The 144,179-nt window shown below is 45.9% G+C and overlaps 2 protein-coding genes and 1 long non-coding RNA gene across 3 annotated transcripts; 2 read left to right on the top strand and 1 right to left on the bottom strand.

Annotated features, from left to right (window-relative positions):
- The first annotated feature begins 55,470 nt into the window (after nucleotides 1-55,470).
- LOC120840857 (putative sodium-dependent multivitamin transporter) lies at nucleotides 55,471-97,443 on the top strand. The gene is made up of 4 exons (XM_042292819.1): nucleotides 55,471-55,797; nucleotides 87,369-87,434; nucleotides 95,381-95,432; nucleotides 97,385-97,443. The coding sequence occupies exons 1-4, from the start codon at nucleotides 55,471-55,473 to the stop codon at nucleotides 97,441-97,443; spliced, it is 504 nt and encodes a 167-aa protein (XP_042148753.1).
- A 4,869-nt stretch (nucleotides 97,444-102,312) lies between these two features.
- LOC121837111 lies at nucleotides 102,313-111,330 on the top strand. The gene is made up of 3 exons (XR_006078117.1): nucleotides 102,313-102,383; nucleotides 107,759-107,916; nucleotides 111,246-111,330. It is a non-coding gene; the product is annotated as an uncharacterized LOC121837111 (long non-coding RNA).
- Nucleotides 111,331-135,806: 24,476 nt separating this feature from the next.
- On the bottom strand, nucleotides 135,807-140,949 carry LOC120840865 (the record flags this gene model as incomplete). The annotated part of the gene is made up of 5 exons (XM_040211632.2): nucleotides 140,823-140,949; nucleotides 140,441-140,553; nucleotides 139,443-139,633; nucleotides 135,880-135,954; nucleotides 135,807-135,823 (listed from the first exon to the last, which is right to left on the bottom strand). Coding segments are annotated over exons 2-5 (396 nt in total), but the record flags the coding sequence as incomplete, so codon positions are not given.
- Nucleotides 140,950-144,179: the final 3,230 nt, after the last annotated feature.

Genomic DNA, 144,179 nt, shown 5'->3' with positions numbered 1-144,179 from the left:
CCGTTTCCTGAACGGCCTTGGCGGCCAGTAGGCGTAGATCTTTTCTTCTTAAGAAACAAGTGGTACTTGCTAGTGACGGATTACTACTCCAGATACCCCCAACTTGCTCCCTTGGCCAGCTTGTCAGCGGTTTCTGTCGTCGGCCACATGAAGTCTATCTTCGCAAGACATGGGACGCCAGAAACCGTATACAGCGACAACGGATCACAGTTCCAAAGATTACTTGGATTCGAGTTCTCCGGGTTCTCCAAAGAATGGGGTTTTGTTCACAAAACTTCTAGCCCAATGTTTCCACAAAGAAACGGTTTTGTGGAAGCCGGAGTAAAGATCATCAAGAGGAGCTGGAACAAAACAGAGGATGCGTACCGTGTATTACAGTCATACCGTGCTACCCCCCTTGCAAACGGGTTTAGCCTAGCTGAACTTGTAATGGGCCGAAGAATTCGAACATCTGTCCCAATTGTTCCTTCTTTGTTAAAAACTGTTACTCCCGACCCTCAGAAGCTACGGAAGTGGGAGGAAGGAAACAAGGAGAAACAGAAACGTAACTTCGACACGGGACATGCCGCATACCCGTTGAAACCTCTGCAAAGCGGACACCCCGTCTGGATAATTGACCAGAGGACAAGCGGAATGGTGCAGTCTCAAGCAGGTCCACCTCGCTCCTACCAGGTGAAAACGGACCGTGGGATTCTAAGGCGCAATAGATTTCATCTGGTACCGTCGACTCCAACCTCTTCTGGGGTTCCGGCTACCAGTGACAGGGTACAGCCACTACCAGAGCTACCAGCAGCTCCTAGTGGGTCACAAGGTCTGACTGTCACCAGAAGTGGACAGACAGTGAAGCCGGTGAATAGATTGAACTTGTAACACTATCCACCAACTGACCAAAAGGGGGAGGTGTTCAGTAAGCTAGGTTACGTGTGTGATCGCGTGCCGGAGGTGGGGGGCTGCGAGAGGACGACGAAGAAAAGAACACTCTTTGTCTGGGCTTGAGAAGGAATGGTTGTCTTCTTGTCCCTATGCTAACACAACACGAGAAGTACAATTAGTACAATTTCGTGTGAATAAGTTGATTTTTTTAATTACAAGCGAGTATGAAGTGCTAAGCATTAAATGTGGAAGTAACATTGCAACTGTTTTCTACCGCCCACCTTTCGTCAGGTTTTGGCAATTTTATTTTGTTTCTTGAAAACGTTTTTAGAATACATTTCAGTAAGTAACTTCCACCTGATCCTCGGGAGCGATTTCAATGTAAATATATTAGATGATTCCCCTCAAAAAAGAACGCTAAGTAATACGTTAAATTTTATGGAATTTTATAGCTTTCTTTCATCCGCGACCAGAATTACATTATCTAAGTCAAACGCGATCGACCTATTCATAACCAATGTTTCAAGCAAAGTTATAGTTACCGGTACCATTAGCTGCGACATCAGTGATCACGTTCCAATTTTTCTGTTGTTATTTCACCATGAATCCCCAAAATATAATATGAAGACCACGGTCCCGTTTTTACATATGTCAGACAAATGTTTATTTGCATTTAGGAACACAGTCTTAAACAATGATTGGACGCCTGTCTTCTTTGAATGAGATGTAAATAATGCATACAATACATTTCTAAACATCCTCAAAGAGCTCTTTACGACATACTTGCCATTCATAAGTAGTACTGTAAAAAAGAAAATAAGAAAACCTTGAATCACACCAGTGCACATAAAAACGATACAAAAGAAAGATCGCTCATACAAGGCATTTTTAAGATCAAGAGACCAAAGTATCGCGTTTCAAAAAACTTAGGAATGAATTAACGTCTGAGCTCAGAAAAGCAAAATTGTCGTACTCTAAGCAAATACTCAGATGTCCCTAAACAATGCCCAGATGTTGTTTGGGAAAAAAGTGCCACACACGTTGGCGAGCAAGCGCGTGCGTGGCCGAGTGGTTACCGCGCTTGACTTTCTGCGGAAGGTGTAGGTTCGGTTTCAGTCAGCAGACTGTCCATTTATTTACTCTTTCAACTTGGCCTTCTCGTAAAATCGAGAACATTCACGCCTGATCAAGTTCCGAATGTTCTACACACCGAAAGTTCTACACCGAATGATCCAGAAGCCCACGAGGGTAGTACATAACGCGATCGGAGTCAGTTGTCGCCCCAGCGTTCTATTCTGCTGTTTCGCCACCATCGACGCCTGCGGCACTATCCTTTTTCTATTCTGTTTTGGCGCACAAGTTCGCCACATTTAACGTTTATTTCTTCTTGTTTTGTTTGTTGTTCTTTTGGTCACCACCCGTGACCATATTAATAAAGTTTTAAATCGCAATCAGTGTTTTTCTGGTACAGGTGAATTAACTACAGATGGTCAAGCTTTGCGGGTACGGCCTTGGCGGAATGTTTTAATAACTACTTCTAAAGTACACACGAGACTGCCTACAATGAAGACGCCACCTCTTTTGCCAAACGTTTCTACGATAGCTTTTTTTTTATAAATCCCACCGACGAACAAGAGGTATTTAACATGTTTTGGGGTTGTACATTCCATCTTTCTTGATGGTTACACATGCTATAAAAAATATAGAAATGCTCATGACGGTGCTGTACTTATTTTGATAGAGAATAGCATTTATTCTAGTGAAGTTTATGTTGGTACTGGAGCCTGTGAGGCCATTTTTTGCCAATTAATATTTTCCAATAACAAGCCTACTCATAGCATGCAACTTTTTTCAACCACCTGATTCTCCGGTCGATGCAATGACCCATTTAATAGCAATGACAGAAGCGGTGCGGATGGATTGTCTCGTTATCGGAGGAGACTTTAATCTGCCAAATACTGCCGCGCACGCAGCCGGCCACGTAAGCAGCGCGCGCGTCGCCTAATAATGGTTATCGTACTGGCCTCCCACGCGAAAAGCCAGGGTTCGATTCCTGGGAGCGACGTGTCTTTTGTTTATCCCTGAAATTTAGTGTTCTGGTAAATTCGAGAATCCTGGTGGGCTTGTTCGAGGTCCGAATGTTTTACGCGTTGAACTTTCTGCGCCGATTATTCCAGAAGCCCACGCGTGTACGTAAGGGGCTTCGCGTAGCGAGCCAGAGTCAGTTTAGCTCCAGCGTTCGACACTGCTGTCTCGCCGACTTCGACGCTCGCGACGCTTGGTTATTATCTTCTATTCCCTTTTGTTCTGGGCACGAGTTCGCCCTATTAAACGTTTAGTTTCTTCAGTTATTATCGCCTCATCAAATGTCATTCGTGACAATATTCTGTGGAGCGAGCAGGGTAGAGCTATCGCAACTGCAGGGCGATTGAATCAAGAAATGGCGAACTTGACAGATCTTTTTGCACTCCGACAAATAGTGATGGAACTAGCACATGGAAGTACTATTTTAGATTTGTTACTAACCAATCAGCACCACCTGGTCCGTTCTACCCCGGTTGTGCCAGGCATTAGCGATCACAGCGCTGTGATCTGTCAGATGAACGTAGAGCATGGGAAAACAAGCACAGGTGTAGCTAGGCGAGTGTACAACTTTGAGAAAGCTGACGTAAATAGCATAAACGGAGGATTCAATGCGTATTATACTGTGTTTGAAACAGAAGCAGAATACAAAGGAGCGCCTGAACTATGGCTCTCGCTTAAAGAAAAAATCTGTGAGCTCAGACAGCGTTTCGTTCCATCAAGGATACTTACAACAAGAGAGGGTCGAAGCAAACCGTGGTTTTCAAGGGCAGTGCGCAGTCAGTCTTACACAGAAGCGACAAAGATTATAGCGTAATTACTGCATAACGCCGACACTTGTAAATTGAGAAAATTTTTTAAAAAAGTAGCTTGTGAATTTAAAAAATCCATTTGCATAACCAAAGATACGTTTACTAATTCATTTGTGTCGCGACTAAAAGGCAACCCGAAAGAATTTTGGAAACATGTAAAAAGAAATGGAAAGGATGTCTTATACCCGTGCCACACGGGCAACTCGAATGCCATTTACAACCAATGACATTCGTGTGTTTGACGAATCGGCTCGCAATCTGTCGCGCGTGGAATGCGCTACGCTTGGAGTGTCGCGCGCTGATTGACCCATCGTTCAAATGGCATTCGTTGTAAATGGCATTCGAGTTGCCCGTGTGGCACACGTATTAGCCATTCCGCCGCTCACTTCCAGTGATGGCATTGTTCATGATGACATCGCTAAAGCAGAAACATTTAATCAGTACTTTAGTTATGTTTTCACTTCCGTAATACCAAGTGACGACGGGGATAGAAAGGCGGTCCGAGAAGGGATAGGTGATATGGATGATATCGCAATCAGTGAACGTAGAAATGAATTACTGTTGCAGGGGCAACCCCAGGATTCTCGGACAGGCGAGCGCCGCCACTAGTTACGCCATCTATCGGCCGCCGTTGCGCCGGCGCCCGTAACTCAATGGACCAAAGCGATCTTTTTTTATACAAAGAAAACTAATCACTCAATCGCTTTGCACTTTATTGTCACGTTTTAATACGCTGCCCTCAACCTCCACGAGAAATTTCGTGGTCCTGGGTTTATATTAAGTCTATCCAAAATGCAACCAAACTTTTACTCATTGGTTCCTATGGCGAACCGCAGAAAAATCATACGTCTTTTCAACATTCAATGCAAACCCTAAGAGAACCACACCATCAATTTAGTTGCATTTTGCTATATATATAGCCAATGTCTCTAGCTCCATGGAAACATTTTTTATTTTCAAATTACTTAAATTTAAAGTGGTTCCCCAGGACTTTAAATACCAAAAAGAATCCGCAGTTGGTGAGGAGACTCGAGGATTCAGTGACGTTGTTGCGTTCCTAAATACATTTTTTAGCAACATATGTAATGTATAACAAAACGGCAACTACACTGAATATTTTCTTAATTGATAAACACGGAACCTGAATGCAGGTTTTTTCTGTTTTTTGTTCTCATCGCGTAATTAGCTCAAATACATTATACTTAAAGCGCTGAATAATTAAGGAGTCGAAACGTTTTTTTGATCCGAACTATATTTTACAAAGCGTCCAAATTTCATTTCACCAGCTATTCCACTTCCTCCCCCCCCCCCCCCCCCCCAAGAATGGTATTAAAATAAAAATGCCAAAATGAGTGGGCGTGGTCCAGACATTTTGGCCAACGCGACATGAAGAGTACCATTTATGGCGACATTTAGCACGCTGTTACTGCTAATTAATCAATCTTATGTAGGTTTGCTGCGCGTGCGCCCAAGAGCTTTTGAAACGGCCCAGTATCTCTTAAGTCATCACAACCTCAGACGTCAAAATCAGGCAAAAAAGGGGCGTGTCCCAGAAATTTGGCATACGCGCCGCCAATTGTACCATCAATGGCGACACTCAGCACTCTATAAGCCATAATAATGCATCTCCTCTAGTTCTGCGACGCATATGCCCGAGTGCTTTTGAAGCGGCCCAGAATTTATTTAGTTATCACTCTCCAAAGCTTGCCTCAGACGCCAAAATCAGCCAAAAAGGGGGCGTTTCCCACAAATTCGGGCATACGCGCCGTCAATTGTACCATCAATGGCGACACTCAGCAGTCTGTAATTCATTATAAGGAATCTCCTCTAGGTCTATGACACGTATGCCCGAGTGCTTTTGAAGCGACACAGAATTTATTTAGTTATAGCTCTCTAAATGTTGCCTCAGACGCCAAAATCAGGCAAAAAGGGGGCGTTTCCCGCAAATTCGGGCATACGCGCCGTCATTTGTACCATCAATGGCCACACTCAGCAGTCTGTAATTCATTATAAGGAATCTCCTCTAGGTCTATGACACGTATGCCCGAGTGCTTTTGAAGCGGCCCAGAATTTATTTAGTTATCGCTCTCCAAATGTTGCCTCAGACGCCAAAATCAGCCAAAAAGGGGGCGTTTCCCACAAATTCGGGCATACGCGCCGTCAATTGTACCATCAATGGCGACACTCAGCAGTCTGTAATTCATTATAAGGAATCTCCTCTAGGTCTATGACACGTATGCCCGAGTGCTTTTGAAGCGGCCGAGAATTTATTTAGTTATCGCTCTCCAAATGTTGCCTCAGACGCCAAAATCAGCCAAAAAAGGGGCGTTTCCCACAAATTCGGGCATACGCGTTGTCAATTGTACCATCAATGGCGACACTCAGCAGTCTATAATTAATTATAAGGAATCTCCTCTAGGTCTATGACACGTATGCCCGAGTGCTTTTGAAGCGGCCGAGAATTTATTTAGTTATCGCTCTCCAAATGTTGCCTCAGACGCCAAAATCAGCCAAAAAGGGGGCGTTTCCCACAAATTCGGGCATACGCGCCGTCTATTGTACCATCAATGGCGACACTCAGCAGTCTGTAATTCATTATAAGGAATCTCCTCTAGGTCTATGACACGTATGCCCGAGTGCTTTTGAAGCGGCCGAGAATTTATTTAGTTATCGCTCTCCAAATGTTGCCTCAGACGCCAAAATCAGACAAAAAGGGGGCGTTTCCCACAAATTCGGGCATACGCGCCGTCAATTGTACCATCAATGGCGACACTCAGCAGTCTGTAATTCATTATAAGGAATCTCCTCTAGGTCTATGACACGTATGCCCGAGTGCTTTTGAAGCGGCCCAGAATTTATTTAGTTATCGCTCTCCAAATGTTGCCTCAGACGCCAAAATCAGCCAAAAAGGGGGCGTTTCCCACAAATTCGGGCATACGCGCCGTCAATTGTACCATCAATGGCTACACTCAGCAGTCTGTAATTCATTATAAGGAATCTCCTCTAGGTCTATGACACGTATGCCCGAGTGCTTTTGAAGCGGCCGAGAATTTATTTAGTTATCGCTCTCCAAATGTTGCCTCAGACGCCAAAATCAGACAAAAAGGGGGCATTTCCCACAAATTCGGGCATACGCGCCGTCAATTGTACCATCAATGGCGACACTCAGCAGTCTATAATTAATTATAAGGAATCTCCTCTAGGTCTATGACACGTATGCCCGAGTGCTTTTGAAGCGGCCGAGAATTTATTTAGTTATCGCTCTCCAAATGTTGCCTCAGACGCCAAAATCAGCCAAAAAGGGGGCGTTTCCCACAAATTCGGGCATACGCGCCGTCAATTGTACCATCAATGGCGACTCTCAGCAGTCTGTAATTCATTATAAGGAATCTCCTTTAGGTCTATGACACGTATGCCCGAGTGCTTTTGAAGCGGCCGAGAATTTATTTAGTTATCGCTCTCCAAATGTTGCCTCAGACGCCAAAATCAGCCAAAAAGGGGGCGTTTCCCACAAATTCGGGCATACGCGCCGTCAATTGTACCATCAATGGCGACACTCAGCAGTCTGTAATTCATTATAAGGAATCTCCTTTAGGTCTATGACACGTATGCCCGAGTGCATTTGAAGCGGCCGAGAATTTATATAGTTATCGCTCTCCAAATGTTGCCTCAGACGCCAAAGTCAGACAAAAAGGGGGCGTTTCCCACAAATTCGGGCATACGCGCCGTCTATTGTACCATCAATGGCGACACTCAGCAGTCTGTAATTCATTATAAGGAATCTCCTTTAGGTCTATGACACGTATTGCCGAGTGCTTTTGAAGCGGCCCAGAATTTATTTAGTTATCGCTCTCCAAATGTTGCCTCAGACGCCAAAATCAGCCAAAAAGGGGGCGTTCCCACAAATTCGGGCATACGCGCCGTCAATTGTACCATCAATGGCGACACTCAGCAGTCTGTAATTCATGATAAGGAATCTCCTCTAGGTCTATGACATGTATGCCCGAGTGCTTTTGAAGCGGCCCAGAATTTATTTAGTTATCGCTCTCCAAAGGTTCCCTCAGACGCCAAAATCAGCCAAAAAGGGGGCGTTTCCCACAAATTCGGGCATACGCGCCGTCAATTGTACCATCAATGGCGACACTCAGCAGTCTGTAATTCATGATAAGGAATCTCCTCTAGGTCTATGACATGTATGCCCGAGTGCTTTTGAAGCGGCCCAGAATTTATTTAGTTATCGCTCTCCAAAGGTTCCCTCAGACGCCAAAATCAGCCAAAAAGGGGGCGTTTCCCACAAATTCGGGCATACGCGCCGTCAATTGTACCATCAATGGCGACACTCAGCAGTCTGTAATTCATGATAAGGAATCTCCTCTAGGTCTATGACATGTATGCCCGAGTGCTTTTGAAGCGGCCCAGAATTTATTTAGTTATCGCTCTCCAAAGGTTCCCTCAGACGCCAAAATCAGCCAAAAAGGGGGCGTTTCCCACAAATTCGGGCATACGCGCCGTCAATTGTACCATCAATGGCGATGCTCAGCAGTCTGTAATTCATTATAAGGAATCTCTTCCAGGTCTATGACACGTATGCCCGAGTGCTTTTGAAGCGGCCCAGAGTTTATTTAGTTATCGCTCTCCAAATGTTGCCTCAGACGCCAAAATCAGCCAAAAAGGGGGCGTTTCCCACAAATTCGGGCATACGCGCCGTCAATTGTACCATCAATGGCGATGCTCAGCAGTCTATAATTAATTACAAGGAATCTCCTCTAGGTCTATGACACGTATGCCCGAGTGCTTTTGAAGCGGCCCAGAATTTATTTAGTTATCGCTCTCCAAATGTTGCCTCAGACGCCAAAATCAGCCAAAAAGGGGGCGTTTCCCACAAATTCGGGCATACGCGCCGTCAATTGTACCATTAATGGCGACACTCAGCAGTCTGTAATTCATTATAAGGAATCTCCTCTAGGTCTATGACACGTATGCCCGAGTGCTTTTGAAGCGGCCCAGAATTTATTTAGTTATCGCTCTCCAAACGTACGCGACGCCATATCCCATGTTACAGTAGCCATGTCCTCCGGATTTCGACAACAGCGCCACTCGCGGCAGTCTGCACTTCTGGCTTCACCCTGCCGATGGGACGCCGCCGACACTTTTTCCACTGCCCCTATATTCTAGTTCAGTGTAACTAGTAGGGATGCCGCGAACCGCACCAGGTTCGATTTCGAAAGGTTTCGATATTTGCGAAGCGAACTGAAGTTCGATTTCGAAAAATTTCGATATTTTCGTATTGACCGAGGTTCGAATTCGAAAAATTCGCAACTCTCGATCACAGTGAAGTTTCGAAATCGAAAAGTTCGAAACTTTCACGGTTTCTAAAATTTCGGAATCGAATATTTCGCATATTTTTTACTTCAGGTTCGATAAATTCGAAGATTTCGAAATTCTTTGGAAATAAAATTCGAAAACTTCGAACGCTTCGAATTTTTATAGACATGAAGTTCGAATAATTCGAAGATTTCGAATTTCTTTCTGTATAAAGGTCGAAGGTTTCGATTTTCTTTTAACGCTAAATTCGAAAAAAAAAAAAAAAAAAAAAACTTCGAAGATTTTGCATTCCTTTCTAGTCCAAGTTTTCAAAGTTCGAAGTCCGGTTTTCAAATTCCTCCACAGTTTGTTTCAAATAACGTTTTCACGACTCACTGGTTTCCACAAAATCAAGTTTAGAAAAGTTAGGGTGTGATATCTAGATTCTGCGAAGTTGGTCAGGCAATTAAATGAGGCGACGAGTGTCCCGGATGTGCTGGAATATTTGCCAGTGCAGAGTGACGTGTGACCATAGATCAGCAATTGGGACCGCCAGCCCGGGGGGGGGGGGGGGGGGTCTTTAACCTGCATCACGCAGTAGTGATCACACGAACACACTGTTGTACGAGAGTCATCCAGTTCGAAACGGCCAGAGGCGAGCAGGAGGTTGAGGCTCAGAAAAACCTTGAAGCGACCTGGCAAACCACCTCGCCACCCACTGCACGCTGCTAATAATCCGATCGAACGCCGCCCGAGTGACGCTGGCATATAGTAAGTTAAGTTTTTAATTGTCCTGGGGGTTTATTTTCTGGGACGGAGGAATCGCCTCGCAAAAGCCGACACAACTCGAGATTGAGGAGCGTTCTACCATACAAGTGGCGTCGGAAGAGGAAAAACGGGGGGAAAGAGGGTAGCGGGGGGGGGGGGGGGGGGGGGGGTCTTCAGTTCCCTTCCCCCCCTTCCAAATATTTCGGACTGTTAAAGGAAACAATACGGGAAAGAGGGCGAGGTCGAGCTTATTTTAATCTGAAAGTATTTATGCATATATATCGCTACTGTCGCTCTTCACTGCATAAAAGATTGCGTAGATGGTCATTGTTAGAAACTCATTGTCAGAAGGTACTACTCGTCACATGCTTAGTGGTTCGGAAGTTCAAAGCTATGTCTTTTCGACCTAAATACTTGTGCCAATAGTAAAAAAAAAAAAATAAAAAATAAATGCAAGGATAAAAATCTGGAAAAAAAAAATTATCAAGAATTTGCCGGAAGTGTTGTATTCTTGCATATTCAGAGGTTCAGAACTTCGAAACAAGTTTCTTTTACCAAAATGTGTACAGGCTAAAAGAAACACGTCCCAGGAACGTGAAGCGAAAAAAAAAAAAAAGTTTTCTTTTAATGACGTGCTGAACTTGAACACTATTAGAAATCTTCTCAAATAAGTTAATCTATTCCTTAACGTGAAAAAACAATAAATACATTATTTTGTATTCTGCAGATGGCAATGATATGTACTGTATGTGGTGTTAACTTAAATGCGATACCTCAAACAACTTAGACAAAAATAGATATCAAGTTTAGGGCATAATTGCATGTAGATACATGTTTGGACATTTCTTCGAAACTCACGTTGAATAACAATAATCACATCTTAAGACGTCACTTACCTAGGCTATACATAGATCATTCTTAAAAAAGTATAACAGCGCGCTTCAAATCTGGCACAAACGATAATCGTCAAAAACCCGTCGTCCTTCCTCGCTTCTTCGGGAATTTATTTCTTTAAAACTAAGCATGCCAGAACATTGAAACAAACGGCATTGTCTTTCGTAAGGAACGTAGCACCGCGTGTAAAAGTTAGAGAAAAAATTATTACGAATGTACCTCACTACTTGAATTCAAATGAAGCCGTCCGCCGGTCATTCGAAGTTCGACGAACGTCGAAATTTTACCTTAAACGTTTGAAGTTCGCCGAACTTCTGACTTTTCAGGATTCGAAAGTTCGAAGCTTTTCGAATTCTCTTGATAAATAAGTTCGAAAGTTCGAAATTCATCGATTTTTTGGTCAGTCAAGTTCGGAAGTTCGACAAGCATCGAACTTTGAGGCGCAATAAGTTCGAGAGTTCGTAAAAGATCGAATTTTTTAGCGTAATAAGTTCGACGGTTCGAAAAACGTCGAACTTCTTAGCTTAACAAGTTCGAAAATTCGACTTCTGTCGAATTTTACGATGTAAACAATTCGAAAAATCGAAATCTTTCGAACCTTTCGAACCGCTTGATTCGATCATCGAAACTTCGATTCGAAAAAAGTTCGCGGCATCCCTAGTAACTAGAGCGCCGACGTTAGAACGCGCGACTCGAGAGCGCTGCGATAGGAGCGCGCTTGCCATTAGAGTGCACGTCACAAGAGCGCATGACCAGTAGAGCGCATGTCACGAGATTGATTACCTTGTCCGAAAAAGAATTGCTTTATTGTACGCAAACACTTTAAAGCACACAGAACCACTTGACGATCGGCTGGGTGCAGGAGCCGAGATTGAATGTTATGTCGAATGGTGAAGTTGTGTACATTAGGAAGTGACTTCATACTCAACCATAACCACATTTTCTGAGTTCCAAGTTTGCGAAGCGCTGCTCAACAACACAAGGTGCACCTCACTAGACTGTTTTTCTCTACCACACAAACTTATGGTGTAGTGGAAAGTCATCACTGGGGCCACTAACTTTAGCGCGTCGGTGTCGCATTGGCCCTGACAGCATTCACAAACACGTTATGAAAGTGTGTCACACACCGCTAACAAATAAATGCGCCCCGCAAACTCAATAATGAGCGGCCGCATCATCGACGTCTGTCCTGAGCCGGCTCTGCATGCCATTCGTGCCTTCTTTTTCTGGACAGCATCTCCGTCGCAGTGCACGTTGCGATCGCCGGAGTACGGTAGAAGCTGGCCGTGTAGTTTCCGCTTCTTTTTTGTTGCGCGAGCGCTTGCTGCAGCCCAACGCACCACCGTCTTCCATAGCTCTGTTGCAAATCGCGGTCGTCTCAACCACCAGCATGGTCGACACCGGCGTGCGACGTCCTTTTGTGGCGTAGGTGCAGCCCATGTATAGTACAATGATTTGTTTTAGGCTTCATCTAGCAGTCTGAAGAGTCTAGGACATTTCGGTGCTCGAAATATTCGGTGTGCGGAGTTTTTGTTGCATGGTCGTGGAACACAAAGCGACGCAAAGGGTCGCTTTTGTCCTTATTTTACGATTATTGTTTGCCCGAACTTCATAAAAAAATGTCATCTTCTCTTTCTGCTCGAGTTTTTAGCAGACACCACCGCCCCACGGGCGTTAGAGCATGTGTCTTCTCGCCTCCGACCACAATGTATAAACTTGCACCCCCGTGTAGCGTCTTTTGGGAAGCCGGGATCAGGGACTGCAATGATGCTCGACGATTCCTCAGAAGCGTTGATAGCAACGCCGATTAGGTCACAAAGCAGTGAGCACACGCGTTTTGTAAATAAAAGGGGTCCACATTACCCTTTGTGCATGATTATATTTCTTTTGAAGGCAGCTGGCCTCAGACTCTTATTTTATTACGTATACGACGACTCACCTGTGATACGTGGGCGTTATAGTATTTGGGAGGGCTAGAAACTGGCATTCTTTCCAGAATATATTATTATCAAGCCACACCTGTGAATAACTTCATATGCGTATGCTTATGCACGTTACATACCTATCATCCAGACATATTTATGACAAATCTTAATAAAGATGTCCTAGACGTATATTCTAACCTTTAGAATATTAAAGCATGCTATTGCCAGAAATGACGGGCCGTTTACACCGAAATATCCGTGTACCTTACGTCTTTTATGAACATGTTCTCATTGGATCACACAGGCAAATAATTGCTTAATTACACGTATCGTATATTTTCATTAGGGGGAAAAACATAGTCAAATAAGACATCTTGATAATTACATCCATTATATTTTATGCGTCACTGCCGCCACAATATTTGAACATTCAAATGTCCGCAATGCCTGCTGGAAAGCTCAGCTATTTGAACTTCCAAACGTCTATTTACACAAAAATCTTCATGCATCAAAAAGTCCTTACACCGGAAAGTCCGTGCTCCGAAATGTCGGCACCGAAACGACCTACACCGAAACGTCCTACACTGAATTGTTCGGATCCCCAGTCTGAAGAATCCAACAACCTTGCGAATAAAAACAGAGCCATTTGACTCTCCTTGTATTTTTCTAAATTTGTAAAACGCCAAGTATCCGGGTTCATCAGAGATTTAAGCCATAACTGCAGCGACTGGCGGCTTCATAATAATATATAAAAACAAAACTTATGCAAACTTTCACAAGAGCGGTCGTTGAAACAGGGCGCTCTCGCACTACCCCATGCCTCCCGCGCTTGGAAATATTTATTTAAAAAAAAAAAAAAGAAGCAATACTGGAACGGGGTGTGTGTGATTCATGCTGAAAGCGAGGACCGGGGGGGGGGGGGGGGGGTGCACTTATCATTCTTCTTTGTTCAGTATACCAGGAACTCTGTGATAACGTTATTGCCCCGTTCAAGGTTTTCGAAACGCACAATGGTGGTCGCTTTAGAGCCTGCTTGGGGAATTCCTTCGGGTCGCTGAGGTGGGGCTTGATGGAAGTAGGACATCCGGACGCTACAAGCTGTTCCAGCCGATGCACTGCTGTGAGGGTTTCATTAGCAAAGCGCACATGAAGGCTCCCTAAGTTTCACATGACTTCTCGCTTTTTGGCGCGCATCGCTGCACCAAATCCGAATGCCACGTGTCACTTTTCCCAGCACTGAGTCACCTCCGATGTCTCATGGTATCGAGGCGCTCGAGGCGGAGGGGGGAGGGGGGGCGGGGGGGGGAGAGGAGGCTCCACTACGTTCTTTCTTGTGTCTGGGTTCAATGTTTCAAGCCCAAGTCTGTAAATAACGGGGAGGCTTGGGAGAAAGCTTCGAAAACCAGACAGCTTCTTGTGGAAATCGTGATTGATTTGAGCCTGAGCTACGAACTACGTGCATAATGAAATGTCCGAAAATATTTGTACCCTTTTTTTATCCCTTTCATCGCCTCATCTAAAACTTTCTGGTTTTCTCGTGCGTAAACGACATCTTTAAAACAATTGTGAGCTTGGATGTTCCCTACTTTAGACAAGCTTAGTAGCACAAGTGTGACACAAATAGGCGGCGCACACCAAGTCACTGAGCCAGAAACTTTCTGGTTGTCGCGGGGTAGTCAGCACTGCATAGGGTACGCGTGCTTGTCCTCATGCGACTACCATTATATTGCCGGAGAAAAGCAGTTCTTTTCTTGGTCCTGACATTTAATTGAAAATATGGAATAGAATATAGTTATCCTTCGATGCAAAAGGAACTTTTTCCGAAAACGAGAAACGATCTCCAAATACTATTTTAAAGCATTCAATTAAACGGCTTTGATGAAATGGCGTTTGATTCAATAACGTTCGATGAAATGGCTTCGATGAGACGGCCTTCGATGAAGTGTCCGGACCCAATCACCATCATTAATTTGAAATACGAGTTCATCTTTCTTACCTTGCTCAGTCCACGGATAAAACCACCTCATCTGGTTGGTTGATAATATCCTTGACCTATCTTGATTAGAAATGCCATCAGTGACGTTTTTGCGGTGGCCCGAGACCTGCTTCTTTGTTTCTGTTTATTATTAGTAATTATTTGTTACAGATGTACAGACTATTTCGGCAGTGTATTTACCTTCCGCTCTATAACGACTTCGGGCCACGAGAGCGCATTCGATAAACAAGTACACAAAAGTAGTAATTCTGGTCGCGTTGTCAACTCTATCCCTTGCTTAATCATGTATACAATGTGTAGAAAGAAACGCGTTGACAGCAATATAAGGGGAGAAGCTTGGAGAATTGTTAAGCGGGCGTTGGTTTTTAAAAGCCGGGGATCTTGATGATGTGTGACGGAACGGGTAACCGGACAAAAGCTCACCGGACAAAAGCTCACCGGACAGAAGCTCACCGGACAAAAGCTCACCGGACAAAAGCTCACCCGTTTTTTGACAGACCCGGACAAAAGCTCACCCGCTTTTTAACAGACCCGGACAAAAGCTCACCTCGATTTCTTTTTTTTTTTTACTATCCGGGCGAAACACGGGCTGAAATAAAGTGCGGACGCAATGGACATTGGACCATTTTTAGGAGAACTTGTGCCTCATCCACCATTGAGTTGAGAATTTTTTTAAAATACTTTGAAAGAACTGGAGTTCGGCGTTTTGGAAAAGTACAAGACAGATGACCAATTTAAAAAAAAAATTGTGCGGGATTTTAGATAGGCTCGGGTTCCTTCCACCACAGCTTGTTCCACAAGAACTGACCACCAGGGAAAAGTCTACCGGTGACATCGCTACCTACTGGACTATTTTGATTGCACGTATTTCAACGGCCGCTTCCGTTATGCTTCTGTTCCATCTGTGGCGGCACCCAGAGCGAATTCTTCCCTTCGCCTGACTCTGCGCCGACGGCGACCGGAGTTTCCCCCGGTACGGTGGAATATGTACGACACCACTCTTCAAGATAAAGATCGGATGAGCAACACCTGCGAAAGATAGAGTACCGGGTTCCAGAAGCCCGTCGGCCACGCCCATTCAAGTGTCTTGAGGCTGAATGAATTCCTACAGCAAAATCAGGCGCTCGTTGCCACGGCATTGACAAAAGCCCGGAGAGGTGAGCCCACCGTAAAGCGGGTGCGAAGAATTACTCTGCACCTGCAGAATCGTCTTAGAAATATTTGCGAGGGCTTGCATGTACATCGAGATCTACCAAGACTGCTGGAGCTAGTGGGGCACTGCATTCGCTTCTAACCAATCGATAAATAAACTTGTTTCTACTAAAATCAACAAACCATGCGCCTGTCAGATTTAATTTATCGTTGCCTTTATGTGTCGCACGCATGCACCTAAGTTGTCCGCACTCGTGTTAAGACCAACATGAAATTTTCTCGTGGTGAGCTTTTGTCCGGGTCTGTGAAAATATGGGTGAGCTTTTGTCCGGGTCTGTGAAAAAATGGGTGAGCTTTTGTCCGGTGAGCTTTTGTCCGGTGAGCTTCTGTCCGGTGAGCTTTTGTCCGGTGAGCTTTTGTCCGGGATTCGACGGAGCGCGGGGGTTTGCGGCAGGGGTATGGAAACGGGGCTTTCGGATTTGGATTATTTCTTAAACTGATCATGGAATGGGGCAGAATCGTAAATGTCGGCGAGGAGCACTTTATTCTGTCAGGAAGACCCGGCTTGCTTTTGTAAGTAAACGACCGCTGAAACAGATAACAGACATGCACTGGATTCTCCAGTAGCTTCGAAAAGCCACGTTACGTTCTCCGCTCAAACCGTTACATTGGACTTTAAAAATACGTGGAACAGAAAAAACTATCAGATAGAAAAGCTACACGGACTGAGTGTATCTCCGTTTCACCATAACTTGATAAACGGCGAAAGCTACGATCCCAGTTAGCCAATCAGAGCAAAGGAGCGACGCACGAGACAGCTCTCCGTGGGAGGATCGTGTTTCAATGGTACATCGTCAAGTGCTTTGCTCCGATGCCCCGATTGGCTCACGAGGGTCGTAGCTTTATATCCTGTCTTCAAAGGACTGGCTCTCACAACGCTTGAACGAGCACTTAACGCCTCGCCTTGTCCAGTGCGGAAGGTACTCCGTGATAATGGTTTTGTCCGGTTCGACATTCTCACAATATACAATGACGCTTTTGTGAGCTGCTTGGAGATGTCTTCGGGGTGATCCGGGAAGTCAGACATACTGCTTTGGTACAAGATTATGTTCTGTATACCCAGGGATGGACCACACCGGACGCTGCAAGTCGTTCCAGCCAATGCAGCGCTGCGAGCGCTTCATTTGGTCTCGTGCTCCGCGTGTTTCCAAACTCAGCGCATGTCACGTGTCACACACTCAGGACTGATTTAGCTCCGATGACTCGTAGCGTCCGCTGCGGTCCATTTTAAGGTAGAACGGATCGTAACAGACTACGCTGCTTTGTGTTTGCGAATAATGGATCGCTTAGGGTGGTTCATTGGTAAATCCTGCTTGAGTTCAGCCTGAGCTCGCAAACTCTGGACACAATAAAACTATGTGGCGTAGAAATAAAAGCCACTGAAAATGTCAGTACCGTTTTTCTTTTCGTACTTGCAACTTTTGTTATTGCTTGGGACCGAGTTCGGCCCTGGGAGCTGTTTGCCGCACTGTAAATTTGTCCAGTTATTAGTTAGTGCAATGATTTTCATGTAGGTGATAGGCCCTCTTGGGAAGAGCATATTAGAAATAGTTCAATGCTATATCTTGAAGACATTGCCAGATAACAACTCACAAATATTGGGTAAAAATTTCAAAGTGGCCTAGTTCGTGTATTTCGAAGCGCTGCATTTTGCATGGAGACAAAATAATGCAACATGTTAATGGAACACCACGCGATATAGTGTAAAATATTTTCCTCGAGATAAAAAGAAAAACGAAGTTTTCTTTTAATTGCACGCTGAAGTTGGGGAACTTTTCACATTGAAGCACGTTTGAAGCGTTGTAAATATTTTCAGTTATAAACTCGAGTAAAAAAAATATTTTTAGATGATTTACCGTTCCGGAAAGAATATACAAAAAAAATTAAACGCTTTATCTAGAAAATATTACGAGATATGCACTCGCAAACATCAGATACAAATATCAAAGTTACACGCACGCACACACGCACGAAGGTACACAATAACCTGAAAACCGAACGCAGAGGCTGATGTACGAGTAGTGATCAAACTGTTTCTGCGGTTGACATCATAGGACGTCCCGTTCATGTGGGAGCTGTAAAGGTTAGGTGATCAAAAATGCACAATCATGACAATCAGAGCACATATCTCCAACATTTTTTACCCTCAACCACCTTCTCTCCCCCTCCCCCTTTTTCCTCGCTCAAAAAAAAAGAAAAGAAAAAGAAGGGAGATCATTTAATGGTGCGACTTTTGCCGACGGTGCACGCGCGCAAAAGTACATGTCAATCGCAAAAGTGTTATTTACGAGATAAAGTACACATGAGAGTGATTGTCGCTTTAGATGTCATTATAATTGGTTTTAGTAGTGCACCCATACAGTAGCCTAACCACATAGTTTTAACCCAACTACGTGAAAACGATCAGTTCTTTCGTTGACCCGTTCAAGACTGGCAGTTGTTGAAATATTTTAGCAAAGCGAAAACCGGGTATCGGCGCAAATGATAGTCTCTACGCAAACCCGAGCCCCTGAAACTTCAACAGTGCCTCCGGTATATGTGTGCGTGTGTTCACCTTGATTAGAGAAGTCATTCCAGATATAGTCACGGCAGTCCGGAAAGTTGAAGTGCTTCCGTCGCGTTCAAATAATGCTCGGAGCCTTTATTCTTGGCTGTAAGTATATAGGTTAGCTCGCACCTCACGCGTGATCCTAAGAACAAACGATTCCGTCAAAGCATTTTATGCTGCACAGGTTACGCCACCTCAGCTTATCGGATATCAGTGATACATTCCAATAGACTTGAGTAGCTCTTGCTGTGTTGCAACTTACAAGCACAAGTAGAGAATTAAAGAAAACAAATATTATCTTCTTTTTTATTAAAAACGAGCTTGCGAGAGCACGGTTATGGTCTCATCTCATATGTTGCGCTGTAGTACAGCATGGCGACACCACTGATTCAGATACTTTGGAGTTATTAGCGCATCGTAAAACCTCGTTGGTCATCGGCGGCTTCCTGAACAAGCTCGCGGCATGACAGTAATATATTATATTGCGCCTACATTGCACTGTTTGCAACAGCAGACTGATATTTCATTATCGACAAGCAAACTCTACCTGCAAAAATTAAATGTAATACGAAGAGAATGCCCAGAGTTTTAGTAATCAGTAATTTGTAATGTGATATAATTAAATTTTAGTGATTTTTAAGAAAGGAATCGGTAATGTAAAACAGTTAGTTTTGGAAAGTGCTTTTGCCATCTCTCGCCTAGAAATCTCAAGAGGGCGACTGTACTAAAGTGATTAACCATTTCGAGAAGAGATATTGATTTGAGAAAAATTAACGAAATATTGTAATTACAGTTCCAAAATTTGACGGGTGAACTTGTACTTTAAACTTTTGCTTACGGAAGGGTGAGTTCTAGTCACCGGTGTGGCCACGTGCAATATGACGTCTAAACGCGGCACTGGTCACTAGTAGGATCTCAAAACGCAATATAAAAATGCAAGGAACCGGAAAAAAAAAGGCTGTTTCGTATTATGGATTTTTGCAGATCTCAATATTTGGAGTTTCGGTCAAATTTCAGAAAAAAACAACGGTTTGACAGCCCCCAGCACTGTTTATTTCAACGTGTGTCCCATATAGGCAACACCAGGTGGGTTGGGGTAAAAGCACCGGAAATGTTAGAGTACGCACGCTGGCATGAGTTCCCGTCCCGTAAACACTTTTTGTAAGGCTCGCCGCTTCCTCTTCAAGTACCCAGGGTCACAATACACTCTGTAGTACCGTATTTTCCGGACTATACAAGTTTAAAAGTTGAAAATTCACCCGATGCAGAATATCTACAGGTGCGGACAATACAATGATTTAATTTTGCTAGATCCTTCACTATGACAATCGTGAAGGATTTTCTGAGTAACGGACTATACTAATGTTGATTTACGTACGATAAAGCTTCATCGTGACCTAATACAGTAGGCGTTTGTCAAGATCTGCTGAGTATGATACTTTTTACGTTCGGACTAGGTGCTAAGTGCGGGCTTTGCACTGGGTGCCGATTGTGTACCGGGTGCGGACTATCTAAGAAAACACTTTTATTTTTGACGCAAAATATTTCCCTGCGGACTATGCACCGGGTGGGGGCTATAGTCCGGAAAATGCGGTAGTTCCTTCGAACTCTAGGGTTTTTGGACGATGGCTCTTGGCCTATGCCCATCCTCACATGGCCTTGGGTCACTTTACATGGACGGCAGAAGCAGTCAAATACTCGGACTAGCCAAGCATGGTTATCGCAAAACAAAACAAAAATTCAGAGACAAACCCGAGAGGCTAGGCTCTGAAATGCTGCAGAAAGGAGAGTTCGGTTTCGGGCGCTTCTCTGGTATCGCCGGAGGAAAGGGGTGGGCGCTGTGCCTCCCGTCGCAAATCGCCCATTATGCGCTTAGCTTGGCTTATCTGGCCCCGAGATGCAGCAACAAAAGGAGTCTCCCCGCCGTCAAGTTAACTATGGGAGAGGAGGAAATGGGAAGTGTGGCGAGGGGAACTTTTTTTCTGGTTGAAAAATATTCTGCAGGTTGGTCTTTGAGCGCCGCGTGGTGGGAAGTTTGAAACTAGCCCGAATGTCTCGGAATCTTGGCCTTGCTGAATACTTTTGAAACAAGCGGTCCTGACGGTTTACCAGACCAAATTTTTAAACTTTGTGCGCGATCGATAGTGCCTTTTTTAAAAATACTTTTTAACAAATCACTGAACGAAGCTTGCCTTCGAGATGACTGGAAAAACTCTGCAGTTGTCCCGATTCACAAATCTGGTCCGTGTAATGGCGTCGCGAATAACCGCCCAATATCGCTAACGTGTGTTGCGTGTAAAGTACTAGAGCATATTTTGTATACCTGTATCGTCGAGCACGTGAATAGGCATTGTTTATTTAATCCTCGTCAGCATGGTTTCAGGAGAGGACTATCCTGTGTAACACAACTAACCGAATTTACCCATGACCTGGCTTATGCTTTAGATAAGCGTCTCTCAATAGACTGTGTATTTTTAGATTTCTGGAAAGCTTTTGATACGGTACCGCACTCCTTACTAATGGGAAAACTGAATAGCTACAATATTAATCCGCAAGCGGTCTCCTGGGTCGCTGAGTATCCGAGGCAACGAATTCAGTTTGTCGTTGTGAGTGGCTCACAGTCGTCTACTGTGCAAGTCACATCTGGTGTACCGCAGGGATCGGTCCTGGGGCCACTTCTGTTTTTGTTGCACATTAATGATATCACCGAAGGAGTAATATCGCAGATGAGACTTTTTGCAGATGACTGCGTTTTAAATGGGGCCTTCGCTTGTGTTGAGGATGCTAATATCATACAACGGGATCTTAACCGAATTAACCAGCGGTGCCTCAAATGGTGTATGCAGTTAAATTTAGGGAAAATTGTTTTTATGTCATTCACAAGGAAAAAAACCCCGTACGCTGCTTCTTATGCCATAAAAAACTATATTTTATCAAGAGTGCTAGAATATAAATATCTGGGGATAAAGAACATGACTGACTTAAACTGGTCAGAATGTTCTTAGCGTCGAACCTTCTACGCCGATTATTCCAGAAGCCCACACATGTACATAAGGGGCTCCGCGTGGCGATCTGCATTCAGTCTCGCCCCAGCGTTCGACTCTGCTGTTACGCCGACTTCGACGCCCGCGACGCTCTGTTATTATCTTTTGTACCCTTTTATTTTTGGCACAAGTTCTCCACATTAAACGTTTATTTCTTCATGTTTATATATTGTTTTTGGTCACCACCCGTGACAATATTGTTAAAGCTGATTTCTCTTGCATTCTTTCTTCCCACAATTTCCTCTCAGTTTCCCTTACTCCCTTTTCTACTGATATGGTCTCATCGGCCCCATCTCGCTTCATGTTTTCGATCTTAGCTTGCGGGTTCGGTTTGTTCTCTTAGTGTTTAGACTTATAATACAGAGATACTTGTACACTTCCCCTGCCCACCGTGTATTCTCAATTTCAGCTACTATTTGTTCAAAGTTTACTTTGTTGATCGCTTCTCTACTCACGGAAGATGCCCAACCCATATCCCCCTGCACTCCCTTATTTGGTGTATTCCCATGTGCCCCCAATGCCAACCTGCCTACACTCCTTTGATCTATCTCTAAACCTGGCTCGATTCCTGGCCTCATACACAATACCACAATCCCAATTGACAGCCATGGCACCATGACCCCCTTCTATACACCTCTAACGACTTCATACCTCGACTTCATTATAACGACTTCATTATAGTTCCAGCCTTCATGGGTAGGGTTGACCTGCCCTCATGGGTAGGGCTGCCATTTTTCCTTGAGAAAAAGAACCGGCCCAGGGGGAATTTGTACGATTGAACTGGTAAAGTGAAAAAAAAACAGTCTTGAGAGTCTTCAAATTTTCTTAATTCAATTAATGTTTACACGAGCTTCACAAAGTGAAACCAACGACTGTTAATTGGTTTCAGTTTGGGAAGCTCGTGTATACATTAATTGAATTTGAAAATAATACTATAGCGCATGTAAGTACTTCAATACCAGTGTTGGCGGTACCATGTTACAGGCAACGGCGTTACCGGTAAAGTGTTACTTTTATTGGTATCGCAGTAACGTACTTATTACTTTTTTTTTCAAAACAGCAATGGGTAACGTAGTTACGTTACTCGCTACTTCTTTTCCTCAAAACTTAAAGAAATAAAACATCAATTTTTTTCAAGTTTTTAGGCGCCAAGTGTTGTGAATTTATTAGTTTCTGTGGGTCTTTTGCGCTTTTTCTCATGAGTATTTAGCTGAAATCATAAAAAAAAGATAAAATATTTATGTTCAATTTCTGCTTGAGCATAATGCTTTGTGAATTATGGCACTTGTGCACATCCGTACCGTCAAAACAGTAGAACATGTTCATTCATTATTTTAAAAGAACGTACCGAAAAAGTAAAGCGCGTTAATTTTTATCGGTAACGGTAACAGTAAATAAAGCGTTCCTTTTATTTGCAAAAAAACAAGTAACGTAGCTCGTTACTTTTTTTTCGTTAACGCCTAAAACACTGTCAAATACACAACACTGAACTCAATAACATGCAGAGATACATCCCATTTAGTCGAATGTAAAACGCCAAAAGCCAAATTCTGCACCTGTCCATATACTGTGTAGCTGGGATGAGTAAGCACTCAGGAATCCGTTGCAATGCTCCTGTCCGTGCAGTTTTATAGATATCACGGATCAAAGTTTAGTTTTGAGCGTCTACGGCGAAAACGAAACCGTCTGCTAGAGAGGAATGGCAACACTGATCATCGTGTTGTACGGCCACGAAGTGACGTCACGGTGATACTGCGGTACGTGTCGCCCAGTTTTGCTTGACTAAGAGCTAACCCGAAATATTGCTGGCTCTATTCGCAAGTTCCGTCGAATATGCTGCAATAATCAAACATGTCGGGCCAAAGGGGGATCGGTTCACCTTAGGCATAGTAATTCACTAAAACCAACGTTCAGTGCGACGAAAAAAAACTGTGCGATCGACATTAAAATTTTAATATTTCACCTTTTCAAATGCACTAGCAGCTAATCAAACCTCTGACAGCACTAGTATTTCACGCTGGGCTAGGCATTTTTAGGCATGCATCGTAATGGCGTGCGGTCGTGTTACTAAGACAATCAATTATACTGCACTCACAAAATTTCTCATATACAACGTGAACTTGTTAGCCCTAACTCAATGGCAGGCTATATTTTAATTGTACGATACAAAAACAAATGCTATCACATATAAAACAATTCCTATAAACAACGTTGCTGTTTTCTTCGCAAGCTTAATTTGCTTTTTGAGGTCGAACCGGGGCTTGGTTTATTTTAGTGATGCCATATTTCGCGGGGCAAAATATACAGATAATCTTCAAGCCCCACCGTATGCTGGTAAGCTCTTTAAAGCAACTGTGTGAGGTCTTTGAAACTTCCTCAAAATGCGTTTAATGTTTCGCATTGAATTTGTTCGATGCGCTTGGATATCGCCCTCGAATTCACATTTGAAAAAAAAAAAACAAAAAAACAGTGAACAACCTGCAGTGATACGCTGGTGAACATACGCATCCATTTTGAAGTGATTTTAGTGCACCAACTAATTGTGACCCCGTCACAATTACAGTCGAACCCGGATATATCGAATTCAAAGGGGATCGTAAAATAGTTCGATATATCGATAATTTGATATACAAAAATATGTTAACTTAAGCTTCAGTTGAAATTTCCGCGCGTCTCTGTTACTACAGAAGGCCGCAACAAACGGAACCTTACCAAATAGAGGCGCTAAGAGCCCCTAAATGCAGTAGAGTTAGTTGGTGAAGATCACAAACACCGCCGCGTTTACGCGACGGTGTTTGCATTGCGCGCGCGACCACCGCACAGCACCGGCGACAAAACACGAATTAAAAAAAAAACGAAAGAACGGAAAAAGCGAGCCGCATAAAAAGAAACAAAAAACGCTTGATCCATAGAATAAAGTTAAGCAAGCGACAAAAAAGAAACCTCACTAAATTCAGGCAAAAAAAAAAAGAAAAGCAAAAAGAAAAAAAAACGCGCAAAGCAAGCACGGCGAAAGAAAAAGGTAAATAGATAAGGGTTCAAAGTGCGATTGCTCAACCGTTGTCGACACACTCGACTTGACTTAAAAAAAGGCTTTTTTTTTGCGTATTTTATTTTGGGGCTAAGGCAGCTAAGGAGCACTCTGCTCTGCGCGCGCGCGGGTGCCCTTCCATTTGCTTTTGCGATCCTCCACTTTTTTTTAAACTGCTTTTTTGTTGAGTATGCCCGTGCGCGCGTAAAACCTTATGCGCGTATGCTGGCTTGGCGGTCTGCCAGCACGGCAACGCGAGCTATGTTGCTCCGCGGGAGCAATCTGACCGCGGGAGAAGCGAAGGGCCGCCGTGCTTCGTCCCCGCCATGGGAGTCCATGGGAGTTCGATACAAAAAGACAACATGTGATTTTCAAGGGGATGTTTGGACTGTTCAATATAAGCAATAATTCGAAATACCCGGGTGTGATATAACCGGGTTCGACCGTAGTTTCGCCGAGAACGGGTCCATATCAGAAGAGCGAATGACATTTTAGCGAACGGCGACATTTGAGCGAATGGTCGTTTTAGCGAATAACGGGGGCGCGCGTTAACCCATCCGTCGCGCTGCGCTTTACGCCGCTTCGCGGCGACAGTCTACGGCAACTCATTACAAAAATATGAACTCACTTGGCCCACCCGAAAACGCCGCTTCGCGGCGTCCTACTATTCGCTAAAGTGTCGTTCGATGAAACGTGGGCGTTCGCTAAAACGTCATTCGATCAAGTGAGTGCCTCCCCTTGCCGAGGCGATGTAAGCTTTGGCAGTAGTCGTGAGCGTGATGCCGGCGGCATCTTCGCGACTCCGATTTTCAATACAGGACGACATTGCATTTTCAGCAGGTGCACGCCATAAACAGTTTGAAAGACCCGGCAAAGTGGGCAGCAATCGCCGGCAACTTTCTGCTTGCAACACGCGAAAATTTCTCGGCAAATATACGGCGGGTACGTGTGCGAAGAACTCACTTGCCGAGGTGACGCAAGTGGACACGACCGGCCAACCGCTCCCGTCACATTGTCAATAAAATTCTAAAATGATACTCTGGACCAATCAACCTGTTTTAGCTCAAATTACAGCATTTCCTGTGTAAAATAAACATTGTTACTCTGTCTTGGTGGCGTTGCAAGCCGGACATGCTTGGGTTTTTGCGTTTAGGCGGAAAACCGCTATTCTATATAGCTCTTTTTCGTAGCGTGCGAACGCAAGCGCTTAATTTAGCGTTAGGGTGCCCTAAAATTGGGTACTTTATTCGAAAACTCTGTAATTAAGAAACCGGTTCATTGGAACCCGGTTACCGGAAACCGGAACCGGTTACCGGTTCATTGGAAACATTTCAGGGTAATAAAAATATTAGCCGCGCCTTCTTGTGGGTCGCGGTGCGAAGTAAATTAAATATTCGCGACGGTGGCGTCAACGGCTCAGCTTCTGACTAAACAAACGGCAACGACAACATGGAAACAGACCGATAATATTGAAACAAATAAGTACATTTCACGTCTATCTGCAGCAGGAATTGGTGTTGGCTTGGAGGCTTACACTTGTGTGTGTGTGTATATATCTTTTTTTTTTTTTTTTTGCTGCTAAGCAGTATTTATTAAGGAAGGAGAAAGCGAACATAAACATCGAAATAAACTCAAAAGTTAACGACTGTCGGCGCGTTTTTTCCGCGGTGGCGAAATTTGTATGCGCCAAAAAGCGAAGCCGCTACGAGCGCGATGCTGCGGCGACGGTCGTCGGGATCCTGATGACCTCTCTTTTTAAAGCGCAGCTCTTTGACGCCCATTTCTGCGTTAAGCGGCGTCGGCGTCAGCGTCGCCGTCGGCGGAATTTCGCGCGTTGCATTATGAGACGTCACAGTTTCCCCGCTAAATTTAGCAGGGAAACTGAATTGGGTGTTGAGGTCTTGTGACGACGGTTTTGCCGCTAAGTTTAGCGGGGAAACTGAATACGCAGTGTTGCATGATGGGACATCACAGACCTACAAACTAATTCAGTTTTCCCGCTAAATTTAGAGGGGAATTGATTTGGTGTTGACATCACTTAACATCAATTTTCCCGCTCTATATAGCGGCGAAATTAAATTTCTTTTATGGGTGGCGTGACACGAAGTCATGTGACGTCATATTCCCTGCCAAATTTAGCGGGGCAATTGAATGGGTGTTGAGGTCACGTGGCGTTAATTTTGTAGCTAAATTTAGCTGTATGATGAGGGGAGGGTATTGATGAGAAGGAAGAGGGGAGAGTACGGAGGGAAAGGGGAGGGGGTGGGGGGGAGGAGGGTGTGAAGGAGAAAGAGCACATGGAAGAGGAGGAGGGTGCAGAACCAGCATGCCAGGAGAGTGATCTATATTTGTACATATATATATATATATATATATTTATTTATTTATTTTATTTATTTTTCTTTCTCAAATTGTTTAGGACGGTGTATCGCAAATTCAAAATATCTCAAGAGTTGCGTTCTAGAATTTCAGAGATTTGTAGACGTCTTTCGTTTTTTCATGCAGATGACGCCGTGTTGTACTCATCTTTTCTTCTTAACGACGAGGAGGTGTGAACTTTATTTTTAAGAATCGGATTCAACTGGTTCAGGCTTGGTGGAACCCGTAACCGAACCGTTTTTAATATATATATATATATATATATATATATATATATCACTGAGTTAAAACTGAACTGGAACAAACTGCAAAGCTGCGGAACCCAAACCGAAACCGAACTGGAATAATGACCGGTTTGACTTCCTGCTTTTAATCCACCCGATCTTTTAGTGTTTGCATGGAACACAAATAAAGATTTGGATTGACTATGTTAAGAAATCGCAAGGATCGTAAAATCCAGCCATTCCAGGAGTGGGAATGGGCCTTGTGACTCTATTCCGAGGAGTTGAAATGAATGGAATTGACGGAGCTCTAATTCCCCGGAATGGAATTGAAATGGAATGGGGGGGGGGGGGGGGGGGGGTGCCCATTAAGCAACAGTGGTAAGAAGGGAAAAATATTTCCGTAGGAATATAGCCGCAGCCCAAGAATATCAACACGTGCTCCTGCCGCATGACGATGTCGGGTGCGCAAGAAGCAAATGCCCCCGTGGCTCGAAGTCGAGGTAAAGGCAAAGGTGCAACACGACGAAGACATCTAAGAGTGCTTACGTGTATTTTCGAGGGTAAAAGCGCTAAAAAACATTGGACAAGTAAAAGAAACGAACAACACAGAGCGCTATACACATCTGGGTTGTTCGTTTCTTTTACTTGTTTGCCGTTTTTAGCGTTTTGGGCTAGTTGGCGAACGCGCTTTAGCGCGTTCACCAACTAGCCCCAAGTGCATACCCTTTTGCTTACTGCTTACGTGTAGGAATGCAAAAGCATTATAGTCCTGTGGATCCGGCGGTGACATCAGGCTCCCCCACTGCGCAGGCACGGTGCCCCCCGCCGACTCCACGGCTTCATTGACGAAGCATCTGCATTGCTGTTCTTTTCTTTGTGTTTTATTTCTGAGGCGCGTCCGCTTTGACCTTGAGCGGCGCGTGCTTGATGACGTATTTCTATTGCCATATTTTAGGAACAACGCCGAGGTCTTTTCGCGTAATGAGAGATATGAGACTTCCACCCTAAAAGCGACATCAGGGAAATAACACGAAATAAATGAAGGCAAACATAAATGCAGACAAATACACATCCCCTTAGTCCACAGAAGTACTATCGCAGACCATATGAGCTGAAACAGTGCTCCGGCCTGTGCACGGTACTACCTGCGCCGCCTGTCGCATTGCTTCGTAAACACGGCGCACCGTGAGGCCGAGATAACTTCTATTATAATGCAATTAATTGCAAAGGGGCAAAACGAGCTGGACAATAATGATGAAAATAATCCCGGACCAGGGCGGATTTTTTCGGTCGCGCACCAGTCACCTAGCTGTGTTTGGAGATTTGTGTTTGGTCCATTGTCCCCTCTTGTTCCCCTTCTCCAGGGATTATTTTCATCATAACTTCTAACTTGCTCTCCACTGCGCCGCTGCGCTCCTCCGGCCGTCTGCTAGCGAAAATATTGGCCGACAGAACCACCATCACGACGCCTGTGCAGTGCAGCCCAATATTCACGTTTTTAGCTATCATGCATTTCAGTGGATTTAAAGAAAGCTTTGAAGTGAAAAATGCGCTTTCACGCTCGTATCTCCTCGAGGAGCGCTGCCTGACGGAGCTGTCTTGACGCCCAAAAGGAGCCGATCTGAATGTCATCGAGCACGTTTGGGGGCGGGACGCATCAAGGTAGCCATGTCACGGCGCCCCTCCACCGCGCCACCGCCGACGAATTGTGGGAAGCGGTAAGAGGTGAATGGGAGATGTTTAAGGCCGAGCCAGACTTCTTGGCCGTGGACCGGTATTAACTTCTTTCGTAAGTTTTACTGCGCCTCAGGACCCCCTGAGCCGGACTTCTGCCGATTGGAACATAGCTTGCTGCTACGATTGGGACGCACTGTTTGACGCCATTAACCAGCGCATACTTTTGAATGGTGCATCCTTGATCCCGATCTTCTTGTATAGTGCAGTTGAACTTTCACGCCGACTATTAATCTTTCGTGTCTGACACTGTCCTCTGCGAATATTATTTCGTTGAACTTTTAAACTCCTTCTCCTGGCAAATACAGGGTGTCACAAGAGAACTTTTACACGGTCTTTTTTACCGCAAAAATAAACTAGGCATCGCCGAACGCCAGACTTGTACCGTACGCATTACAAGTAATCAAGTTACTTGTAATCGATTACTTTTTGGAGTAATTTTGTAATCAGTTGATTACTTTTATTAGGCAGTAATCACAAGAGTAATCTGATTACTTTTTGAAGTAATAAAATTACTTGTAACCGTTACAATTTGTCCAAAGACCCCCCCCCCCCCCCAGCACGCGCCTTTTTTTTTTTTATAAAATGACAAAAATAATTTTTTTTTCGAACGGAAAAAAGAAAGATTTTTGCGGAGCTGTAAGAAACGAGGTAAATCTCTTTCTATGTACAGTTTCTTTGGAATCTCCGTTTTTTTTTTTTTGTTTTTTTTTCCGAGCTGGGATTGGGAGTGGGAGGCCCCAGGGAAGCCACAGTGCGTGACAAAGGCCATTCAGGACGAAGTTTGAGGAAGCAGAATGTAGCTTTGTGAGTCCTTCGTCTAAACTAGCCCCCTCACGCACACACACACAGAAATAAAAAAAATAAAAACATCCTGCTTAGGGTACCTACTCGCAGCCCGTAGGAGAACCAGAACCGAAGAATGCCTAAAGCGGACGCAAAATATAACAAAGGCAGTTGAAATATTTCCCCATTTCCCCTACGTCGTCTTTGTGACAAGCAATGTTTCGAGTTGAGAAGTGGTCGGGGCGATCTCTTCCGCTAATGGATACTACACATGATCCGTTTCAAATCCTGAAGCTGCTGCTCGTTTGTATAACATGCGAGCTCATCCACATGTGAATAATAAAATGAGCGACGCCAACTTTGAGCGACAACCCTTGCTCAAGCTTAACAAGATCTATAACCCCCTCCACTCCCCCCCACCTCCCCCCCCCCCACACACACACACACTGGCGAACGCCCAAATCATTAAACGTCTTCAAACGAATTCTATGCTTGAGTCCGCATTGTGAAGGTGCAACGACCACGAAGAGGGAGCCACTTTTTCTTCTTCAATACTTGTGCAAATGTGAAATATAGGTTGGAAGTAGTTCATTGTTATGAGCGCTAAAGATGTGTCGTCACACAATAAAGTAATTGGAAAAGTAACGATTACTTCTTTAAGTAATGTCCAATTACTTTTGCCGCCGAGTAATCAAGTAATCTGATCGAATACTTTTTAGCCAAGAGTAATAGTAATTGTAATCGATTACTTTTTTTTAGTAACGTGTACAAGACTGCCGAACGCTCATTCTCCGCCCAAAGGTAGAGCTAGAGGTCACAACCAGATGCCAAAGTTTCAGCCCGATTTGATAACTTAATCAAAAGTTATAAGTGATTTTCTGAAAATTTCAATCGGAAAATGGAGCCCATTTTGCCCGTTTTTTTGTTTCTGGTGCCCATAGAGCTCCATGTATTCGAAAACTCCGTCGGCCGCCATTTTCCCATTGAAATTTTCAGAAAATGAATTATAACTTTTAATTAAGTTATCGGATCGGGCTGAAACTTTAGCATCTGTTTGTGACCTCTATGGCTACATTTGGGCGGAGAATGAGCGTTCCGCGATGCCTAGTTTATTTTTGCGGTAAAACAGATTCTGTAAATTTTCTTTTGTGACACCCTGTATATGACTGTTTGTAGCACTTTATTAAGACTAGGAATTTTTCAATAAAAGACTGGTGTTTTCTCAGCACTTGTCAAACAAAGAAATATTATTTTGAACATTTCCATACCAATCAAGGTTACAAAACCTCGATGGTGCAGGCCCGGGTACGTCGTGAAGGTCCGGGTCCGCGACTCCGCGATGAAAAAAGGCTTCTGCCCTCGAGCTCTGCCGGATTCGACTGCCCCGCCCGTGCCGTCCCGTTCCACCTCTTCTGTTTCTCCTTTTCTTCTCCTCCCTCGCGCCTCACCCTATGCCTGTCTTCTTCCTTGTACCCTACATCCTCCACATCTCAAGCGTCTGGTGCCGGGTACCGAAGGCTGGGGGTGTCGCCTTCTCAAGCGTCTGGTCCTGGGTACCGGAGGCCGAAGGTATCGCCTCCTGAAGGGTCTGGTCCTGGGTTCTGGAGGCTGGGGGTATTGCGTCACTCTCAAGGAACTCATCAGTGTCTTCCACTGCGGTGTCTTTGGCAGGAGGTGAAAGCAGTTCGGTTTTAGCCAGTGTGCGTGGAGCCGGAACTGGTAAAAACGGAGGCTGTTCGGCGGTGGAAGGGTCTGGGGTTGACTCCCACGTTGTCATTTCCTCGACTAGGGCTTCGTTTGGGTGTGTTTCGGTTTGGGCGGTACCCAGGGCAGCTGGATTCAGGAGGTCGGGCCGGTTCCTGCGAAGAAACTGTACCGCTGCCGTTTTGCAGACGAGGGGGCCCATTGTCTTTAACATGTCTGTCTGCCGACAGCTGGCCGCGTGGGTTTCTTGATGCACAACCGGGACCTGGCATAACCAACAGGGGTTCAGCTGGTCTTCAGAAAAAGAAAAAAAGCCGGCAATATGTGTCCCCTGAAGGGCTGTGGGGCCTGGTCAAGTGGTTGGGACGGTGTCAGTCTCGATTGGTTTCTCCAACGTTGGCTTGAAACGAAATGGCGGTCTTCTCGCTCGTCGCACGTCGTCCAGGTTGCCATGGTGTGGCAAAGGGGCCCGCGTCGCCTTGGTCTCCCTCTCTCGGTTAAGTTCGTTCCGTTCCGCGCTGATTCTGGTCGTCCCCTCGACGTAGATGGGCTCAGCCCGTTCGGAGTAGAAGACTGAGTGGGGGAACCAGCTCCTCGGGGATGGCGTGGCCGTCTCCAAGGGCGGCCTCCGCGCGAGTTGGACCGGTTTGGTCCATCTCGGCTAGCTGAGCCGTTTGGGGAAGTGGAGCTCCTCACGTCCCAGTGCGATGAGCCACCGGCTGGTCGATCCCAGGCTCGACTACTCTGTGCGCTGGGCCAGCCAGCCTGGCTGTCCCCCGAACCGGATGGACTTATGCCCGATCCCGGTTGACATCCATGACTGTAGCCTCCGTGTCGACCTCTCCGGGGTGGCAATCTGGGAAGAAGAAACACAATTAGTAGCCCTGAATATAAAACTTTCTAGGCCGTAAATAGTAAGGCCGGCAGAACCACTGTCGAGTTCTTCCCCGACAGGTTCGTGCACCGTTTGACTATCGCGCTTAGAGTGCCTTGTGGGTTGCCAGAAACGCCCGGAATAAGGAGTTCTTCGTCCCCTTGTGCGTGTTCTCGTTCATCGTCATCCCGATCACGAAGATGGTACTTTTTCAGGTCTGTGATGTGAACCGGGCCAGACTCCAATTGACACCTTCTTTCTTGAACCAATATTTAAAAAGGTACCTAATTAGATTCAATTAATTAAATAATTAGGCTAAATGAAAATACTGGCGCCTTGGAAAGAAGTCTGCTAACATACAGTTTGAGAGAGCTGGGGGGCATTCTGTATCCTTGTGAGGAACCAGACGTGGGTTCCCTCAAAAGTGTCTGTGTATTGCTCGAGCGAACATCTCCGAAAATGGAGAGGGAAAGTAAAGAGAGACGCCTGGAGGTCCCAATCTACCGCAGGGGGAAGAAGCCGAATCGCCGTCTTGGAAGACAAGGGCGGGGAGGGGGGGGGGGGGGGGGGGGAGGGGGCGTTTTCGGAGTGGTCCTGGTAAGACAGGTCGCCTCGCCGTGGTGGGACGGAAGCTTGCGGTATTCGGCGTGCGGGGAGGAAGCGCTGGGATCCGTGCTGCTCTGCTTAGCAGCGATAGTTAGGATAGCTGTGTTACATACTTTGTTCAAATATTCACAGTGACACTCAAGTTACAAGATGAAAAGCGCTGAAAATACCCAAAACCGCGGAGGTGTATAAAATAAATACAGATTAAAAACAAACTTGGCGAAAAACATATGGCAAGAGCTGTCTCCCGATTTTGAGCAAAAATAAACACCTAACAATCCAACCTATGTGAGTATAAGCATAGAGTTATTACAATAAACGCTAGAGGCTCAGCTGGCGCTAGTGTCTACGGGACTTCCGGTTGCAAATTGAAGCAGACAGGATGCAGCTCACATTTCCAGCCTCCCTGTGTATTCCTATGGGAAAACGCGCGTGAATTTTGTCTCTTCGCCGGAAAATAACATGAATAACTTTTGTTATTTCGGTTGTACCGGATAGTATGTAACTTTATTGGTATTGTGAAAGTGTAATTGCTTTAGTTACAGCATTTTTCTTTACCACTGAACGATGTTAAACCTCGCTCTAATTCAGGCCCACACCTCTGTTGCATGGAAGGTATGTGAAAACGAGCGACGATTCTAAGCAAACTAATGATCGAAAGGAATGTAGAGTGTGTTCAAGGCTCGCCAGCATTTCGGCGGGGCTTATATATTGCTAATATGCCCGCCCCGTCGTGGGATGAGAATGACTCCGTCGCGCATGTGTACGATTGGTTAAAAATCAAATCATTCGAGCGCAAGAAATAAAACACATGAGTTACGAAAAGTGTCTTCTTTATTATTTCCTATGTCGGGCAGTTTTTATCGGGCACCTGCTCTCTGGCTCCGCCTATTTGCGAAGATTTCGAGCGTGCGGGTGATGATTTGAACCCAGAACAAGCATTGTCGCACATATTCATGAGCAGCAAGAATAAAGCAGTACTTATTTATTGCAAATCTGACTATATTACGTGGCTTTCAATTAATTTAGATATTCTGCATGCACAAGGAGTTGCTTATCCAGTGTTACTGCGTAGTTCTTTCCGTCTCTCTTGGTTTTCTACATGTCCTTCGATCGTTTGGCACGTATATCCCCCATGCTGGAAAGCGTCGACGCCGTGTTCGCGCTAACAGTGTCCGACAGTGCAAATAAATACACTTACGAAGCGGTTTCAGCAACGTTTTTCATGCCACGAGTTTCAAATAAAAATGCTGTAACTGACCAATTATTTCGTGTGCATGAATGAGAAATGTTCCAATGTGCCTAGTACGTACACATTATTCGTGATATTTGCTCTTATAATCGAGCACAGATAGAAAATGCAGTCGCTTTTGCCCTTAGAAATGCATTACCGGAGGTCAATTTCTGACTGCTTGCTGTCTGCTTCAAAATGCAACAGCACACTAGCGCCATTTGAACCTCTAGCGTTTATTGTAATAACTCTATCAGTATAAGCTGGAACTTTTGACGTAGCTACTTTTGTAGGATTTGTTTTGTACAAGCAGGTTGCATAATAAAAAACTTGAATCAAAAGAAATATCATTATTGCGTTCTTCGTTGCATTTCCTCAGTTATTCTTTTATATTATTTCATATAGGAAACAGGGCACGAGACGCTTAGGATTGTAGTCGCGAAGGAACTTCAGTATAGGTAAAGTAAAACAAGATAACTGTTTTAACAAGGAGTGCATAAGTTTAATAATCAAAGCTAACAGGCGGACCAATAGACGTGTTTTCTTCTCGAGCCCCAGACGAAGACTACTCTCGCCGAGCTGTCTTTACGTAGGCGAGGGAGAACCCATTAAGCCGTCTGGCTCTTGAGCCGACGGTCCCCCGACACTCGGATACCAAGCTCTGCCCCTCCGGAATGCGCGGTGTCGGGTTTCACCCCTACGACCACCGTCCGCTTGCGCGGTCTTCGTCGCAGGACCGTCCGCTGTCTGGAGCATGTCTAGACGGGCCACGGGCCACCACAGCACTCCCTCCCCAGTGAGCACTGCGAACGCTGTGTTTCGTTGAGAACGAGCTGATCAGGCCAGCGAACTCTGCGACCGTAACGTGTCGTTTGTCCCTGATGGGGATTCCGTGCAGCCGCCGGAGAGCCCTGCTTGCCCCAGGGGTCCGGAGCACCTGGCTTTCTGGGAGCGAGGAGCAAGGAAGGCGAGGGTGTTTTGCTGTGATTGTCACCCTCGACGTCTGTGGCGGGTTCCATCGTCGTGGGCCTGGGGGGTGATGTCTCGATGGGGACGGGATTGAGACGGTCCAAACAAGTCACCTCCTCTCGGCCTCTAATTTGAAGTGTGAAATGTTTTGGTTCGCGTTTTAACACGCGGAAAGGACCGTCGTAGGGGGCTTGAAGAGTTCGCTTTATGGGACCGTGCCTGACAAAAACGTGCTCTTTGATGTCCTGGTGGCCGTTGGCCGAAGGCTGTCCATCACTGCACGCAGTCGGTCGACATAGTTTGTTGGATCTGGCAGTCGGTCTTGCACGTGCTCGAAAAACTGCCCAGGTAGGCTGAGAGATGTTCCGTACACCAGTTCCGCGCTAGTGCACCCGAGGTCGGACTTATATGCTGAGCGGATGCCAAGGAGAACTAGGGGTAGGGTCTCTGTCTATTGAATGCTGTCACCGTGGGCCGTGAGGGCGGACTTCAAGTGGCGATGGAGTCGCTCGACGAGACCGTTGGCTGAAGGGTGGTAGGCCGTGGTGTGCAGGTGCGTCGTGCCAAGGGGTTGCGTCAGTTCCCGGAACAGATTTTACTCAAACTGGCGACCCCGGTCAGTTGTTACCCGGGACGGCACTTCGAAGCGGGAGATCCATGTAGAGATGAAACAGTGAGCGGCGGTTGGCACTGTGGCATCTGTGATTGGGACGGCTTCTGGCCACCGTGTGAATTTATCCACCATAGTGAGAAGATACGTGTAACCTTCGGATGATGGAAGAGGTCCTACGATATCAAGGTGCACATGCTCGAATCGGTTGTCCGGCAGTGGGAAGTTTGCTAGGGGCGTGACTGTGTGCCGGTGAACCTTGGAGCGTTGGCACTGAAGGCAGGCCTGTCCACTGCCGGACATCCCGGTTGATGGAAGGCCAGACGAATTTTGTGGTCAGCAGGCGCTGAGTTGCCTTGATTCCCGGATGTGAGAGCTTGTGAAGGGTGTCGAACACCTTGCGTCGATAAGGTTCGGGTACGTAAGCTCGAGGCGTTTCGGTGGAGATGTCGCACAGGAGCTCCGTGTCGCACATCGGTAGTGCGACCATCCGGAACTCGAGTCCACCTGGTGCGTTACACAGGTTCTGCAGCTCGCTGTCCGTCTGCTGAGCGCTCGCCATTTCCTTGAAGCCGACCATGGTGGAGGATTCTAGATGGCAAATGTTTGCCCTGGAGAGCGCGTCAGCAACGACGTTGTCGCGACCTTGGATGTGGCGGATGTCGGATGTAAACTCCGCAACGCAGGACATCTGACGCAGCTCCCGTTGGGAATGAGTTCCACCATCTGGCTGTAAGTTGCGGAAAGCGTGCACAAGTGCACCGTCAAAATGACGGAAATGCCTTACAGCTAAGTACACTGCCAGCAGTTCACGACCGAAGGCACTGTAACGTTGCTCGGTTGGTGAGAGCTTGCGTGAGAAGAACGACAACGGCTGAGGGTACCCGTCAACCACCTGCTGCAACACCGCAACCACCGCGGTGGCGGAGGCGTCCGTCACCAGGGCAAGCGATGCGTTTTCTCTCGGGTGTGCCAGCATTGTGCACTCTGCGAGGAGCTCTGTGGCGCGGTGAAATGCCTGGCGGGCAGGGTCGTCTCACTGAAGTTCTGCCTTTGGGTTGTGCTTTTCTTCCAACAAGTCGGTGAGTGGTTGAAGTTTTTCGGCGCAGCTAGGTAAAAAGCGGCGGTATAAATTAAGCATTCCCAAAAACTCACGTAGCTGTTTTTTGTTGACGGGCTGGGGGAATTCTCGGATCGCCTGTACTTTGCTGTCAAGAGGGCGAATACCCGATGCGTCGACTTTGTGTCCGAGGAACTCCAGTTCATTTTTGGCGAACACACACTTGCTGACAATGACGACGATGCCGTAGTCCACCAGGCGAGCGAAGAGCGTACGCAGATGTTGTGCGTGATCTTCGGCGGAGCCGCTTGCAACGAGGATGTCGTCGATGTAGGCGTAGCAAAACGGCAAACCTCGCAGCACCTGGTCGACGAAACGCTGAAAAGTTTGTGCAGCATTTTTGAGTCCGAATGGCATTCTGACGAATTAAAAGAGACCGAGTGGTGTTGCGACCGCGGTCTTTTCGATGTCGGCCGGTTCAACTGGGATTTGGTAGTAGGCCCGGACCAGATCACATTTGCAAAAGATACTGGTGCCGTCGAGAGTCGCTGTGAAATCGTGAATGTGAGGCACTGGATAGCGGTCGGCTGTCGTGATCCGGTTGAGAGCCCGATGTTCCCCACATGTCCGCCAGTCTTCAGGTGTTACTTTTGGGACCATGTGCAACGGTGATGACCATGGACTCTCAGACGGGTGGATGATTCCGAGGTCAAGCATATGCTCGAACTGTTGACGAGCGATCCGCAGTTTGTCGGGGGGGAGTCGCCGTGGTCTTGCGTGCACGGGAGGTCCAGATGTTTCGATATGGTGCGTGACGTGGTGTCGCACGGGAACCTCGGTGTTGCATGGTCGGGTGAGGTCGGGGAACGCTTTGAGGATGTTAGAAAAACGTTTTCTGGAATCTGGGTGAGGCAGAGTGATGACGTTTTTTGACGCTATTCCCGAAACGGAGAGATACGTCGTTGCGTCTAGCAGGCGCTTGCGGCGAACGTGCACCAATAATCCAAAGTTCCGGAGAAAATCGGCGCCGAGGATGGCATGTTGAGTCCCGGCGGCCAAGAAAATCCAACGAAAGGTACGTCGAAGTCCAAGGTCGAAGGTCAGAGACCGTGCACGGTGTTTGCCGACGTTCGCTGGGGGATGCAGGGAGGATGCTGACATCGGCTCCGGTGTCGACCAGTAGCTGGAGGCCAGTTGACTTGTCTCTGACGAAGAAAAGCCGGCACCCCGTTTCTTGCGCACTGCTCGCCGACTTCAGTGCTGGGGCATCCCGTTTCCAGCTCCCGCTGTGCAAGGTGGTCTGCACCTTTTTGCTTGGTCCCCGAATGTGGAATGCTACCAGCAGATGTTGTTGGAAGATAACCGGGAGCCAGACTGGCTGCGGTACCCTGAACGGCGTTGCGGATATCTACCACGTTCGGTTTGGAGCACAGCAATGGCCTTTGTCAGGCTCCGGATTTCCGATTGGAGCGTGCACAATTCGGTGCTAGATGGGGAAGCAGAGGTTGCACTCACAGTCGCCTGTTGTGCTTGAAGAGGAGCCTGGATGTTGGAGACTGTGGGCGACGCCACCTCGAGCACCTTGTCCGCGAGAGTTGCGAGGTCGTGGAGTGGAATGTCGCCCGCCGCCGCCAAAACAATGCATACGTTGGCGGGGAGGCGCTGCAGGAAAAGCTGGCGCAGGATAGAGTCGTCCACATTGCTCGCCTTTTCTCCGAGCAGTTGAGTCATGCGGCGAAGCATCTGGGATGGTTTCCTGTCTCCAAGATCTTCGGCCGTCAGGAGTTGTTGGAGACGTTTCTATTCTGATGCCGAAGTGCGTCGTATGAGTTCGAGCTTCAGTTTGTCGAACGGGTTGTCATCGGGATAAGTCAGGATGAGGTCCCGGACTTCAGCTGCCTCAGTTGGTGAGAGTGCAGCGATGACGTGATGAAACTTCGTCATTTGTGCCGTAATCCTCCGGGTGCTGAACTGAGCCTCCACTTGGGCAAACCATAGCGCAGGGTCAGCGGGCCAAAACGGTGGAAGTTTCAGAGCCAGTGATGCCACAGAGAATGGTTGCTGCTGCTGTTCCTGCTGCGCCGATGTTTGGGCGTGGTCGTCGCCGTTAGCCATGGCGCTCGTCGAGAAAAGGTTGCTTAAAGAATACCGGGTCACCAATTGTTGTCGCGAAGGAACTTCAGTATAGGTAAAGTAAAACAAGATAACTGTTTTAACAAGGACTACATAAGTTTAATAATCAAAGCTAACAGGCGGACCAATAGACGTGTTTTCTTCTCGAGCCCCAGGCGAAGACTCCTCTCGCCGAGCTGTCTTAGCGTAGGCGAGGGAGAACCCATTATGCCGTCTGGCTCTTGAGCTGACGGTCCCCCGACACTCGGCCACCAAGCTCTCCCCCTCCGGAATGCGCGGTGCCGGGTTTCACCCCTACGACCGCCGTCCGCTTGCGCGGTCTTCGTCGCAAGACCGTCCGCTGTCTGGAGCATGTCTAGACGGGCCACGGGCCGCCACAGGATCATCTCCAGGCATGTTTCTTGGTGAATTTTGAAGATTCAGCAGTTAGGTAATTATGCACGCCTTCTTTTCGCGCACATGAGTTTCCTTTTCTAGATGATTAGAGACCGCGTCTCCGCGAGCTGGCTACTTCATTTCAGCTGAGCTCCAAGTGCATCCAAAGGCTTGTGGACGGTTGACCACTGGGAAAACAGCGTTCGTACGCATCACAAAGTAGTTCGCAAAAGTAAAATTTTAGAAATACTTTGTTTGTGTGCAAACATTGCACAATTTTGCAGTTGTGTCCTGCTAAGAACTAATTATCAAAAATAATGAAACAAATGACGTTCCTCGTTCTTCATAATATAGTAATGAATATGATTCGACGAAAGACGCCTACCTGCTGGCAACACTGATCCGACTGCTACACTTTTTTGTATGTATATATATATATATATATATATATATATATATATATATATATAAGTAGAAGCCACCGAGGGTCAAACAAACCTAGAAGGTTTAATTCAACATGTATAAGTTATACAGAAACCGCGACGTTTCGAAGGGGGACCCTTCTTCCTCAAGCGGGACTTGAAAATATATATATATTTTTTTTTTCTTTTTTGTGTGTATACAACGGCCGAATTTCGGGGTTCAAGTTCGACGCTTTTATTGAATGTTGCTGGACATCCCTTGGTTTTTTGCCGTTCTGATTACCACCAAAAACGCAAGATAAAAAGAAAGACGCGTTTGGGCGTCAGGCGCAAGATCGTAATGAATGTGTACTCGTCGTCAGGAGTCTCAAATGGCGTCGTACAGCGAAATTGTTCAACGAACATCGGAGCTAACAGACGTTGGGAAATCGACGAAAAGTTGATCCGCCGACGGAGGGAAACGCTCTCCGGTGGAAAACGAGTTAAAATCGTGTATCGAGGCGGCGGTCAAAGGCAGAAGTAATGTAAAACCATGCGGTAACGGTGGACTGCCTAGAAAACGCGTACTCCAGTGCGACCAAAGACACGCGGTGTGTTTTTGTTGCTGTTATGCGTTTGGGGAGCGAGCGTTACCAAATTCCGTATTCCAACTCCGGCCTTCCTCTGACGGCCGTGCGACGAACCCCCGCGAAGCCCAGCAGCCACCACACTGCACCAGAGTTTTATTTCAAGACGCGAAATGGCATTTTTAATTATAGCAGGCAATGCACTCGATACTTTCGTAGCAGATGATGTGTCTCCCTTCCACTCCTCTGCCCCTCTGCGCAGATTCCTCACGGAGTGATAGACGAAGTGCGGGCGAAGTAGCGTCCTATCGCCGGCGTTTCATTGGCCCCGGCCACCTGTAGCTTTGGCCACGCTCGGAGCCAAGCTGAAACGGCGACGAGGCAGGGGTTTGTAAAACGCGAGGGGAGTCAACTCCTCCTTCGCGTGCCAATGAAAAAAAAAACTTTAATAAAACATCAATATTCTTTGCGGCGCGCGTCTCTTGTTGAGACCACGGAGAAAAAAGAACTTACGCCTTGTACAAAATTTCTGTGCCCACAAACATATCTGGGAAAAAGGGGATACTCCCATGGTATTTTTTAGCATGACCAGATGCTGTCAGTTCTTGAATCGATTCGGTAGCCGTCGCAACGTGCCACAATGATGGGATATTGTTTTCCTGTCAATTCGCAGGCAGTCAGTATTTTTAGCGCGACTCATTACAAGAATCGAGACGCCTAATGATCGTGTAAACCAGATGGGGTCGGGGGCGCAGGGAAATCTAGTTTGCGGAGCAAATGCCCCTTTTTGGATCCTCCTGACGCTACGCGCCGAGACAGGCCTAGCCGCCTACAAACCAAAGGAGCCATGATGGACCCCGCCGCATTCTTCCCCCGGCCCCGAAAACCAGACCTACCCGGCGCCACCCCACCCGACTTCTAAGAAGTGCTCGGATTTTCTCTCCTCTTTTCCCCTTCATCGTCCAGCGAATGAGGGTGACGACGACTACAATACATTTGAAAATGACGTCACAAAATACCACGACTTTTTTTGACGCACGACTAAATATTTGGAGCATTAGTGCATCACAAAAACCCAGGAGGCAGAACCCCTTTCGGTATTAGAGGTTCCAGCTAGAGTATTTCCGGCTACGCAGTCGCCGTCCTTGCAGTCCTTGCGGAAATACAAAGGGGTGATAGGTTCAGGCGTTGTCTTGTTGATAATTTCAGATCAGTGCAAGTGGACTTGGCCGTATTTATGCTGTGCAGTAAATAGTAGTCTTTACCCCTCTTTTCTTGCCTGTTTTTACTTCGTCCAGGTAAACTGCAGTGCCATCTATGAGAAAGAGCGGATATGACGGTACCGGGTGCATGACCTCCGAGATCTCGAAGCGCGCGCGCGGGTTTCGGGATCTCGGAGGCCGTGCCGGGTAAGTCCCCCTCCACCCCAGATGATGCCGCAAAGAACTGATTGAAATAATCAACAGTAGACTGCAGGTTAGGGCCGAAATGTTGGATCAGACTCACGAGAAGGTTTCTTTTCGATGCATTGCCCCTAAAACAACCAATTAATTGCCATGCTTCTTTTGAGTTTGAACTGGCCTCAGAAAACTCTTAATGGAATAATAATATTAATAATAATATTCAATCCATCAATCCATCAATGTTTTTATTGAGGTGCCCAGGAGCAACCTTGCGGTGTTATTTATGTAATAATAATAATATCTTATTTTTCCGTAGTGCCCACAAACAGCTCTGGAGCCGTTTGTGTGGTGCACTGTGAGTTCGTGTTTAGAGCAAAACAATTTAAAAATTACAAAAACATGGAAAAGATTCGAATGCAGGTTTGTGAAGCAAATACAACTTCTACACAGAAACAGTCACATAGTATCACACTTTCGCAAGGCTTGCTTAAATTTTACAAAATCACGAAATATATCTGATTCAAAGTTGCCAGTGTTATTACAAGCAGACTGCATTCGAGATAATAATGACAATTTACATATTTTATGCGGGTAAAATGGTAAAAAGGATTACTAGCTCTAGCAGAACATGAAAGTAAACACTAAGAAGTAGACTCAGATTTAGCAGTACCATGCATGCACTACCTTATGAAGAAAATAAAGGTATCTGATACCCCTCATTGAAATCCTTTCAAGTCTAAATAACAATAACAACAAATCGTAAATAAAGAAAAAATTGGACGGATGTATTGGGGAAAAATTGTTGGAACAAATTGTTTCCACTCATTTTCAATCCTTGCTACCTGGGTTAAAATAGCGAGTACCAAATAATTTAATAAAATACAAGTCGGAGCTGCGAAACTGCAGAACAAACGCACGATAATGGTGAAATGAAAAAAAAAAAAGCTGATAAGCGTGTGATCATTCCCAACTTTCCTATCGCTGAACCAACTATCTTAGAAACATGCACAGTAAATAAAACAAATATTATCAACGTAAACGCCAAGATCTTTCACATAAGACACGCGATTTATAGCAATGCCCTCAAACAGACAAGGGAACAAGAAAACGTCACGTTTTCTTGATAAGAAAACTTTTGGTGACGGAGGACCGACATCAGCAGCTAGTGTGCTTAAAGTGTTGGGCAAGCCATCATGTTTCTCTGGAGTGCGAGGGGACAGTGGTGGAGGTCTTCTCGAAGTGCCCTTGAAAGCAACCCTCCTACTGGATTAACCAGAAAGTGGTGGATCAGTAGCCGCTTTTTAAAGGCCGACGAACACTTCGCGCTTTTCACTTTTCCTCACGCCTTCCCCCCCTTCCCCTATCCTCTTCCCCTTTCATCTTCCCCTACCACGGTTGTCCTTGCTGCTTAGGACAAGTGGGCGCTAAGAAGATAATCTTCCCTGCAGAAGACCGAGGTGCCGTACGTCGGCTTTTAACCTGCTGATGTGCGCAGGTATCCGATTCGCAGGGTCCATCCCACACTCTCAGAAAAAAGGGTCAGTATAGTCCTCCCTAAAGGGAGGAACGCTCTTGACACATATGTTCCTTCAGAAAGGGAGAAACTTTCGTCCCTTAAGCAGGGGAGGAAAAGTTCCTCCGTCGACTGCATCTCATTATGGCGGCCACGAATCGAGCAAATCGAGATCGGTAAGGCTTAACGAGAACACTAAGTCTATTGCACGAAGCGAGAGGAGCAGGAAATAAAAACGTAACACGAGCTTTCCGCGAACTGTATTCATTTCCGAAGTTTCTTTACCCCTGCAGGTAAAGAAACTTACGTTTCGAAAGCATGCAGTCACTCAGTCTTCTCATCGTCAGCACTGCGATGTTCAACGGAGACAACCGGCACTCAGTTCGCGCACTTTATGTCCTACCTTTGCTATTCCTCGAGCCACAATTCCTTCGTCAACCGTTGCGTCAACCGCACATCACGGAGGAGTGAAAATCATTCGCCCGCAAAACCAAAAGCCGCTCTCAAAAAAAAGCAAATCCGAAGCAACCTCTTGGCTTATCTCAGCACGGTAACACGAAATTATGGCGTAGCCGCGTAGCGTAAAAGGATGTTAAATCGCTTGCCACCAGATGGCAGGGTCAAGCAGAGTAATCGCACGTAGCTAGGCTAGGTGGCGCTAGGTACCGCCCAATTCATGTTTTACAAAAATATTTTTATTTTCTTACGCCACAATTGCGTTTCCTTTTCTTCGGAATCTCTAACACATGTAGACACGTTGCGCACACTACAAACATCAGGTCAACATATATTGAACGCATACACAGGCATCGCACATACAAACACCAATACAACAGCACACTACCCCGATCACTACTACCGAGCCCTGCGTTTCCGTCTTTTATAGTGGTCGTTTTGAACGTACGGAATTTTTCGGTGACTCCCTAAGCAAAAAAAAAAAAATATTCCGAACATGTTCATTTTTTTCCAGCAATGTCATACATCTGGGGCTATTTTTAATGGCTCAGGGGATGAATCTCTTATTAAAAAGAAGACGCTCGATCATGCCGTAATTATTTGAAAGCCAATAAATCGAGCCGCTCAAATGTGGTTTCAAGCCATGAGTTTGTTTTCCCGCATGGCCCTTCGTAGCCAGTATTTATATTGTAGTGTTCGTTTTTCTATTTGTGCTGTTCGCGCAAAGCTGCAATTGCCGTCTTGAATTAATCTCTGTAGAGCGGATATCCACTCAGCTGGAAGTGATGCTTCACGGGCACAGAAATCACTTTTCGATCAACTTGAATGCAGTCAAAGCCGCGACTTGCGACAACTGTTAAGTGTACGGAGCTGCGCCGTTGCGAGCTCGAAAACTTCTAGCGCTCATGCCAGCGCGCCACTTAGAGGGCAGTTTCTACAGGAACCGTAATATATTTAAACAGTAAAATAAAGGATAGCGTTTTTTTGTTTTTTTTTTTCGATTTTGCCTGTCTTTTTTTTTTTTATGCTAAACTTCCATTATAAATATACGTACTTCCGTCATACTTTCGTAGTGTTCTCTTTTCCCCAGAGCGCAATCGCTCTCGGGGACCGACAGTCACATTGGCCACTGTACGATAGGAGCTTACCGTTCAGACCAGCGTTCCAACATGACTATCCACACGTCGATCGACTGCACCTAATCCCTCAAGTGGTTTTAAACTCTTTAATGTAAAGAGGAATGTAATCCTGCGACACCCCGGCCCCTCCGATAACGGCCCGACCAGCGGCATCAATGCCCGACAGTTTACGTCATCTCATCTTGTTGTTACACCACTGATACGCGAACACACGGTCACATCGGCGATAATTCCAGTCTTCTGTTCACAACCCACAACACTGCCATCACGATGTCGCTGACACGAAGAAATACAGAACCACGTTGACGATGTTGCTGACACGCAGAAGAATCACGTTGAACGCCAGTTGGCATTCGGCACGGGACAACGGAACCGAACTCAGCACGGAAGGCACCCAGGCAGCCGGCAGGAAAACCTGCCTTCCTTGGACGCAGTTCTCGCGATTTCCATAACGTCGAAAAACGTCGACACAGTTCCTCGTGGTTTCGCTGCTGTAGTTCCGCGTGTGTCCCGCAAATTGGAGACGGCCGTCTTACCCAGTGTATGTACCGCTGCTGGCACTGCTCCGGAACTTCGCTGTTTCTAGCGGCTTCGTTTGCTCGTTTGATAAAATTAGTGGTAAAAATGTCAATGCAACCGAAATGTTCTGCACGTTTGGACTAGAAGACGGGATTACAGGCGGCCTTCGCTGCCGCTGAAGCTCAATCAACTCAACATTAATTTATTAAACAACGTGCGCGATGTGCTCGAAAAACGAAACCGAAAGAAGATGGATCGGGAGGGCGAAAGCTTTCTCGGTCTGCCTGGAGGAGGAAAACGTCTCGGAGAATAATAAGGACTTTAATTTTCCTTTCATCGGTCTGGGTTTGTTTATGTGTGTTTTGGTAAACAAAAATAAAAAAAAAAACTTTACAAAAAAAAAAAAAATCTACTTTTCTTGGGATCGAACCGTTGACCACTTGGTCAGTAGCGCGATGTTCTACCCCTGCGCCAACTGAACAAGGAGGAACTCGCCCTCCTCCTTTCATCTGAACTGCCGTTCCTCCCTTCTCTGGGCAACTTGTCCGCAACAAGGAGGAACAGTCGCTTTTGCTACCTTTCTCCTCCCTTTTTTCTTAGAGTGCAACAGCATATCCGTGAACGTTGGCCAGCAGAGGCGACCAATCAGCTGCAGGACGTTCTTTAGCCTGCAGCAATCTCACCTACAGCCAGCTATCAAAAGAGGGAGTCTGCATTTTTCTGCTAAGTAATAATTTTAGGCAAGGAAACTAACATGTACCTGCTGCTTAGCTTAATGGTTGAGACATCAGCATAAGGACACAAAGTGTACACACTAGGATCTTATTTTAAAGGTGTGCAACCAAGAGCAAGCTGCCTTCTTGAAGTAGACGAGGACGTGTTTTGTGAGGCTGGCCGGGTGTTGGTGGTGCAGATTCGTCTGGGTTTACTACAAAGTTTGGCACATAATCCATGTTCAACCTATAGTCGGTTACAGGTTAAGAGTTTAGTTGAAACTGATACCACCTGTTTCCACTTTAGCAGAGCGAACGCTGCAGAGAAGGTCACATTCTCTCTAACATTCTCTCAGCTAAAGTTGCAAAAGGTGGGAGGAGTCTTCCTTGAATTCTTAAGCTGTCACCAAATTTACACTCGAACAAGATCGTTCACTTCGAGCTTGTGCAGGTAGTATAATCACGGTATTTACAGCGTTTTTTCTTGGAACGTTCATTTTAATAATGATTAATGAAATTCGAAATGGCAGTGTTATGAAGATATTGCCTGGCAAGGCTTTGACATAATAGAAAAGGAAAGTGAAAAGCAAACAAACCTTTCATTATAAAGTTACCTAGTTGTGCTTTGAAAATGTAGCTATGGCAAACCTAAGCCCTTCCAATATACACACCCAGTACAAATTTGCTATTGAGAATGGTAACTGCATAACTATGTTCCAGTCATAGGTTTTCTTATGCTGAAACAACAAAAGCATAGTTTTAATTTCACTTTGCATGGTTTCATAAAACAAAAAAGTTATACGAACATGTGTAAACCTTATGCAAGTTTTAGGCGACACTTTCACATTATACATACATTAAAAAATAGAGTGTGTAATGTTCGTTTTGGAATATATTTGAAGGCTGCAACCCACGGCTCTGTTGTTGCTGTTGTTGTTGTGTTTTTTTATCAAAGGTGCAAAAGGAAAGGTGGATTCCTCCCCCTCCACGACACATTCATCTGAATGTGCAGGGGAGGAGGAGGAGTGCAGTGTGATATATTTACATGATTATTTAAAAGGGGTACATCGAATAATAATTACGTCCCATGTGAAAGTAAGGCCCAGCTTAATGCTGGTTCCGTCGTCAGATGCAGCAAATACTGAGGATGGTACGAATCTTCCATTCAAGATCTTAAGACCTATCTGATGTACCTATTTGTTCAGGCGGGAGGAGTACTATACTTCGTTTCAGCTTAAGTTCAGACGAAGCCGACGCTACAAGCTAGTGGGACCAATGAATCAGCGTCAAACGCGCAGGTCACTGAGCCTTTTGTGCTTATGATTGGTTCAGCGACAAACGAACACCTTGATGGTGTGCTTTTGACGCTCTCTGATTGGTCCCATCAGCTCGTAGCGTTAGTTGCGTCTGGACTTGAAGGTGCAGCGAAGTATAGTCACCTGTGAAACAAACTTCTCTACAGGCTTTGAAAATAACTTCATGTTCATATTTTAGTCTGTAAACTTCTGGCCATTTATAGGTGGTTTACGTCATAGCCCGTTGTGCGTAGCTTTCCCCGTGCTCTCTTGAAGGGTAATTGCCCTTGTTGTCTTTTGAGCTCGCACAAGGTTCCTTCCCGTCTGGATCTCGCCCACAGGCCTCGTCGTGGGTGTCCTCCGGTTCGGTTGGATGTGGCGTGCATCGAGGTACGCAGTTGCCTTCTATCCAAGTGAAGGCACTGAGCCTGCGCTCCTAAAAATAAAATATGAATAGGATTATTCCTGCATTTCGGCATTTCCCTAAACATCCCGCCGGTCGCTCGGCAAATAAAACCATCCTTTTCCGGTCTTTTTTCTTCTTTTACATTTCCCATATTTTACCACAAGATCGGGAAATTTTTATCATGATTAGGAAACTCAGATCAGAATCAGAATCAGTTTATTTTTTCATCTACGTGTACAGACTACAAGGGCATGGGCAAAAACCCAACACATGTTGGCTTGACTGGGCTCCACGCCCGTTTTCTCGGCACAGGTGGATAAGCAAATCGTCACAAAACGTAGACAAAACCGATAATCGTGCAGCAGAAAGATGAGTGAGAAAAGCATGTAGACACTTGTAATCGGGAAATAGAACACTGATATCATAAGGCACTAGACGAAACTAATGGTGAATTTCACTCGCAGATCCGGAGCGCTTTCCAAAATCTGATCACAAGCATAATGAGATGTGCTTGGAACGAATTACTTTCAGAAAACTGATAACAACACCATAGCCTTATTAACTGGCACTTCCTCCATGGCAAAAGCAAGCACCACGAGTCTTTTATTATCCCACTGACATCTTTGCAATTACGATTCTCTTTCTCATAATAAATTTGGAATCTTTTTTTCTTATCTCCTGCTTTTCTACAGGGTAGTTTACGATTTATTGGCTCACTAAAGATCAGCTATTTTTATTTCAAATTTTTGCTGAGTTTCATCGCATCACAAGCATCGATGCCAAGCAACTCTCTTTTTAAATTGCCTCAGAAAACCTGGCGACGGTCCTTGAACTGACAGAGGGCAAGACAAAGACGGGCATTTTCTACCAGACTGTTGAAAGGATGGATGATGTTAAAGAATCGGAGAAACAAGGTATACCTGCTTTAGAATTTAGCATTCATTGACTGTTAGCGGAAGTCCAAGTCCAGCTAGCTTTCTATTGCAACCGAATTGGGTGCCGACTCAGTTAATGTGATAGGTGGGTGCAAACTATGTAAATTAAATTCGAGATATCTAACAGTGAGCTGTACGGCATCTGAAATTCCAAATGCTTCTGTACATTAATTTTAAATTGTGAGTGACCGTCTGGTGATGAGTAACATTAAAAAAAAAATGGGTGAATGACTGCATTTAAAAAGAAATATAAATTTGCATTACTGATGTGATGCTTAAATACAGCCTTCATATTTTGTGTTGAATTGCCGTGACACTTGGCACTGAGCACAATTGATGGATTAGTTTAAAAAACAATCTACTAGCATGGGTGATTAATCTGTTATTAACTGTGTGCATATGAGGAAACAAAATCAGGCCCTTATTTCTCACCTGGTAGGATTTGACTGCATGGTATTACTGTTTCACCCTATGTCCGAATGCAGCGGATGCTAAGAGCAATCCCATTTAATCGTGCTCTTTGAACATGGCACATAACACATGTCGCCGCGCCCGCTCTCTAAGGACACATGACACTCGCACGGCTTTGAATTTGCTTTGATGGCTCGCAGCATCCGCTGCGCCCTGACTAAGATGATACAGAGTATAGTGTAGATGGTGGTTGGACAAAAAAAAAATCTGAAGTGTCTGTGCTATGTGGTATGAAAATATTTTAAAAGGATACTTAACAAAATTTGAAATATACCCGTCGTGTTCAGAAATAGGCTGAATATGATCAACAATATCCGTAAATGACGATCTCACGTTTGTATTTTGAGCCTGAAGGTTGAATTTTTTGTTAGAAACAAAATACCTTTCTGGCTTTAATGCAAGGCATTATATGCATCCGTGTTAAGAGCCTTTGCACATACATCAACCACATCTAGGAGTTTTAGATATCGCAGTGCTCCCGAAACTTACTGTTGACCGGAGATGGTCCATCTTTTGCGTTGTTTGTGCTACTCCTTGGCTCACCAGTCGAACAACGTGGTGAAGTTTGGGTACCCGATGATGACCTAGCCTGGAGAAGATATTCCAGCTGCTCCAATGACCAATTTAGCTTTGATTTGCCAAGAACAATATTAGGGTAACTGGTTTGGGTTGTTAGGTTTAGGGAGTATGTCCTGAACCTGTTTCAGCTAGTCTATCATCAGTTACCTGCATCTACTTATCATCAGTTACTTGTATCTGCTCTAAGGGCAGGCCTCTCTTTTCGTTAGAAAGCCTTCGATTTTATGATTTGTTTTAATTCCCAACCTTTGTTTCAGACGTGCCCCGCAGTCTATTCCATCGCAGTGTGTCCCAGGACCTCGACAGAGCGCTGCAGTGTGATTTGTGTAAATCAGGCTTATGAGACAGAGGGCCCTCTGGAAGCTGTGGCACTTTGTTTCTGCCTGGCATGGGTTTTTGGCCTTCAGTACTTCGTTAAATATTTTCGCACATTTGTTTGTTTTGAGAGACTTGTAGGTCTCAAACATTCAAAGCTGGGCTGCATGGGCACAAGGCTGCTGACCAGCCTAAATTTAAAAAAAAGAAGTTTTTTCCACACATGTTGTTAAAAGAATGTTGTTCTGGGCTTGTCTAATGCATTGAAGGAATGCATTCGCATTTAAGTGACCATTATTGTTACTTTCTTGAGCACATGTATTCCTGAAGGTCTAAAACCCATGCCAAATTTTTGTTCTGTTTTTTTTTTTTAATTTATAACTATAAGGTGACCCAAGTCACCGGGCTCGATCAAAAATGGACCGTAAAAATTGTCGCCATCACGTCGTAGACCGTGGCAAGTTTATTCGCCCTGTTATTTACAGAAAAAGAGCTACGCTTTGTAATTAAAAAAAAAAAAAAACCGAACTGTGAAATACACCTTTGACGAAAAATTTAGATCGCTACGTACAGGCGTTAATTTTTACGGTCCATGTTAGGTCGAGCCTGGGGACTTGAGTCATCTTATATACTAGTAATTTCTTGGGCAGATATGTTCCTAACGGCCAAAAACCCTTCCCAGGTTTTTTTTTCTTTTTTTTAATTTATAAATATACTAGTAATTTTACTGCCTCACATTTTATGATTGGGAGCTCTTTTACTAGGGTGTTTGATTTTTTATAGTCATTTTCAATATAGAAGGGAACAAACGACATTGAAGAGAGCTGTCTCTTGGTAGCTTTTTTTTCTCTACAAGGTTTCTTATTCTTGAATTGATATTAGGGTGTCTACAATATGTTTTAGTGCTGTGAAACGAGCCAGAACAATTAGATCTTGCATGTAGAAAGCTCAATTAAGATTTAACAAAATGTGAATTTTTCTTTCAGAAATTTCAAAGCTTAGCTCCCTTCATATGAAAAATAAGACCAACAAACTGGCCAGTGTCAATAGCAATCATGTCTGCAGATGATGGAGTTAGCGATGGTTGTAACTCCCGGTAGGCAAAACGAGCAGATGAGATCGCCTTCTGCTTCCCGTGCTTAGAACAAAATGACGTCGCAGTTTACAAGCATTGCTAACGCTGCAAGCATGTCCACCGTAGGCCCTGGCAAGTTCGTCTAATTTTTCACAGGAAGGAGGCGAAATTCCTTACAACTTCAACAGGTAACATGCCCATTCAGTGAATGCTTTAACTTTTAATGTGCAGGCACCAATTTTTCGGGCTCGATCCGCAGCACTAAGAACCATTGTAGATTCCTATATATATGGTAGTCATGTAAAATTTCGGCAAGTTCTTCAGTGCCAAGATGGCAGTATTTTCTTGTATACTTTCTTTTGATTGCAATTGTTTTCATTTTCAGTGTTGTGTAGTTCTAGAATAAATATATTTCCACAATGAAAGTGCTAATTTTTTTTTCTACAGATAGCTGGTGCAAGGTGTTTCGTAAAATGGTGATGTTAGCTGTAAAAAAGCCTGCCTGAAAGTTCTACGAGTGTTGTCCGCATATCCAGTCTTCGCAGCTTCTTTAACAACAAAGGCTTGCTTTTTCCAAATAAAGGTGTGCGACTTTTCATATGTACTGCAATATTTAGCTGTGAATGGGAGTGAAAGGTCTGCGGTATTGAATACCTCCCTGCTTTGAAAAGACACTTTGCGCGACTTTTCAGAAGATATACCTTTTCAAAAAAGTTGCACAATCTGCCTTTTCTGAAAAGGAAGCTTTCAATGCCGCAAACCATTCACTCCTGTTCACAGCTGAAGGGTCTCATTACTAGTAATTTCGGCTCTAAAAGTGTCAAAATTCGTTCACAAAAGGACGGAAATTACTCTCTCATTACTATAAAATTAACCCCTAAAAGGGTCAAAATTGATCCTCAAAGGGACGAAATTTACACCCTGAGTACTGCAAAATTCATCCCTAAAAGGGTCAAAATTGATCCTCAAAGGGCCGAAAGTTACTCCCCCGTCACTATAAATATCATCCCTTTAAGTGGCCTAGGTAATCCCCAAAGGAACGAAATTTGGTCCCCAATAAAAAAAAAAGTCCCCCAATCACCACTGTTGATCCCCAAAGGGATCAAGGTTACTCCCCCAATTATAAACACGACGGCGCTCAAGGGACCATAAATAATCCCCTGAAGAGTTAAACTTAGCCCCTGATGCCCTGCTGTAGGGATCAAAAGCACTCCTTTTAACAGTTCAAAATTTTGGCCTCAAGGGATCAATGGAAAGGGACTAAAAGAAAAGGGAGGGACTAAACCGGGGTTTTGCCGTTTCTGGGGGATCACTCTCAGTGACATCGATTTAGTCCCCTAAAAGGATGAAGTACTACTCCTTTTTTTTTTAAGAGTGCAGCTCGAGCCAGATCTGCGAGCGGAATATGCGCGTTTCAAATGGAGCACTTTTGGAGCGCTCGTGATCTGCAAGCGTAATTCACCATAAGTGAGCTACAGAAACATATTTTGATGGCACGAGGTGTTAGTGTTTCTATGGCGAAGTTGTTGCTCCTTAGATTGTTCAATAATGATGGGAGGTGGTGTCTCAACATCTGCGTTTCATAATTTGTTTTGCTGTATGGTACCCTCCAGACATCCTCATTACGAGTAGGATCAACAATGAAAGACGTTTACAACTCCCTGTAATGCCCAATTAGAGCGCAGCTCTTGAGGATGAGGAGGGGAGTGTATGGAGGGGACGGTATGCCCCTCCTTCTCATCCGTACCCTCTCCTCCTCCCTCCTCATCTAGTCCTCCCGTGCTCCTCGCCCCCTTCTCCTCCTCCCTCCTTCTCCTTTCTTTTCCTCCCCCTCCATCCTCCTTACTACTCCTCCCTCCCTCGCATTCTCCCCCTCCTCCCTCCCGCGCGGTGCATTATGGAGAACGTCGCATAATGCAACGCGCGCGTCACCGCGGTGTATTATGGGACGTTTCCTATAATGCACCGTGCAATTACGGCGGCGGCGACGTCCACGCGTTACGGTTACGGCGATGCCGACGCGTCACGCCAACGCAGTACACCGACGCGTTACAGTTACGCCGACGGCGACGCTGACGCCGCTCAAGCCGGAAACGGGTGCCTAAAGGGCCACCCACACTAGCGAGAAAACGCGCCCGGCGCGCCGATAAATCGGTTAAGCGGGAAGATAAAGGGCGTGTCTCTGCACGCGCACGTGGCGCTGACTGTGCTTCGGCGACATTTTGTTACTTGCCGCGATCGGCGTGCCACGCGCGTTTTCTCGCTAGTGTGGACGTGGCGTAAGAGTTGCGCTCTAAAACTTATATTTCGTACTAGACCAGCGATGTCTTGAAATAAAGAATTGTTCAGTTTAATGCTCGCTGTGTATCTTAAAATTACTGTTTAGTCATTCAGGTTGGTAATTGGAATGATATGCAGAGTCTTAAAAAGTGGCTGTGCATGATAATCGTATGGGGCATTGACGATAGTCCGTGTGGTCTTTACTCTATATAACGGACGCTGCCATGTAAATATGAGGCAAACAACCGCGTCGCACTGCATTTTTTTGGCGATGCGGTTGAGGCGTCAGCCAAAAACGTCCCCTCAGTTTGCTCGGGCATTGAGACGATCCTTTTCCTATGTCCTGCTTTCTTCTAAGTTTCCTATTTCTTACCGCAGCCTCGGGTAATTTTCGTCACTATCAGGAAACTCAGTTAATGGATGTCGCCATGTGACTTTGGGGCAAATGACCGCGTTGCCAAGGCTTTGCCATGGCAACATTGTCTTTGGCCCTATATTTACGTAGCGGCGTCCGCTGAATCGGTGTCGAACAGGTGGGAATTTGAGCCCCGCACCTGATTGAGAAAGTCGAAATGGGGCCTGCGCTCTCGACACCGCGGCGGGAGCGTCGTCTAGAGCAGTGATTCTCAAATGACGGTCCGCGAACCCTTCGGGGTCCGCGAATCCTTTCTAGGGATCCGCGAAGCTGTCTCATCATTCAGGCCCAGCAAGAGAAGTTGTGTTTTTTTTTCAAACTGAGAGGAAACGTTCCTTAGTTATATATCCATTTATTTAATCATTATTATATTTAGTCCATACCTTTCCCTTCCCCTCACAACGAACAGTGTCCTCCATCATCTTTTTCGATCCACAAGGGGTTCGCGAAACATCAATGGTTGAGAACCCCTCGTCTAGAGCGAGTCGTCATAACGCGCGCGGCAATGAAAACCGAGCGTATCAGGTCTCGTATGCACGAACAATAAGAATGGCATCGGGTTTAGAAGGGCCGTGCAAGCCCCGCTTTCAGCACGTGTTCGTTTCCCTTCGTCGGGGTGAAAATGCGCCTATGCATCGAACCTTCTTTTGGTGCGCCGACTGTGTCGAAAGCCAGCCGCGACAGAGCACAGGTGTACCAGACCACAGATGTACCAGACCACATGCACAGCGCAGGCGTAGCCTAAGCCTAACGTAGCCCACAGAGCCGCGAGCAGACGATGGAATCGAAGACGAAAGCGCGTCGGTGGCGTCCTTGCGCAGTGCAATCTGGGATTGAGTTCTTTTTGCGGCGTCGCTTGCATGACATCCTGCCGGGTCCTCGGGTATTTAAAAGTTCTTGATTCCTAGGAAGCAAATAACGGCGCAACTCTGAAATGAGGGGCCATTGATAGTAAATGCCAGAGGAGCACTCGCGCGTGACACGTGTTTTGCGCGTTTCGAACAGCAATACAGACGGCCCTTATAATAAACCCGAAACGTGAAATTTATCAGGGGGCTTCAGCGTCAACTGGCTTCGTACCGTGTACCGTGATCAAACTGCGGTCGGCTTGCTAAAGCTGGTTTCTATGCCCGGTACGACACTGACGTCCGGTGGTTCGTACCGCAATTAAAGCATCGTAGCGGGCGTACTCTAAAGATCGGCTCAAACTTTCCAGTACCCCCTAACTTGTATCATTCGTTACATTTGGACACACATATCGAAAGCTGTATATTAAACTAATTAAGGAGCGTCATAGAATATCTTCGAATGGCATCTTAGGTAACTTGTGTTTACAGGCACACAAATGACTTCAATACGAATCATAACATAATAATTATCCTTATTCCTGTTCCATATCAGCGACATGACTTGTTTTTCTTTTTGCGAAGAACATTTATTTAAATTAAAAATCGTGTAAATATAATCAATGCTGCTATATTTTGTATCACTTTAGATACCGAAGGTGACCAGATGAAAGGAATGCACCATAAGTATATTGTATTTTTCTACTATTGCTTTATTATGGCACATTTTTAAAAGACGGCAATGACAGCAGGAAATGAGTAATTTCGCAGCGCTCATTAGTTGCTGTGCTGTTGTGATAGAACTTTTCGAGGTCACTATAAAACCCATACTGACGCAGCTTTTCCCAGAAAAAAAAATAAAAAGAAGTTTAACAGGGTAGAACGGCGAGGCTGTACGAAAACGGTGCGAGTTAGCTCGCAACCCTTTCACATTTCGACGCTTGACGCTATGTCGCTCAACATCGAGTACGCCGTTTTCGGAGTCCTGATGGCAGTCAATGTTGCGATGGGCCTCTACTTCACCTGTAGGAAAGCCCGCGCCCGAACCACCGAAGAAATGTTCCTGGCCAGTCGCACGCTCATGGTGCTTCCTCTGGCCGTCTCCGTGGTGGCGACTGTTACGTCACCGACGGGTATCGTCGCTTTCGCCGGACACTACTATGCCTACGGACTTCACCTGAACTGGGTCAACCTCGGGTTGGTCGCCGTCCTTCCAATCACGACGCACCTGATCATCCCCGTACTGTACAAGTTGAGGGTCACGTCCATCTTCGAGGTATGGATTATCAACGATAATTCAGAGAGAACGAAGCGGGCGACGCCATTTTGTATCTTAGATTAGCGCGATGGCGATTGGCGATAGCTACGAATCGAAAATGCTACTTCCTCGACTTCAGAGACGATGTTGGAAAGCTTGGGAGATGTCTTACTCGGTCGTGAACTGCATTCACGTTTATAAGGACAAAAAAACCGTTTCCAGCGATATAAGATAGTGATTTAGTTAACTGGCAACAATAGCTTTAAGCAACAAGGTGGCTGAATGTCGTTACTTTGAAGCCTAAATATTTTTAGTGGGTCTACTGAACAAGTTTGATTGAACGGAAATCAATTTTAGTTTTATGACGCTTACCGACTTTATTGGTAAGTTGATCATTGAGAAAAACACCACCAAAACTCGGCATTTTCTGACACTCGATTCCCAAAATGCTCCTTGAACGCCAAAGGCTTCAATTTTGAACTCTCTTTACTTATGAGCTACTTATCGTAGCTTGCAGACTTTTCTCAGCATGTTGACACTCTCAAGCAACAGCGTCACGGATGCCATCGTAGATTAGGCATTAGTGCTACCACCAGGGCGGCGTTACTCGTCCGCTTGCGAGTAAAATGTTTCGCCCACTCCGCCGGGATTCCTCCTTTAGCTCTATACACTTTACGGCGACCGTAGACCAAGGTCCGGCACGTCGGTATACCAAAAATCTATAACAGCGACAAACAACCATGCGCATTTAAGAAAAAGCGAAGACTTCACCTTCCGTCTGGGACATCCAGACAGAAAAACAACGCAACTCATATACAGGCGCCATCTTTTAGGTCGGCAAGTCAGGCCCAACCAAACACGTCATTCCAAGGAGTCGGCAACTGGCCGGTTTCGGTTTCTCCGGAAACAGTATTCGGAACCTCAGTTAACTCGCCCGAAGACAGAATCTGACGCGAGAAGGGATATCCGCAGAGGCGAATTCTGATGACAACCGGAACGCTACGGGGACGCACTTAGTTTGAGCGGATATTTTGTCCTGACTGACTGATTGGCGCCATGAGCTCAAGGCCATCTGCGGGTCTTGAGGACCTAAAGCTCGTGCGTCGGGTTAGCGGGAAGTCGAATGCCAGGCCCAAGCTCAATTGAACCCAATGGGGTATTTCCCCCGGCCTACACATTCAGTATTTGAGATCCTGCATGTGACGTCATGTTCGTGTAGGGGACGGAGCTCGCGGACACTTCCAGTCGCGTCGCGCCATGCTAAAAGCCATACGTACGCTGCGTGGTGACGAGAACCCGATGCTGTTTCGTCTAGATCAGGGGTTCTCAACCACTGATGTTTCGCGGACCCCTTGTGGACCAGCGGAGATGATGGAGGACCCCTTTCGTGTTGAGGAGATAGGGAATGTAAAAGTTAAATATTGTAATGACATTATAAATGGATTTAGCTAAGGGCTAGTGTGAGGTAGGCTTCTCTTATTGATATACAGGCGAGAAAACTAACACGTAAATGGAAAAATTCCTTCTCGGTCTGAAGAAAGGACTTCTATTGCCGGGCTTGACTGATGAGGCAGGGCTTCGCGGACCCGCAGAATGCCTTCGCGGACCCCTTTGGGTCCGCGGACCCCCATTTGAGAACCACTGGTCTAGATTAAACCGTGACAGGTCGTCAACTGAAGCCGAAAATGCAGAACAACTGTGCAGAAGAATGGAACGCGCAGCTACACACCTTCAATTTAACCAAGCTTGCCAGGCCAAACCTGCCTACAATCGTTACTCTTTTCTTTTCAGTGGACCCTGGGTAGGAACAGCTGCCCTGCATTTTGGGAGTAAAGGACCTTTGTCTCTCGTCGTTTTACATGTCCCTTTCGGGATGTTTGGCAAAAGTAGTGTTGTGGAAGCCGGTGATGACCTTGGGGGAGAGCAGTGGACGAAGTATTTCCGTAAACTAATACTCAGCCTCGTCCTGACTAACCCGCCCCCCCCCCTCCCCCACCCAACCAAAAGAAGAAAAAAAAAAGAAAGCGCAGCCAATTCGAATTATGTGTCAGGTATTCCCACCGCAGTTAGGTGAAAGATGTCAACATTACAGAACTTTGGTTATTTGGCTGCTGCAACGTAGCTCCGATTTCAGGTTCGGCGCAAATATTTTGTTACATCCTGGTATCTCAAGGGATTCGGAGAGGTAAAATAGAAAGAAGGCACTCGCCCGATCCTCATAGCAGCTGTTAAACCAGCCGTTATCAACGTGAGGGCAGTAACCGTTGTGTGGCACACCTATACCCGTGGGTCACAGGCTGACTGTAACGAACAACTTGCGATCACTCGCTGCTGCCGCTATAAAGTTGTTCGTGATTCATCAGTCTGTAGTGCTCTGTTGATGTACCTCAGTAAAAATAGCGTACCTTAGCTTGGTTAGTTCAATATCACTGGCGTTCACCAACAGTGCAACCCTCAACCGCTGCCTTTTATTGCGTCAGCAGAAAATAGAATCCTGACTGCAGTTCTGAGTTCGAAAAGCCTTCGTTGGTTTTTGTGAAACGCCATGCAAACGTAAATTTTTGCTTTCTCTGGGGTTGTAAACACTAAGAGCCGAAGCAGTTTTCCTTACGTGATACCAGCCGTATGTGATAGAATTTTGTTCACGTCATCGAAGTGAGCTGCATTGCTTTTACTTTTTATTAGTAACAATAAAAAACCTTTTCCACAGACTACACTGCCGCCGCACCCGCTTCTTTGGGTTTTCGGCGCTGCATTATTAATCTAATGCGCACCCATTAGTTACTTTTCAAGTATCACTTACGCGTAAACATCACAGACAGTTATTTGAGTTACAAATATTAATTTCAAACATCTGCAACAATGTACGACCTCTAGGGTCTTCATTTTCAAGGCTACAACACGCTATCAATTCTCTGTGGATTAGTCGTCCGTCAAAAAACAAATTGCGCAGTTCGTGCGTCATACTTGGTTAGCACGTTCTCTTATTTTTTCTTTTTTTCTTTTTTTAATTTTGACTTTAGTACGAACTACTGTAAACGACTTAATTTTCGGGGATTTCGCAAATCGCCTACAATTCGCGTAAAAAAGGTCCCTCGAACAATTCCGGTAAAATGTAAACATATTGGAATCTATATTGAGATCCCACCGCGTCGCGAAAATTAGAACCCGCGAATTATTCTAAAACTTCAGCTTTGACCTAAGTGGCGAAATATTGAGCCCGCGAAATATAAGTAGTTTGCAGTATACCTTCCAAAAAACTACTGCAACCGCATTAACTTTTTGCCGAAGACGGCAGAACGAACATAATGTTTCAAGGGTTCTATTCCGTTTTCGTTTTTATTTGCGCGGCAAGTGACAGCAGGATTCTGCCCGGTTAGTCTCCCTATCGAGTACAACGTTGTATGTTAACTTTCTCATCTACATCCGCACTTTTTGATTTGTTATTTATTCATTTGTTACTGCAGCTCTCAGTTATAGTCCTTACCAGCAGAAGGCCCCAACAAAATGGAAGATTTCGGGCGGGCTTGGGGGGACGGGGAGGGGTGGAGGGGGGGGGGGGGGTTTAATGGGCCTCGCCTTTGGATACCTGATGGTTAGCAAGACTGTAAGTTTTCATTGGGGAAACACAATGAATAAACACCCAAAAAGCGACCCAAGCCTATATCTGCTGAAGTGTTACCAAAACTGGGTGAGTAATGAAGTCGTGACAATGTCATTTGACAGTGAATTCCTATCTTGAATAGCCGGAGGGAAAGTGAATATTTGAAAACATTGCGTTTAAATCTGCACTGCTGGGTTGATATGGTATGGTTGATCCTTGCCGATCCGGCAGATGAAAAAGTGATATATGATTCCATGTGAATATTAAACTTGATGTGGGGATACAGAAATGCGCATATTTTGCTCAATTAATTATAGCACCGATTTTCAACGTTTTCATATTGACGTCTGTAAGCAAGGGCGTCCAGGAAGTCCGGTTTCTAAAAGCGTTGATGGTAAACCCTAAGAGCTAGCTTTTCGACGCCTTCAAGTCTGTTGAACCAAACTGCCGCGTGGGGAAACCAAACATAGGTAGCATATTCCAGTGTTGGTCTGATCATTGGTTTATATGCTATAGGATTTGTCTCGGCATCTGACAAATTTAAGTGTACGCCTAAGCGTAAAAATTTTACTTATAGCCTTGTTCACAATTTGATCGACTTGTTGATATTGCAGAAATGACGCAATTTTCAACTGTGTATTGCGCGCCAGTCGAATGTTGTCTCCTGCCCAGTCTACCAAGCAGACGACGCGCGGGGGGGGGGGGGGGGGGGGAGGGGGAGGGGGAGGGGGAGGGGAGGAGGAGGGAGGGAGGAGAGAGGGCATTTTCCTTTCCGCTTTTTCTACTGGAACGGTCTTGGGCTTGTACATAACTTTATGACAAGCAATCAAGTTACCTGTGATCAACTAGTTTTGGAAGTCAGTTTGTAATTTCATTACATTGATTAACAGTAATCACAAGATCAATTTGTTTATCTTTACAACTAATGAAATTACTTGTAGCGATTACAATTTCTCCAAATCCGTCCCGATTTTGAGTCACAACATCCATCGAGTAAAAACATCCGATCATGGATGTTCTGTCTCGATGGATTTATTGACGCGTTGGACGTTTCGACTCTATTGATCTTTAGAACCCGATGATGTTTTGATTCGATGGACGTTTTGACTCCGATGTGTGTTTTGACTCGGATGGCTGTTTTAACTCGGATGAATGTTCTGACTGCTATCATATGTCCTAAGAATGTTTTAAATCGCTGAAAGTTTTATCTCTTTCCTAAAATGCCGGCCGTTTTGTTTAATCGATTTTCAAGAGCATAGCAAGCAATTACTCACAAATGAGTTCACTGGTAGACCTAAATCAACTATGAAGAAGCAATAATTATTTTATGAAAGGTTGTAGGGTATCAAACAATACAAGTTATGTTCTTCATCGCTCCATCACTGACCAGTAAACCTGCTAGTGACGATGCCCACTCTATCACTGTTGTATCTAATTGGGGCGTATAAAAAATGAAAGACGTTTACAATTATCTGTAATGCCAAATTAGAGCGCAGCTCTTGAGGGGGAGGATGGAAAGATAGGGAGGGGAACTTACCGTGAAATTCTGCGTCGATTTCTCGGTAAATTTCCCCGCTAAATTAAGCGGGGAAATTTCCCCTTTTAAATTTGGCGGAAAAATATCCCCACTAAGTTTTCCGGGAAACTTTCCCCGCTAAATTTAGCGGGAAAACTTTCCGCAAAATTTAGGCACCGTGTGACTCAGGAGGATGACATCACATGTGACGTCATGTGTTACGTTATTATGGGAAACGTCCCATAATGAAACGCGCGATTACGCCGACGGCGACGGTGACGCGGCTCGAGCCGGAAACGGGTGCCTAAGAGCTGCGCTCTAAAACTACGTACTACAATCGCGGCGCCCTGCTTCATATCGAATTCATGTGGGGCACACATGCGCAGTGGGGATGACTCAATAACGCAGTGAGCGGAGCAGACGCACGAAAACGATTTACTAATCTGCCTACTGCAATACTTTTAAGAGCGCAACTCTTAGGCGTCTGTTTCCGGCTTGAGCGGCGTCGGCGTAACCCCGCGTTTCATTACGGGACGTTTCTCATAATGACATACCACGTGTAACGTCACAAATGTCACGAGGTAGGAGGAGGAGCTGGAGGAAAGGAAGCAGGAGGAAGGGAGGGGAAGAGGAGGATGGGAGGAGAAGAAGGTGAGGAGGAGGAGAAGGAGAAGAAGGGAGATGCCAGCTACCCGTTGTGCAGGCAAGTGCTATCATCATTCATAAATCACAGGGAGGCACGTATAAAGACGTGGTGTACTCGTTAGCCAAGTGGCCATTACAAGGGTACAAATCGGTGCTGTATCCATCGATCTCTGTGGTACGTCAGACGAAGTTGGTAAATTGTGTGCCGCCAAGGTCGACAACGGCTTGCTCGTGGTAGCTCTGCATCTCTCGCCTACAGCACTGACCAAATATTTCGCGCAAGACAAAGAGCAACTTCATGCCAGTTATGCAGGAAAACATCCCATGGGCCCCAAGGGGCGTGCCGTCGCTGTTCTGCTGTGCCATTTCAGGGGTGCACGCTCAAGGCTAATGCTGAGGACATCAGAAACGCCGAGTAGTCTTCGACATAGCCTCGAGCAAGTAGGATGACATCGAGAGTATCACGTGCTTCGTCAGAGTGTTAACTCTAACGCTGTCTCGTTCTCCCGCCTTGCTCCTGCTGTCCTGTTTCCTAGCACCGTCAGAACTTAGACAGAGTAGAGGTTCGAGATATAACTATATTTCCCTTCTCTGGTCAAACGGTGAGCGGGAATAACACTGGTTGTGTAAATATATATATATATATACAGGGTGTCACAAAAGGAAATTTACACGGTCTTTTTTACCGCAAAAATAAACTAGGCATCGCCGAACGCTCATTCTCCGCCCAAAGGTAGAGCTAGAGGTCACAACCAGATGCCAAAGTTTCAGCCCGATCCGATAACTTAATCAAAAGTTATAAGTGGTTTTCTGAACATTTCAACGGGAAAATGGCGGCCGACGGAGTTTTCAAACACATGGGGCTCTATGGCACCAGAAACCGAAAACAGGCAAAAATGGGCTCCATTTTCCCATTGAACTTTTCAGAAAATCACTTATAACTTTTGATTAAGTTATCGGATCGGGCTGAAACTTTGGCATCTGGTTGTGACCTCTAGCTCTACCTTTGGGCGAGAATGAGCGTTCGGCGATGCATAGTTTATTTTTGCGGTAAAAAAGACCGTGTAAATTTTCTTTTGTGACACCCTGTATATTTCAGAATGCTTAGCACGGTATATCGCAAAATTGAAACACCTCAAGAGAGGAGGAGGTGGAACAGAGAAAGAGGGGAGGAGGAAGAAAGCAGGAGAGGAGGGGAACAAAAAAAGCTAAAGGAGAGGTTGAGGGGCATATCCTCCACCTCTCCTCCACCTCCGCCTCAGGGAATTGCAAACGTCTTGCTTTCTTTCTTTTTTTTTAAATCTTGGGGTATGCAATGGTCTGGTGCGAGTAGGCTTAAGAAGAATAATTTATTCGTAATTCGGGACGACGAATATTAGCAATTTCATCAAAACCAACGTTCTAGATATCATAAAAACAAAAATTTGAATATTTTTCTTCGCCGTATTCATTCGAAGAAAGCAGTTCAGGTGGAGCAGCAAAGCACACAATGAGCTCTCAATCTGTGCGAGTGTTCGGGCGAGAATAAGGTCAGGATTCTGTGGCGTAAGACTTTCAGGGAATTTAATATCACTCCCCCAACCAATCTCGGCTTTTGGCATTACGTGACATAACCAACTTCTGTTGACGTGGCAGCGTGCGCCTCGCTGCAAAACTTTGTAACCTCGACTTTTAACAGCGAGTTTGCTTTTACAGCGGTCTTTTGCTACAGTTACTCTTGGGCAATCTCGTTCGACGATTGATTTTTCGACTCAATAGACGTTTTGACTCAATGGATGTTGCGACTCGGACGAATGTGCTGGCTCGGACGAATGTTCTGACTCGGACGAATGTTCTGACTCGAACGAATGATCTGACTCGGGTGGATGTTCTGACTTGGGTGGATCTTCTGACTCGGACGAATGTTCTGACTCGGACGAATGTTCTGACTCGGAAGAATGTTCTGACTCGGACGAATGTCTGACCCGGACGAATGTTCTGACTCGGACGAATGTTCTGACTCGGACGAATCTTCTGGCTCGGACGAATCTTCTGGCTCGGACGAATGTGCTGATTCGGACGAATCTTCTGGCTCGGACGAATGTGCTGATTCGGACGAATGTTCTGACTGGGACGAATGTTCTGACTCGGACGAATGTTCTGACTCGGACGAATGATCTGACTCGGGTGGATGTTCTGACTTGGGTGGATCTTCTGACTCGGACGAATGTTCTGACTCGGACGAATGTTCTGACTCGGAAGAATGTTCTGACTCGGACGAATGTCTGACCCGGACGAATGTTCTGACTCGGGCGAATGATCTGACTCGGGTGGATGTTCTGACTTGGGTGGATCTTCTGACTCGGACGAATGTTCTGACTCGGACGAATGTTCTGACTCGGAAGAATGTTCTGACTCGGACGAATGTCTGACCCGGACGAATGTTCTGACTCGGACGAATGTTCTGACTCGGACGAATCTTCTGGCTCGGACGAATCTTCTGGCTCGGACGAATGTGCTGATTCGGACGAATCTTCTGGCTCGGACGAATGTGCTGATTCGGACGAATGTTCTGACTGGGACGAATGTTCTGACTCGGACGAATGTTCTGACTCGAACGAATGATCTGACTCGGGTGGATGTTCTGACTTGGGTGGATCTTCTGACTCGGACGAATGTTCTGACTCGGACGAATGTTCTGACTCGGAAGAATGTTCTGACTCGGACGAATGTCTGACCCGGACGAATGTTCTGACTCGGACGAATGTTCTGACTCGGACGAATCTTCTGGCTCGGACGAATCTTCTGGCTCGGACGAATGTGCTGATTCGGACGAATCTTCTGGCTCGGACGAATGTGCTGATTCGGACGAATGTTCTGACTGGGACGAATGTTCTGACTCGGACGAATGTTCTGACTCGGACGAATGATCTGACTCGGGTGGATGTTCTGACTTGGGTGGATCTTCTGACTCGGACGAATGTTCTGACTCGGACGAATGTTCTGACTCGGAAGAATGTTCTGACTCGGACGAATGTCTGACCCGGACGAATGTTCTGACTCGGGCGAATGATCTGACTCGGGTGGATGTTCTGACTTGGGTGGATCTTCTGACTCGGACGAATGTTCTGACTCGGACGAATGTTCTGACTCGGAAGAATGTTCTGACTCGGACGAATGTCTGACCCGGACGAATGTTCTGACTCGGACGAATGTTCTGACTCGGACGAATCTTCTGGCTCGGACGAATCTTCTGGCTCGGACGAATGTGCTGATTCGGACGAATCTTCTGGCTCGGACGAATGTGCTGATTCGGACGAATGTTCTGACTGGGACGAATGTTCTGACTCGGACGAATGTTCTGACTCGAACGAATGATCTGACTCGGGTGGATGTTCTGACTTGGGTGGATCTTCTGACTCGGACGAATGTTCTGACTCGGACGAATGTTCTGACTCGGAAGAATGTTCTGACTCGGACGAATGTCTGACCCGGACGAATGTTCTGACTCGGACGAATGTTCTGACTCGGACGAATCTTCTGGCTCGGACGAATCTTCTGGCTCGGACGAATGTGCTGATTCGGACGAATCTTCTGGCTCGGACGAATGTGCTGATTCGGACGAATGTTCTGACTGGGACGAATGTTCTGACTCGGACGAATGTTCTGACTCGGACGAATGATCTGACTCGGGTGGATGTTCTGACTTGGGTGGATCTTCTGACTCGGACGAATGTTCTGACTCGGACGAATGTTCTGACTCGGAAGAATGTTCTGACTCGGACGAATGTCTGACCCGGACGAATGTTCTGACTCGGGCGAATGATCTGACTCGGGTGGATGTTCTGACTTGGGTGGATCTTCTGACTCGGACGAATGTTCTGACTCGGACGAATGTTCTGACTCGGAAGAATGTTCTGACTCGGACGAATGTCTGACCCGGACGAATGTTCTGACTCGGGCGAATGATCTGACTCGGGTGGATGTTCTGACTTGGGTGGATCTTCTGACTCGGACGAATGTTCTGACTCGGACGAATGTTCTGACTCGGACGAATGTTCTGACTCGGAAGAATGTTCTGATTCGGACGAATGTCTGACCCGGACGAATGTTCTGACTCGGGCGAATGATCTGACTCGGGTGGATGTTCTGACTTGGGTGGATCTTCTGACTCGGACGAATGTTCTGACTCGGACGAATGTTCTGACTCGGAAGAATGTTCTGACTCGGACGAATGTCTGACCCGGACGAATGTTCTGACTCGGGCGAATGATCTGACTCGGGTGGATGTTCTGACTTGGGTGGATCTTCTGACTCGGACGAATGTTCTGACTCGGACGAATGTTCTGACTCGGAAGAATGTTCTGACTCGGACGAATGTCTGACCCGGACGAATGTTCTGACTCGGATGAATTTTCTGACTCGGACGAATCTTCTGACTCGGACGAATGTGCTGATTCGGACGAATGTTCTGACTGGGACGAATGTTCTGACTCGGACGAATGTTCTCACTCGGACGAATGTTCTAAATCGGACGAATGTTCTGAATGGACGAACGTTCTGACTCGGGCGAGTGTTGTGACTCGGACGAATGTTCTGACTCGAACGAATTGTCTGACTCGGACGAATGTTCTGACTCGGACGAATGTTCTGACTCGGACGAATCTTCTGGCTCGGACGAATCTTCTGGCTCGGACGAATGTGCTGATTCGGACGAATCTTCTGGCTCGGACGAATGTGCTGATTCGGACGAATGTTCTGACTGGGACGAATGTTCTGACTCGGACGAATGTTCTGACTCGGACGAATGATCTGACTCGGGTGGATGTTCTGACTTGGGTGGATCTTCTGACTCGGAAGAATGTTCTGACTCGGACGAATGTTCTGACTCGGAAGAATGTTCTGACTCGGACGAATGTCTGACCCGGACGAATGTTCTGACTCGGGCGAATGATCTGACTCGGGTGGATGTTCTGACTTGGGTGGATCTTCTGACTCGGACGAATGTTCTGACTCGGACGAATGTTCTGACTCGGAAGAATGTTCTGACTCGGACGAATGTCTGACCCGGACGAATGTTCTGACTCGGGCGAATGATCTGACTCGGGTGGATGTTCTGACTTGGGTGGATCTTCTGACTCGGACGAATGTTCTGACTCGGACGAATGTTCTGACTCGGACGAATGTTCTGACTCGGAAGAATGTTCTGATTCGGACGAATGTCTGACCCGGACGAATGTTCTGACTCGGGCGAATGATCTGACTCGGGTGGATGTTCTGACTTGGGTGGATCTTCTGACTCGGACGAATGTTCTGACTCGGACGAATGTTCTGACTCGGAAGAATGTTCTGACTCGGACGAATGTCTGACCCGGACGAATGTTCTGACTCGGGCGAATGATCTGACTCGGGTGGATGTTCTGACTTGGGTGGATCTTCTGACTCGGACGAATGTTCTGACTCGGACGAATGTTCTGACTCGGAAGAATGTTCTGACTCGGACGAATGTCTGACCCGGACGAATGTTCTGACTCGGATGAATTTTCTGACTCGGACGAATCTTCTGACTCGGACGAATGTGCTGATTCGGACGAATGTTCTGACTGGGACGAATGTTCTGACTCGGACGAATGTTCTCACTCGGACGAATGTTCTAAATCGGACGAATGTTCTGAATGGACGAACGTTCTGACTCGGGCGAGTGTTGTGACTCGGACGAATGTTCTGACTCGAACGAATTGTCTGACTCGGACGAATGTTCTGACTCGGACGAATGTGCTGACTTGGACGAATGTTCTGACTAAGGTGGATGTTCTGACTTAGGTGGATGTTCTGACTCGGACGAATGTGCTGATTCGGACGAATGTTCTGACTGGGACGAATGTTCTGACTCGGGCGATTGTTCTGACTCGGACGAATGTGCTGACTCGGACGAATGTTCTGAATGGACGAACGTTCTGACTCGGGCGAGTGTTGTGACTCGGACGAATGTTCTGATTCGAACGAATTGTCTGACTCGGACGAATGTTCTGACTCGGACGAATGTGCTGATTTGGACGAATGTTCTGACTCAGGTGGATGTTCTGACTTAGGTGGATGTTCTGACTCGGACGAATGTGCTGATTCGGACGAATGTTCTGACTCGGACGAATGTTCTGACTCGGGCGATTGTTCTGACTCGGACGAATGTGCTGACTCGGACGAATGTTCTGACTCGGGCGAATGATCTGACTCGGGTGGATGTTCTGACTTGGGTGGATCTTCTGACTCGGACGAATGTTCTGACTCGGACGAATGTTCTGACTCGGACGAATGTTCTGACTCGGAAGAATGTTCTGATTCGGACGAATGTCTGACCCGGACGAATGTTCTGACTCGGGCGAATGATCTGACTCGGGTGGATGTTCTGACTTGGGTGGATCTTCTGACTCGGACGAATGTTCTGACTCGGACGAATGTTCTGACTCGGAAGAATGTTCTGACTCGGACGAATGTCTGACCCGGACGAATGTTCTGACTCGGGCGAATGATCTGACTCGGGTGGATGTTCTGACTTGGGTGGATCTTCTGACTCGGACGAATGTTCTGACTCGGACGAATGTTCTGACTCGGAAGAATGTTCTGACTCGGACGAATGTCTGACCCGGACGAATGTTCTGACTCGGATGAATTTTCTGACTCGGACGAATCTTCTGACTCGGACGAATGTGCTGATTCGGACGAATGTTCTGACTGGGACGAATGTTCTGACTCGGACGAATGTTCTCACTCGGACGAATGTTCTAAATCGGACGAATGTTCTGAATGGACGAACGTTCTGACTCGGGCGAGTGTTGTGACTCGGACGAATGTTCTGACTCGAACGAATTGTCTGACTCGGACGAATGTTCTGACTCGGACGAATGTGCTGACTTGGACGAATGTTCTGACTAAGGTGGATGTTCTGACTTAGGTGGATGTTCTGACTCGGACGAATGTGCTGATTCGGACGAATGTTCTGACTGGGACGAATGTTCTGACTCGGGCGATTGTTCTGACTCGGACGAATGTGCTGACTCGGACGAATGTTCTGAATGGACGAACGTTCTGACTCGGGCGAGTGTTGTGACTCGGACGAATGTTCTGATTCGAACGAATTGTCTGACTCGGACGAATGTTCTGACTCGGACGAATGTGCTGATTTGGACGAATGTTCTGACTCAGGTGGATGTTCTGACTTAGGTGGATGTTCTGACTCGGACGAATGTGCTGATTCGGACGAATGTTCTGACTCGGACGAATGTTCTGACTCGGGCGATTGTTCTGACTCGGACGAATGTGCTGACTCGGACGAATGTTCTGAATGGACGAACGTTCTGACTCGGGCGAGTGTTGTGACTCGGACGAATGTTCTGACTCGAACGAATGTTCTGACTCGGACGAATGCCCGACTCGGACGAATGTTCTGACTCGGGTGGTTCTTCTGACTCGGTTGGATGTTCTGACTCGGGTAGATGTTGTGACTCGGGTAGATGTTCTGACTCGGGTGGATGTTTTGACTCTTTGGATGTGTTGACAAGTATGGTTATTTTGACTCGTTGGACGCTTTGACTCGATGAGTGTTTTAACTCGGATGGATGCTTTGACACGATGGATATTCCGGCTCTGGTGCCATGTGAGCTATTGGTTGTTTTCACTCGATTGATGTTCTGACCCGAAAAATGTTTTCGGGTCACTCTCGGCGAAACTGTCGTAATACATACAATAAACCCCTAGCCAGGTGCCAAACCGAAATGTTTTTCGTTCCGGTTTTCGTTCCGGTTCAGGGAAAACGGTTCAGCTCCGGTTCGACTCCGGAGTGAAAAAATAAAGGTTCAAACCGGTTCCTACTCATATGCTACAAAACAATTGACGAGAGCGAAATATAAACTATGCATATTTTATAAAAGTGACACATATAGAAGCAAAGGCTCACATTACTTAGTGGAACGAACGAGCTAGTGCTGGGGAACCTCGGGACGTGGGTGAAAGCGCAGTTCAATGCCAGGCAGCTGACCGAAGGATGCATATCCGGGGAAAGGCGGCACCTCTGAGACGATAGAACGAACTTCAGTGCAGAAAAGGCTCGCTGCACGCGGACCTGGGTCGCAGGCACTCCCAGGGCTATTTGCGCCAACACATAGAGTTCTGGATGCCGTTCCCTTTTCTCCTCCCAAAGCTGTAACACGTTAGCATCCATTGAAAGCCGCGGCTCCTTGTCTAGCAATGCTTAGAGCCACTAAATGAGCTGCGCTTAGAGTATCGGCACTCCGTTCCCCGACATTGTTGTGGGCGCCGCCATTTTGGCTCGTATGCAGAGCAGACGCAACTGTCGGTCGTCATGATTCAAAAGTGCGACTTCCTCAGCATTAGATCCGGTGTTAGGAAGGTCACGTAATATTGATATGCTCTGTCGCGAACTGTTTAAACATTTCTGGAGGGCGGAAAAGCGTTTTCTTGTGGTTTCAGATGAAGCTTCAGATAACTGGCAACCATGATTTTAAGACACAAAATGGCCAAGTGTCGCTACACTGAAGCGTAGCTTATTTAGTGGCACTAGCAATGCTCAGAAGAAATGAGCGCCTTGGTGTTGGTGTTTCTGATAAGAAAACGTTTTGGTCTTTGCTGTTTCTGCTACCGATGCTGCTTTGCTGTTTTCTGTAGTTGTAACTGTTGATTTAATCCCCCCCCCTTCCCGGTGCTAAACGGGACAAATTATAATATTCACTGAGTTATTTTGAAAGCCGATTAGTTGTGCCACAGTATGGCAACTAGTGCAGGTTCTAAAATATCCATCGGCCTTTGTATCGCTTTATTATCCGATCAGTTGTACAATGAAATCAAGGCGTTTAAAGTAAATTGCACACAACTCTACAAAATTGAAGACAAGAAACACACAAAAAAAGCTTAAACTGAACGCCAAAAAAAAAAGAACAAAGAGAGGTATAGACAACACTATACCTCTCTTTGTCCATTTTTTTGCGTTTAGGTCGAGATGAAAAACCAACTAGCCCAACTCACCATTTTGCCACCAAACAGGCTCGTTAATTGGTCACTTTTGCTGACGCACGAATTGGGATTGTTCTAGTATTAAATTTTCTTCGATGACCCACTTTCGGTACCCAAGAAAAGGTAGGGACGAACGTGGGCATTTGTTAAAGAAATACATAACACCAGAAATCTCGTAGAATTTATATTAACTGTGCTAATTTCGTTTGAGTTCTTGAGACGAACTTTATAAATTAGGAAGACGACCGTTACTGAAAACTTTATAATGGAACGTTAAAGAGCATTCCGCTACCTATTTTTTTTTTCTTCGTTTTTTGACTTCCCACATGAACGAAACACCGAAAATATAATTGATTAGTTTTGTCCAGAAACAAAAACATATTTATATCGGTCTAACTCAACTCCGGTTTGCGAAAAGATATTTTTTTCTTTTATTTTTTGGTTTACTTTTCAGGGTTCTGTGTTTTTCGCCCACGCACTTTTCACGCAACCTGCCTTCGCGTATGAGCCAAAAACCGCATGGAAAACATATCGGTTCCGCTCACTAGCGAGAAAAATTATTTTGTTCCGGGTCAACTCCGGTTTGCGCGAAAATAACGGTTTTTTCCGGTTTTCGGTTCACGGGTTGGGTTCGGTTCAATACCCTGCCCCTAGCATATGAACTCCGCAAGTACGAATATCTGGCTTATTACATTTTCCCGGTCCATTGTTCTTAAACTACTCTGCCTCACGTATATATATCTATATATACAGAGTCCTCCACGTAACTTCAGCCAAGGTTTAAAAATATTTTGATACATTTTAGGAAGACAAAATTAATGAATAAGTTTGTTCATTGTCTGTAGCAAGTCAGGTTAGTTTTGTTTTTGTTTTTGCCTAACTGACTAATTAATTTAAAATAATCAATTAACTTTTAAAATATTCAATTTAGAGCAAACATTCCAATGACAAAGTTGTAGAGCGTCCTCAGAGACATTAAGTTGAGTGTTTTTTTTTTTTTTTTGTCCAGAAACCTTAACACCTTTTTTATGGACTTCTAAAAAAGTTTGCGAATTACAAACAAAACGTGTGACTTCACACAAGTGCACCTTGTATTGCAGCGCCCTCAGCCGTGGCTTGAATAAACTAGGCCTGCATGTTGAATAGAGCACTGTTGACTGAGCGCTGTGGACAAATTCGCGTTTTCTTGTGTTTTTCTATAATTCGCAAACGTTTTTCGAAGCCCTGAAAAATAAACCGTGTTTGAGGTTTCTTGATAAAACTCACTGAACTGAATGTTTCTGATGAGTCTCTACGACTTTGTCATTGCAACTTTTGCTCTACAGGATCAAACAAGGAGATGCCAGACTCTTTAAATCGGCCGGAAAATTCGGTTTCTTAACCGAATTTTCGCAAGAGATGGTGCAAGCGGTCGCGACGCCAACTGCCGCCAACGAACGAGCAGACTACGCCGAGAGCCGGCCCTTTTGCATACAAGAAACTGCAGTTCCTTGCTGTTACCGCGCCTGTTTTTTTTTTGTTTTGTTTTTTTGTTTTTTTTTTTGTTTCTGTGACTGTCGCCGCCTGCGGAACGCGAGCCGCTTTTGAGTCGAAAAGATAGTCTGCTAAAAAGGCCTCCTTTCGGCGCCGTATGCTCGTTCGTTGGCGCAGAGCCGTATATTGGGAGAGTTTGGCCAGTGGGTGTGGCGACGAAGGCGCCGGAGAGGAGAAAAGTAAATGAAAGGGAGGAGAGCGCCGAAGGAGCGAGAGAGAAAGAAGGGAGCAGAGAGGAGACGACCGCCATTTTTTAGCAACGCTGTCGGAGACTGGTCGGAGAAGAGCACTGATGAGGCTACGCGTCGTCTGCTACGGGCCGACTTCTTTTTCGCCTGAATAAGAGTTTGTGGCCTTACGCCGAACAATCTTGATCTATTAGCTTTTTAACCCACCGAGGAATAACAGAATGTCATTTTCTTGCCAGAGCCAGCGATATAAAAGGCAATAATCGAGATTTAGATGCCGATCCCACGCATTCCGCCGGGGGAATGATCGAAGATGGCGGCCCTCCCCACTCAGCTGGGAGCAGCCGGGAGTTCACGCGCATGCGCTCATGCCTCTCGCTCGACGCCGCGTGCTGATTGGCTCACTTGGGAGGAGAGCGTTACGGCGGCAAGATCATAGACTGACCAAACTCTCCCCATATACGGCTCTGCGTTGGCGCAGAGCCGTGTATTGGGAGAGTTTGGCCAACAGGCGGAGCAAAGGCCGCCACCAGCGCCGAATATTCCCCCCGCGCTTAGAGCGTAAACTAAATTTGGGACACAGCGTCGACCAATCAGGAGACCGCGACGTCACAATATTGCAAACGACATTCAAAGCGTGAAATAGAGGCGTTCAATCTCGGCCTCTCTGCTCCATCTCACAAATGTCGGCAGTGAAGACGAAGGTACAGGCGCGTGAACCTAGCTCAGCAAAACGCTTTTGTTTGTACGAGAACTCGTGCATAGGAGCCACTTTCCAAAGCCACGCGCTCGTGCCCATGCCTTTCTCTGCACTGCTGATGTTGGCTTGATAGAACAGCGTCCTGTGACTGGCGGAAAGAAAACAGTGCAAAGGGTGGGGCGCGCGAGCGTCTGGAGACGCGGAGTCCCGCTCGGCTCGTGCGCTGGCTTCGGCAGTGCTTTCTTTCCCCGTCTCAGCTGAGACGCTGTTTCTAGCAAGTTGGCCCTGGTTTGGAGCGCACGTTCGTTTATTCTGCACTTGAATATTGGCGTGACGAAAACCTCGCACGCACAAAGTTTTCAGTCACTGAGAGTTACTCCTTTTAACTCTAGCGACGCTAAAACGGCTTGAATTAGTCGTGTCACAAATTTAGAGCTCACGACCACCGCTAGGGGCTGTTTCGCGGCCTGTGGTTGGCCCCGAGATGCTCGCCTATTCAAACCAATGTATGGCCAAACTCTCTCGATAAACGGCTCTGCGTTGGCGGCGTTTGTTGCGCCATCTCTTGTCTCCAGTGCGAAACGGCGCCGTGTTGTTTGCAGACCGGTGGCGTCGCTGCGTTTCCATAGGAGCTAAGTCTTTTCCTTTCTTTACTTTTTCCTCAGGTAAGTTCGCTCTTCGCAAATGTTACAAAAAAATTCACCATCTGTGGGCAACGCAGCACAAAGTCGTAGCGCGATAGGTTAAGAAACCGAATTTTTTGGTCCATTTAAAGAGCCTGGCGTCTCCTTGTTTGACCCTGTAGATTGAACGTTTCCGCAGTTCATTACTTAAGCTTAATTATTTAATTGGCAAAATAAAAAAAAGCCTGAGTTGCTCCAAACAATGAACAGACGTATTCGCTTGGTTAACTAAAATTAACCAACATAATTTTGGCTCAAGTTGCGTGGAATAGGTGTATATATATATATATATATATATATATATATATATATATATATATATGAGAGAGAGAGAGAGAGATAGGGTGCTCTTTTTTGAGCTTGACATATTTGTTTAAAAAAAAAAGCCGTGTAAGTGACATTTTATGCGGTTTGTGCAGGTGAGGTGTACGGCCAGGGGAACATTATGTGGGTGGCTAATCTTTGCGATAAGTCGGCTAATTATTTAAAATTCGTTAATTAACTTTTTAATTAGTGAAATTAGACACGTGGGTTTAATTAAAAACTGACTGAGAGTTATCTGAAACCGCTAAATCCACTCTTTTTAGAACGACCTGAAGCTCGTGGAAAACTCGGGGTTGGGCCAAAGTTACCACTCATGAAGCAGGCGCAAAGCTAGCAGGGGCATAACGCGGATGATAAGATTAAAACTCCTCAAAATGCTTCCTCTCGGTTTTTCTTTTCTCACTTTGTTTATTTCAAAGTAGGCTTACAGCCACATCGAATACACTGGTCATCAAGATTCCGCCCTCCCCCCCCCCCCTCCCCCCGGGTGTTTGCACACTTAAAAAGTATGTTATCACGCTCCATCATAAAGCAACGCCCAGTTTTCCCTAAATAAACTTTTCCGTAACTAAGTGGTATCTCTTACACGAAATTCGTGACACATTCAGTATGCTGCACTGCGTTTTTCTCAGAACAAAGCGTTTTTCTTTCTGCTTTGTCAGCATCAGTCGTATTTGGAACAGTCTGCATGGTGCCGAGAAAACGAGGTTAACATAATGTCTACCGGCAATTGTTTTAAGATCTGGAGGACGTAGAAGCGCAAAAAAACACGGACGACAAAGTCTATGATATATTTAATATTGCGCAGTACTTCGTGCCCGTACGCAATTACCTGTTCTCCTCATTTATGTGTCTTTGTTTGTTTACACATCTGTTGGTTAGCTTATCTTTTATTTTTTGTATAGGCTCTCACGGCAGCTGAAAATGACGGTACGGGGTACTTTACGTTTTGCAACTCTTGTGTTTGCTGTGAAGCACTGGTTGTTATCTGGTGTTTTCAACTTTTTCTAATAGCCGACTGGAGACATGTTATGCCTATCGCCATCTTAACCAGTTTTGAATGGGTACTTCTTAAATATAGAATCCTTTATTTTAGGACGCGGACTATCCGTCCGACTTACATGGACGTCGAAAAACATCATCATGAAATCCAGAAAACAGATGCAGTTATACGCAGACCTTTCCATGTAAACATTAATCCGCCTGACGAATATTTATACAAATCGACAATCCAACCAACAAGTTCTTCCAATCTCGAATCTGTGTCTAAAATTTAAAAAAAAATGTTCGCCTAGATGTATGAACGAATTTACTACATGCATATCAACAAGGCCTTACGGAGTTCGTGTGTCCGAAAATGCTAAAGCACGTTACATAAAACAGGGGCAACAGACGCCCCTATGCAAATGCCAGATTCAGCACAATAAAATAGTACTCTTTCTGACAGCGGTGCACTCAAAAGATAAAAACCAAGAGTTCTTGACGTCTCCTGATTTGTCCATCTTATTTCGAACAGACTGAATAACCCGCCCTGAGGAACAGAATAATAGAGGTCCTCAACGTCCACAGAGTGAAACTGAGATGGCATTCGGACACCCCTGTCTAAACACCCCAAGAAATTCATCCGAGCTTCGTACAAGAAAAGGGTCCTCTAGCGCTAGTGTGTGTGTCTAAGTAGAGTTGTGGGTAACAGCTAATCTGAACCTGCCGTGTGTTCCTTTCAGATACTGGCTCGGAATAGACATTCCGGTTTGTGCGTTTTTTCTGTGGAAAAACACGTACAAAAATCTTTTCTCTACTTTCTCGGGAGCTTTCTGCGAGCTTTCAAGGTTCAACTTTGTTATCGTCCTAAGTGCCTCCTTTTTTTTTTTTTAAGTGCAGCTTTTGGGTGCCCGTTTCCGGCTCAAACAGCGTATCCGCGCGGTGCATTATGGGTAAATTTCCTCGCAAAATGTAGCGGAAAGTTTTTTCCGCTAAATTTAGCCGAAAGGTTCCCCTAGATGGGAGGCGAGCAGGAGAAGAGGAGGGGTATAGCCTCCTCTTCGTACCTTCCCCTCCTCCTCCTCAAGAGCTGCGCTCTAATTTGGCGTTACAGGGGATTGTAAACGTCCTTCATTTTTTTTAAACAATGCACGAAACTTGATTTTGCTGAAATTCTTATATACAGCGGCAAACATCCTCTTTTGGTATAAACCCTTTGTTAAAACAACAAACCCTTTTCTTATCAGCCTGGACAAGGGATTGTTCACTATGCTTCAAGAAACTCACTATTTTTTTTTTTACGGGAGGCTTCACCCTAGGACGACGACTCACAGTGTTGCTGAGGTAGTCCACAAGATCATCAGAGGCACGCTCCTTCCGTTCACCGGCACAATCCGCAACCCATCGAACCATGGCGAGCAGCTCCGGTCGGGTCGTAGAAGGGTCGAAGCTGAACTGGTCCTTTTTTTATAACGTTCTTGACGTCCGCTGGCAGAAGAGCGCCTCCCAAAACGGTGACATTGTCACTGGTTCCGGCAGCGTTTTTCTCACTTGGTGAAAGCTTCAGTCGTGCCCTTTGCCACAACGACACTAGTTTGTGTCGGCACTTACTTGTCCTCAGCATATCGGCGATCGGCAATTTGTTCTTCCGATCTTTAATGAACGATGACACGGAGCGTGTCCATTTACAGTCTGATTTGTTTTCAATAGTCAGATTTTTTTTAATTTCACCAAACATACTTTTGTTACCCCAAGATTGCTCCAGCTAGGACACCGAATAGGCCCAAAGCTTTCAGAGGCACTATCTTTATTTTCAAACAAAAAGACCTACACTGGGCTCCTTTCTTTTTCATCGTGCTAAACGAGATCCTGCCATCACTTGCGACGGCCTCATCTCAATTTCGACTTTCTAAGGCTGGATCTTTATTTTTGCTTGAAAAGAAAGATTTTGCCTCTGGAAGTGCTGGGCCTCTTTGTTGTCCTTCAGCCATCTTGTGGTCACTCAAGAAGGCTGTGCAAGCTTTTGAAATTTGAACTTCGGAGACAGGTCAGACCATTTGGACTGGCTCCGTGTCATCGTTCATGGAATATTGGAAGAACAAATCGGCCCACCGCTGATACGCTGAGAACATGAAATTGGCAACACAAACTGTAACAGAGGGTGTGACTGAAGCTTCTACCAAGTGAAAGGAACGCTACCAGAACCAGCGACAACGTCACCGTTTCGGGAGGTGGTGTGTCTGCCAGTGAACGTCAAGAAAGATATAACTAAGGACCAGTTTAGCTTCGAGCATTCTGCTACTCGACCGGAACTACTCGCCATGAGATAATTGGTTCCGGATAGCGCCGGTGAACAGAAGGGACGTGCCATTATTGATGCTGTGGGCTGCCTCAATGGCACGGAGTCGTCTTCCTACGGCGGAACCTTTTTTCTTTAAAGTATGGTTTTTTCTGAAGGATGGTGAACTATCTCTTGTTCAGGCCAGTAAGGAAGGCGGGTCCGTTGTTTTGACGAAGGGTTTGTTCCAAGAAAAGGCGCTAGCAGCACTATATAAAACTTTTCAGGGAAGTCAAGTTTCGCCCAAAGACACAAAATTCCGGGACGCTTAGAAAGCTAAAAAAACTTGAACCGGGAAAGCTTGAGGTAAGCTACCGAGAGTGCAGAAGAGGGTTTTTAAAGTGTTTGTCATGCGAAAAAAATGAGAAACGTTTGGAATTATCTGTAATGCGAAATTAGAGCGCAGCTCTTGAGGAGGAGGAGGGGAGGGTATGGAGGGGAGGGTATGCCTTTCCACCTCTGTACCCTCCCCTGCTCCTGTCCTCCTCCCCTCCCATTTTGCTGAAAACATTTCCCGCTAAACTTAGCGGGTTCAGTTTTCGCGCTAACTTTAGCGGGGAAATTGACGTCGCGTGACCTTAACGCCATTTCAGTTTGCCCGCTAAATTTAGCGGTGAAACTGCGATTTCCCATAATGCAACGCGAGCGGTTACGCCGACGCCGACACTGACGGCGACGCCGCTCAGCCCGGAAACGAGCACATAAGAGCTGTACTCTGAATCACACAAACCTGAATCTCTATTCAGAGCCATTGCATCTGAGAACGTACGGCAGGTTCAGGTTAACCGGTATCCACGGCGCCACTCAGACACTTGCACTAGAGGATCCTTTTCTTGTACGAAGCTCGGATGAAGATATTGGGGTCTTTAGGGAGAGGTGTGCGAATGTCATTTCAGCTTCCTGTGTGGGCGTTGAGGACCTCTATTATACCGTTCCTTGTGGCTAGTTACTTTTGGCTGCTAGGGATAAGATAGTCAAGTCAGGAGAGATCAAGTTGCAAAGTTCTGCGGGCTTTAACTGCAAACATTCTTTTAGAGCAATTTGTTCTTAATCTTCAGTCCACTGCCGTCAGTTACAAAGAACGTTTGTTTTTGCATCTGTACATGAGTCTAGTGTTTGTATTGGATCATCTGTTACCAATGTCTTATGAAATAATTTTTAACGTCTTTTGACAAACAATAGCGTAATGCCTTGCTGATTTCCATGTAGTAAATATGTTCAAATTTGTAAACGACTATTTTAGTCTTAGACACAAAATCGTGGTTAGAAGAAGTTGGGAGGATTGACGATTTCTTTAAATATTCGTCATGTGTACTTAGGTTCCCATTTGAAATGCCTGTGGACACCTGCATTCGATTAACATATCTTGTAATCGTCTTTTTTTATGACCATGAATGTTGGCAGTATAGTCCGCGTTCTAAACAAAGCGTGTGCTAAAAAGAAAGTGCACATTACAAGGGTTAAGAGGGGGATAGCAATAACGAGTCTTGAGGCAGCTCTTTCAAAAGGTTGCAAACACCAGAGGACAACTAGTTTTTCACAGCACGTAAATAGGTTGAAAAACATTGGGTATTCCTCTAACCTAATTTCCAGCAGCTGTGATAGCATATTTAAAAAAATAAAGATGCTTAACCAACATATGCGCAACCAGTCGAAGAAACATAAATGACGAGTACACGCAATTCCGTACTGGCACAAACTATCGCATAAATTCTCGGCCCCTTCTAAACTGTCACAAATATCTCCAATGCTGACAAGGCAGAAAAAAGCGCATCATTGTAAGAAACACACAGAGCAGTGTAGTGGATGTCTCATGAATGTCGTATACGAGATACCGCTTATCTGCGGGAATGTTTACACATGGCAAACTTGGCACTGCTTTTGATTATAAAGCACCAAGAATATAATCTTTGTGTGCGCAAGAATTACAGGAGCGAAGGGGGGTAGGCCATCTTGCTGACCCCTGCAGGCGTTGTGGCTGTAAACCCGGCTTGGAATCGATAAAGATTGAGAAAAAGCAAAAGATAATACAGCATGCAGCTTGGTCTGCTTTTTGCGCTCCTCGCACGTCTGTTTACCCCCAAACGCGCCACCGTGCTTTTGTCTCCCCTCCTCCACCCCCCCCCCCCCCCCGGCCTTGACCAAGGATGGCGCGCTCTTGGTTGTCTCGTCATCGCGCCGTTCCTACGCGTTCTCTATGTTAACCTCTGGTAAAAATGCCCCTCGTTGACTTTCAATGCACAGAATACGCCTTTTGGAAATCTTGCTCGCTCTAAAGTCTCCAGATAAGAGCTTCCTACAAGTAGCGACATTCTTCGAAGCGCCGACTGCGGGACGGTCTAGGTTTTAAAATCGAATTGCGGCGCATAGCAGAGGTTTGACCTGAATGGCGCCATTTTGTTCCAGCGGAATGTGCTTTGTCATTTGTATTGGTTGTTGTTACTTGTGAAAAAAAGTATCAAGGGACTTTAACTCACCGTATACCGAAATGAAGATTGTTTAGGCGTTTATTATATAAATAAAAAAAAGAGATGACAGTGCCGTTAGCGCACCATTTCTTACGTTTCTTCAAAAACAAGCTATGTTTCCAGATGACTCTCTGAAGAAATGACCATTGGTTGTAATGCGGGTCGGGCAGAGGAATGTGTATATACTGTATATATGATAATGACTTTTCATAAAATCAGTGTAAAAACAGTGCCTTTCTTTTTTTTTTTCGTATCTTCTTTGTTCTCGTTTGGATCGCGCTTCTTAATCCTTCTATTTCACGTGCACTTCGGAGGTTATTCGATTATTCGTACTTGATGTAAACTTAACCGAGATAAAAGAAACTTTCTTACTGAATAAGTTCTGAAATGTCAGAGAAACTCCGTAGCATTTGCTCGACTTTTAGGTTACAACAGTTTTTAGTTCCGTGAATTAGGAGGTGTCTCTTTTCCGATGCCTTGTGTATTTTCGTAGATACAGTTTTGTTCCGGGGGTCTATGGCGAAACCGAAACCACCGGCTCGTGCATGATGGCAACCGTTCTGATCAGCTGCATGGTCATCTGTGACGCAGAATTCATTCTGCGGTACCGCAAAACGTACGACTGGCCTTGTCGCAAGGCCAGTTCCGATCGATCAGGCAAGATTATACGCTTGTTTTACTGCTTTCCTGCGTAGATATCAAACATCTGTAACAAATATTAAAACACATTCAAAAAGTTGCCGGCCGAAAATCAAGTTCGTCAAGATTAACGCAGGCTCAGCGCAGGTTCAGAACGAGACCCCATTATGAACTGAGAATTACAACCTTGGTAGTTTGCAATGCACGCTTCAGAAGCATAGTAGAAGCTGACTGTAAGCTCGCTCTGAGCAACAACGGACTCCGCCAGTGAATGCTACGTTCGGCACCACGACGCACTTGAGCGAGCGGGGAGTCACTAAACTTCGTGCGTGGTCGCTAAGCACCACTAACTATAACTACGGCCGCTGAAAAATAACATAATAAGTAGAAAGCATTCGCTGGGATGGTTGAAAACGGAGCCGGCAAACACGGCCGAAAAAGTGACACTAGGAACAAGCAATCTGCTTGAGGACGAACATGACATCGGGGCACAAGGTTGCTCGGCGAAGAGCCAACCCACTGAATGTCCACTGAGAAACTGGTGGTAGCATTTTCAACGTCGGTTTTAGAGTGGATCGCGGTTTCCCTTCAGTGTAATATTTTGGTAGGGCTCGTATTAAGTCTCTGGAAATCGATATTAGTCATTTAGCTTGGTTCGACTTTTCACCGGAGTAACTCATTAATTATAGGCATTGTTCAGATAAGATCGTGAATGATGGCAACCGTTCTGATCAGCTACATGGTCATCTGTGACGCAGAATTCATTCTGCGTCACAGTGTGTGTCACACTGTGTGTTACTCCTCAACATGTGTAGGGATCATGATCTTCAAATATTTTACGAAAAACATATTTGAAGATAAAAAATGGTTTGAGTGCGCCAGACCGCAATATTCGACTATTAAAGTTTGTGGTTATGTCCTGTTTGGAAACACCTTCAACGCAAACTATAAATATAAAAAAATCTAAAATATTCTGCACCTAAAATAGATCATAAAACTATTTATTTCAATATGTACGGTATTGTGGAGGTTATATTTTTTTTTTTCGTAAAAAATGCAAAATATATACGTTCGACGTCTCGTCACTAGATTTCTGCGACGTAATTTAAAAAAGTTTAAAAGTTACAACATTACCACTCTTTTCATCCATTATTATTAAAACGATATTTACAACGATTTAAATATGATTGCTTTATCTCAAATATTTGAAATTTCTTGTCGCTCCAAACTTGTCCTAAGATTCCAACTTAAGAAAAAAAAAGTCAAGTAACAATTATTAAAAGAAAACACCCTGAATGTTTTTCTTTTATTCACTTATAGTAACAGTCGTTTACCATACTCTGGTGTTTATTCATAAAAAAATCATGTTGCATCATTTTGCTTCCTTTAAAGTTACAGACCTGCAAAGTGCACCTTCCCCGCCGGCATTTTTGCCCAATGCCACAGACGACATGACTTTTTAATTTCGTGTATATTATGACTAGATATAGTTTTGTGTTGTGTTCGAGTATTGGGCTCAAGTTCAGAAATTCGTACTAAATAAAACATAATGGCGTTGCTATTCCTTTTTATTAATTTAACCAATAAGCCTTTTCTGTCCTTTAAAATTAAAAGCTTAAGAAGCTTTAGCTGAACTATTTTCACAAAAGCGGTACGAAAACAAATGTAATCGATACTACAACACATTGCTCTTACAGAAAGTAGTAGAACAGTAAGTACAGCGGTGCAAATTATATGCGAATATTTATACATATATTCGCGATGAAGTAGAAATGTTTTCGCCCAAGCTTGTTACACAGCTATTCATGTCAGTTGTACGTCCGGCTGACCAAAGTAAACCTGCGACTTCACTGGCAGACTTTCAGTAAGATGCTGATTAAGATTAAAAATATTTGTAATTATTTATAATAGTAAAAAACATAAAACAAAAATATATTGAGTCAAGATATAAAGCGCACTAGTTGCCCGTGTTGGCTAGAGGGCGTCTTGAAAAGTGCATTTTTTGTCCATCTTCAAAACACACTGACGAATTACCTGAAACTAGTTGTCTGCGACCTCTCCGCTCCGCGGTCTGTGTACGTGCGAACTGAAGAGAGACGCTATCGTGATTTGAATTAAGCAAATGAGGCCGATATAGTTGATTTCTTCGAAGTGGCCATCAATCAATTTCTTGTGTTTTCCGAGACGAACATGGAGTCGGTAGATAAGCTTTCGCTTTTTTTTTTTTTCTCTCAAATAAGTCGTTGTTACATGTGTCGACAAGTTCGTCCCTGAGAGGTCAGTTAAAAAAAAAGAAACATAATCTGTGAATGCCGCGAGAAATTTGATATCCAAAGCGAAAGATAAATCGAATAAAATATATTCTATATAAGTTCAGATACTTTGCTTCCTTCTCTCCGACATCAATAACGTGCCCTGGTACGCCATATCCAAATATAATTACTTTAATATCAAAATGTCCAGCTTCCTCAAAAAAAAATCAAAAACTTTTGGGCGCCTTTCACAAAGAGTGTAACAAGTGAAGAGACTATTCATAACGGGCTGACGCTTGTCGATGAGTCGATGAACAGTGCATCGCTACAGAGTTTAATAATCTCTTCTCATCTGTGTACACACTTGATAACTCTGTCTTGCGATCAATTCCGTATAACAGTTACAGAATCAGCGACTTGGTACTCCCTAAAAAAGTTATCTTCGACAGCCTTCTACGGTTAGACATTAGAGAGTCGTGTGGACAGGATGGAATTCCCAACGCTTTCCTTAAAAAGTACGCCGAATGGTGTTCCAAGTTCCTTTGTTTTTTATTCTTGCAATAAAACTTTAGTCGGGGCTAGTTGGTTCATATTGATTAAGAGGTTAAAAGGCGCGAAAAAACAGGACGAAAAAAGACACACGTTTGTGTCGTACGTGTCTTTTTTTTTGTCCTGTTTATTCGCTCTTTTTATCCTTTTAATCGTTATTCTTGCAGTTTGAGAACGGGTCAGGTGCCACAGGATTGGAAAGTAGCCAAAGTAGTAACTATATAAATATATATATATATATATATATATATATATATATATATATATATATATATATATAGGTACTACTTTGGCAACTTTCCAATCCTGTGGCATATATATATATATATATATATATATATAATGAATAAAATGAAAGGAATAAGTGAATATATATATATATATATATATATATATATATATATATATATATATATATTCACTCATTCCCATTATATATGCCGTGCAGCCTGTCCCTATGGGGAGGAGTGGTTCCCTGGATGTCTTGGAAGACCGGCCCTTTCCGACATTTGCAAGCTGAGATGACGTGCCATGTACTGCCGCATGTCGGAAATAGCGCGGGTCTTAAATCAGCAACGGTTGTCGTCTACCAAGTTCAACGAATTCGAAACTGAACAGTACACAGAGCTGGTCAGAAATTGAGTCCGCCGAAACGAGTGGCCGGGATGGTCTACTCGGTTAAGGCGTCGCCCTGGACAGGCGAAGGTTGCGGATTCAATCCCCGCTCCTGGCCCAATTTTTCGCCAGCTCTCTCTCCATTTCCCTTTCCCTAACTTTAATGCAATAAATTCAATAATCACCTTCTCCCCTCTCCGTTCACAATATTACTACGGCTGCACTTGTCAATCTTCACATAGCTTTTTCAAAAATGGACCTGTATCGTTGTTGAGTACATGTACTGAGGTTCTTGAACATTTCGTTTTCAAGCACATCATAACTTTCTAAAATCCCCATCGTTCCTAATAGATGAACAACACGGGTTTCATAGAAGGTGCTCGACTGTGACACCAACTTCTTCACACGGTTCATAATTTTGGTACTGTAATCGGTAATGATGGTAAAGTTGATGTTATTTTCTTAGATTTCGCAAAGACATTCGACAGGGTTTCGCATCGCAAGTTACTACATAAGCTAAAGCCGGTACCAGTTAATAACAACCTCTTGCCATGGTTAGACTCTTACCTTACCAACCGTAAACAGTTCGTGTCTGTGGGCAATGCAGAGTTCAGTGAATTACCTGTGCTATTTGGAGTGTCCCAGGAAGCGGTACTTTGTACATTGCTTTTCTAATTTTTATCAACGATCTGATGGTTGATAAACCATCGATAAAGTGTTTTTTTTTTTTTGTGCAGATGAGTGTATATTGTTTTTCAAAATAGATTGCGTTCCTGACCAAACAAGTTTAAATGATAGCCTTAAAATTATTTCTTTGTGCTGTCAAAAATGGCAAATGGACTTGAACGTTAATAAATGTGTGTAAATGACACTAACGCTGAAGAAGGTACCGCTTTGACTTAAAACGAAAGAAACACACAAGAGGACAAAACAGACGACACAGCTTTCGACTTGCAATTACAGAAGTACCGCTTTTTTTCCCCTATACTGTCAACTCCAATGCGTTGGCAGTGGACCACGACTACAAGTATATGGTGTCACAATTACCTCTAACTTAAGCTGGTCCCTTCACATTGGGTAGGTTGTTGCCAAAGCGTCTAGAAAGCTGTGGTCACTGCGGAAGACTATGATTCACTGCACTCTCAAACGAAGCTAACAGCGAATAAAACTCTAATTCGTCCTTTACTCGAATATGCTGACCGATTATGGGACCCGCATTCATAATCGTATATAAACCAGTTGGAGGGGGTTCAAAGAAAGTCTCTTAGATTCATTTATAATTTATATGGCCAAGAATCACAAGTTTCACCGTTGTACACTGCGTCTGGACTGCCTGAGTTGTCATGTCGAATAGTAAATCGCCTAAAATTTTTACACCACATTATACATGACAGAACTCGTTTGAACTTTGACGCCTATCTCCAGTTTAACTTGAGCCGCGATACCAGACGGAAGCACGAGAAACTAATTCGCAAGTCTCGTTGCAGGAATTCTTTTTTTCGCTCACTGTTTGTGAGTAGAACGAGTTGCCCCGCAGCGTGATGGACATTCTTTCCTTCGTTTCATTCTCTAGTACCATTGACGAACTTTTCTTTATTTGAATCAACTGTACGGACTAGGTAGCTTACGTATTTTACCGTATGTTTATAACTACTCATTTGTTTTGCTGGCCTTTCTTTCTTTCGTCCACTCATACTTTGGCCCTCAAAAGGTGGCCGGCAGTATCTTTGAAATAAATAAATAAATAATTTTTCTGCAATATTTCTCATGGGTGCGACAGAAAATTTGTCAACTCCCAATGTGGCTGCAAATAGGGAATGAACGAACTGGACAAATTTGCCCGATCTTCTTCGGAGAATCGACATCCAGATCTAACACACTGCAAGAATGTATCTCTTTTGCTATGTTATTTTTTGTGTTTACTGAGATAGCTAGCGTAGAATACACCACAGACGCTGTAAGTCGCCGCCATGCCTGAAGACATTCTGTAAAAACGCCATTATACGGGACTGGCAGCCACCTCGTCTGCTTATGAGCGCAGCGCGCGTGCTGTCTTTTCTTACGATCACAAGGCTCCGCGACCACCTGACAGCATGGCAGGAGAGAGAAAGAAGGAAAGATAATCTACCGGTAAATCGCTGAAATGCTCGCATCCCAACAACAAAAATGCCGAGCCAGCTGGTGAAGCAACAAAACATGTTTGTTCATGAAAAACAAAGGCAATATACAAATGCACAATGTAGCCAACCTAATTTGGCATAAAAAAGTCCCACGACACCCTGGAATCGTACCCCAACCAAGCGGATCACGTGAGAAACGATGCGAAGGTACTGAGCCGCAAACCGCCAGACCAAAACCGGAACTAACCAACAACCCTTGTCCGATGTGAGATACGGTCACAATGGCGGCATTCTCTCTTCTGCTTCTCGCGGACGGCGTGCTCTCATAGACGAAAAACAGTTATTCACTTCTAACCTTTTATTTTGGTAATGGTAAGTGTTGAAACTTTGGCATCTTGCTCGAACGGCGGGGCGACGTTTTCATGGATTTTGAGCTCTCCGCAATGCCTAGTTTATTTTTGCGGTGCGAAAAACAGAGTTTGGTGTTCTCGCGGGCACCCTCTACATTCGGTGAACGTTTGAGCCTCCTGTCGTTTTCCAGCGGAAGGTCCGCTTGGGGCCATCCTACACTAGTCCTTGTCCTTTACCGTTGTTTTTATTTCAATATTTGCTAGCCAACATAGCCAATGGCAGAATAAGGGCGGCAGGGAGTGTCTTTTGAACGTAATGATTAAACTTCTTCTTTTGAACGCCCTGCCTTCAGCACGCGCTTCATGGCTTCCGCCATGATTTCACGAAGTGTTGTCGAAAGTGTAAAGATCGCGCTGGAGCAACGCCTCCTATAATAATCAAAGCCTGTGAACAGACTCTTCTACGTCCACATAACGTTTTCCCAGTCAGAGGGCAACAACTCAGCAACTGGGATTGAGCTGGACGCCAAGTGTCATCCAAAGCATTGATTGGACACGACTGTCAACCGAACGCTGAAGCAGCACTTGTGTCCAATCCGTGTCTGCGCTTGATCCCACTCTGGTGACGTACGTCAAAATGACTGGCCTTGATTATTCTAGGTGGTGTTGGCTTGAAGCGGGACAACTGAAACTCCCCCCTGCCTCTCTCACCCCGTCACTGACATGCAGAGAGCAGGTCGTCTGCTTTTTTTTTTCGCAGGAGTTTCGTTGGCGTCAGAACGACGCCGAGCTGTGACTGGCTTTCATTGAAAGGATAGCGGGTAGACCTGAATGCTAGGGGCCTTGAGGGTCTACCAACTCTGTTTTTTTCCTGTTTAATCAGCCAATAAGAGCTCGGCGTTCCGTCCTCATCGCATACCCTGTGCATTAAGCAGACGAACCTCCGCTCCGCATAGCCCACCGGTTGATTTTTATTAACACCCAGAGCGATAATTTGAAATGTACAAAAACTGATTCATCTAGCGAGAGAAAAAAAGTTTATACTAAAAAATTATGTTTTTTTCTTGTGTGTGTGCAGTATCTCCGGATGCGGTACGGTGCGAAAACTGGGCTCACTGCTTGCGGCATTTGCTTCATCTTGATGGTAAGCCACCTCTTGACGAAATGAAGTCGAATTAAAACGTTTCTCTCATCCAGACGGTGGAGAAAGAGTGTCACGATGTACCCGAGGCTCGTGTGGTGTATTAACCTATATGCACTCACTTTTTGTTTTTAATCTGTAAAGCGGTGTAGTTTGGAAAGTCATGTTGGAATCCTCGTGAAGTACTATGCGAAGAGCGAGTTCGTATGCTTCTTTTGCAGGGGTTGTGGTGACGTCAGAACGCCAAGCTCTGATTGGTTCTGAATGAAGGATAGTGGGTAGACCTCAAGGCAGCTTGCTTTGAGGTCTACTCCACTATCCTTCAATAATAGCCAATCAGAGGTAGGTGTCCTTGTGACGTCACCGCAAGTCCTGTGCAAGAAGCAGACGACTTGCTCTCCGCATCGGAAGCGTGCAATGGCGGTACGTGGACCGCTATCAGAGCACGACCATCGCGGGCAGAGTCTCATGAGTAACTGCTTTATTCGGGCAGAACACAGAAGAGGAAAAGAAAGAAGATGTATTGAAGAATAACGCGATAGATCGGACAACACAAAGAAGAAGAGGTGAAAGATAAACACAGTAGGACACAACATTTCTCCCCTCCCCGGAACAAACCTACACCAATAATAAAAAAAAACAATCAAAGCACTCCTCACTGTTACATTACACTCTACATATACATACTCTATCTGCACAATGAATGAGCGTTACCACACAATGCATTCGTTATTCTATTCAAGCTACACTTGGCTAAGGCTACCCATTTTAAGCATTCATACTAAAGATGCACTCTTCCCAAACAAACCAGGTAATTTAAACGTTTAAACTAAAAAAAAATCCGTCTCCAGGTTGGTCACTTCCACCTGAAACACAGAACTGCGAGTTACTAACTCCAGTCTCCAAATCGCTCTGGAGGTCGACGGTTTCGTTTGGATCGGCGAGGAGCATCCCCTTGCAAAGCTTGATCGGATCCACTCCGACCATCTCGGGACGCCACGTCTTCATTCAACAAAGGTTCCTGGCAAACTGGGAAAGGAGGAGGTGTTTGCGGTAGTAACGCCACGCCTTCATTTAACTCAGGTTCCTGGTAAACTGGGAAAGCAGGGGGTGTTGGCGGTCGTAACTGCTGCTGTTGTTGCTGAGCATCCTCCCTGAATGTGGGCGCTTGCCACTTGTGATGAGGATGACGCTTCGTTGAACTGCCCCTCGTAGTACTGCTTGCAGGTGCCTCGTTAAATGATGTTGTCACTGCCTGTGGAAACTTGTTGCCGATACGTTCCTTAGGGGGAGCCGCCACCGTAAGCTTGGAGGCGTTCCAGATGCGTCCATCATGAAGCTTGTAGGTCCATCGACCCACGCGCCTAACAATTTTCATTGGAGGTCCAAAAGCCACTTCTCCCTTCCTCACTTTACCTGGTTTTCTGACACGCACCCATCCGCCGACCAGAAAATTCGGGATTTTCGCCCCTCGCCATAGGTCTCTATATATCGCTTGCTGCTCTCCTGCCCCCTCTGGACTCGACACCGCAGGCGTTGTAACTCCTCCAGTGGATTTTGCAGGAATTGCGATGGTGACAGGCCGACTATGCGTAGCCGGTTGCGTGGTTTACGTTCATTCAGCAGGAGTGCAAGAGACAATCCTGTCGTGGCATGAGGCGTACAGCGATACACGTGCAAGTAATCCAAGACGGCAGAGTGGATCGGTCGCTTCTCCAGGGAAGCACACTGTACGAACGACTTAAAAGTGCGATTAAAGCGTTCAACTTGTCCGTTGGCCTGTGGATAGTACATGGATACAGGATGATGGTTTATACCTCGCGTAGCTAGGAAGTTCTTAAAGTCTACGGAGGTGAACTGGGGTCCGTTATCCGAAACAGTACTTTCGGGGTAGCCTTCCCGAGACAAGATGAGACGCAGGAACACCGTCACTGTGCTTGTCGTGGCGTTTGAACAAAAGTCAACTTCCGGTCATTTTGAAAAAATAGTACACTAGTGTGATCGCGTACCGATACGCTGGCGGTGAAGTTTCAAATGGCCCAACAATGTCGATGCCAAGTTTCGACCATGGTCGCTCAGGGAGAGGCACATATTGGAGATGTGTTGGCGATATCTTCGCACTTTTGTCAGAAGACCCGCAAACGCCACAAGCCTGGACCTCTGTTTTCACCTCCGCATTCATGCGGGGCCACCAGTAGAGCTCTCGGAGTCGGGACGAAGTCCTGCCAATACCAGGGTGGCCCTCGTGCGCTCGGCCATGAGGGTTCGTTATTCCCTCATGCTAGATTGAATAACGAACTGATCGCATGTAACAAAAGACCATCGAGTACAGAAAGTGTTTCCTTGGTGTCGTGAAAGATAGCTTCATCGGGAGCCAACGCCCGCCGTGGTGGCCACTCCGAGGTGACATAGGACATTACGGCGGTTAAATTGGAGTCGTCAGTCGTCTCTTGTTGAGGTTGCTTCTTCGATATGCACTCATCATCCAGAGCGATGAAAGACACAATTTTTTCATCAAACGCTGTTCCTTATTCGTCTTCTGCTACCGGAAGTCTGGAGAGAGCATCGGCTACTTGTACTTGAGAAGCCGGGTAGACCACCGAGTGATACGGAGTGGTCGATGTCCGGTCCCTCTCGTGGCCAAGAGAGCAATGAGAGCCTAATGGTCCGCGTGTAGGGTGAAGTGGCGACCCCACAGGTATCTGTTCTACTTTTGACAGGTCCACAAACACGCAAGCGTTTCTCGCTCGCCCGCAGAATACTTCCTTTCAGTAGCAGTAAGCGTTCGTGACGCAAATGCTACCGGGTGAATTTCCTGTCCGCATCGCTGCTGCAACACTGTGCCAATACCGTAAGCTGAAGCATCCGTAGTCACGATGATAGGCAACGCAGGATCAAACATCTTCAACGTTTGTGCAGAGGACAACAGCACTTTCACCCTCTGGAAACTTCAATCTGCTGCCTGGTCCCAGATGAACGGGATGTCCTTGCGCAAGTACTTTCGCAGCGATTCTACTTCAGAAGCCAAGCACGGGACAAAACGAGAATAATATTCGACCATTCGTAAGAAGAACCGTAGCTGAGTCAGGTAGTTGGAGTCGGTGCCGCACGAAGAGCGTCGACCTTCTTCTGAAGGGGTAAAATCCCCCAGCACTAACTTTGTGCCCCAGGAAACAAATTTCTGTGACGTCAAACACACATTTGTTGTTGAGCTTCAGACATGCTCCGAGATGCGCAAGAGTACTTTTTGCAGGCGCTCTAGGTGCTCCTGTTGGTTTTTATCGAAGGCCCCCACGTCATTGAGATGAAACAGCAATCTCTGGCAGCCCTGCAAGATCTTAGCCATCATCTGCTGGAAGGTTGCTGGTTCTGAAGCTAGTCCGAAGCACGCTCGCTTAAAGCGAAAGAGTCCTTCGTGCGTAACAAACGCTGTTAATCGCGACTTTCTGAATTAAGTGTAATCTGAAGGTATGCTGCAGCAAGATCCAGTTTTGAGAACCTCTGCTCTCCATGCAAGAGCGTTCAGCAGTTCTTCGATGTGAGGAAGCGGGTAGCTGTCGATGACTACCGCTTTGTTAACTTCGCAAAGATCCACACATTCGAATAATGCCATCTCTTTTTTTTTTTTTTTTTTTTTTTTGACCACTACTATTGGCGATATTCACTCGGAGGCGTTGATGCGCTCGATTACCCCAGCTTCCTCAAGACGTTTAATTTCCTCAGAAACTGGTTGTCGAGCAGCTTGGGGAATGCGCCGAAGCCGATGTTTAACTTGAATTACTGAGGAGCGGGTCTTCAGCTTGCAGATGACTCCCTTGACTTTCTGGACTCTGTGTTGTTCGTTTCTTTTACTCGTCCGTTGTTTTTAGCGCTTTTACCCTCAGAAACATGGATCACCAACTAGCCCAAGTGCATACCCTTCTGCAGTGACGTTAGCCGATTCTCGAACTACGCGTCGTGACCACTCAAGGTTTATGACGGTCTGCATTACTACTTCGAACGGAAGAGCTGCATCAAGGACCATTCGTTCTTGAATTTCCGTCGGTGCTACCCCAATCATGAACTGCTTGCGAATGCAATCTTGCATTCGACTTCCAAAATTAGCCTGGACGGCTAACGTCTGTAATGCGGATAGAAAATCGTGAAGAGGCTCGCCTTCCCTTTGCCTACGTAAACGGAACTGTAGGTCCAGCAGCGTCACATTTGTCGGCTGTGTGAATTCGGCTTCCAGTAACTTGATGGTCTCTTTGTAGACATCAGGAGTAGCGCGTACAGCTTGCTCGCCATCTGCTGCTGCTAACGGTGTTAATACCTGATCAACAGCAGGTTCAGGTGTTGGTAGTGAGTCATAAATCTGCTCACCGGCTTCGCCGACGCAGTTCAGCAACATCGCTTGACGCCGTTCTGCAGGATACACTCGGACGCCCGTTGCCAACAAATAATGCTCGAACATTCTGATCCATCGCTCCCATAGGATGACTGGAGGTCCCAACTTAGCAAGAAACTCCGGGGAACCTTACCGCCCGAGGCCATGACGATGCCAAATGGCTTCTCAGCACCCTATGGTGCCATTCGAAATGGTCGCCATCTTGACCTAAATCGTGCGAAGAAGATGGTTCCACCGGGAAAAGCAGAAAACTGTCCAATACAGAGGGTACCGTCGAGGTCAGGTTGTAGTCCTCGCTGAGGCTCAGTCCAGCGCACGAAAAGCTTGTTTTAACCCTCGTCGCCAAATAATGTAGTGTTGGGCAGTTCGTGGACCGCTATTACAGCACGACCATCGCGGGCACAGTCTCGTGAGTAACTGCTTTATTCGGGCAGAACACAGACGAGGAAAAGAAAGGAGATGTGTTGAAGAATAACGCGATAGATCGGACAACGCAAAGAAGAGTAGGTGAAAGATAAACACAGTAGGACACAGCATTTCACCACGGTGCGGCTCCTTCCAGAAGCATTTCATATATACTATGACTGGACTGGCATAGACATTCTGTGTGGCAGCCGACCTTTGTAATCACTGTCAGCTTACCCGAGCAGAGCGCTATATACAAAACGTTCGAGGCCACAGTCGGCGCTAAGTTATTACACAAGACCTGGAAATAGAGAACAGAGATCTTTTTCATACGCTAACAAAGAGCGCCGCGATCAACTCAATGGGTGCCTACGAAGATCAATTCGATAATAAGAGAAACGAAAAAACTTATTGTGCAGATTTTAAAAACTAATTGCACTGGCAAATATCGTCCTGGAGTGATTTCCCTACTGTCGAACACACAAACGCTTCGTAGAAGCATCTTCCAGCACAAATAAACGAAAAACATTCCGGTATGCGTTGCCGTCGTTGTCCCTTACAACTGCGGGACACGCGACGGAACCTGAGCTCCGAGCAACTCCTGCGGGTCGAACGATGAAAAACACACACAGGACAACGCTGGACGTGGTAAGGGATTCGAAATGTGAAGGTAACGGAACCTTTCTTCTGAAGCGAGATCGAAAAACACGGCCGCGTAAAGGCGGGAACGTGGCGCTGCTCGAGGATTAGAAGAGGTCGGAGCGGTCAGCGCCTCACTATGCCACGTAACATGAACCCTGTCAATGGTGGCGCTGCCAACGAGCTGTCAATGCTGAGCGGCGCGCCCGCCTTACATGTGTCGCACACTCCCCCCACTTCGTTTCACTGTAACCTGGCAAACAGCAAACGCTACGGCCCCTTCGAGCAATCCAAGCGTGATGCTTTGCATTGCTTAAAGTCACAACTCAGACTGCGTTTTTTGGTCTAAACATTTGTTTCGGCGTTGTCATTCGCTGAGCTGCCTCCGTAAGTTGCGGTGATTGGCTCTCCGAGTGTTGCGCGTGAAAGCAGACGCATAAACTTTTTTTTAGAGTGTATAGAGGGACGAGGGCGTAACCAAATAGTAACGCCTCCTGGATGAGAAAGCCGAAGTGCTCCAATCTCCTGCGTCACTAAGGAAGGCCACCGCAGGCCACATTCTGGACACTACTGCGGCGTGAGGGTTCGACTAGGTGTCGCGTTCTGACTGACTGGACACGACTCCTAGCCGAGCGCTGACGCCGTAGTCGTGTCCAATGTGTGGCCTACGGTGGCCTTCTTCAGGGACACAGAAAAATTCGGTACTAATGCTTTTTTTATCTACGAGATTTTCTGACAGGTCAAGAGCCCAGGGCAAGGAAAAGGAAGGCCGGGGAGGAGGAATCAGATGGAATACTAGAGAGGCGGAAACGTACCCCTCCTCCAGCATTCCGCCTGCCACGCGGAAAAGTTAATATCATTTCAATAAATGACATGACACTATTGAATCAGCTCGCTTTTGCCATTCGATGGAAAGCACATTAATTTTGTCATGTGGCCGGGATCTAATGCGAGAATTCAGTGACTGCATGCGTTAACATCGCTTACATAATTGTAAGTGACACTTGTCTAGCCGTGTCGGCGTTGATTACGTCTACCGGATTTTTACTGTGATCCGTTTTGCTGTGTTCAATCACTGCGTATCTCACCATTTTTTCGAAATAATTCTGTATAAAAATATGCATTCCCACAGCAATAATTGCGTGACTCAATATTTTCGACTTCAAATAATCGCGCTATTCTGTTGAAGTCTTTTACGCATACCTCCTGCCATTTAATTCATACCATTTATTTAGCGGTGAAAACTTTTTAGCTCGCGTAATAAAATTGTTTTAGCCCCGTTTCTATTTGCAGCTTTTGTTTTAGATGATAAGACGAGGTTATGTGACTTCACATAAGCATAAGCTGTGACGCGTTGCTTCGACGGTCGATCTATGCACGTTGTCTTCGGTTCGGCGCTTCGACGTGCGACCCCCATGACTATCCTTTGCGACGTCACGAAAAGAGCGCTACGGCCTTAGCTTCTAGGAGGTGTTGATCAGGTGGTACTTTACCGGGGGCTCTAATCTGGACACTTAACAAAAAAGTCGAGGAGAAATTTGGCGGCCGTTATCGCTTCGTGCCGCGCTTGAGCTTGGCATAGCCTAACCACAGCGGTCGAATACCTCGCCGACTTTTTCATCAAGTGTCCAGGTCAAAGTCCCGGAAGAATACCTTTTATTTGACTTATCTGCATTATAAGTGGAGTGCCTAGATTACAAAAGATTTTTTTAACTGCTTGATCGGTGTCACGCAATTTATTGGGCTTGTTTCCTGTGCAAGCTCCGAGGAGGTGATGAAAGCGTTGATCGTCTCCAAGCGTCTCTGCCTCTCCACCTGCTTTTTTCCTTGCCACGAGGCAACGTAAATTATGCGCACTTCCGGACACTGCAGCGCTCTGCTCCATGAAACTAGCGCGCTTCGGGCTTTCTCAGAGGAAGGGCGCAAGAGAGCTACAGAAAAACAGATGGGAAAAAAAGCATACCCCTTTGCTGTGCAGCCAATCTCCGCAAACGTTGCACTTAAATTGCAGACGCGCTCCATAGATTTAGTTGCACCCATTCTTAATTTTGGATATCTAACTATACAGCGCGCTATATCTCGGCGAAACTCACTCTTGAGTGCACTCACTCACTTCACTCACCCTCGCGGACCAGGCGTGTCGTGAGGGTGAGTGAGTTTGTAAGCCTCGAAAACTAGGGAGTTTGAGGTTGAGTGAGTGGCATGAGTTCGTCGAAGGGCGTGACTTTGAATTACGACAAATTATGCTCCTTGAATTTGAGAGCCCAATAGGCGGAAGCTCTAAAGAAGAGACACACGGCCTATAGAAAGGCAAGGGTAAAAAGAGTGCATTAAAACCATTCATCTTGGCGTCCGAGTCGCAGTGCGTGCAAACTTATCGGTACCGCATAGATGAAAGATAAATATTACGTTAATCTTTAGGGGAACTTTGTATCATTCGCTGTTTTTGAAAACTTTGCGAAACGTATTTTACTCCGTTAATAATACAATTGTTTTTGTTGTTGTTTTTAACTCGCAGCAAAGCGGTGGGGCTGTGGCAATCTTCGCTGCCTCGATAACTTTAACAACAAGTAAGTCACCTTTGAGAGTATGAATTCGTATCTTACCAACAATCATCCCTACCCACTAAAACGATGAGAAATGTATCCTACTCTTCACTTCCCGATTTTTTTCCTTCCTCCCGAGAGACTAGGAATACCAGTAACCGATGTTCGCGAGAAAAGAGTACCGTGTTTTTTGGCCCGCATTAATCAACTAAGCATCGCAGATATCTCAAACTCCGCAAGAATGATACGCGAGCCTTAGTGACAGAATGCAGTAGTCGGGGAGAATGACGTTGCCTGGAACAAAAGATAAAATAGGAAAACGAAATATTTTCACGAGCCTGAGCTCAGTGCCAACGTTACTAGTAACGTTGAGCCGACGTTCACCTAAGCTCAATATTGTAAAAACAAGAAATTACATTGTGGACGCATCTGGTAGGTTTATCAATAAAAACCACTTTGAAGCAACAACCAAGGTTTTGTTCTCTTAGGGGCAAAGCTCCTTAAAGTCCAGCCTTGTCCGACGTCCGTGCTCACATCGATTGCCATCCCATCTGCCTTCTTAAAAAAAGAAAAAAATGTTTGCGCAGTCGACAGGATTCAAACCTGTGCGGGGAGACCCCAATGGACTTCTAGTCCATCGCCTTAGCCAGTCGGCCACGACTGCGGGACGCGTAGGGGGTTCTGAGATGTGGTAGTAACTCAAAAGCTGCGGGTGTCATAGATGAAACGTTGCATGTAGCCGCTCAACGTCTATATAGGATAGGGCGCTGCGGTCAAATGCGTATATAATCGCGTTAAACTTTGCATGCATTGGCTCAACGTTTATAGACGAGAAGGCGCTGCGGTCCATTCCTCAAATGCGTAGATAACCATGTTCCATACGACACATTCTCTTTCTGACATGGACCGTTGACTTAAGCGGTGGAGATGCGTTCCGACGGCTCCTAGCGGATCCAAGCTGATCTGCGAGAAGCACCACTGGCTCTGCATTTCACCGACCATAAAGCAGTAATAATGAAGTCGAAACATAACCCGGAACTCCGCACTACCTATTAGCAATAAAAACAAAATCAGCATCATCAGCACAAGCTATGAACAAAATCAGTATCATCAGCACCACCAGAGATTCGCCCCAATCAACATCATTCAGCACGTAGAGATTCGGTCTTTTTTTTTAAGAGTTTTTTTTTTTACAATATTTTTTGTAAACTAAATGCTGGAGGGGCTCACAAAGATGAAGACATTACGTCTTCGTATTTTATCTTCTGATCAAGGTAACGTCATGTTCGCAAACGTTGGAGTTCTACCACCACCGCTAGGATAACTGATTTTCACAATCTTTCAGATTTCTGCTCTGCGTAGCTTATTTACAAGGGCCGAAGACCACGGTTCTCGTTTCTCACAACCACACGGCCGCCTGAAAGTGGATCAAAATATGAAACATATTAAAACATCATTCCGATATTAATTATGTCACACATTTGTCTGTAAGACAGCATTTAAAATATCGACCATAACATCTTCATTTTTTTTTTTACTTCTGGATCCCAGCAAAAGCTCCCCAGACAAAAAGTGTAAGATAAATTACTCATACTATTGTTCTACCTGTTATTAGTGGACTATAGCGGCAACTGAAGAAGAAAAGAACAGAGGACCGGACGGGACAGGTATAGACGAGAGTGGCTGCACGACCTAAAGGAATACACACGCATATATAGCATATAGCCTCAACAAATTGTGACCCGAAGAAAAAATGCAACATGCAAACTACCGGTGAGCCTTCTACGACTATCGCTACAATTACAGTGAAGCTTCCGCCTTTTTTCGCTGCAGATCCAGCTCTCCGCTTCGCGCATATAAAATCAATATTCGCAATACGCTGCATAACACGAAACGAAACGAAGCTCCATTAGGCGGTCAGCACACTTAAACCATGTTAGGCGTTCGAAACGCTATTCTTGGTGCCGCTTTTTCAGCTCACCTTGGTCTTTTGGTCGACATGGCTCACCATAAGCTTTTAGACGCTAGCACTTAGATTTGCGTACGAGACATTCTGTCGTCTCCACCTCTACTAAGTCTCGCCCAGCTTCGCATCAAAACCAAGATCAGGTACTGCGCCATACTTCACAACTTTCCCAGCTTGACCTAGCCATAGTACACAGAGCAACCTGTGAAACACAACTTGCAACATTTCGTCACCACCACCGGACCGCACATACTTGCCTATGCCGGTCGTCTAACTCCAGAAAATGTTTGAGTGGCACGTCAGGAATGTTAAAATATGACGGATTCGAGAATTATACGAACTTCATCAAGCAACTGGGCATCTCCACTACACCTAATGCCAAAGAAAAGTGGATACAGAAGGCCTTGCGGTGATTGTCGTGCATTAAACAACACAACTAACCCAGATCGGTACCCTCCCTCACTACCATGACTTCTCTTCATATTTTGAGGATATGTCAGTCTTCTCAAAAATAGCTCTTGTTCAAGCATATCATCAGATACACATTGCAACTGACGACAATCCTAAAACAGCAACTGCAACTTCATTTTTTTCTTATTCTTTGGGATGTTATTTGGGCGGTATAATGATTCGCAGAGTTTTCAACGTTTCATGAACGAGGTACACCGAAGACTTGACTTTTGTCTCGCCTCTCTGGATGACATCCTAGTAGCCAGTGCATCAGAGAAAACATAAACGGCCGCCTCTATGAACCCTGGTCTGCACCTGGTCTGCACCAGTATGAATTTGCCATGAGTGTCGCCAAATGCGAGTTGACAGTTACGAATGTGTAGCACCATACCTAAATTTCTTGGGGCATTGTGTTACTAAGCATGAACTTCGAACCCTCGATACCAAAGTTTAAGCTATTCGCAACTATCCAATACTGTCTAGCCAACGTAAGCTCCGAGAGGTCCTAGATTGGTTAATTTTCACTGCTAATGCATAGCCGGCTGCGCCGAAACTGTTCTACGTACTACTAAATGACCTATTAGTGATTTCAAAGGATTCCACACCGTCATTCACGCGACCCAACAGAGCATCTAGGTGATTTAGTTCAATCAATGCCGCAACTACCAATGCCACGTTGCTAGTGTACACTAAACCTGATGCACCCACTAGCATAATGGTTGAGGCTTCAAGCACAGCAATAGGAGCAGCACCACAGCAACACATCGGTGAACATTGGATACCTCTCGTTTTATTTTCAGGAAAATTAACCCCAACAAAGGCCCGATGCGGTGCCTTTAGAAGTGAACCTTTTGCCACATATCTCAGCGTCAAACATTTTAGTTAATTTGACGAAGGTCGCAAATTTTTCATTTGCAAATCACAAACCACTCACCTTCACTCTAACACTAAAAAGAAAAGCATATAACCCTTGGGAAGAAGAGAACCTAGTATTTTTCAGTGAATTTACACAGATATTCGACATATCAAAGGATATCACAGAGTGGTCGCTGGTGCATTGTCACGTGTAGATCCGCGTTGATCCTACCTGGCATTGAAGATTGATTTTGACGCACTCGCAAGAGGAAACATCTTTTCAAGTTGACACGCAAGACACATCTTTTTGGTTGAAGGAAACATTCGTGCCACAGGCAAATATTTCTTTTTGCAATTTTTTCAATATGAACCCCACGACCATACATTCCGTCCGCCTTCCGCAATGTCTTCAATGCTCTGCATGGACTGTTGCATCCTTGCACACTAGCTATGCAAAAACTATACACTGCCCATATAGGCTGGCCGAAGATAAACACGAATATACTCACATGGAAAACAACATGCACCTCCTGTCAAAAGTCAAAGAATTATCGTCACACCGTAACGCCAGCTGCAACGTCTCCGCCAACCGCCCTACGTTTCGACCATGTTCGTCTAGACTTCGTTGGCGCCTTACATCATTCCAGAGATTACATATATATTTTAAACTGTGTACATCGCCTCACACGATGACATGAGGCGATTCCAATTCCAGACATCACTGCGGTCACCGTGACCGAAGCTTCCGTCAAAGAGTGGGTTGCCCGTTTCGAGGTACCACCTATGATCACGACGGTTCGCGGTACACATTTCTAGTCCCATCTCTTCGCCCATCTTATGCGACTCCTCGGCGTAATCTGTATGCGCATTACAGGCTACCATCCTGCTGCAAAATAAATGGTTGAACAATTCGGTAGACAAATAAAGACATGCATACTGCTCGTTCACAGCTCTATTCTCTGGATCGAGGCTCTACTCGTTTTTCTTCTAAGAATTCGTTCCATGATAAAACTTCACATTGTGGTTTCTGCATCTTAACTTGTTTATGGCGCTATTGTACGCATGCCAAGAAAATTCATTCATGCTACACGACATGACTTACTTCCTCCTTTAACTTGTTTTCACGAACAACGCTCACCGCCTCAGGGTTCCGGTAGCTTTGAGCTGGTCCGCCACGATACGCTATTAATCACCTTACCTGCATCGATCCTGAACTTCACAACTGTTCTTATGTCTTCCTGCGAATAGACAAGGAAAAAAATTACTGCATCTCCACGTGGTGAATGATGTTGATTGGGGCGAAGGTCGGGTGGTGCTGATAATACTGATTTTGATCATAGGTAGTGCTGATGGTGCCGTTTTCATTCATGTCAGTAAGAGAATGTGTGGTTTTCTTTTTCTTTTTTAAGAAGAAAGATGGGATGGCAACTGAGAACCCCCTACTTTTTTTTTTTTCTTCTTTTTCTTGATACTGATTTTGGTCATAGCTAGGTAGTGCTGATGGTGCCGTTTTGATTCATGTCAGTAGAAGAATGTGTGGTTTTCTTCTTTTTCTTTTTTTAAGAAGACAGATGGGATGGCATCTCAGAGCCCCCCATTTTTTTTTCTTTTTTTTTCTTTTTTTTTCTATCTTTTTTTTTTTTTTTTTTTCTTGCTCTTGCTGTTGAGCTCGTGAGCTCAGGAGCTCACGAGCAGGGGTACGCCGGACGGCGGACGGACATACAGACATGGCTAGCCCCTAAGGAAGTTCGCCCCTAAAAAGCACTTGAACAACCCTATCAAGGCCCATTCAAGGTCATCAACTGCAATCTGTAGTTCTTCGATATCAATGTCTGTGACCGCTGCGAAAGAATATCAACCGACAGACTAATATCAGCTTATACGCATAATCCCGCTCCAATTTCCCATTTGAAGACAAGGAGACCAGCCAAGGACACCAGTCACCACTTGCGAGGAAAGACAGTTTGCCTGTACATTCACAACAGGACGTAATACTTTCTCATAGCTGTGAGAATTACTAAACATATTTCTTTACGCGACTGTGGCATCGCCTTTTCATAATATTTGTAAATATAGAAATAGATAATTATTTGCTTTATACCTATGCTTCGTTCTTGCGGAGAGAGAATATTTGCAGCGAATGCTAAAGAAGAGGAGAATGAAGGATCGCACGAGCCAGTAATAGCGGCCGCGCAGCCTAAATGAAGAAATAAATATTTATGGAAAAGGGCCTCAACAGGAACAAGTGTTTACATCAACCACTGTGCTTGAACTGTTGAAGACCGTTAAAGATCGCAGACGGAAAGCGCAATACCTCGTTGTTAGAAATATAGCGAAAATGTTTCTAGTATTCGAGAGGCGTGACTGTGCAGGTTAGATAAAAAGCATGACGGGGTGTGAACAGCAGGCGCCTTTTTCTTTGGTTCTTCCTCCCCAAGGGGATTCCTCGTGCAAATTTGTTGTCATGTTGTTGTTGTTCTTTTATTTCCCTTTAGTTAGAAGAGTTAAATTTGGTGGTTTTTAGGCGTCAAACCAACTAAGGGCATCTTACACGTCCCAGCGAAGGACTCGAAATTAATTTTTATCTGCTGGGAACCTTGTGACCGACAACCGAAAGCTCGGTTACACGGCTCCTTTTCCGCAATCAGCCTCCCTCAGGCCGGCGTTTTGCCTCGGAGCAAACGAGGCGGCTTGTCAAAGCCGGAGACAATCCAACTTTTCGAAATATGGTCGATCCGTACAGCAGCCTGTAGTGGCACCTGGTGAATTCGGGGAAAATCAAATAGAATGCCGGAAACCGAAGAGAATATCGTATACTTCTTCTCTTTTCAATTTTAAGTTTTAATAAAGGTCTACCACTCGCTACCGCGGGCACAGTAGCGCTCCGGGAGCGTGCTTGGATATTAGCGACAAGATGTTTTGGTGGCGCCCTCCTATGGTTCCCCCTTGTGACGTCATTACCTCGCGAACAACAAGTTCGATGGTGTTTGTAAATAGCATGGTGGAAGCCTGAAATCATTGCGCTCTCAAAGCAACACTGCCAACACCGTCGAAATTGAAGTTTTTTCATTCCTCTTATTTCCGTCGATGGCATACCCTTTCCGACGTCATGGTCAGCTTTTGGGCCAATCGTGGAAGGCCGACCACAGCGACGCTTTCGGTCGCGCACGTCGCCAATATGATTTGAGACCCCAGCGCGAGCTCTCGACAGCAAACCCACCCTCGGCGGTAGCGCTGTGCTAAAACTCTCAACTATCTCGGGGCAAAAATGACGTGTCTGATAAATTGTTTTCATGTGCAATAGTCACTACAGATATGAAAATAGCAGAAATAGCTGTTCAGTTCTCCCACCTTCAGCGCTAGCTTTCTACCTTCAATAACTCTTCGTTGTTTCGTGAGCCCGATCGTGGTCATGCAGCCAAAGCATGGCGGAAGGCAGTGAGCGCCTGCTGTGGACCGATAATCCGAGACGTACATCCTGACGTACGCACCCCCTCAATCAGTGTAGTTCTCTTGTATTCTATGATGTTAATTGGTAAACACAGAAAGAACCCATTAGAGTTTCATCTTTATACTCTCTGTGACTATTGAGGTGTTTCTTTTGCAGTGTGTTTCTTTCACTATTTTCGCACGCAGGTTTCGATGTGCCGTTCATGTGGAGCTGCTTCTGTATCGGCGCTATGGGGACCATCTACACTGCTCTGGTGACTGTTTTTTTTTTATATTAACCAAAATATCCTTTAGATATTTGGCTTCGTTTAATCAGATTATGTATTAGAAGTATAAATTGGCCAGTCGTGGCACCTCAATCACCAGGAAATGCGCAAATTAAGAAATTAAGTTTTAAATGCAGAAAACAGATTTTGGTCGGCCTACTATCATCGAGGCGAGACCATATAATCACAGTGTTCAATCCTAGCTCGGGAAGCTACTGAAAAGAAAATGAAGCACCATCTTCGTCCCCTAATTTTTATGACACGAAAGCTATCATGCTACTGAATGAGATATCGGTACTTCGTGTCGCACCTTAGTTTCCAACATTAAACGTAAAAAAATGGATTCCCAGGCGCGCCTTCTGCAGACCAGTAACAACGTCGGAGAAGTAAGTGAAGACGTCATCCTTAGGAACAACGAGACACTCGGAGGGTTCCGAAAAGCCTGTTGACCTTGACTCCCACTGGCGCTCAATCAGCTCAACAGCGTTTATTCAACTCGACGGTGCGACGTGCCCGAAAAACAAACCCGAAAGAGGATGGGGCTAGAGAGCGAACCTTATTCCGCCTGCCTGGAGAAGGTGAAAAACGTATCATTCCTTCCCTCGTTCTCGAGTCCGCTTGGAGGTGCGTCAGGAGCAGGGAGCAAAACGGGCTGTCGCTACCTTTTCCCTCCCTTTTTCTCAGAATGCATGAGGAGCAGATGTCGCACTTGTTCGCTTTGATTGGAGGGAGACAGCGGGCAGATGCAAAGGCATCTAGACTTTTGATCTACCCACCCTCCTTTCAACCAGAGCTCTGCACTCGGAAGTCACCGCAAGCTCTCATGTCCTCCTCTCCCTCACTTTCTCTCCGTAGAGCCCTGTGTACGGACAGTCGCAGGTTGAGTCTGCAGTTTACACATCGTTTGCGCACCGCAGCTTGAAACGTGCTTTACAAAGTTACTATACTAAGTCCTGCGTTGCAGATGTTAACAGAAAAAAAAGTAACGAAATATGTTACTCGTTACTTACAAATAAAAGGAACGCGTTACCGATCTACATTACCTCAAAATAAAAGGAAAACGTTACCGTTGACGTTATGGACAAAATGTAACCCACGTTACTTTTGCGTTACCGTTTAGTTATGAATTAACACGTGTTACTGTTTTGACGTTAGAGGTATGCATAAGCGCCATATTTCAAGAAACATTAGGTTTATGCAGGAAGTGAACATAATTTACTTATCTTTTTTTTTTGTGTCACTTAAATACTCACGAGGAAAAACTAAAAAAAAAGACGCCAAAAACTCACAAACTGACATAATTTGGCGCCTAAAAGCCCGAAAAAAAAATTGAAGTGTAAATATGTAACGAGTAACGCAACTACGTCATCCGTTGCTCTAAATAAGCAACGTAAGTACGTTACCCGTTACTCTTTCGAAAACGTAACGAGTACGTTAGTATGTTACCGAAAAAAGTAACGCGTTACTAGTAACGCCGTTACACCTAACGCGATACAGCCTACATTGATTTTCTAACCTGATGTAATCAATCCCTTGTTATACGCGATAAATGAACCAGGTTAGCAGTCCTACGGCACTGGCCACATTACTCCTAGGCAGCGTTCAAGCAGTACGCTCTAAAAAAAGCCCGTGAGTCTGCTTTCCCACACAACGCTCGGAGAGCCAATCACCGCCACTTACGGAGGCAGCCCAGCGAATGACGATGCCAAAGCATATGTTTAAACCAAAAAACGCAGTCTGAGTTCTGACATTAAGCAATGCAAGCGTGACGTTTTGCATTGCTTAATGTCACAACTCAGACTGCGTTTTTTGGTCTAAACATATGTTTCGGCATTGTCATTCGCTGAGCTACCTCCGAAAGTTGCGGTGATTGGCTCTCCGAGTGTTGGTGCGGGAAAGTGGACGCACAAACATTTTTAGAGTGTATCTTAAAATCTGAAACCATCCAAAAATGCAATGTTTGCTGCGTCTAATCTTTTTTCGTTAACTAGCACGTCTCGACTAAAATTATCCCTCAAGAAAATCTGAGAACTTTTCTTAAAGGTATAATAAAACGTATTGAATTATTCAGAGAGAGAGAGACCTGGCTAATAATGCTTCACATATTCGCAAACTCTTTTAACTATTGTGCGGTTTCACTCATGTCTCCTGGAGGTCCAGTGCTACGCTTATACTTAAAAGTAGCGACCAAGCGCTAGGAAAAACATGGAGGTACTGCGCTCACCAGAATTATTCTGTTAAGACGCAGCGTTTATTCTTTTGCTTCATTTTACTTTTAATCTTGACGCGTTGCGTATTTGCACAAAAATGATTGTCTCTACTTGAGGACGGGTCTGGAGATACAGACGTGTCTTGTTTAGGCGGACTGAAGTTTCCCTCCGCAAATAGCTGTCAAGAAAATCACGCGAGGCGCCCTTGGGAAACCCAGCTTAAGCGACGCAACAAGTTCGAAGTATACGCGTAACAAAGCTGATGTCTAACGTTACATCTCAATTTGATGAATTAACCCTCGGTTCTGACTGACTCAAATCGTCACACAAGTTCTAGTTCTGCCACGGTACACGAGTATAATGACGGTGGGCACGCATGTGATGTCAGCAGCAGTAAAATGCAGTACGCGCGTACAAATTTCGAGTTTTCTACGCGCATATTTTCTATATACTTGCCGTCACACAACTTTGCTCTAGGTGGTAAAAGGTATAGTGCTGCGAGTTCACCAACGATGGTGCACAAATGATATAAGGGTGCTATCAGGGATCGCCCACGGGAAAACACCAATACATAATTCTCAATCCGATCTCCCCCTCCGATCTCATGAGCTAAGAGCGTTATTTTCACGGGTAAGATAAGAACAGCATAGAGGAGTTTCAGTCGTTCCGCTTTCTAGCTCGAGCTTCCTGCTGCCTTCGATAATGCTTCGGCTTCTCGAAAGCCTCGAGCGTGCACGCGCAGCCAAAGCACGGCTGAGGGCAACGAGCGCGTTTTGGAGCCCGGAGTACACGAAAGAGGCGTCCTCCCATTTTCATCCTGACAGTGCTTATAGATTTGTTACCCCTCGAACCAGCACACACTCTGGGACTGCCCAGCAGCCCACCAGAGTCGACATGAATCCCTTTCCCAGTTACCCCACGACCTCACTTTAAGCGGCTGGTAGGAATGGTCGTCCCCCCCTCCAGAACTCCAGAAGTTGTGGTGGCCATCCCTCGTTCATCACATTCAATTTATGATGGGCGACGGAGACCGGCGCCGCTACATAGGCCCGGACCTGGGCTAAGATCGAAGAACTTCCACTCTTCGGTTAAAATAAAGTATATCTCTCTCTTTCTCTCTCTTACCTCACAAAGAAGCTAAGCAAAACGAAATTGTACATTGTTTGCACAACGCAATACTAATCTTCTCATAAGACTGGTGATAATATTTCAATGGTCAACGCTAAAAAAAAAAAAAAGAAACGCCTGAGCGATTTGATTGGGGAAAAACATATAACAATGTTTCCTTATACAGTCAGTGCCGCCTACGATATTCACAGTATGTACAAAGAACAAAAAATAGGGAGGTAATTGAACATATGCGGTATACATTATTAGAGCAGAAAAGAACATACTCCATGGTAGTAAGAGCGTTTCATCTTGCTGTGTGTGTGTCCGAGGTCTAGAAAATATCAAAATCAAAATCACGAGCCCAAATCGAGTGCCTAAGGCAATGGTCGGGTCCAATCTATGAACCGCATTCAAATATCGTCATTGGGGTGTACTGCGATCCCCACGTTACGTTATCAAATTTTGCAAAGGAGAGATTGAATGAAAATTATCGATTTTGTCCTTGAAATTATACCGCAACAAAGGGGTTTCTTCGCCAGGGGGATTGCGTGCGAGTATCCTTGAATCCCACTACTGCCAGTAAGCTCGTGTAAAGTGAAAAACATTCCAACTGAATATCGTTGCACCGCTCTTTTAAGGGTGAACGGAGTATAGCAGTATGAGGACACGCTGAGGGACTTTTTTGTTTCTCGAACACACACAAAAAAAAAAAAAAGAGTGGTGCGGCTTACGGACTCCTGGATCGCGCGTCCTTAAAGATGCTTTCCGTCTCGCCTACCGCTCATCCTCTCTCTTTTATCGCAGTTTTCCTGTCCAACACCTCCAAGATAACAAAACCGTAGTGTTAAATAAGATGGCGTCACCAGAGAAAGCCAACGCCGGGCACAGATTGGACACGACGATTGCGTCAACGTTAGGCTCAAACTTGACTCGAAGCCGAGCGCTGACGCAGCAGTCGTTTCCAATCTGTGTCGAGCGTTGGCCTTCACTGACGACGCCATCTCATTCAGCACTATGGCTTTGCTATCTAAAAGGTGCCTGTCTATTGTTCCAAAGTTACTAGATAAGAGCTTCCTACAAGTAGCGCCATTCTTTGAAGCGCCGACTACTTGACGGTGCCGGGTTAAAAAAGCGAATTTGTGGCACACAGCAGACGACTGATATGAATGACGTCATTTTGTTCTCTCAGAATGTACTTTGTCATTTGTATTGGTTGTTGTTATTTGTAAAACGAAGTATCAAAGGACTTACCATTGTTCTGGTGCCTAAGGAGTAGGCTTCCTCCTATAATAGCAGGCTATGGTTCTGGTGCTTGTTGAGCCTAGTAGGCGCGCTGGTTGACTAGGCCCATGTGCTCATAGATCCCTTGGAAGCATGTAAATCTACCCCGGTTTGTTATTTGTGTCAACGCTCGGGAATTGTTACACCGCTTCATTTGCAGGACGAAATGAGAACTAAGCAAACACGTAACTCGTGGTTTCCTCATGGAGACGACAAGCAAGATTCACCATCCCCGTCTTCTCTTAATCTTAAATATAGTTTTAGATGTACATAACATGTAAAAAAACAAGAAATTCTTACATTCGACACTAATGTTTAATGCATAGAACTCGCCTAAACATTTTTAGTATATCTGAAAAATTTGGTTTAGAACAACATATCAAACTGAAACTTAGTGTTGTGCGTAAATATAGATACATAGATATATATATATTGGCTTTCGGGGGTTTCATAAGACATTGATTCATTCGATCAAGTACGGTTCAATCATCACCATATTTTCAATTATGTCCTCTTCGGAGACCGCCGTACGATGATGAAAAATACCCGTGATATATATATATATATATATATATATATATATATATATATATATAGTCATTTATTATTATAAAGTAAGACAGGAAAGGGGAATGCAAGACGCGTGAACGCATATAGGTTGAAAATTTATTCAGTTTCATGATTTGCCAGAGCACTGTTAACAACTATGTATGAAAATTTGCTTTCTTCTGCTCAAGCCATATTTCGCATTCGACAACACAGGGAGGACTGAGGGGCGTCGTGTGGATGGACTGCCTGCAGGCTGCATTAACGCTGCTAGCGCCAGCCACTATTATATCCAAGATTGTTTACGACTCCTACCACGGGTCTGTTCCATTGAGACCCTTGACCGACTTCGATGTCAGGCCGTACATCTTCAAGTAGGTGTCTTGGTGTTCCTTACTGCTGGGCTGTTGGCGGTTCGGTGGCGGTTAAAATTACCGTAAGAGGGACTTTTATCTCACGTTACCCGCTCTGTAGTGCCAAAGTACGTAGCGTTCTCGCAGATTCCGCTCAACAGACCCCCGTGACAATTCTCACGTAACACGACCGGATCCACTAAACTAACTTTACATCCTGCTCTTAAAGTGCACGAATACAATTTCCTTCACTTAAATTACAAGCCTGTTCACCCTTTTTCTGCGCGCAAAATCGGACTTCGAGAACCGAAGCGAGGACGAACTTAACGGCAGCCCTTTGCCTGGAACACTATGCATTTTTAGTTCCTTGTCTCAACGGAGCCGGTATAATGTGGGATCAAGATCTCTCTTGAGGCTATTTTAACTATACCGGGTGAGACACAAGCGTATTCACCAGCAAGCCATCCCCAACTGTTAAATACGAATTGGCTCTCTGCCTCAACACTTCCTTAATCTTGAAGTTGTCACATCACAGGGTTTTAGTAGATTGTTTTCACTTTCCGCTCCAAGCTTCCTGCCAAACTGCGAGTACACAGCCGGCTACGCTCAAACTCAGAGCGGCCATGTATGCGCAGTGCCGATTGTTCCGCTCCGTACAGCGCGCGCGCGAAAGCGGTCTTCTAAAACTCGCTATTGTAACGCGTGTGCGCGTAAACGAGTGGCACGGTTACGTCACGTCGTCAAAAACCAGACACTCTTTGCCAGGGCCGGTTTGATGATGATTGCGGCCGTCTCTCCCGGCGGTTAAAATAACCACAAGAGGGATCCTGAGGTGCTGTGACTGACTCCATGAGGATAGGGAGCTAAAGTTAAACAGCGTTCCAGGCAAACCCTTAGCGAAAGAGAGCGTAATAATAGTATACTCGACATAGTTCTAGTATACTATAAGGTAGGAGTGCAACAGAATATTACAAAGAGTAGAGTAGTATTGTATGGCATCCGGGAGCCGTTCCATGATCCAAGTATGCTTGCCAAGAATGTTTATATCATATAACTACCAGACTACTCCAAGTACGCTCTCAGCAACCGTAGACACTTCAAGTATAATTTAGGCACGCCATTAATATTGTTTAGGATTATAGAAGTAGCGCACTCCCGGTAAACACGGAAGCGTCTTCAACTGACCTTCAAAGCGTGAGGCATCTATGCACTCTTAATCTGGTTCCACTTAGGTTCAAGTTAAGTTCCGCATAAGGCTGGTGTTCCACTAATTTTGACTAAGTCCTGACAAATTTTTAGCGGATCAAACGGTTTTACTTTGTTTTGTGTAGCTTTCCTCTCGAGAAACCTCTTAAATAATTCTACATTAATAAAATATCGCAAACTGAGTGGAACGCTTATTTTATTTGCTTTCTATAATTGATTTTTTTTAATGAAACACGTGCATTTACAGCAGGCTGATCACCTGTTCCGCCTAAATTTGTTCCAGTTACTAAAAACTTCTTCCACTTAAACTCTTCGCAGTCTTTTTTTTTAAAATTAATATGCCACTTTGTTCCACTTATGTGGTGAGTTGCGGAGAAAAACACCAGAAAAGAAGGAAATGTTCGCTTTTCAAAATTTGCTACTTTCTTAAAGACTTGGACTCATGTACGAGTCTCTCCTCTGACTGAAACAGTATAATCTTGAGTTGTCCACCTTAAGTGCAAAAGTTTTCAATTGAAAATTGCATACGTTTTAGGTCGCCTGCTATAGTGATTATTCACTGGCGGCCATATCCGTGTGCGCTGCTGCTGAGCGCGTGCTGACGGCGAGCTTCCGCAGTCCTTTTGGATTGTGCATTTAGCACCATCAAGGTTGCCGCTCTTAGCAGGCTATTTGTCTGAGCTCGTTCTGAGCATGCATGCGCTTTAAATATCGCCCTCAAATATGGTGTCCAGTGAATACTTCCTATACGGGCGCAAATCGTCGTCACACCATTAAAAAAAAAAGACATATTATTTTAAATGGTTGTAACAAAATTTGAGCTGTGCATAATATAATTGCACTGATCATATTGGTAATCAAACTGCTGAAATCGAGACAATCAAGGCGTCGGACTTCTCGAGGTACGCTCGAAGCGCGATATTTAGAAGAGCAACGGACGTTCGCCCTATTTGCGGAAGAGGCCGAGTGGCATCCGTCTCAAATCACGACCGGCAAAAATAAAGCTCAATCAATCAATCAATCAATTAATCAACTAGTGTTTCTTGCAGAGTTAAGGAATAACCGCTGCACTTGTCGTTGGCATTTTCAATAATAATAATATTACTAATAAAATCATTTACTGTTTATTAGTGTCCAGGGACATCCAATTGGTCTTGTTTCTGGCGAAGTTCAATAAAGCGCACAAACAGATATGCTTGCGCGCGCACACACACACATACACTCTCGCACGCACGCGCGTACGCACACATGCACACGCGCAAACGCACGCAGACGCAGGGAATGGCTGACATAAGTCCGTCCTCGCTTTGATTACACGAGTACAATTTTGTGATCAAAAAGATGCTGAACAGGTTTAAAATGTAAGTATAGTGAATGGCATTCGTGTACCTTAAATGAATACTGAACCGAAATTTAGAGTTTGAAAAGCAAGGCTCGAGGCGATAGGCAGGACGCTGCAAAACCCAAAAACATCATTCAAACATCGATATCTCTAGCGGACAGCCGTATTTTCGGAAAAGAAGTGCACGATTGAACAAGGCCGTCGAAGCCGACGAGGCAAGGCATGTCACGATTCTCTTTTCATCTCCACTTCGCTTCGTTCTTTTGAGCAGGTGAACCGAAGCGAGGAGGAGAGAAGCAAGGCCGCTTCCCCTCATTATCAACTGTTACAGGAAAATTGTGACGTCACATTCCTCAAAATAATTGCGCCCTTCTTTTCAAAAAAAAAAAAAAAAAATGCAGGCATCCGTTTTAGATATTAGTGTATTAGCGATGTTTTGGAGTTAGTAGCGTCCCGTTCAATGCTTCTGCGACTTTATTTTGCAAAATCCAAATTTCGTTTCAGCACCTTAAGAGCGGCATGTAAAGTTATTTTTGTGAAGCGCCGTCTTAAGAGATAATTTAAGAAAACGACAGGCAAGGCTTACGTCTGGTGAGCGGAATCGGCTGCAACACAAAATGCTTCATCCCCACGTGACCTCAAAACATTTTTAGCGGATATTTTAACCGCCAGGAGAGTCACATTCACCAGCGAATCGGCCTTGGCACTCAGTGGTCGAGGAACCCGTGCCCCGAATGTCATTTTAATTAGGTGACCTAACTTAATCTTCGACGTAACTATCGTCTTCCTGTTGCTTATTCAGAACCAGTCTAGATTTGACGCAGGACGAAAATGTGTGGAGCTGCTTTCTGGGTCTTCTTGCGATGGCACTCTACAGTTCATGCCTCGTTCCTACAATTGCTCAGAGGTACTTGGCCGCAAAAACACTCCGCGATGCCCAAAGGTAAGTCTGAGCCTTCCTAATTACTTCTGTGCGCGTGCTTCCAAGGAGATGCAATAGACATTTTCATGTTTGCAAGCGTCCAAAGATGCCGTGTATGCTTTATTTCTTTCTGACGTTTTTAGAATGAATTACTTCGCAGTCTTCTGATTAAGTCATAATTTTACGCACTAGTTGAACCCTGCCCAAAATAAATTTACCCGAATTACTTGCAAAACTTCTCCCTCACCAATTTAAAAAAAAAAAAAAAAAGTACAGTTTACCGCAAATGAAAACTCTATATTCCCTGAGAGGCTTTGTCAGTGGCTTCACGAGGAGCGGGACTGGTGTCATTAAGGCCGGTTCACACATACAGCGAAGCGCTAAGTTAGCGCTACGTGAGCGCTCGAATGAGCGCTCATGTGGCGCTTCCTAGCACGTGATGTAGCGCTCGGTTAGCGCTTCAGTAGCGCTCTGTTAGCGCTTCAGAAGCGCTTTGTTAGCGCTCTTAGTGCTACAGAAGCGATTTGTTAGTGCCACAGAAGCGCTTTGTTAGCGCTCTCACGCTCCTTGTGCCCTGCTTGCTGCTGCGGAACAGCGCGCGTGCACGGCGATTCCTTTGTTGCTGTCTTTCCTTTGGCATTGAAAGAAGACGAAGTAAAAGAGCCGCTCTCCAAGCAAAGGGTCGGCCAGGCGACCCAGAGTCATGGACTTTGAGCGACTAATTGATTGGGTACGACCTCATCGCTTTCTATTCGATATGCGTGACCCTGGCTTCAAAGACACGCAGTTAAAAATAACCGCCTTCGAAATATCTCTGTGTCTCGGTCCCTCAGCCTGGGAACAAGCTTCACCAGGTACCCGTCAGTATCTCGGTGGCGAAAGATTTCGCGCACCCAGAAGGCTCTTCTGGGCGTTAAGCCGTCCACACTCATATGCACTAATCGCGTATGTAAGCGCATTTGTCGCATTTCTATTTAAGCATGACACAAGTCCGCCATGGTGCTGCTAATGCACACCCAACCACAGGAACCGGAACCGCAGTGCACGCGCTAATCCACAGCACCGCGGTACAAGAGGCGCTACTGAAGCGCTAACACGGCGCAACTGAAGCCCTAACAAGGCGCTACTGGAGCGCTAACAAGGCGGTACTGGAGCGCTAACAAGGCGCAACAGAAGCGCTAATCGCGCGCTGTGTTAGAACTAAGTCACGCACCAGGAAGCGCCACATGAGCGCTGCTTGGAGTGTTCACGTGGCGCTAAGTTGGCGCTCGGCCGTATGTGTGAAGGGGCCTTCACAGGGCTAAATGGAACCAGAAGGCACGATTTCTACATTTTTCGCTACGCATAAAATGCAAAAAAAAATTGGGTTGTGTGTATGTTTATACAGCCTAGAACTTGGTCTGCCTCACAGGGGCGACGAGTCTCCCAGCTGTAGATGAGAAATTTAGCCAGTGCGGTACAGCCGCTAGCCTGGGGTCTTTAACGTGCATCACGCAGTAGTGATACACGACCGCACGCCGGTACGATGCTCATCCAGATCGAAACGGGCAGGGGTGGGGCTCGAACCCAGGATCCCTGGGTTCTGCAGCGCGAGCTTTCGCTCCACGTGCTCCGAGCTGGTGTGCGTTAGACCACTCGGCCACCGATCCCCCCATAAAATGCAACAAAATTCGGCACTGAACCAGCCGGACTGTCATCTTTCAAGATTGGTGGGACTAATAGCTCGTGTATGCATTATTTATTCCTGCGTAAGTGTAACGAGTATGACAAAGCATTGTTGTTACTACCTTAGTTTGTTTTATTATTCATTGTCTTTATTTGATTTTGTATTTTATTGCAGCTTTACACTGTTGCTAAATGACACTGCTTTACGGGATTGACCGTTATCTTCTCTTCTATTCGCCCTCGAGCAGTTTAACTCGAACAGCAACCTCCATCCAGACAGACTTAAAGCAGCGCCATGCCATATGTGTCGCTAATGGACTCCTAGTGAAACGCCGCGAACGCAGCACGCAAGAAAAATACCTAACGTAAGAAGGACACCTGACAACGTGTCCGAGAAGGCTGGAGTAAGTCAAGAAGCCGATTTCGGGACTTTGATTGCCGCGTTTGCATGCCTCTCAAATTGCCTGACCCACTGGAGATAGGGAGAAAGAGTACGGTAAAAACAAAAAAAAAAGGGGGGGGGGGGGGGGCGTGAGCGAGGTTTAGGTAAACATGCATCAGCTATTCATGTTCTATTTTTAAGATGGCTTTCAGATTTGCTTACCCGATAAGCGCAAGAAAATATAGGAGCCGGCAAAACTGTAGCGCGTAAATCACTGCGGCTTTTTTTTTTTTACCTGAGCCTTTTTTTTTTCAGCCGTAAACTACGCAGTGTGACGTCCATAAAAATGCTACAATTTAATTGCAGAAGTTGGCCTGTTGACTTACTTCAGGAGCTTGTTTCTCGAGTACTGTAAACGACTTGATTTTTGTGACGATGTAATTTGCGCCAATTTCGCGACTCATTTGCAAAGAGCGAACTTAGCTGAGGAAAAACTAAAGAAAGAAAAAGGCTTAACTCTTATGGAAACGCAGCGACGCCACCGGTCTTCGAACAACACGGCGCCGTTTCGCACGGGACACATGAGATGGCTCAACGAACGCCGCCAACGAACGAGCATACGGCGCCGAGAGCCAGCGTCTTTAGCAGACAATCTTTTCGACTCAAAAGCGGAGCGCGTTCCGCGGGCGGCGACAGTCGCAGAAACAAAAACAAGCGCGGTAACATCAAGGAACTGCAGTTTCTTGTTTACTAAATACGCCGGCTCTCGGCGTCGTCTGCTCGTTCGTTGGCGGCAGTTGGCGTCGCGACCGCTTGCGCCATCTCTTGTCTCCCGTCCGAAACGGCGCCGTGTCGCTTGCAGACCGGTGGCGTCGCTGCGTCTCCATAGGAGCTAAGCCTTTTTCTTTCTTTTCTTTTTCCTCAGGTAAGTTTGCTCTTTGCAAATTTTACAAAAAAAAAAAAAAATGTGCCCTCTGTGGGCAACGCTGCACAAAGTCGTAGCGCGATAGGTTAAGAAACTGAATTTTCCGGTCGATTTAAAGAGCATGCCGTCTCCTTGAATCACCCTTTGTTATCCTAGGATACAAAGACGCAAAATATATCACACCCAATCGCAGAATTCTATGTCTGCGATATATTCCCTGAGCAACCCTTCGCAAAATTCGCGGAATATTGAGCTCATGAAAATGAAGTCGATTTCAATTGCGTCATCTGGCACACCCCGACGAGGGACTGAGGATTAATTTCTAGCATCTGGGGATCTTTTGGTGTACAGTCAAAATCTCGACTAAGCGGCGCCTTCTCAATTTGCTATAGGCCTCCGTCTGATTTCTGCGGAAATCTCGGTCGGGATTCGAGCCCACTACCTCACACCCGAAGCCCAGTGCATTACCTCAGGACCCAGTAGTTCTATCTTTTTTTTTTTTTTTTGTCCCGTTTTATTTTAAATATTGTATGTTTAGATACCTCAAAGGGATACTACAACGAAATTTCGGCGCTAATTTTTTGGTCTATATGTGTTCAAAATAGCAGTATCACATGGAACATACCAATGTCTTGTTAAAAAAGTCTCGAAAAGGAATTTTAAAACGAATTAAACGATTAGCAAAGAGCACCTGGTGGATGTCACTAACGCCTCGTTTGTAATGCTCGTCTAGGAACCTTGACAGCTAGTGACGGAGGTTGTCTCGTCTCCGGCCACGACGAAAGAAGAGGGGAAAGAGGAACTTCCCTCTTCCCGAGAATGCCTTTTGTGTGTCGCAGAAGTCGCTATTGTCCCTCTTCAAGATTATAGAAGATTAACCCCTCACTCAAAATTCGTACAAAAGCAGCCGCTTCGGTGGCTGGAACGACTAGGCCATCTTCTCGACGTCAGCCTGGCCGTAGCTTTGCTCGTCTTGAGACGACCTACATCACGATTGCGTTGGATGTCACGTGGTCTCTGCTGGGCCTTCTCCGAGCGCTTGCCAGAATGGGCCGTTTATAACGAACACTACAGCCACCAGGCTCAAAATACAAACGTGCTATTGTTATTTACGGATATTGTGGATCATATTCAACCTATTTTTGAACACGACGGGAATATTTCAAATTTCGTTGAAGTATACCTTTAAAATATTCCGTTTCACAGACCGCGAGCTTCCGGTGGTTTCACAAAACAATAAGAATGGCAGCTTTTAACTGCAGGATGTACAAACAAACAGAAGTGTCGCGCAGCTGTAAAAAAGACAACTATACTGAACGTCACAACACATTCGCTCATGGAGAGCACGGCACCATGCTACGTCTACGCGGCGTGCGCTGCCCTCCTCCGAAAACCAAAGAGATATAAAGTTTGAAAAGCGAAACCAGACAAAGACGATAGAAAATAACACAAAGCACAGGGGCAGGCCCTACCCTCAACGGATTCATTGCAAGACCGTTCAACGCTTGTATGCACAAGTCATCCACCCTTTACATATCAAACAATGCCAACAGCCAATAAAACACTTTACCAGACAGCCATCTAGATAGGTCACTTCTTCATCTAGTAGGCTAACAGATGGAGCGCTGACGCACTTGTCATCCTTCTTTTTAATAAAGAAAGCCTCTATATATTCTCCGCTCTTTTTGTTTTTTCGCTTCGTTCAAGAACATCGTTCACTCTAAAAGCGGTTTGCAACCACGCTTACAATGCTCAGACAGATGACCCCCCGAATTGTTGCGTACAGATAGTTTGTGTTCTCTTGCCCTGTCATTGAAACAGCGTGATGTTTGCCCTATATAAACTTTCCAGCAGCCAGGCAATATTTCATAGATGACGTTAGAGACACAGTCAGCATATTGACTTACATGCTTCTTGGAGCACAGAACTTGAGCGCAGCTCTTAGGCGCCAGTTTACGGATTGAGTGGCGTCGGCGTCGGCGTCGCCGGAATTGCGCGGTGCATTATGGGTAAATTTCCCGGCTAAGTCTAGCGGAAAAATTTCCCGCTAAGTCTAGCGGAAAAATGTTTCCGCTATATCTAGCGGCAAAATTTCCCCGCTAAATCTAGCGGATATATTTCCCCGCTAAATTTAGCGGAAAAGTTTCCCCACTAAATTTAGCGGAAAAGTTTCCCCGCTAAACCAAGCGAAAAAGTTTCCCCGCTAAATTTATAGGAAAAATTCCCCGCTAGATTTAGCGGAAAAATGTCCCCACTACATCCAGCGGAAAAAATTTTCTGGGGGTCACGTGGCCCCTCTCCCGAGGTCACGTGACACTTCTTAGGTCACGTGACACCCTGCCCGAGGTCACGTGACCTTGGCAGGGGGAGGGGGTCACGTGACCCCTTCCCCTATGTCACGTGACCCCCACCCCCTGACGTCACGTGACCCTCATTACCCTAACCTCCTCCTCCTCAAGAGCTGCGCTCTAATTCGGCGTTACAGGGAGTTGTAAACGGCTTTCATTTTTTCAAGTCATCATCGGGCATATCTTAGTCAGTTTGCAGGGCGCAGATCTTTTTTATGTTGTGTGAAACTCTGTGCATTTATGGAATGACATATAGTCTTTTTATCTGTTTTTTTTTTTTTTTTGTGACGCTACCCTTCTGTTGATTTAACCAGTTTACAGGCCGCAGAAAAAAACAATGTTAACACTGTATCTGCCGGCAATCTTTTTTTGTTGTGTGAAACTCTGTGCATCTACGGAGTGATAAGTACTCTTTTTATCGTCTTTGTGATGCAAACCATTCTGTTGATTCTACTTTATCCTACTAGATAAAAAGTGACTTATCTAGATGGGTGTCTGTAAAGTGTTTTATAGGTTGTTTGCGTTGTTTGATATGTAAAGAATAGATGAGTTCTGCACATAACCGTTGAACGCTCTTGCAATAAATCAGTATATAATAGCGCCTTGTCCCTGTCGTCTGTGTTATCAATGCGAAAGCATTAATCGTCCCATGGAGCGAGCCGACGTCATCAGTTTGAAGCTCAAAAACGGCACCTAGTTTCCGCGATCCCAAAAGGAGCGGAGTTAAGCTAATGAATTTTCGGCTTCGGTCCCATTGGCTGGCGCGCGTCGACGAGGCTCCCATTGCCCACTGCGCGTCAGTTTGTGTGGTGTCATCCTGGGTGTGTTATCATGCTGCTGTTTTATCAGTGATCTGTCATACTAACCGTCCTGTGCGCATGCCCGCATTCGCTCGCCTCGTATCGGTTGTACGGCGCGTGCCAATATCTAGGGCGCATGGAATAAACCAAAGGGTTCGTTCTTTTGGGAACTACGTTGCTATTTGTTCCTTCCTCGCGCTGCAAGGAACACGACAGTTTGAACGATCACTCACCCGATGGCGCTGCGTGTCCACGAGGCAGCGGCTCCACCGTTCCACGCTCAAGGTCAGCACGTTGTACGCCGCAGATTAAAGCAGGGAGCGAAGAGCGGCGTGTGTGGTTTCGCATTCAGAAATCATAAGAAGTGCTTAGGTGTACCTCGAACCTTTTTCTATCGTCCCTGTTTTTCGCTTTTAAACCTCCCATGGACGAACTAGTCCAAACTAAAGTTTTAATCACCAAAGATTAAAAGTCACGTCTGCCTCTGCAGACGTGACTTCAACATCGGCAAGTACCCCAACTCTGGCTGTAATGTTGCGTCTATCAGGGAATGGACGTATGTAAAGCCATCAACAAAATGTCGCCATGCTGGCTTCTCCACTTTCACGACTTCCAGGTGATCAGTCCTCCACAAGGCATGTAGTCCTAGGAGGGCGAGCACTTGCCTGGCTTTGCTGTTTAGACAGGGCTCTAAATCGAGAAACTTTACTTTTTTTTTCAACTTATTTAGAGGTATGTGTGCAATTCCGTTCTGAGTTCGGCCCAAAGCAACTCGACGTTCGTGAAGTACACGAACACTTACTCGAGAGTTTATTACACCGGGAAGAGTGCGCCAATTTGTTCACTAAAACACACAAAAAAAAAAAAAAAAAAAAAAAAAAAAAACCTTTGTTAATTACGTTTTAACCGGCAACCCTTAAAAGCGCAGACGCACGAAAAAGTTTTTTGTCCCGCACTTAATCGGCATCTCAGAAGGCGCTTAAACACATCTGACTTAAAAAAAAAAGTCCTGCACTCATGCGATATAAAGGAGGCAGAGTTAGGAAATAATGATTTTTTCCAGTAAATAGTTTTATCTTTAGCCTTTCGGATACCTTGCTTCACAAAAATTGAACTGCTGCACCAACTTGGAATACATTTTAGCGCTCAAAAACAAGGACAAAATGTCGAGAATGAGACACCACAGTGCGCTACGAACAACTGATTTTATTACATGAAACGACACATATATACCATCCGTGTTTCTGATTTCGCCCCATCACTAGCCAACCCGATTCCAGGCCACTTCATTGAGGAACGCACGTTCCTTGTCAAGTAGATCAATTGAGGCCACCCTGACACATGCTGCCCCACCCTTCTTAATCTCATCTGATTCGACAAGCTTGGCGTTGTACCGCTCTTTCCCGGTGTGCGCTACTTTAACCCCATTCGCGCGGCGGTATTGCCATCGTCGGAGTGAAAGTCGACTGAGTGCTTGAAGCCGACGTCATCATCTTCCCCAATGTCCGATTCGTCGTCGGTTCAGGTGCCTGCCATTCAACCACCCGGTTCCGTGCCTTGACCTAAAGGCACTGCGTCGAGCGCCATGCTGCACGGCGCCTTGAATAGGGGTTCTTGCGTCCCGCTGGTATGTCCCGTTGCCTGTGCCTCCCTTGCTGCTACTACCTCGGCCGGTGGTGCTGAGACGGGTCCCAGCGTCTCTGGTGTAGCGCTTATCGCCGCCACCTCGGCCTCCTGTTCGCCCATTTTGGGATCTGCTTAGGTACACGGCATGATAATTCCGATGATTCTTGCACATGTGCGTGCGCAGTCCTGACGCTCATGTCCGATGCGGTTGCACTCCTCACATCGGGGAATGCGGCATTCTCTGCGCATGTGCCTTGTCCTTTTGTAACGGAGGCCAAAGGGTACACTGTCGGGGACCAACTCAAGAATGTTGCTTTCAAGCACTCGCAGCTGCTCCTTCAGAACGCATTTTTTCAAGGTCATTTTCGCCAACCGCGTCGTGGTCTGGACACCCGCGTAGCCTTCTGCTGGCCATGTATCCCAAGTTACCTCGATGACCTTTCTGTATGGCTCGAGTGCTCGACGAACGGCTCGTCGCTCAGGTGAAAGGGCAGCCAGTGCAGCTGGAGCCGCACCTCGACGTGATTGGGATTCACATCGAGGCACCTTTTTGCCTTTCACCTGTAGCTCTTTGCTTCTAGAATCTCTCGCTGCGCTTCCGGCGACTCGAACGTGAAGAGCCACACGTGGTTTATTTGATACGTCCTTCCCTCTTTAAGAGCGGGAAAGACGCCCAGTCGGTGCAGTTCTTCCTTGATATCGTTTAGCTTGTACGGGCGTCCAAGCATATCACCGTGCAAAAGAACAGAATTAAATATTTAAAAAATCTTGACTTTGGGCAGGGGAGACAGCACAACTCGGTACATATCCGGGATGACTCTGTGGGGATACTATAGTCGGCAGCTGTCGCCGCTCATACGGTGCTCATAATTCTTCCTCGGCACACAACGTGCGCCGAGGAAGGTAAAGAAAAGTAAAAGAGAGAAAAAGCGGAAAAGTCCGCCCCGTGATGTTTTTTTCCGAATTCATTGTTTACGCAGGACGGCTCGTGTGGGCACCCTGCTTTCGGTGGCATTCTCTTGCATTCAGAGCATCATGGCGCTCGCACTCATCTTCTGGTACCGGGACTGCGATCCTTTACTTTCGGGAAGCATCCGGAGGATTGATCAGGTGAATATACGGATATTCGCTTCCTCCAGACTTCACGGTATTCACGGTATTAATTAGGTTCCTTTGGATGTGTGTGTTTGGAGAAGGGGGGGGGGGGGGGGAAGGGTTGGAATTCGGGTGCGTTTTTTGAGGTTCATTTGTCCCAGAGGTCCGGTGTTTCGCACTGTCAATTTATAGCGTGGTTAAACAAATAAATAAATTAGGCAGTTCATTGGTGTTTATGATAATAAAAGTGGGAAACAGGAGTCAAATTTCCCTGTCCCTAGGGAATGTTCGCGTCTTCCAATTACTTGGAAAACGTTCCCCTACTGTTAACAATGGAAACAAGATTATACGTGTGTTTCCGAAACCAATAATTAGTCCTGCAGAAAGTTAAGTTAATATTGAGTTCAGGGTTAAATAAAAAATCATATTGCTAATCAGATTTCTTTGTACGTATTTTTTAAAAATTATTTTAGAACAAAATTTTGTTTTTCGGTTTTCTCGCTTTCGATAAAACCGTTGTGGGTCTAATTTTAGGTGTTTAATAGTATTTTTCGAGAACACAGAACTGTAAGTATAACCTTAAAACTAAGAACAAATAAATCACTCTTGATAACTGGGGAAAAGAACATAAATACAATTTTTAAGGGAGGTCTAGGGGGGGGGGGGGGGGTGCGGTGAGTGAGAAAAAGGAGCATAGGACACAAGAACATTTGATTTGTATTAGACAATTGTTTAAGAAGGCTTTCTGCCTCAGACGCCAGCGCGTACACTGTGTAGGTAACTAAACCCGCACCATGCACCTTCTGGCTATTTAGTAAAACGGGTAATGAAATTCGTTTCCACGTTACCATGTATCCTTTCACATTTATTTATTCTCGAACAGTTTGCTATTAAAGGGAAGTTTTGTTCGTCGCAGGAATTGGGCTGTTAAACAGTATATAATAATAACAATAATAATAATAATAATAATAATGACTTTATGTTCAGTGCCCAGAAACAACCACAGCGGTCTTCACTTTGGTGCACCTGTTCAATCCTAGAAACACGTTGGTATATTACCATCACCCAAAAACAAATAAACAAACAAAATGTTATCAGTTATGCGAATATATATGTATATGCGAATAGTGAAATTTTAACTCAAATCAAATTTGAATCGAATAGTGCTGAATAATGGTGAAATGGTCAGATGTTGAACCGAACACGAACGCCAAAGAGCGTATTCCCAATATTCGAGACACTAAGAAAAAAAGTCGCATAAAATAAACAAAATCCCTTAATTCTTTTCTTTTTTTTTTTTTTTTTTTTTTTTTTTGCGGGGCACACGGAAGTTACAAAGCTAGCCTGAATAAAAACGGCCTTAATGACAGCACCTAGATGGCAAATCTAATACGCATAGCTGATGGATGTGTCTACCCATTCAAGTGTGGATTCATGGCGTGTTGGATAACTGGACGAATATGCTCAATCCGTTTGAATCGGCTGACGTCTTGCGTCACGTACGAACACTGGCAGCTCGCTCGACCCCGCGAGGAGCGACTGGTTAGCGGAAGAAGCTGGTTTATCTACCGCTGTTATTTCTATAATAATATTTTTTATATATATATTGTGGATGTAACAACCGATAATGGGTTTATAGTGTAGAGAGCTAACAGCAGATACTGCAAGATTCTTGAATTCGAAATGGCGACGTGCGTAGTTTTTGAGTTTTCGTCGAGGGCGTCCAAGAAGCTTGGAATATGAGTGAAAGCCGCTGAATGCAGGCTTCGTTTAGATTCAGCACATACCTGTAAGGCCTATTTCACCATATGATCGTCGTTCCTGAATAATACGAACATTTTGATAACACTATTAATGGTGAAAATAATCCCTGGAGAAGGGGAACAAAGGGACAAAGGACGGTCGCTCACCAGTCACTTAGCTGTGTTTGGAGATTTGTGTCTGTCCTTTGTCCCTTTGTTCCCCTTCTCCAGGGATTATTTTCACCATTCTTGTCCAGCTCGCTTGTCCCTTTGCATTTAATTGCATTAGAATTATAACACTATTAATATTCGATTCATCGAATTATTCGAAAACCTGACTACTAGGAATTTGAAAATCCTATTGCATTATTTGGAGAATCATTCTTCGATCTGAACTGCAAACTCGATTATTCGCACTCCCCTATGTTTTCGGTAAAAACCTTTCTCAACATGTTTGGTCAAACTCATACACAACCACACCTAAGATTTTGCGTGTAAAATTAATAGCTCAGATAAACTCAATTAACACCCCTTTCCCAACCAAAAAGATTACTATTGCTCGTTTCATACGTTAAGTTTTATGAACACCCGTAATATTTTTAATACAATGGAAATAGAAGTCGCATCGACTTTAGCCTCTCAAACATAACTTGAGTATTGTGTAGGGGCATTCCTTTGTACAGTACGCGGTACTTAAATTTAAAACTCGCAAACCCTTACATTCAATAAATTGACATATTGGAAACATCACTGAAAAAAAACGCATAAATATTCCCTTTAGATAATGCATCGCCACTTCGGTGATGCAAACATGAACACGATCATAAACCGAAACTGTTCAAGTTCTGGGTATACGAAAGGCGACCGAAAGGCTTGGGATTCAAATTAATTTATTCACTGTGATACGCGTGTAACTAAAAGCTCAACTCAACACAGTAGAATCAAATGACATGGAAAGTAATTAATTTCGCTGTCCTACGTTTATTCCTTCTTTCAGATTCTTCCCTTCTATGTGAAACAAAACCTGTCCAACTTCCCAGGTTTCTCGGGTTTGTTCCTGGCTGGAATTGTGTGCGCCGCAACAAGGTAGAATGCACCAATTAACTATATGAAACATGTTGTGCGGCAAATGATCCTTGTATGCCACTACACCTCTCTGAACAGGACGTCGACGATTTACATTTTTTTCATCCACCAAAATCTTTTGAAACGAGCAACGCGAAGTAGAGACGCTGGCAGTATGATAAAGCCCAGGTGAGCGCCTGGCCATAGAGTAATCTACACAAGGTAAAGAGCGGACACTGCCGTAGGCCCCAGCGTACCGTATAAGAACTAGCGCGCCAAACCGTCGATGAGAAAAGCTTACTCTTGATTCCGGTTCCGGTGGTTTCAGTTTCGGTTTCGTTTCCAGCGCTTTTGTTGCCGAGCTTGCTGCCGCGCGGCTTCTCCTACTTGATGGCACAAATGCTTCTGATTAGAGGCTTCACACCACGAAAGAGCAAAAATTATTGTTTTTACTACTGTGAAATATTAAGATATCTATTCTCGTCATACTGCTTCCGTTTGTTTACGTGTTTACGAAGTATTTTCAGACAATAAAAAAAAGTACTTCAAAATGATTTATTTTGAGGTCAGTCATAAACAGACTTGAACAATTCAGAATCGCGAAGTATTCTTCATGAGGACACACACATTCATATCAAGAAGAAACGTTACAAGAGTCCCACATTTACCAACACTCAAAACCAGAACTTTCCAGTGATGCTAAACGGTTTGATTGAATTAATCATTGGTTGTCACAATGCTGAGCAATTTCAGTAATGTGGACATGTGGCCATAGCTATCATTAGCAAGTACTGTAAGCGACTTTATTGTTGCGAGCTCGACATTTAGCGATGTGCCAGTTTAGGGAATATTTTGCGGGCACAAACTGTCACCACCGTGAGTGACATTGCATGTATTCATGTCCATAGGGCAACTTTTTCACGTTACCAATTTCGTGTGAACTTGATCAAATCGCGATATTTGCGAAAATTAGGTCCACGCGAAGGTTAGGTTGTTTACGCTATTAGAGCACCGCCTAGACTGCACAGAATTCACAGAAGCAGATTCAATATCAATATACAGTACATCATTTGGTGTAACCTAACACTTCTTGTAGACTAACAAAAAGGACCTCACAAAGACCCAGGGAATATTCAACATTCGCATCCATATTCAACACAATGAGTGTACAGCAGAAAATATAGCAATGCTAGACAGGGCCTGTGGGAAATTACACCAAGAGCAGGCAGCTAAGGTCAAACCACCTAACAGTGTTAGGTAATAAAAATATACAAAAAATCTGTCACCGAAGTAATCACAGAACATTTGGTCAATATACAAGGCACATTGATTAAAACATTAACATATCGGACATGTTCGGCATATACTCCACGCACGCACCTATCAAAGACCACTTTACTACAAAACGTCCTCATCCCGTAAATAAAAAAACTATGTCCTGCATTATAAAGTTACAAAAAAGCCAGAAATATAATCGGCATGCAAACTGCACAACCCAATTAAAAATCTTTCTTTCATAGGCGCCTGAAACACCTTACCAAGCTTTGAACTTGTCGAGTTCAGCGCCAGCAACAGAAGAATGAAACCGCACTTCTTCCAAGTTTCGATTAATAAAGCGCACATGCCAGCACAACCGCACCCTGCAAAACATCTTCAAAAACCTCCGCTCACACTCCTCGGAGCATAAACGCAAAAAACCAATACGCGACAGATGGTGATACAAAACATCACAGACATTGCGAAGGTGTGCTATGCTTTCTATAACACTCATAAAGTGAGATTCCAGGCTCTGAATGTAAGGGAAAGTAGCCTCCGAAGGCACAGTTAAGTTGCTGAACATCTTTCCTGGAATATGAAAGGCTTTAAGCATTGTAAAATACTGGTGGGGCCAGTTCAAGTTGTCAGACCCTTCCCTCAGTGACCCAGAACAGAGACAGCCCTGTGAACTTTTTTCCAGGAACAGCTTGATTAGAAATCCTGCAACATAATAGGTGGCAGAGTCGTTTATTATGTTAGAGTCTTTACTTGATGAAAGTTCCGAAATATTGTCCAGTGGAGGGAAGTCGTCCAGGGGGGCACATTCCACGGTATCAGCGATTGAGGCTTCCCTAGTGAAAACGGGGACATCTCCTGAAGGAGGTTAGTGTTGTCATCTTCAACATTACCCTTTTCCGAGAGTTTTAGGAGCTTCCTAATCCCAATGTGCTTCAGTCCACAAGTAAACTGATACATATTAGGATTGGTGTTGCAGCCGTGTTGTTGCCTCATCTGCCCGAAAATATTTTCGAGGGCATCTTGCTGCAGTCGCCGAGTCAAAAGAAAGCTGAAGTTATATCTCTCAGAAATATCCTCCCAGAGCATGAGGACGGCCCTGATAGTAACCTGCTACCCAGTGACTGTTTGTGGCTGTCGTCCACCCTCAAACTTCTAGGCTGCCACCCATGGAAGTTGGTTGCAAAGGAAATCAACAATTTCAGTGCCGACTTTTCTAATCGCATAGCATAACTTTTGTTTACATTTTTTCGGTCTCGAGCTGTTAAGACAGTCAAAAAGTTTGTCCATGCGGTCACAAAAGTATGCCGTGGACATGGCCGCCTCAGGGAGCTGTCTGGCATACACAAGAGCTAAAAGTGCAATGCATACTGATGAACTGAGGACCTGAGTCGCACGTTTCACCTTCATGTTACTGAAAGGTTTCTGGTAAATATGCCGGTCTGTCAGTCTCGGGGCTAATCGTCGTCGCATCTCGTGCGTGGAGTGGTAAAGTTGCACAATGTAGTTCCAGTCTACAGTTTCACTCCCGATGTGAAGCTTGTGGGCTTGCAGGTTGTTACGGGTGGTCTTTATCAGGTGCGGGACATCAAAAATAAAATAGACACTTTCATTTCTTACTTTGAAGAATGGCTGCTCAACAGACACTCCAAGTTGATGCGCCAAACTTACGTTGGAGGCACCCTGGTCACAGACCACTGCTTTGATAGTAATGCCAATGTCCTTCAGCTGCTCAATCAATGACATAAGCAGGTTACGAGTTACAGGGGATGGTGTTGACGTATGCCCAATAGTATATGCTACAGGTTGCACCCACCTCCTGGAAACTCCTTAGAGGAGGAAAGCCTGGGCTCTGTCAGCAATACTGGAAGTTCGCTCAACACCATCATATGCAAATCCGAGGACAACATCCTGCGCCACATCGCATGATGAGTTCTTTTTCAATATCATCTCGTCAAACACTAAGGTACAAATGCGGTCGCGTTCATTCCATGACTTTGTTTTTGACGCAATCGATGACATGATGCCTGGAATGATACCTGGCGTCATTCTGACATTGGCGAGCCACCTTCGTAGTGAACGCCGAGATGGTAGCGTGAACACTGAAGACATAAATCGGTATGCCCGCGGTCCATGAACATTCAGATGGAGCGCAAATTTCTTCAGCCACAGTGGAAATCGCTTCCCCTTGCCCTTCGACCTATTCTTTACATGCGATGATATGAGGTGAAATACCTCTTCAGAAACATGAGGCCGAATTATTTCCAGAACTTGAGAAGCTGTCTGAGGCGTCTTCAGCTGCTGTTTCCGCAGTCTGGCTATCGTCCTTCTGTAGCTGGAAATTCTCGCCTGGAGTCGCTTGATAACGTCCTCGGGCCTTTTCGTGAGCTTGCGGCAAACAGGTGCAGGATGGTTTGAACCAGCTATAAAAATAGCAACAAGTCAGTGAGATTGAAAACGGTTGCAATAAGTGAGATACGATTTAACCAGTACAAGCACCACTAACTAGCAGCATACCAGGTAAGGTGTGGAGTAAAGCCTGAATTTTCTTCTTGTGCTTTACCATTTAAGCACTGTCAAAGCCAGTGAAACTTCTGACCACCAATTACGTTATTCTTTTACTAGTCATGTAAAATGTTCTGTACTAAATGTCTTCACGTAAAATTCTTGACAACCTTGCAAGTTCGAAAGGCTGAAATAGCATGAAAAACGCAAAACAGCCATGAAGAATTCTCTTGAAACCTCCGCTTGATATGTGAGTTCTAGTTTCCCACACCTCCCCAGTCATTAGTAATACTAATGGTTAGATCGGTATGCCACACACACGAAGCAAAGACTATAGCTTATAAAGAGACCTAGAATTATTTAAACTGATCCTTCTCGGACAGATTGTATTATCTACTGGCTATAGAGGTTCACACAGATATGTTTAAAAAAGTGGCGAAAGCAAAATGGGACACTTAGTGTTCAGCTGGACCACAGTGACCAGCGAAAAGACCAGAAGAGCTGGTTACCTGACTTGGGTCTGGAAGAGTGCGCACATTAGGCACAGAGAAGTGCTTTAAAATAACTCTATATTACCGAGTGCTGAAGAGTGCATTACTGCGGAGCTGCATGGGAGTGGTGAATTCTGCAGTCTGTCGGGCTCTGCCTGGTCTAGAAAGGTTTCATTATTAGACACAAAAGTGCACCATGACTAGATAACCTCTTACCAAGCACAGCACGGCTCGCTGGGACGGAGCTGCACTGGAGTGAAGGGCCAGACGAGCTGGTTGCCTGAGTGGGACCTGGAAGAGTGCGTATATTAGGCACAGGCTGGTGCTTTAAAATAACTCTATATTACCGAGTGTTGCAGAGTGCATTACTGCGGGGCTGCATGGGAGTGGTGAATTCTGCAGTCTGTCGGGCTCTGCCTGGTCTGGAAAGGTTTCATTATTAGACGCAGAAGTGCACCATGACGAGGTAACCTCTTACCAAGCACAGCACGGCTCGCTGCGACAGAGCTGCACTGGAGTGAAGGGCCAGACGAGCAGGTTGCCTGAGTGGGACCTGGAAGAGTGCGCATATTAGGTTCAGGCTGGTGCTTTAAAATAACTCTGTACTACCGAGTGCTGCAGAGTGCATTACTGCGGAGCTGCATGGGAGTGGTGAATTCTGCAGTCTGTCGGGCTCTGCCTGGTCTGGAAAGGTTTCATCATTAGACACAGAAGTGCACCATGACTAGGTAACCTCTTACCAAGAACAGCACGGCTCGCTGCGACGGAACTGCACTGGAGTGAAGGACCAGATGAGCTGGTTGCCTGAGTGGGACCTGGAAGAGTGCGCATATTAGGCACAGGCTGGTGCTTTAAAATAACTCTATATTACCGAGTGCTGCAGAGTGCATTACTGCGGAGCTGCTTGGGAGTGGGGAATTCTGCAGTCTGTCGGGCTCTGCCTGGTCTGGAAGGGTTTCATTATTAGACACAGAAGTGCACCATGACGAGATAACCTCCTACCAAGCACAGCACGGCTCGCTGCGACGGAGCTGCACTGGAGTGAAGGGCCAGACGAGCTGGTTGCCTGACTGGGACCTGGAAGAGTGCGCATATTAGGCACAGGCTGGTGCTTTAAAATAACTCTATATTACCGAGTAATGCAGAGTGCATTACTGCGGAGCTGCGTGGGAGTGGTGAATTCTGCAGTCTGTCGGGCTCTGCCTGGTCTGGAAAGGTTTCATTATTAGACACAGAAGTGCACCATGACGAGATAACCTCTTACCAAGCACAGCACGGCTCGCTGCGACAGAGCTGCACTGGAGTGAAGGGCCAGACGAGCTGGTTGCCTGAGCGGGACCTGGAAGAGTGCGCATATTAGGTTCAGGCTGGTGCTTTAAAATAAATCTATATTACCGAGTGCTGCAGAGTGCATTACTGCGGAGCTGCTTGGGAGTGGGGAATTCTGCAGTCTGTCGGGCTCTGCCTGGTCTGGAAGGGTTTCATTATTAGACACAGAAGTGCACCATGACGAGATAACCTCCTACCAAGCACAGCACGGCTCGCTGCGACGGAGCTGCACTGGAGTGAAGGGCCAGACGAGCTGGTTGCCTGACTGGGACCTGGAAGAGTGCGCATATTAGGCACAGGCTGGTGCTTTAAAATAACTCTATATTACCGAGTAATGCAGAGTGCATTACTGCGGAGCTGCGTGGGAGTGGTGAATTCTGCAGTCTGTCGGGCTCTGCCTGGTCTGGAAAGGTTTCATTATTAGACACAGAAGTGCACCATGACGAGGTAACCTCTTACCAAGCACAGCACGGCTCGCTGCGACAGAGCTGCACTGGAGTGAAGGGCCAGATGAGCTGGTTGCCTGAGCGGGACCTGGAAGAGTGCGCATATTAGGTTCAGGCTGGTGCTTTAAAATAAATCTATATTACCGAGTGCTGCAGAGTGAATTACTGCGGGCTGCATGGGAGTGGTGAATTCTGCAGTCTGTCGGGCTCTGCCTGGTCTGGAAAAGTTTCATTATTAGACGCAGAAGTGCACCATGACGAGATAACCTCTTAACAAGCACAGCACGGCTCACTGCGACAGAGTTGCACTGGAGTGAAGGGCCAGACAAGCAGGTTGCCTCAGTGGGACCTGGAAGAGTGCGCATATTAGGTTCAGGCTGGTGCTTTAAAATAACTCTGTACTACCGAGTGCTGCAGAGTGCATTACTGCGGAGCTGCTTGGGAGTGGTGAATTCTGCAGTCTGTCGGGCTCTGCCTGGTCTGGAAAGGTTTTATTATTAGACTCAGAAGTGCACCATGACGAGGTAACCTCTTACCAAGAACAGCACGGCTCGCTGCGACAGAGCTGCACTGGAGTGAAGGGCCAGACGAGCTGGTTGCCTGAGTGGGACTTGGAAGAGTGCGCATATTAGGCACAGGCTGGTGCTTTAAAATAACTCTATATTACCGAGTAATGCAGAGTGCATTACTGCGGAGCTGCGTGGGAGTGGTGAATTCTGCAGTCTGTAGGGCTCTGCCTGGTCTGGAAAGGTTTCATTATTAGACGCAGAAGTGCACCATGACGAGGTAACCTCTTGCCAAGCACAGCACGGCTCGCTGCGACAGAGCTGCACTGGAGTGAAGGGCCAGACGAGCTGGTTGCCTGAGCGGGACCTGGAAGAGTGCGCATATTAGGTTCAGGCTGGTGCTTTAAAATAAATCTATATTACCGAGTGCTGATGAGTGCATTACTGCGGAGCTGCATGGGAGTGGTGAATTCTGCAGTCTGTCGGGCTCTGCGTGGTCTGGAAAGGTTTCATTATTAGACGCAGAAGTGCACCATGACGAGATAACCTCTTGCCAAGCACAGCACGGCTCGCTGCGACAGAGCTGCACTGGAGTGAAGGGCCAGACAAGCAGGTTGCCTGGGTGGGACCTGGAAGAGTGCGCATATTAGGTTCAGGCTGGTGCTTTAAAATAACTCTGTACTACCGAGTGCTGCAGAGTGCATTACTGCGGAGCTGCTTGGGAGTGGTGAATTCTGCAGTCTGTCGGGCTCTGCCTGGTCTGGAAAGGTTTTATGATTAGACACAGAAGTGCACCATGACGAGGTAACCTCTTACCAAGAACAACACGGCTCGCTGCGACGGAACTGCACTGGAGTGAAGGACCAGATGAGCTGGTTGCCTGAGTGCGACCTGGAAGAGTGCGCATATTAGGCACAGGCTGGTGCTTTAAAATAACTCTATATTACCGAGTGCTGCAGAGTGAATTACTGCGGGGCTGCATGGGAGTGGTGAATTCTGCAGTCTGTCGGGCTCTGCCTGGTCTGGAAGGGTTTCATTATTAGACGCAGAAGTGCACCATGACGAGATAACCTCTTACCAAGCACAGCACGGCTCACTGCGACAGAGCTGCACTTGAGTGAAGGGCCAGACAAGCAGGTTGCCTGAGCGGGACCTGGAAGAGTGCGCATATTAGGTTCAGGCTGGTGCTTTAAAATAAATCTATACTACCGAGTGCTGCAGAGTGCATTACTGCGGAGCTGCTTGGGAGTGGTGAATTCTGCAGTCTGTCGGGCTCTGCCTGGTCTGGAAAGGTTTCATTATTAGACACAGAAGTGCACCATGACGAGATAACCTCCTACCAAGCACAGCACGGCTCGCTGCGACGGAGCTGCACTGGAGTGAAGGGCCAGACGAGCTGGTTGCCTGACTGGGACCTGGAAGAGTGCGCATATTAGGCACAGGCTGGTGCTTTAAAATAACTCTATATTACCGAGTAATGCAGAGTGCATTACTGCGGAGCTGCGTGGGAGTGGTGAATTCTGCAGTCTGTCGGGCTCTGCCTGGTCTGGAAAGGTTTCATTATTAGACGCAGAAGTGCACCATGACGAGGTAACCTCTTACCAAGCACAGCACGGCTCGCTGCGACAGAGCTGCACTGGAGTGAAGGGCCAGACAAGCAGGTTGCCTGAGTGGGACCTGGAAGAGTGCGCATATTAGGCACAGGCTGGTGCTTTAAAATAACTCTATATTACCGAGTGCTGCAGAGTGAATTACTGCGGGGCTGCATGGGAGTGGTGAATTCTGCAGTCTGTCGGGCTCTGCCTGGTCTGGAAGGGTTTCATTATTAGACGCAGAAGTGCACCATGACGAGATAACCTCCTACCAAGCACAGCACGGCTCACTGCGACAGAGCTGCACTGGAGTGAAGGGCCAGACAAGCAGGTTGCCTGAGCGGGACCTGGAAGAGTGCGCATATTAGGTTCAGGCTGGTGCTTTAAAATAAATCTATATTACCGAGTGCTGCAGAGTGCATTACTGCGGAGCTGCTTGGGAGTGGTGAATTCTGCAGTCTGTCGGGCTCTGCCTGGTCTGGAAAGGTTTCATTATTAGACACAGAAGTGCACCATGACGAGATAACCTCCTACCAAGCACAGCACGGCTCGCTGCGACGGAGCTGCACTGGAGTGAAGGGCCAGACGAGCTGGTTGCCTGACTGGGACCTGGAAGAGTGCGCATATTAGGCACAGGCTGGTGCTTTAAAATAACTCTATATTACCGAGTAATGCAGAGTGCATTACTGCGGAGCTGCGTGGGAGTGGTGAATTCTGCAGTCTGTCGGGCTCTGCCTGGTCTGGAAAGGTTTCATTATTAGACGCAGAAGTGCACCATGACGAGGTAACCTCTTACCAAGCACAGCACGGCTCGCTGCGACAGAGCTGCACTGGAGTGAAGGGCCAGATGAGCTGGTTGCCTGAGCGGGACCTGGAAGAGTGCGCATATTAGGTTCAGGCTGGTGCTTTAAAATAAATCTATATTACCGAGTGCTGCAGAGTGAATTACTGCGGGCTGCATGGGAGTGGTGAATTCTGCAGTCTGTCGGGCTCTGCCTGGTCTGGAAAAGTTTCATTATTAGACGCAGAAGTGCACCATGACGAGATAACCTCTTAACAAGCACAGCACGGCTCACTGCGACAGAGTTGCACTGGAGTGAAGGGCCAGACAAGCAGGTTGCCTCAGTGGGACCTGGAAGAGTGCGCATATTAGGTTCAGGCTGGTGCTTTAAAATAACTCTGTACTACCGAGTGCTGCAGAGTGCATTACTGCGGAGCTGCTTGGGAGTGGTGAATTCTGCAGTCTGTCGGGCTCTGCCTGGTCTGGAAAGGTTTTATTATTAGACTCAGAAGTGCACCATGACGAGGTAACCTCTTACCAAGAACAGCACGGCTCGCTGCGACAGAGCTGCACTGGAGTGAAGGGCCAGACGAGCTGGTTGCCTGGGTGGGACTTGGAAGAGTGCGCATATTAGGTTCAGGCTGGTGCGTTAATATAAATCTATATTACCGAGTGCTGCAGAGTGCATTACTGCGAAGCTGCGTGGGAGTGGTGAATTCTGCAGTCGGTCGGACTCTGCCTGGTCTGGAAAGGTTTTATTATTAGACGCCGAAGTGCACCATGACGAGATAACCTCTTGCCAAGCACAGCACGGCTCGCTGCGACAGAGCTGCACTGGAGTGAAGGGCCAGACGAGCTGGTTGCCTGAGTGGGACTTGGAAGAGTGCGCATATTAGGTTCAGGCTGGTGCTTTAAAATAAATCTATATTACCGAGTGCTGATGAGTGCATTACTGCGGAGCTGCATGGGAGTGGTGAATTCTGCAGTCTGTCGGGCTCTGCGTGGTCTGGAAAGGTTTCATTATTAGACGCAGAAGTGCACCATGACGAGATAACCTCTTGCCAAGCACAGCACGGCTCGCTGCGACAGAGCTGCACTGGAGTGAAGGGCCAGACAAGCAGGTTGCCTGGGTGGGACCTGGAAGAGTGCGCATATTAGGTTCAGGCTGGTGCTTTAAAATAACTCTGTACTACCGAGTGCTGCAGAGTGCATTACTGCGGAGCTGCTTGGGAGTGGTGAATTCTGCAGTCTGTCGGGCTCTGCCTGGTCTGGAAAGGTTTTATGATTAGACACAGAAGTGCACCATGACGAGGTAACCTCTTACCAAGAACAACACGGCTCGCTGCGACGGAACTGCACTGGAGTGAAGGACCAGATGAGCTGGTTGCCTGAGTGCGACCTGGAAGAGTGCGCATATTAGGCACAGGCTGGTGCTTTAAAATAACTCTATATTACCGAGTGCTGCAGAGTGAATTACTGCGGGGCTGCATGGGAGTGGTGAATTCTGCAGTCTGTCGGGCTCTGCCTGGTCTGGAAGGGTTTCATTATTAGACGCAGAAGTGCACCATGACGAGATAACCTCTTACCAAGCACAGCACGGCTCACTGCGACAGAGCTGCACTGGAGTGAAGGGCCAGACAAGCAGGTTGCCTGAGTGGGACCTGGAAGAGTGCGCATATTAGGCACAGGCTGGTGCTTTAAAATAACTCTATGTTACCAAGTGCTGCAGAGTGCATTACTGCGGAGCTGCTTGGGAGTTGTGAATTCTGCAGTCTGTCGGGCTCTGCCTGGTCTGGAAGGGTTTCATTATTAGACACAGAAGTGCACCATGACGAGATAACCTCTTACCAAGCACAGCACGGCTCGCTGCGACGGAGCTGCACTGGAGTGAAGGGCCAGACGAGCTGGTTGACTGAGTGGGACCTGGAAGAGTGCGCATATTAGGCACAGGCTGGTGCTTTAAAATAACTCTATGTTACCGAGTGTTGCAGGGTGCATTACTGCGGAGCTGCTTGGGAGTGGTGAATTCTGCAGTCTGTCGGGCTCTGCCTGGTCTGCAAGGGTTTCATTATTAGACGCAGAAGTGCACCATGACGAGATAACCTCTCCCCAGGCACAGCACGGCTCACTGCGACAGAGCTGCACTGGAGTGAAGGGCCAGACAAGCAGGTTGCCTCAGTGGGACCTGGAAGAGTGCGCATATTAGGGACAGGCTGGTGCTTTAAAATAACTCTATATTACCGAGTGCTACGGAGTGCATTACTGCGGAGCTGCATGGGAGTGGTGAATTCTGCAGTCTGTCGGGCTCTGCCTGGTCTGGAAGGGTTTCATTATTAGACACAGAAGTGCACCATGACGAGATAACCTCTTACCAAGCACAGCACGGCTCGCTGCGACGGAGCTGCACTGGAGAGAAGGGCCAGACGAGCTGGTTGCCTGAGTGGGACCTGGAAGAGAGCGCATATAAGGCACAGGCTGGTGCTTTAAAATAACTCTATGTTACCGAGTGCTACGGAGTGCATTACTGCGGAGCTGCTTGGGAGTGGTGAATTCTGCAGTCTGTCGGGCTTTGCCTGGTCTGGAAGGGTTTCATTATTAGACACAGAAGTGCACCATGACGAGATAACCTCTTACCAAGCACAGCACGGCTCGCTGCGACGGAGCTGCACTGGAGAGAAGGGCCAGACGAGCTGGTTGCCTGAGTGGGACCTGGAAGAGAGCGCATATTAGGCACAGGCTGGTGCTTTAAAATAACTCTATATTACCGAGTGCTACGGAGTGCATTACTGCGGAGCTGCATGGGAGTGGTGAATTCTGCAGTCTGTCGGGCTCTGCCTGGTCTGGAAGGGTTTCATTATTAGACACAGAAGTGCACCATGACGAGATAACCTCTTACCAAGCACAGCACGGCTCGCTGCGACGGAGCTGCACTGGAGTGAAGGGCCAGACGAGCTGGTTGACTGAGTGGGACCTGGAAGAGTGCGCATATTAGGCACAGGCTGGTGCTTTAAAATAACTCTATATTACCGAGTGCTACGGAGTGCATTACTGCGGAGCTGCTTGGGAGTGGTGAATTCTGCAGTCTGTCGGGCTCTGCCTGGTCTGGAAGGGTTTCATTATTAGACACAGAAGTGCACCATGACGAGATAACCTCTTACCAAGCACAGCACGGCTCACTGCGACAGAGCTGCACTGGAGTGAAGGGCCAGACAAGCAGGTTGCCTCAGTGGGACCTGGAAGAGGGCGCATATTAGGCACAGGCTGGTGTTTTAAAATAACTCTATATTACCGAGTGCTACGGAGTGCATTACTGCGGAGCTGCATGGGAGTGGTGAATTCTGCAGTCTGTCGGGCTCTGCCTGGTCTGGAAGGGTTTCATTATTAGACGCAGAAGTGCACCATGACGAGATAACCTCTTACCAAGCACAGCACGGCTCACTGCGACGGAGCTGCACTGGAGAGAAGGGCCAGACGAGCTGGTTGCCTGAGTGGGACCTGGAAGAGAGCGCATATTAGGCACAGGCTGGTGCTTTAAAATAACTCTATGTTACCGAGTGCTGCAGAGTGCATTACTGCGGAGCTGCATGGGAGTGGTGAATTCTGCAGTCTGTCGGGCTCTGCCTGGTCTGGAAGGGTTTCATTATTAGACGCAGAAGTGCACCATGACGAGATAACCTCTTACCAAGCACAGCACGGCTCGCTGCGACGGAGCTGCACTGGAGTGAAGGGCCAGACGAGCTGGTTGCCTGAGTGGGACTTGGAAGAGTGCGCATATTAGGTTCAGGCTGGTGCTTTAAAATAAATCTATATTACCGAGTAATGCAGAGTGCATTACTGCGGAGCTGCGTGGGAGTGGTGAATTCTTCAGTCTGTCGGGCTCTGCCTGGTCTGGAAGGGTTTCATTATTAGACGCAGAAGTGCACCATGACGAGATAACCTCTTACCAAGCACAGCACGGCTCGCTGCGACGGAGCTGCACTGGAGTGAAGGGCCAGACGAGCTGGTTGCCTGAGTGGGACCTGGAAGAGAGCGCATATTAGGCACAGGCTGGTGCTTTAAAATAACTCTATGTTACCGAGTGTTGCAGAGTGCATTACTGCGTGGCTGCTTGGGAGTGGTGAATTCTGCAGTCTGTCGGGCTCTGCCTGGTCTGGAAGGGTTTCATTATTAGACGGAGAAGTGCACCATGACGAGATAACCTCTTACCAAGCACAGCACGGCTCGCTGCGACGGAGCTGCACTGGAGTGAAGGGCCAGACGAGCTGGTTGCCTGAGTGGGACTTGGAAGAGTGCGCATATTAGGTTCAGGCTGGTGCTTTAAAATAAATCTATATTACCGAATAATGCAGAGTGCATTACTGCGGAGCTGCATGGGAGTGGTGAATTCTGCAGTCTGTCGGGCTCTGCCTGGTCTGGAAGGGTTTCATTATTAGACGCAGAAGTGCACCATGACGAGATAACCTCTTACCAAGCACAGCACGGCTCGCTGCGACGGAGCTGCACTGGAGTGAAGGGCCAGACGAGCTGGTTGCCTGAGTGGGACTTGGAAGAGTGCGCATATTAGGTTCAGGCTGGTGCTTTAAAATAAATCTATATTACCGAGTAATGCAGAGTGCATTACTGCGGAGCTGCATGGGAGTGGTGAATTCTGCAGTCTGTCGGGCTCTGCCTGGTCTGGAAGGGTTTCATTATTAGACGCAGAAGTGCACCATGACGAGATAACCTCTTACCAAGCACAGCACGGCTCGCTGCGACGGAGCTGCACTGGAGTGAAGGGCCAGACGAGCTGGTTGCCTGAGTGGGACTTGGAAGAGAGCGCATATTAGGTTCAGGCTGGTGCTTTAAAATAAATCTATATTACCGAGTAATGCAGAGTGCATTACTGCGGAGCTGCATGGGAGTGGTGAATTCTGCAGTCTGTCGGGCTCTGCCTGGTCTGGAAGGGTTTCATTATTAGACGCAGAAGTGCACCATGACGAGATAACCTCTTACCAAGCACAGCACGGCTCACTGCGACGGAGCTGCACTGGAGAGAAGGGCCAGACGAGCTGGTTGCCTGAGTGGGACCTGGAAGAGAGCGCATATTAGGCACAGGCTGGTGCTTTAAAATAACTCTATGTTACCGAGTGTTGCAGAGTGCATTTCTGCGGAGCTGCTTGGGAGTGGTGAATTCTGCAGTCTGTCGGGCTCTGCCTGGTCTGGAAGGGTTTCATTATTAGACGCAGAAGTGCACCATGACGAGATAACCTCTTACCAAGCACAGCACGGCTCGCTGCGACGGAGCTGCACTGGAGAGAAGGGCCAGACGAGCTGGTTGCCTAAGTGGGACCTGGAAGAGAGCGCATATTAGGCACAGGCTGGTGCTTTAAAATAACTCTATGTTACCGAGTGCTGCAGAGTGCATTACTGCGGAGCTGCTTGGGAGTGGTGAATTCTGCAGTCTGTCGGGCTCTGCCTGGTCTGGAAGGGTTTCATTATTAGACGCAGAAGTGCACCATGACGAGATAACCTCTTACCAAGTACAGCACGGCTCGCTGCGACGGAGCTGCACTGGAGTGAAGGGCCAGACGAGCTGGTTGCCTGAGTGGGACTTGGAAGAGTGCGCATATTAGGTTCAGGCTGGTGCTTTAAAATAAATCTATATTACCGAGTAATGCAGAGTGCATTACTGCGGAGCTGCGTGGGAGTGGTGAATTCTGCAGTCTGTCGGGCTCTGCCTGGTCTGGAAAGGTTTCATTATTAGACACAGAAGTGCACCATGACGAGATAACCTCTTGCCAAGCACAGCACGGCTCGCTGCGACGGAGCTGCACTGGAGTGAAGGGCCAGACGAGCTGGTTGCCTGAGTGGGACTTGGAAGGGTGCGCATATTGGGTTCAGGCTGGTGCTTTAAAATAAATCTATATTACCGAGTGCTGCAGAGTGCATTACTGCGGAGCTGCGTGGGAGTGGTGAATTCTGCAGTCTGTCGGGCTCTGCCTGGTCTGGAAAGGTTTCATTATTAGACACAGAAGTGCACCATGACGAGATAACCTGTTGCCAAGCACAGCACGGCTCGCTGCGACAGAGCTGCACTGGAGTGAAGGGCCAGACGAGCTGGTTGCCTGAGTGGGATTTGGAAGAGTGCGCATATTAGGTTCAGGCTGGTGCTTTAAAATAAATCTATATTACCGAGTGCTGCAGAGTGCATTACTGCGGAGCTGCGTGGGAGTGGTGAATTCTGCAGTCTGTCGGGCTCTGCCTGGTCTGGAAAGGTTTCATTATTAGACACAGAAGTGCACCATGACGAGATAACCTCTTGCCAAGCACAGCACGGCTCGCTGCGACGGAGCTGCACTGGAGTGAAGGGCCAGACGAGCTGGTTGCCTGAGTGGGACTTGGAAAGGTGCGCATATTGGGTTCAGGCTGGTGCTTTAAAATAAATCTATATTACCGAGTGCTGCAGAGTGCATTACTGCGGAGCTGCGTGGGAGTGGTGAATTCTGCAGTCTGTCGGACACTGCCTGGTCTGGAAAGGTTTCATTATTAGACACAGAAGTGCACCATGACGAGATAACCTGTTGCCAAGCACAGCACGGCTCACTGCGACAGAGCTGCACTGGAGTGAAGGGCCAGACGAGCTGGTTGCCTGAGTGGGACTTGGAAGAGTGCGCATATTAGGTTCAGGCTGGTGCTTTAAAATAAATCTATATTACCGAGTGCTGCAGGGTGCATTACTGCGGAGCTGCGTGGGAGTGGTGAATTCTGCAGTCTGTCGGGCTCTGCCTGGTCTGGAAAGGTTTCATTCTTAGACACAGAAGTGCACCATGACGAGATAACCTGTTGCCAAGCACAGCACGGCTCACTGCGACAGAGCTGCACTGGAGTGAAGGGCCAGACGAGCTGGTTGCCTGAGTGGGATTTGTAAGAGTGCGCATATTAGGTTCAGACTGGTGCTTTAAATTAAATCTATATTACCGAGTGCTGCAGAGTGCATTACTGCGGACCTGCGTGGGAGTGGTGAATTCTGCAGTCTGTCGGGCTCTGCCTGGTCTGGAAAGGTTTCATTATTAGACACAGAAGTGCACCATGACGAGATAACCTGTTGCCAAGCACAGCACGGCTCACTGCGACAGAGCGGCACTGGAGTGAAGGGCCAGACGAGCTGGTTGCCTGAGTGGGATTTGGAAGAGTGCGCATATTAGGTTCAGACTGGTGCTTTAAAATAAATCTATATTACCGAGTGCTGCAGAATGTATTACTGCGGAGCTGCGTGGGAGTGGTGAATTCTGCAGTCTGTCGGGCTCTGCCTGGTCTGGAAAGGTTTTATTATTAGACACAGAAGTGCACCATGACGAGATAACCTCTAACCAAGCGCAGCACGGTTCGCTGCGACGGCGCTGCATTGGAGTGAAGGGCCAGATGAGCTGGTTGCTTGAGTGGAACCTGGAAGAATGGGCTTATTAGCCTACATAAAGAAGTTACTTATACCTTTGTGTATATGAGGGAAACACATTCTTACAATCACTTATTGCAGATGCCCAGTTTATGGGAGGACGAACAGTAGGCACAGCTGATCGCACTAGGGTTGTTTTCCCTGGGTCCATAAAATCTTTTGCAGCGGAGTGATCACTGCAGACGCGATAGGTGTCATAGAGTTGCGAAGCAGACTTTCCAAGAAGATCGTACCTCTTGGCATAGTCGAGCCAAGCTTTTGACCTGGAATATATATTGTTTTCCAATGTGTTAAATGTACACTTTGGAACAAAATATCAGATACCAATCTGCAATTCTCTCTTCGACATTTTGGCTCCGCTTGCAAGCGATGGGGACATATTTAGTTGGCAGGTTTGCTTTGGATGTCTCAAAGCACACAGACAAATTTGGGTTCCTGCTGCAGAGTAGTACGAAAGTAGCTCAACTAGGAAATCTTGGTTTTTGCGCGAGAGGACGAACACAAGGGAGTACAACAAGCTCAAGAGCGCTTGTGCTTGTTGTCCTCCCTTGTGTTTGTCCTTTCGCAGAAAAAACATGATTTCTAACGTTCATCAACTCGCCCAACAAGAGGTCATTTTATAGCTAATTAACAGCAGGTGCACATTCACATTTCTTTAGGAAAAGACAATATCAGTACAGAGCAATATTCACCCCACCATGAAGCAGCACCTTTATAACCCCAATTTAGAGCCACATTAAAAACGATACATTCAAGCTATGTATGAGACAAATCAAGGGCTGCTTCTTTTCCTTAACACTTTTGTCTTATAACATTAATTTGTCAGTTTTTATCTTCAAAGACAGAGCGGTAATTCAGTACTAAAATTAGTATAACTGACCTGAGATCGCTTAGCCCAATCCCCACATTACAGTTAAGGCATCCAGTCAACTTTAGCGCTTGATTTAAAAGCGCATTCTAGTAATTAATTATATTGTGAAGAAAAATAAATTATTGGGAATCTTTTATATGCTCAAGTATGCAAATGGTTCCAAGGAACTATTGACAAGAAGGAGCTCACGCCAACCTACCTTGCGTCACGTGGGATTCGGAACAACTTTGTGCCGGGCTTCTTGTGCCTTTTACCGTTGTTTTTGCACCATGCGACACAGCAGTAGCTACCGTAGTAGCAACCGGAGGGCATCTGAGAAAGAAAAAAAATGTAAGATATAAACACAAATATTCGTAGCTCTTAGTACGATAGCGCAGCCCATGTAACAATAATAACACACACGGGAAAAGCCGGCTGCTGTCTAAGGTTTATTTCGCAGCGTCTGTTAGTCCTCTGAGCATGCAAATAACGGGTAAAACAAACGGACACGATACAGTTCGCTTTTTTCTCTTGCCCTTGTATGCGCACGCTGTGTTTTGCTCGCGACTAAGCAATAACAAAGAAATGAGAAAACGTCTTACCTTCTGAAGAAACCTGTTAGGCGCAGACAATATCCACGTTGTGCTCACATTCTGCTCGCTGTGCTCACATGTGCTCAACACAAAACGCGTTGACAAGTGTCAGGCACCATGCGGTCACGCCGTCCACGCACGCGTCCGTCCGTCCGTCCGTCCCGCTCCAGCCACTCCAGCCGCTTTCTCAGAGCAACTGCAGGAACCGGGACTAGGCCGTACATCACGTGATCTTCTTAACGTAGTAAACAAAAACTATTTCACCCTTTATGATACTTGAAACAATTTTAAATATAATAAAATTAAAACTTGAGTATTTATTTATAACAAACCTCACGAAATATTTTCATTCATTGGCACACTGGCACCACTCAGCAGTCGGTGAGAAAACTAAACGCTCGGCCGCGAAACGGCTTGAGTGGTCACTCTTTCCCTTGTGTAGATTACTCTATGGCTTAGAGTTCCTGTATATGCTACCTACGGTAGCAGAGTTGCGCATTCAGCCTCGGCGGGTGGCCGTAGTGCCGGCTTCCCAGCACGGCCTGCATGCTTTGCTCCTCACGTGACTAAATTTGGCGAATAGCGGCGCCGCGCGCGCCGCCGCGCATGGAAAGCAGGAGAGGATGAGAAGGAGGGCGAAAGCAGGGGAACATCACGTGAGGAGCCACCTTTACGGTCGGCGGAGCGACCGTAAAGGTGGCTTTCTTACACGGCGCCTGATGCTTTGCTCCTTACGTGATGGATCTCGGCGAATAGCGGCGTGGTGGCACGGGGAAAACAAATGCGCAACTCTGCTCCCCCTTCGGGGGAGCTATACAGGAACTCTAGCCTGGCTCCAAAGCCAGTGCTATCTAACGGAAGAAAACGGAGTTAACGTCGAAGTTATTTTGGGAATGTTTGGAATTTCAATGGCTGTTCAACTTCTGACGTTACTCCTCACTCTGCCGTAATCAACACTGATAGTAGTGGCGTTCGGTGAAATCAAATAAAAACCGCGGACCAGCATTTATCCCGCGAACTTATTGTCAGACGCCGGAAAACTGGTTGTTCGCGCTTGATATTGCCTTTTGTCGCAGAACGCCTTTGTATTCGGCGAAATCGGCATTAACTCAGACACAGCATGTCGAGCGGGGAGCGACGACAGAAACTGAACCGCCGCTGAAGCCTCGATAATGGTTGAGCTTTCTTCCAACAGATAGCGCGGCAGTCCTTGTCGGCCAGTCGCTCGCCGGGGCTTTTTCACATCGTACGCGACTGTAGTAATCCCATTAAAAAGAGAAGAGAGAAAATTACAACATGGCGTCTTACGCGTTGTTTACGTCTAATAATCTACAAACTAGTGCAATGATCAACAAAAAAAATTGTTTTCTCGTGTGCCAGTGGTTCTCAAATGGGGGTCCGCGGAACCTATGAGGTCCGCGAAGACGTTTTATGGGTCCGCGAAGCCCTGCAACATCAGTCAAGCCCGGCCTTAAAAGTTGTCTTTATTTCTTATTCAGTTCTAACGTTCCAATTTTGGAGTGCGCTTTCTTGCGTGTATGTCAATGTGAGAAGTCTGACTTCGCACTAGCCCTTAGTTATATTCATTTAATAAATCATTATCAGGATTGACCTATATATCTTCCAGGCCTGGGCAGAGATACTCGGAAAAGTATTCCGGGATAGAAATACTGAGATAAATTAACGAAGTATTTTGGAATAGAAATACTGAGATACATTTCTTTTTGCTGTATGGGGATATCTCGGAGATACTCGGAAAAAAGAGGAAAAATGTAACCGAGAATACAGATAATGAAGTGCAGATACTGAAATACAGCTACTCAAATACTTTAATGCCTCGAATGACGTCATATTTCGTAAAAAAATTTAAAAAAATGCACTATAAGCTACGTAATGACCCATAAAAAGCGAGTCCCAAATGTGGCGCCAGAAACGAACAAACCTGAATTTTCAAGCGAGAAAAACATCTCTCCTTATTGATGAAAGGTTCTCGCAAACAGGAAAAAATTAAATTAATTGCAACTGAGTAGGAGAAGCTTCTCAAACTTTTCGTCGTCAAGACAGCGACGGTTCGATTCTAGTACAAGACTCGCGACCGAGAAAAATCTTTCCAACGCTGCAGAGGAGCATAAGTTCGAACTAAAACGAATAAATACTGCTTTTATGGCTGGGAATTCCTGGAGCATGGAGACATCTTTTCTTGAATCATTAAGATAGTGGAAGACCTCTCCTCTCACGCGAGTCTGTTCAGACCTTGCCGAAACCGAAAAGTTGCCATCTTCAAACTCGTAGAACCCGCGATTCATCGTTGATGAAGACACCTCGTCACTTAGGTCCTTTGTGTTTGGTCCGTGAGTCTCGGCGGCGCGTACGAGCAAGTTCTCAAAGCCGAAAGTGTTTGCCACTTCCCTGGATATTCATCGCAGTTTGAAGAAGGGGTGCGAACAGGTGGCGAGTATCGCCTCATTATTTTCCATTTTGGAAATTATGAGGCAACACCTTCTCCTTCTCTTCGTCTCGAACTTCTCTTCCTCCATAGTTGATTTTCCTGATACGGATAACAAACCATTATGTTCCCCAGTGAACCCCATAGAGGTCAAACGAGAACGATCGTTTCACAAAAGGAGTGAACCCTAGAAATCTCACAGCATCCTCTCTATGAAGGAAACCTGACGATTGCTGTCAGGACAATAAACCGCTGTCTGCTCTAAAATAAAGCGGACAGCGAAGGCGACGTTGACATTTTCCGAAAAATATGTTTTTTTTTTGTTTGAGCCCTTTTCACCTCATCGATCTTTTGGTGACGTCTTCAAAACGCTGCCAACCTCCCCCCCCCCCCCCCCCTTCCCGCCCCCTTCCCCCCTCGAATGCAGCGAGATACCTTTGCCTGACCGAGTACCGCGTTACAACCGATACATAGCAAGTGTATTCCACTACTGAGATACAAAAACATTTTTGAAATGTATTTAGATGCAGAGATACAGATACTCAAACGTATCTCTGAAATAGTATCGCGATACATTTGTATTGTGATACTGCCCAGCCCTAATCTCTTCCTTCCCCTCACCCCGAACGAAGTCCTCCATCATAAACGTCGTTCTACAAGGTGTCCACAAAACATCAATGGTTGAGAACGACTGTCCTATGGTAACACCCGGGGTATTTTCTAGGCTTCGCGAATTTGTTTTAGAAAGCCGGGAAAGATCTAATGCGGTTGCCGGAATTCAGCTATACGACCTGGCGGACATACTATAGCCTGCTAATTTTAACGATAAATGGAAAAATCAAATAACTGTTCTTATATCCGTGCTTAATTTATCTTTCAAAAACAAAGAAATGGCTCTAATTAGGAAATTGCTGAGTGAC

This window comes from Ixodes scapularis, unplaced genomic scaffold (assembly GCF_016920785.2).
Source record: "Ixodes scapularis isolate PalLabHiFi unplaced genomic scaffold, ASM1692078v2 PGA_scaffold3__209_contigs__length_174095766, whole genome shotgun sequence".
Taxonomy (NCBI): Eukaryota; Metazoa; Arthropoda; class Arachnida; order Ixodida; family Ixodidae; genus Ixodes; species Ixodes scapularis.
This window is presented reverse-complemented; position numbering and strand designations above follow the sequence as displayed.

Coding starts and splice junctions, on each gene's coding strand:
- LOC120840857 (XM_042292819.1), top strand. CDS start 55,471: ATGTCGCTCAACATCGAGTACGCCGTTTTCGGAGTCCTGATGGCAGTC. Junction 87,435..95,380: donor GCATTTGCTTCATCTTGATG/GTAAGCCACCTC, acceptor TTTAACTCGCAG/CAAAGCGGTGGGGCTGTGGC. Junction 95,433..97,384: donor CTCGATAACTTTAACAACAA/GTAAGTCACCTT, acceptor CCGCTTTTTCAG/CTCACCTTGGTCTTTTGGTC.